This window comes from Lingula anatina, chromosome 10 (genome assembly GCF_051362555.1).
Source record: "Lingula anatina isolate TDL-2025a chromosome 10, LinAna3.0, whole genome shotgun sequence".
NCBI classification, from domain to species: domain Eukaryota; kingdom Metazoa; phylum Brachiopoda; class Lingulata; order Lingulida; family Lingulidae; genus Lingula; species Lingula anatina.
Genome location: NC_141776.1, coordinates 19,610,681 through 19,732,576, shown reverse-complemented (window position 1 = coordinate 19,732,576; position 121,896 = coordinate 19,610,681). Strand labels below are relative to the sequence as shown.

Below are 121,896 nucleotides of genomic sequence, written 5' to 3'. Positions count from 1 at the left end.
GTATGTGTTTGGAAGGCCTTGGGACTTTGTAGACAACTGAAATAAACATATTTATCATCTATGATGATTCCTGTTCAGCGTTCGCGTGTGTCGAAAACTTGTCAATTATAGTGAATTCAGTAGATCTTATTTTCATTTTTGAGTTATACTTCAATAAGCCGATTTTACTTACTCCATACAACTTAGCAACCTCGTCTGTCTTGCAATACAGTAGGCTTTATTGGAAGCATCATCGCATCTCTAAACCATTTTAAATTTCCTTTGGTTACAAATAATTATAAGCTTAAAAACCGTAGTGTTAATAGTTTTCCCAATGAGGTATGTGGTTTATACTTTATTGTGAAGTTTTTTGTTTAAATGAACATCGAGGTGGATTAATTGGCCATTATAGTGGCGAAATACCCCGTTTAATGAAATATATAGTAAAGGAAATGAGTTCAGCCATAAATGAGACTTTTATGAACATTTTAAAAAACACGGGCGAATAACGGTCCCCTAGATCTCCGGGCCTTTCTTTTAGTAGCATAACTTTATTCATTTTTTTTATTTTATTATTTTATTTTATTTTATTTCATTTGTTTACAAAGTAGAAATACATGTACATCGTAAGTCAAGGCAATGGAAGAAATACCAGACAAACACGTATCTTTGGTCCTGAAACTTTTCTGTTTTTATTTCTACGGTAGGGATTTATATGTTACATAAGAATCTCCATTACAATTGAAAATAATTTCTGAAGCAAAGTTCGAAAGTAGCAATGTAATATTTTGCTCAATGCTGACGCAGTACACTTCAAATAAAGTATCAGAACCTTTTTTTCTCATTTTGCTCAATTATTTGGTTCCTTCACCAAAATAAGCTAGCAGTCTGACAGAAAGTAAGTGGAAAGTAAAACATTTATGATGTCAGTCATTTTTTAATCTGTTTACACAAACTTTTTTAATTTCCAAATAACATGACACGCTAACGTATATAATTTTGCGCAAGGAGTGTTTCTAACATCGTGAGAAACATTAAAACACAAAAAAATGTTTTATCTAATGTATAGCCTACAGTCTTCACTATTATACCCCCCCCCCCCCCAAAAAAAAATGCTAATTATGTTCATGCGTTAAAGAAACTGTATATTTCTTAAATGGACAAGCAGGCAGTGCAATGAGAGAAGCATCCCGACACTTGATGAAGCACGCAATAGAAGTGTGTGGATTTAGGGAAATAATATCTACTTTTTACTGCCGGGGATTTCAGTTGGTTTGGCGTCAGATCGAGTCTCGCGAATAGTAAATGACCTAAACCTAAAGCCATCATTAAATTGCTCAAATTCATACACCCATTGCCACAAACACAGGGTACTGTATTCTTTAGTTACAGTAATGGTTCTCTCTATGGTACTTTCTGCCTTCCATTGCTGTTCGTCGGTGGTTGTGAAAGAGCCCCCATAGGTGGCGCTGGCCTCTACAATACCTTTTGCAACTCCCACTGATATCTCCCAAGTGTTGGTAAGAGACGAAGAGGAGGTCTTGCTCGTGCCGATGGTCATTGTGAACTTCAAAGAGCCGACGTGGACATTGTACCAACAAGAGACCTTTTGCCATTCTCCTTTCACTTGTGGGTTTGGAATCACCTGCACCTTCTGATTTGGGTTACCCTTTTGTACAAAGTCAAACTTAATATTTCGGTGCAGTCCTGAGTGAAGCATCAAATCAGAGTGCCTATTCGGCTTTTCCGCTAGATAAGGGTACACGTGGACGTACTTGCCGCCGGAATGTTTGATGATGCCTTTTTCTTGGTCAATTGCGAAAAGTGCGGAATTATAGCAGTTCGGATGCGGGAAAAGTGCAGTGTTATCACCAGGACTGGCCCAGCCTCCAAGGGGGTTCATACAATGTCCACCGGTTCCGACGATCTTAAGGTAGCCCCAATGCCCCTCTTTCTGCACCCATTCTACCTCCGCTGCATTGCTGCAGGAGTCGGCACGGAATTTCTCATAGTGATGTCCCCACCCCCACCAATCTGCATAAGCATAGCACAAGCCACTGGACCGATGCTTTACGATGAACCGCGGACTGGTGTAGGCTTCTGTAACAAAAAAATTAATAAATTTGTGATAGGGATCATTGGACTTACGATGTGTCGGTAAGTGTGGATATTGTTCCCAACACCACATATAGGCCTACCGCCACTTGGGGTAAGATTTTTCAGAACTGAAAAGACTGTTGTAATAACTGGAATTAGAATCTTGTTATAGAAAAAAAAAGATTAAGAATTTGATGCAAATCGGCTCACAAAAGAAAAAAAAAATAGATGATGGCAATTTGCCAATCGCCTCTGCATCCTCACTACAACTTACCCACGGTAGCTGCCAGCGCCAGACACAGCAGCGTCAGAGAGATGAGTACGTGCATGGTGAACTTCAGAGGTACGGGTCTTCTTGCAGCGAATGGAGAGCCCTCTACTGGTCCCTTGTGGTGCTTTCGTCTTCACAGGTGGACGTGCCGAGAGGCTCTTCAGTTGAGCGAATTTATATACAGCAATATGCGGTCTTGGCTGAAATAGAGCCCTTCCTCAATTTTCCAAAAAAAAAAAGCACTTAACTCACATCATTGTTACCATGAAGGCTGTGTGATAGGTTATAATTTGATAGTCTATTAACATGAGTGACAATCAGTTTATAGTAATAACTGGGACTTTTATTTGTGGGTTATTTTCTCTAGCACACACCTCGTGATCGCGCAAGTCCAAAGGGAAATCTCAAACATTTGGCATGATGGAGTAGAGGTACATGTTAAAGCAGATGTGTTCAATTTACAGAACTGATACAAAATCCAAAATGCAGTTTTAAAAACAGCAGCCCCAACAGCGATTTTGTAGAATCCAATTCTCGAACTAACATACATTATAATGAGGTTTCTCATGCCCCGATTTGATGCATACTAAAATGGGGGCATTATTAAGATCTGTACCTGTTGTATATTTCATTTTATATTTATATTTGGGGCGAAAAAAAAAAGGTATGTACATTTAAGTACTCTGTGCAAATATCATTTGATGTGCATTGTGTATAAAAGAGAGAAAATGCCAAAATTATTCATCTACTCCATGTTCTCACGCCTTGGGAGTTCAACTCCCTTAATTTAGGGATGCCTCAGCCCCGTTACTGTATTTTAGATATTTTATTTTGCCTTAAAAAAAGTGTAGAAGGCAAAATTTTCATCGTTGTGAGCCCAAAATCAATTACCACCCAATATGCAATCTATTTAACATTTCCGTTAATGACTACATTGAGGTCGTTATCTTATCTTTTTCTTTGGTAAAATTTAGAGGTAAATTTCCGACTCTATTTCCAAACTTATTTAGTACTAATAATTGCACATACTAAATTAATATCCAATCCGAACGTCAATAAAATGTCACTTTCTACCAATTTACTTCCCTGGAAATGAAACGGATTTTAATTGACAATTATGACAATAATTCAAACGGTTTATATTGCATAGCTCTTGAGGTTTATCGTTTATTGTAAATACATCAAAAAAGAAGGACTCGCGGATACGTGTAGTAGTTTTGTGGGTTTAGATCTTTTGGATATTAAAAAACACTTTTATCCAACTGCCACATCTCTTTTCAGAAGTAAAACAATATATTTTTAACCAATAGCTTTAAAAAAGTTAAACCTTTTTTATTTTGAGCCAGTTACATCTAAATGTTTATATTATAGCGGTTTGTCTTTCTCTTGGTAGGGTGCGTGGACCTCAAATTTGAGTTAGAACGGTCCAAACACCGGCGTTGAACATCAGAACTGAACAAGCCTTTTAGAAGTTAATTGGCGTGTAATTGTATATGCAAGTTATAGGCCTATGTACTACAAACTTGTGGTGAATGATTATCGCAGTCTCATTAAAATGTACAAAATAGAGTCAAAACTCGTTAAAGTCACCAAATGTCACTTTTTATGAAATGTTCATGAGCAATGTAAATATTTTTCATTTTGAGTAGAGATCACTTAGCACAGTGAACCGTTTTTGCGTAACTGTTCACAGCTGAAATGTCCTCACTTCTTATTTCGTATCTCTGCCACAGCAGATCTTCGAAGGTCGCTATGTTTTCCCTTCAACTTTATAACGTTCTTAGCAGAACAATTCACAATGGTAACGGTGTCTTTCCTTACGCCTTCACAGCCATGCCACAACGTGTTCTGGTTGGTCTCAGTCAAATTGTAATTGCACGATGCAGTCCGGCAACACAAGTCCAAATTTCTCTATTACTCACCACGTAGTTTTGTCAGTTCTGACACGTTTAAGGGCGCTCTACATACGGTGCATATGAGCCAGATATGTTGTTACACACACACACACCTATATTTAGTGTGAATCCCGCATATTTGAACCTACCCAGTTAGTACGATGTGGGAATCGGAGTGCACCCTAAGTCTGTTTAAATGTATTATAACCTCTTGCCACCGATTCTGACGAGGAATCTTCTAATAAATAGGCTACTGTGCTATAGAAATGCACTGTGCGATGATTGGCTAAGTGCGTTATCCCTTCCTCGTGCAGGTATGAGAGACAGCTACACGAGACACCTCTATCTTGTTGCTATATCTTAGCATTTCTAGTCTTTTCATTGCCACGTGCCTATATTTAGCCTGTTTGAGAGAAGAGTCAAGTACTTCTTAATGTTTTTTTTTTTTTTTTTTTTTTTTTGTCGTTTCGTAATGCCTTTCCTGTTCAGTTAATTTACATTACCAGCACAGAATAATATATGAATAAATATAAGTCTGCCCCTTGGATAGAGAGCAAATGACACAACATGACCACCAACACCCACGGGCACCTTAAGTATATGTTTTTTCCTCTGTGTTAAAATCAAAACAGACACCGAGTTAAGCAATCAATTTAAATAAAAACCTCTGTTTTATTCACTGAAACATAATGCAGTTTCATTTAGTCCTACAGCGAATCAAGATAGGCCTACTGTCCTGGGATGGGAACCAGTAAAAGTGGGGAAAACGGGTGATATGAAAGCAATTTCGGGTGCACAGCAATCTTGCGACAGCTTGGGGTTATGACATTTGATAGTCAACATCAAATCCATATATCAGTGGTAATGGACTGTGTGAAAGTATATACTTAGGCATTCATGGCTTGATCTTTGAGACAAGCATGTGAATACTGGCAGGATCAAGCAGATAGCTTGTGGGTCTTTTGGAGCAGCCTATTCTTTTCTTTGGTCAATATATTTGAAAGAAAAATTTAGTACATAGAAACAAATAAAAGCACAGGGCCTATGTGCATAGCTGAACGCCCTATAGTAGGCCTATTGACACTACAAACACTGACGGGGAATTCTACACTGTTCTAAAAAAAATAAGACCACAAGCGACATTGGCCCCATTCAGAATACGGGACTAACTAGTCCCGGGGTCAAGTATGGCGACCGACTACAAAGCTTGCTGTCTAATCCGTTAATTGACACCTGATAGATTCCCCATGGGGAAAGAGTTCAAGTGGGTCAGCCATACTTAACCCTCGGACTAGTGGGCCTAAGTCCCCTATTGTGTATTATGTTATTATGGCAAAAGGTTACTTGTAAGCATACTAGTTTGCTAAAGATATAAGAGTTCATGTGACATTTCATCCAACCGTTAGGCCTACGTGAAAACGTCCATTTTTGTCAGTTGTAATTTGATTTTAGTATCAATCATTAATTAAAGCTTTTTGCTGTACATTTATAAGGATGTCTTCTCTCTGTGTCTCTCTCCACACACACACACACACACACACACTAAATGGAGGGTTTTGTACGTAAAGCTTATGCGCAGCAAGAAATAAATTCAAATCTATTGCGTTAAATGTTTACACGTTCTCTTCGCGGGTGCTGGGCAAAATAGGCTGATAGTCATTCACTCCATTTTCGTAAACCGTGAACGTTGGGATTTCATATACAGGATTCCCGGTCATTTGTTGATAAGGATGCTCATCTTTGCTGCTGATATTTGCCATGCCTGGCGTCAGGCCTTCGTAATGTGACGTGTCACCCTGATGTGGGCTGCTCGATAGATGGCGCTCCGGTTTGTCGTTCCCATTGTTGTCAAATGCAGGGTTCAAGTGCGGATTGGTCGGCAAGGAGTTTTGTGGAGCACTGAAATTATTGAACGAGATATGAGGTCATTTGGTGTTTCTTTCATTGAGTGTTTCTAATTGGGTTTTCCTTTTACGGTATCTGTAGGCTTACTATCAGTTTTCTTCATCGAAATGAATATAATAGGGTTACTACAGTTCGCATGTTGGCACTCAGTTTTTCAATCAGTAGGCCTACATGATAACAAAAAATCCTAATATATATCCTGGGTCCAATTTATTTATTTATTTGTTCATTCAATAAATTATACCTTCATTTTATTTTATTTAATTCAGATGCACAAAATGCATTTATTGTTCTCCAATTAGTAATAAATACGAGTAGGAGAGCGGGGTGGGTTGGAACGCGGGTAAGTTGGAACATTGGCTTTATTTCTTAAATCACGAGACCGATCATGTGCTCCTTCAGCATAAAAATGTCACATGGTATGGACTTTAATCCGGGAAACTTTTGGAAGTTTCGAAAATGCGGTAAAAGTTTTATGCGAAAAAAACGTATTTTCGCCACTCGAAGTAAGTTTTCATATTTTTGACATTCATCGTGCTGTAAACTAAAGTATAAGGATTATATCACTGAAATTGAGCATAGGGTTTAGGACCACCTTGATGTTAAAAAAGCTGTAGTTTTTTTAATCACCTCACACGCGTTAAAGAAATACAGTGTCATAAGTAGGTCATGATGTCATGGGGGCTGGTCGGAACATTTGACATGGGGTCAGTTGGAACACTGTCAGGGGTGTTCCAACCTACCCCGCACGGTGTTTTTCAATTGTTTTTTATCTCTCTAAATGTTTTATTTACAACTTTGAAGAGAGTAGCGACGCACCCAGTACAACTCCAACTGGAGTCAAAATCCAGCTGATAGAACATCTCCAAGGTGCCAGAATGTACATGCGTGTAGAAAATACAAGGGGGGGGGGGGGGGGATGGTCACTGCTTGTTAAATGCAGTTGCTAGCTGTTTGGTCGAAAAGGGGTCTGCATGTCCACTGTTGCTCTTTGCGATTAATTGCTTTTAGAAGTGGAAGGAAATATCGATTATTACTCTGTTTTTTTGCGGCAAAAATAAAAATATTCTAGCTGACATGAGAGCCAACGTTATGGATAAACTATACAACACCAATTTTGCCGATATGGTTTTAAATGCTTTGTGTAATGGATTGGGGGTTGCTGTTAATGTTTAGTGAACGAGGGTACAAAATCCGCCAGAAAAGACAAACATTCACCTTGTAACTTAAGCAAAAATCCAGTTGAAATCTCATTTGCCCTCACCAGAAGAGGTGCTTCAGCACACTACAGCGCACTTAAGAAAACCCCAAAACAGCTCAAGTCCAGCAATGCCACTTCGAGAAATAAGACCGCTTCCAAAGGCTCACCGTCGCAGTCCAATCATTAAAAGAAGAAAACGATGCAGTGCAGTTCTTACTGACACACTTGAAAAAGAGCTACTCGAAAAAGAAAAGGCCAAGCCCAACAAAATTAAAAAGGACAAGCGCAACAAAAATAAAAAAAGGTTGAAGATTTCTAGTTGACAGGGAAAATGACGAAAAAGGATATTAAAGATGACTAGCTATTCTGAGTCAGAAGAAGAGTGGCAATGTCTGGTTTGTGGGGAGCCGTTCAGTAACAGCTGGCCAAAAGAGAAATGGGTTCAATGCATTGTTTGTCTGGAGTGGTCACATGAAGACTGTACTTATAAGGGTCACCAAGTGTACATATGTCAAAACTGCAATTTTGATTCTGAGGTTTAGTTGAAAGAGATACAGTTTTCATTTGTAGGTCTAATATATTGTTGTTGATATGTTGAGTTATGTGAATTCAACTTATTTTCTCTTAAACTACACCACTTTTGTTATCATTATGAAATGAAGTGTAACTGGATATGGTTTATACATCGAAAAGACCATTTGAAAACAAACTGTAAACGTAAAAAATGCTTACAAACTATGAAGATACTAATACAAAGTAACATGTACTTGTTGGGAAATTAATATAGATAATCCTACTCTTAAAATGAATTATACTTTGAATTTATATGCAAGCGTTCCAACTCGCCCTCTTGTTCCAACTCACCCCACTGCCTGTTCCAGCTCACCCCGTGGGTGGGGTGAGATGGAACGTTCTAGGAGGCAACTTTGAGCATTTATTACTCTTAAATGAAAAGACCTACTTGATGTTTTATTTCATAGATAAGTGCGGCATATAATTTTCCCCTATCAGATTTTTTATTTTTGCCCCCAAAGCTTTGACTGCTGAGATATCGCAAAAAAGGTGAAAACTGTTCCAACCAACCCCGCTCTCCCCTAGGCCTACTTACTTCCGTTTCTTTATTATCACCACCACCAGTAGTACCAAGGCTATAATTATCACTACGCTGACCACGCTGACGGCAATCAAGGCAGCGCTCACTGGCTGACTAGCGGGCGGAGTCCCCCCGTGGTATTTAACTGAAATAAAATGTCCACCTCCTTCAATAGCTATTAATATGAATATTTGGGGGGGGGGGGGCCGACACGTGTCACTGCTTTACATGCAGCTTCTGAAATATCTCTCCACCCTATCCAAGTATCCCAGGATGAGTCAAAAACAGGCACAATTTCGTGCCTGTAAAATATACACCTTATAGAAAAAACTATCCTCATATATACTTATCATATGTGAGGCAATGATAAACCCTTGCCTCCCACTCACCCCAACCCACCCACGCAAGCACACACCCGCCCTCTTAGAATAATCTAAATCGTACTGTTACCGGGTTGGCTATGAATCAGTTAACTGTCGGAAACTTTGGTGTTGAAAAAAGTTCACTTCGATGAGTGATTGAAGTTGTTGTAGTTCTCAGTCGAAGGTACGTTTAGCTAGAAATCTTACCTGAGATTAACCCGCCTTGAACCGTTCTTGAAGAACTTGTTTCCACCATGGCAGGCGAAGATGTGTCCAATGGCACATTTCCTGCTGTAATATTGATTCAATAAAAGAAAGAAAATATTCCATAATCAATAAAAAAAAAATTAAGGTAACAGCTGATATGTATATTTCTAAAATTTTCGGATATTCATCTCCAAAGGAACATTTGCTTATACGGTAGGCTACATGTTGCGCAAATGCATATACGTGAAAAAAACAAACATGTATTAGAATAAACAGGTTAACAAACACATTGATAACAGTATTGTATACAACAATACCAATTCACTTACTTGTACTTTGACCAGGCAAGCAAAAGGATTCCCCATCTGGGCATGCGCACGTTCTGCCGTTGGGTTTTGGCAGACACAGGTATGGACAACCCCCATTGTTTACACTGCAGCCGTTCGATCCTACAATTCAAAGTTGCCAAAGCAATTGGAACATTAATTCCAACAAGACAATTAATATAGTGCATGTAGTCGTTAAAGATGTCTTTAGATAAAAAGATTGTTGGGAGTGGTACTTGATTGATCATATTATTTAAAGACAGATCTTAAATTTTTTGGTTAAAACTAGATGGTATAACGGCACAGCCGACTGCGTGCAAAGCAATAGGTAACTAGGTGAGAATAATATAACTTCCATTTATATAATTACACATTTTCCAAACGGCTTTGTTGAAGGACAACAAGGACAATAAAAGCAGGCTAATTTTGCTGAGAGCAACTTAGTCGACTTCACCCTACCCGGTCATTACACGTAGTTCCAAAACCAACATTAGATTTTTTGTAAACAACCCAGCCCTTACCTGATAAATGGTATGAACTTCTGTACACGTGAACACCAGTTAACTTGGCCGTTGGAAAAGAACTGGCAGTATGAATAGTCGCATTACTGCCGTCGTGTTTGTTTGCTCTGTGGAATGACCTGTTCAAGGAAAAGAAATACACAAAGGAATATATATCATTTGAGATAACTTGAATATAGAACTGAATAGATTGAAACATATTTTAAAGAAATGGATTTGCGTCATCACAGTGACATAAAATGTATATTAAGCGAGCTCAGTTCACATGTCAGACACAAAGCAAAATACCGCCACCTAACTTCGAAAAGTATAATACTATATGTATACCATAATCTACACATAAATTTCCGTTCATTGTGAAGTGACGTGTGTGTGTGTGTGTGGGGGGGGGGGGGGGGATATGTAGGTTGAGTTTACGACCGGAAGTGTGGAGTTAGGTTAAGTTTGCGACCAGGAAATTTGGCTGCATGATTAATTTGGAATATTTTTGGCACGTGGATGTTATTTCTGTTGTGTGTAAGAAACTGGTAGGAGTCATTTGTATGCGTGGAGTGTACACCGCTGTGCTTTCTGTTGTCATGGAGCTCTAATTTTTGGCAAAATGTATGATGAAAGTCTGTTGAACTTCATTTCGAATTTCTGCAACTCTCAAGTTACATGTATGACATTCTCACTTGGTTAAAAAAATGGGCTTAAAAGTGTACACGCATGTGTTATAGTTGAGGTTCCATTTACATTCAGGCATATTAATGACATTTTTAATCAAAATCACAAAATTATACAAATTATTTAAGTCTATATAATTTTTCTTGTAGATGTTTAAAACGGAAGTGACGTACCAAGAAGCAAACCTCCAATCAGTAAAGTAGATCTTCCGGTCGTCCACGGCAATGCCGAAGTAATGGCCGCCAACAGTATCTCCTGCTTTGATCAAAGATCGTCTCTTACTTCCATCTGGGTCGGACACTTCAATTTTGGAAAAATTTCCGTCGCACCAATAAAGTTGCTGTTCTGTAAAACAAGATCTTATTATAAAGTGTTTGTGTACATTTTTTATTTAGAATTTAGAAAAAATATCTTTCTAAAAGGCCTTGAAAATTTACAGAATATTTTGGCAAACATAAACAAGGCAGCAAAGCTGTCAAATGTACAGACAAAAAAACAGAAAATAAAGATGCAAAATAGATCACTTTGTCAATTTTGATGCAATAATAAATAATGCTTATAATAGCACTGTCAGTCAACACTGAATTTTAATCATGCACAACAGTTAACATGGTCAATAACAGGAGCGGACCCAGAGATATTTTCTGACAGGTTTCCAAAGTATCTATGATGATCAATCCTCCATTTTGATGGTCTTCCAACAGAAAACAAAATAGATACAGGTCAATATAAACTTAAAAACCTGACCGTCTTCCAGAAGACACAGCAGATGGTCTCAATCCACTCCTTCAATAAGATTACAGTTTCAGGACCATGAGAGTTCAAATTCACATGATGAAAGTCCCAATATTTGAAAAATGATGATAGTGCATAAAATAATATTACATAATATTTAAAGACATAAAAACCAATACAACTGCTTATGTGGAAATACAGAAAATGTGCAGAGCCTCAGGTGGATGGGAGTTAAAAGTCACAAATGCCAGTGTTTGAGAAAAAAATAAAAAGGAAAACACAACAAAACTAGAAAAGCCTTCCGAGAGCAGCAATTTTTGATTATTATTGATTATTGATTGATTATTGATCCGAACCACCACCAAAAACTAATCATTGTCCCCCTTGACTCACTTCTGACAGTTCCTGAAAATTTCTTCAAAATCGGTTCATAACTTTTTGAGTTATGTTGATGACAGACAAACAGGGGTGAAAACAAAACCTCCTTGGCAGAGGTAAATATAATTCCAATGAAGCTGCTATTCAAACTTTTAATCTTTGAGTTATATATATATAATATATATATTCTGATGCAATAATACATTATGTTTAACTGCACAACAGGTAACACCGATGAAAGTAAAAGCATAAGGCTTCAGGCCCATCAGAGTTCAAGTTTATACATAGAAAGTGCCAGAATGAGAAAAAATGAAAATTTCACAAAAAATGCATAAATCAAAAAAAAAATGATAATCAAATAGAGCTGGTTTTCTAATATGAGCTGTATGTCAATCCTAAGAATCATTCTTGTCAGACTAGTTAAAAAAAATAGAAAGTAACACTTTACTTTACATAATATTAATGGTGGCAGAGCATAAAGTAGGTTTTTTGTCAATTTTGATGCAACATTACATAATGATTAACTGTATAAATACCACCAATTTTAAAATATCTGCTATTAAAAACATGGAAATTAAGAAAAGCTCTAAGTCCCACATTGAAAATTGCAACATGTGAAAGATAAAAATTTTCACAAAAAAACCTGTATTACTTCCAAACAATTAACTAATGAGACAATTTTTCAACTGAAGCTGTATTTCAGTCCTATGTTTCTTTCCTGTAAGTGTGAGAAGAGCAAGTGACATGGTTTTCCTTTAACGGCCACAACGGAGGCAGTGCCCAGAATAGGGTTTTGTTCAATTTTGATGCAATATTATGCAATGCTTAACAGCATAATAACCATAAATTTAAAAGTATCATGGATATTCAGAAAATGTGACTAGCCCATAGAGTTCAGAGTCATACTTTGAAAATCCCAAAATGTAAACAAGAGAAAACTGTAATGAAAGAGTTTATTTCCATTTTCAACACCTTTTTTACATAAAACAAAATAATCAATTTACTGTCATTTTATATGATCAATAAAAAATATGTTGTCAAAGCAAATATATCAATAGAACAACTATAAATGTCCAACTTGCTCCATTCTGAGATTCTGAACATAGCGAATGGTTGAATCTGACAAACTGTAAAGATATGAGTTTTTTTTCTCCATTTTTGACACTTATTACACAGTACACAATATCAGGTTTACCATCATTTTTATATAATCAACTAACAACGTTGTTAAGATGCAGAAAATGTCAAAAGAACAACTTATCATATCTAATTAGTTCAAAAATGAGACTGTTAACATGCCTGAGAATTAAATTTGAGGAAAAAACACTTACATACAAAAAAAGGCATAACTTCACCAAACTTTAACTGATCAAGCTTATTTTCAAAACTTAATCTGTATTTCAGTAACACTGATCACTACTGTGAATTTCAAAAAAATTAGCCAATCGATTTTCCTTAAAATGTGTTATAGGTGTTGCATATATGCTGAAAAAAACTGAAAAAAAAACAGCAAAACTTTTATAAAAATGCCGTCATCATGCCAATTTTTGAACTTGACTTGCGTATTATAGATATAAGTTTCAAGCCAAAAAGAAAAGCGGTTTTTCACTTATCGTGTTATCTGGGTTGTATATATGCTGAAAAAAAATGAAAAAAACAGCATAACTTCCATTAAAATATTCCTATCATGCTGATTTTCGAACTTGACCTGTGTATTATGAATATTTATCAGTTCTGTAAGTTTCAAGCCAAAAGGTAAAACAGTTTTTCAAATATTGTGATATCGGTGTTGCATAAATGCTGAAAAAAGTGAAAAAACAGCATAACTTCCATATAAATGGCCCCATCATGCTGATTTTCGAACTTGACCTGCGTAATATGAATATTTATCAGTTCTGTAAGTTTCAAGCCAAAAGGTAAAACGGTTTTCCACTTATCGTGTTATCGGTGCTACATAAATACTGAAAAAGTGAAAAAACAGCATAACTTACCTAAAAATGGCCCGATCATGCTGAATTTCGAACTTGACCTGCGTATTATAAATATTCATCAGTTCTGTAAGTTTCAAGCCAAAAGCTAAAATGGTTTTTCACTTATCATGTTATCGGTGCTGCATATATGCTGAAAAAGTGAAAAAAAAAACAGCATAATTTCCCTAAAAATAGCCCGATCATGCTAATTTTCGAACTTGACCTGCGTATTATGAATATTCATCAGTTCTGTAAGTTTCAAACCAAAAGAAAAAACGGTTTTCCACTTATCGTGTTATCGGTAAAAGTGCATGGCGACGGCGACGACGGCGACGGCGACGACAGACGCAGGTGATGGCTATATGTACAGAAACATCTGTGTCTGTACATTAAAATAAAGTCCAAATAATGAAATAATAAAGGTTTGATAAAATATTGTAAACGAAGTATTTCTAAAGGAGCCATTATAAGACGAAATTATCATATAAATGCTGAAAAATAATCAAGTTGTACTATAAAGGCCTATCGTTCAAATCTCACCAGGGATGTCAATTTCTATGCCATTCGGCCATGACAGATCCGTGTCCGCCACAGTTTGTCTATTTTCGCCGTCCATGTGCGCGCGTTCTATCTTTGCTTCCGTTCCCCAATCCGTCCAATACATCCAGCTGTTACAAAGTATGAAAGAAACATGTATCGCTAACATCAATATAACACCATGCCAAGTCACGTTACGTCATCAAACGTCACGTTCCAAAGGTAACGTCAAAATTGTAATTTGGCGGTACTAGGGAGAAATTTATGGGTTTTGTCTCACCATTACGAGTATGTGAAATTACAGTAACATTGCACTGTTCCGTATTTTTTGGCACCTTATGCAGTAGAAAATGGAAGGAACGAGTATTACTGCCATCAAGTAACACCATGACACGTCACGTAACATTATGAATTGAATATTCCCGCGTTTAAAAGTATAGCGGGACTGATTTTCTGTGCGTTACGAGATGAACAGTTCTCATATTAGAGCATGCGCAATGACAGGGTGTGGCGAATAAAAGTTGTTTGTGGTCATTCTAGGCTTACGCGCACTGCTGTGCAGATCAATTTTCTCAAATTCTTAATTTAGTAGTATCTAATATTTACGTAAACAAAAGGGGAAGTCTGACTCATTAAGATATGTTGCATGCAGGACTTAAAAGTCCATTCAGATAGAGGTTTCCATAGAGAATTTCCTTGCATTTTGGCAGTAAGTTTTAATCTATGGTTTTTCTTGGGCGGCATAGATCTGTTTGTTGCGCATTTATTATTAATTTAATTTGCATCTGTATGTTTACATAATTTTCGAAAAATATAGGTATTCGTAAGCAATCAAGTAGTGAGCAGTGTAGTGGTTTGATGTAATGTAATATAATTTATGATGTAATATAAACTGTTTTGGATAAAGTAAGCTGCAGCTAGCTGTTAAGTAAATAAAGCGGTGGCACAACTGGTGCGCTGACTAAATCTGTTTGATTTGTTTGTAGTTGTGAAGGAGTTAAGCAAAGAAACGTCATTCTGTACAAGGTTGTAACATGCATGTTGTGCTTGAAGTCCTCCACAATATGCCAGGTGTCATGATAACATTAATCCTTTCTTCGTGAGAAGTGGATGGGGTGGAAGGGGTGGGTGTTTTTTTTTCAAAAAGTTCTGTTTTCCAGTCATTTTAACCAATCATCAATTAAGATCAGGACAGTCATAGCAGACAACATGTACTGGGTCCATAGCGACTTCGTTATGAAATATAATAATTTTTCATACATTTTTATGCATTATGACTGCATTGAAAGTTATTGGAACTCCATGAAAATTTAAGTCAAAGGTTATTATTTAGAATAAGAAAATAATGTTAAATTGACGCCGAGCAGATATACACTGCTGTTATTACGACTAAATGTTGAATTAAAAAAAAAACATTTTTGAATACACTTGAATTTACATTTTTCATCAACAGTGAAATTTTCAAGACATTCTGTTGAAAAAATATACAAGTTATGACATTTTTCAATTTCGGTGTCATTTTGCAGAATTAAAAATATTTCCCAGGCGATGCATGGCTTGACTATCCTTTATGACCAGGAAAGATTGTGAACCTTTTGGCCCAAGCGGTCCCTCAATGTGTTACGTAAAAGTCAAATTATGTGCCTCATCACGTCAGCTCCTGTGGTATTCATTGCCGCTTTGACTGGTTTATTGAAAACAATTTGTTGAGGCCCAAAAGAATTAATGGCCGCATCTAACCATTTGGAGAAATACTTATTTTGTGTTGTTTGTGCATCTTATGAAACAATCACAAAATTTCGATTCATATTCCTTACCTTTGATTGATAAGAGCTAAAGCAGAGAAGTGCAAGTATTATGCACGTATGAAAACAAAAAAAGCTTACGACACTAAAAACCATTAGTCTCAATTCTGTTAATTTTTTCTTTATGGAAAACCAATCCAAGAGGTCAACAAATACATGTATCTAGGTCTCCTTCTAAATCGATCAGGAAGCTTTACAGAAACCCAAAGTAATCTCCTACAACGTGCTACAAAGGCATTCTTCAGTCTGTCCAAGTCTCTTCCACTTCAGAGTAATGTTAACATATCCTTAAAAGAGAAATTATTTGATACCCTCATTTCCCCAATCCTTACATATTGCTCAGAGATATGGGGCTACTCTGTGTCAACGGATAACTGCCCTACAGAAAAGTTGCACTTAAAATTTTGCAAACAAATCCTTGGCCTCCATCAAAACGTATCAAACTATGGTGTATATATACACTGAACTTGGCCGCCTTCCCCTCTATACCAAAATACAGTGTGCATCTGTCCAACTATGGTGTAAAATAATTCAAATGTCTGATGCTACACTAATGAAACAAGCATACATACAAGAGATAAATAGTTACAAGTTGCTGACACCTTATGTCCCACCCGCAGTCCACACACTCAGGCCAGCTTGTATGTCATGGTCTGAGGGTATCCGAAAAATCCTTTTCACATTTGGCCTTGGAGATGTGTGGCTTAGCCAGTCACCTCCAAAAAACTTCACCACAATTTTCAAACAAAGACAAACTGACCACTTTACCCAAATGTGCAATAGCAAACTTCAAGCCAACAGTAAATTGTCTCTCTTCCGTATACTTAACCAAAAGTGTGAAAGGGCAACTTATGTTGATAAAATAACAAATTATGACACCTTGTCAACCCTTGCTAAACTACGTCTTAGTGACCATAAACTCCACATCGAAACTGGGCGGCACACCAGGCCAAAAACTGAAAGGTGCGACAGAATCTGTCGCCTGTGCACCCAAGGGGTAATTGAAGATGAATACCATTTTATATTCCAATGCCCAATGTACAAAACAGACCGAGTCACTTTTTTAAGTAAAACCTCAATCCTAAAAGCTGATCCCAGGTCACCAGACAGTCATTTATGCCATGTATTTAACAGTGCCAAAAAAGATACTCTAGTGTCCCTCTCCAACTTTATAATCAAATCATTCAAGAAAAGAAGTGAAGTGGTTGCTCTGCTTGGTAACTCTTAGCATATCCCTTAAAATGTCAGTGTATGGTCCCACTGTTGTGAGAAGTGACTCGGCAGTGGGACTGAACATGGCACAATATTTATATCTGTGTCACTTATTTACTTATCTGTCTTATGTAATTGTCATTAGTCGTAATTATCCATGTCATCAAACAGGCCTTAAACAGCTATGTAACCTTGGTTTTAAGTTTAAACATATTCTTTTTGTGTAACATGTTTATAGTATGTTTATGGTAAATTTAAAATCACACCAAGGTTTATCGCATTGCTTAGATAGAATATTTTATGAGTAATTTTACTGATACGTATGTCCATTATATAAAGATGGTAATGCACTAACTGTATTGTATCATCATTAGTATATCAAATTGTACAAGGTCATGACAATCTATGTACCAGTACAGAAATAAATTGAATTGAATTGAATTGAATTGAATTGAATTGTTAATGTGAACTCTTAAAAAAGAGAAAAAACGTAGTTACCCATTAACTGGATCCAACGTCATCGCTCTCGGCTTATCCAATCCAGTTCTTAACAAGATCTTGTGGTAGGAGCCGTCCAATCTCATCACACCAACGGTGTCATACCTGTCCTCAGTGTAGTACAGTAGGCGGGAAATATGGTCAACCGTAACGGCGTTCGGTATGCTACCTGAGAAGAGAAGTTTGACCTTTAATGACCCTCTCTCTCTCTCTCTCTCTCTCTGCGTGTGTGGGCGTGTGTGTCAATATGCCTGCAATTTAAATTCTGAATCGGTCAGTGTTACCACATGTACATCACACTCACTTATAGCAAAATAAAAGACCGTTTCAGGTGCTGTTCCATCAACATTTACTCTTCTAATTAGAGAAAAGGTGGCAACTTCAGTCCAGTAAACGCGTTGCTCCATTGGGTCGTAGCTTGCGGATACGGGATTATTACACTGGGTATAGACGGCGTATAGGTTCTGCTGGATCAGATCAGCTTGCCATATTACTCCGTTTTCTTTGTCCGTGAAAATTAAGAAGTCATCGGTCACATAGCCACTGAACACTAAAACATAAAGCAAGGAATTGATAAGATAAAAACCCATTTTTGAAACGAAACCATTGGTCAATTAATCACTGTAATTGAAATAATTCAGGTAAATTAAAGATGCTTTCGAATGGTTCTCCTTCACATGTATTTGGAGCGCATTTTTGAAAATAACATGACCTTTATGCAAAGTCGCCAAGGCTGTGTTCATAATAGAAGTTTTGGTACTAGCAACATCGATCCATCTCAGCAGGGATTCTCGCTAAGCCACAGTCAACGTAAGCAGCTTAGGCTGCGTTCATATGAAAAATCTATTTTCTAAAAATCTAAAAATATATTTGCGGTATCTTGTGATCACGGTCTGTGCCCTGAATACCCTGCGGCGTAGTTACGGGCAGCGCAAGCCAGTTAATTACAGCTTTGGAAAAAACTGGCTCGCGCTGCCCGTAATTACGCTGCAGGTTATTAAGGGCACAGGCCGTGATCACAAGATACCGCAAACAGATTTTTAGAAAATAGATTTTTCATGTGAACGCAGCCTTTATTGTTTGCCACGCTCCCTTGCAAAGCATCATCATTGACCACAAATGTCTCCCGACTTTATCTAAGTAGGGCCTACTTAAAGGGGACGAGCAAGTCCCTATGATCTCTGGCGATCAGTGAGCATTATATCATTTGAGTTCCCAGGTCCAATCATATATTGTAAAAGAACTACATCACATTTACTGTAACTGTTGAATAACGATTTCTAAAATGAATACCCCATGCTTCTTTGTCTTTTTAAAGTACTTTGGTTATCAAATTTAAACTTTTTGTATCAAAGACAATACCAGGAAGAACTATGTGGTGTAACTTCTTTGAATTTTAATGGACATCTTTAAGTTATTAAAATCTAAATTTCGATAAGTTATTTCATCTAACTAGTAGGCCTACATACCGTATATAAACCCTTTTCAACCAGCAATGGAAAGGGTGATAAAAAGGTTACCTACCTGAATGAATTAGAAGAAAAAACGACAAACGCAATAAAAGACGCACTTCCTCCATCTTTGTGAACGTGACTCTCAGTCTTATCTAAAGCCGCATTCGTCACTTGTATTTGCATGACTCGATTCGTAAACAACGATGGCACTTATTAGGATTTTGTTGGTGCGTTCTACGTACTCTTGCCGTGTAAGAGATCCACTCATGTTGTTTTAATTAAGTAATAAAAATTAAACTTATATGGAATTGTGTTCACATACCAGTGGCGGAATTAAGGGGGTGTCAGGAGGGTCCTGATCCCCCCCCCTTCGATTTCTGAAAAAAAAAAAACACAGCAATGGGCCCCCCTTGAAAATAGAATTTTAACTAGCTCAATCAGAGTTCTAAACCGTACCAAATGGCACCATTCACCCTCTTAAGGCCGGTGATAGGGTTAAATACGCTTAAAATCATGTTTTTGAGATTTTTGTGTGTTTATATTAATCAAAAAAGTATCTAACGTTGGTTGTAATAATTTTTATGAATTTGCATCGCAAAATGTGTCTTTTGATTATTTTTTCAACCGGCACGCGCCCCAGTCAGGCTGACAACTAAGCCACGCCTCTGTTACTAAGGGCCGTTGCCATGAGGGGGTCGGAGCACAGTTAATGAGTTATAAGCCGATTACGTGTGCGGTAATAGGTCATAAGTCTTACATCAGCTTAGCAGCGAAGAAGTCTAGCTAGTACACTATGGGGAAGAGAAATATTCGTGTTAAAAGTCCATTTCCTGAGGAAAGAAAGAAAATTTTGAAAGAGAGTAGGGCCTATGCGTGGCGGTTGGGGAAAACCGGTCCTATTTGTTCAGACGGATGACTGATTTCTGAATACCTAATAAATGGGCAAAAGAGTTAATCGAATCGTCTTAATTAATTGACAAATGAAAGAAAAATCGATAAATAAAAAAAAACGCTAAAAAGGATACTTTTAGCCTAGCTAATTTTTGCAATATATATCGGCGAGCGTATCTAGATCTGGGACACGTTACGAAACCGGAAATGATTGTTGGTCGCCGTTTGCAAAAGGTAAATCTAATGTTGACAAAATAAAATTTTATACTCCAAGATATGATATCATGGAGCTTGAGAGACACGCGAAAAATTGTGATGTGAATGGCCAAACGAGAGAAATCCAAGCAAGGGTTGACAGCATGATTAAAACAATAAAAATAAAAACGCATGTTAGCGGCTTTGCATTTTGCGATATTTGGAGAAAAACAATTTCAAAATCACTGATCAAGCGGGAAGAAAGAGTTCAAAATGTATCCAAAAATGAAAATCACAAAAAGACCCCGACAATAGTCAAGACTAGCAGGTAAAAAGCAAATAGGGTCTAAGTGTCATGTGTGTAAAAATAAAATATTTATTCAAAAGCCTTCTCTCAGCCACTTTTATCGCTGATTCTTGTGCAGTGAGCGTCTCCCCTTTATCTTAGCTGGCATTTTGAGAAATACCGCTATGAAGTAATCACTGGATTTTTCCGTTGATCTGACGATTACCAAGTGTCGTGCAAAATAATCCTGCAGCGTTACCCGTCAAAAAACTCGTATTAACACAAGTGACGGACACTTGCTCTCGACACAGTTTTATGTGATCACTTTGCCGATAACAAAGAAGGAATCTCTCAGGTAAAATTACTCGATTGCCGAGGAAGAGCCATTGAAACGTTCAAATGCAACTTCACACCTCTTAATTGCGGTTAAACGTAATCGCCTTTGTTAGCACTTCCTTCTACATATCCTTGACACCCTACGGGGCATCACAAGGCTAGGGCCCTCTCCAGAGCTGTCAATCAAAATGGCGGCACGCTTACATGCCTAACGAGTGGTCGGAAAGTGTAACAAAAGCACGATTTTCTGCCCCTTCAAAGCACCCTAACAAAATATTTTTAGATGACAATAAGCAATGGTTCCATCTGATCGTATAACCGATAACAGGTAAATTTGCCAGCTAATCATTTGACTAATAAGCCCTGTTAACCAACCTGTGAACGTTTTTGGCTGTTTTAACAGCTTTCTATATGGACGAGATAAGTGAATCGCTGCCAAGTATATCTCACTATCTGAGCAACCGATCGTTACAAAAGTTGCACCTATTGTTGTTAGGAATGTGGACTACAGCATGATATCAGGGGTTTAAGAGGAAATTGTTTGTTTGAAAGTTATCGCCTTTTGAAGTGAATAACCCATTGAAATATGGGCTGATTTAACGTAAAAGATGATAAGATCAAAAGTAAATAGTTTAAGACAATTCCCTGGTACCCCGCTGTAGTGCTTTCACCCAGCTTTATGAGGCCTTTTGAATCACTTGAATAGCTGTCTTGGTTAAAGAGAAAATCCCAATACCGAAAACGGCATTTTTCCCCTCAAATTGGCGCCAGAGCGTCATCCGTTGGACACTGTACTTAATCCCCGTCTTTAATTGGCCTTTTGGGAAGTTTGTTTTAATTTTTTATAAAAACTTATAAGCCCAGGGCTTTGTTTCTTTGACTTTGGTCCTTTTACTATCAGTCACCTTAAATACTCCAAAATTTTCGGGGCCCTTCACCGGGCCCATAACCCCACGACAAGGCGGTGGGGGGGATCGGCTTCGCAGCCGCGGACCCCCACTTCAAATAATCCTGGATTCGCCCCTGCATACACACTTAAGTGTTTATTATCATTAATTTGTTCCATTATTTCGTTTACTTCACACTACCGGTATGTAATGCACTTGTGTGCAGGGGTCGTATATAGTGACTATAATGTTCTGTGAATGGCTAGTGCTCACCTGGGTTAATGACTAAAAGTTAAAGAAATAAATAAAACTGGTGGTGGAAAAGTGGGTAAAAAATTTTGTAGTGGTAAGACTAGGTATTAGCCGGTGTTGATATTTTGAAGTGCGATGTGAAAGCGCTATTAGTAACGTAACAACCGACTGTATAACATTTTACAATCGTCAGGTGAAATTCAGGTCACGCGTGATAAAGTAACACACTGCAAACACAAATTACCCGGTAACCCTTATCTTACTAAAAAGCAAATAGAGGAAGTTGTTGATTCCAGAGATTTGTCTCTTTGGGTACAAAAACGGAGCTGACCTTGTGTGACACAAAGGATTTGGTTGATATTGACGTCACTGTTAGTACAGGTGCCCACTGGTACACGTACAGCATTCACCCAGCACGTGTACACCAAACTTCTGATAAATACACGTAATTATAGGACGCATTAAGAGGAGAGCGCTGTCACAATATCAGCCCAATAATTAATCCAATTAACAGATTGTTCATTATTGCTTTCACAAGATTGTTGTACTTTGCTTCTGCCTAAAGCAAAAAAAAAAAAATAATAATAATAAAAAATGTGACTGAAGAATATTTATATTAAAATCGAGACGGGGGAGAAGGCCGATATTGCCCAGTCCCACCCCCTTTCATCCACGAATCACTGTGTTAGATTCGTTATACTCACAGTCATTTATATTTCTTGAATTATTAAATTTATCAGTATTGACTGCCTTGATTCCTGTAGATGTGTAGCGTGCTGTAGAATTTCTTTGTGCTCTGATAATCATATGTAACTAATGATGTCTTACTGTTTTATCATATGATAAAATACCATCTTACATAGTGTACAGATTATGGTTTTATTTTTACATATAAAACACAAAGTTGTCCATAACATTTTCTTACAAAAGATACATTCTGTTATTTTGCCAATATTTAATTTTATCAGCATATTCATTCTGACTTCAGATTTTAACTTTAAAATAGTTGTTTAGCCACTGGTTCAGGTTTCTCCCCCTCATGAGAACCACTTTGACGCCTTTTCTGACTAAGCAATTCACTATTTCCCCCGTAGTCATTGTCTGTCATTGTCTTCAGTATTGCCGCTACTGGTCAACTCCCTGCTTGCCCTAATGCGATTTTTGAAACATTTACCTTGGAAACTTTCTATCATTTTTTAAATTTGCATCATTACGGATGTTTCTCCTTGATGACTTTTATAATTTGCTGAAATTCTTTTTCTTTTAAACTAGTTTGTTTTTGTTGCAAATATTGGCAAGTTCCTGACGTATTCATCCAGTTTTGTCTTGAACAAATCACTCTTTATGGGCTGTCCTAACTCACACAGTGGGTTCTTCACTACATATTCTACATATATCTGAAATAAGAACAATTAATATAATGTCTGTATGCATAAAGTATCACATGTAAGCAATAAGCATTCACCACCACATAATTTATGTGTTATATATATCATGCAGTAAATAAGTATTCATTACCAAGTAACCTATCTAGTGTTGATTATTGTACTATTATTATATCGAGGCACTTTTTAGTGCAATTCAAAGGAATCTTAACATGTGTACATTTTATAATGTTGTACTTGCAGGCCCGTAGCCAGGGGGTTTCATGGGTTCGAAAGAAACGCCCTTTTTGTCAGTAAAAGCTCCATTCTGGGTAAAATTTCATCTAGGTACACAAAGGCTACATTGTAAAAGGTCCACTTTTTCTTCAAAAAAAAGAACCTCCTTTTTGAAATTGCTGGCTACGAGTCTGACTTATCAACTTATTAAAACTGAAACAAACTCTCTCCACATACATTACTATAGAGTTGATGTAGGACATCTCTAATATTTCCCACGTTGAGGTCTGTGTTTAGGATAAACTTCAAACCACTCGGAGTTTCATAGAAATTGCACTTGTATCGACTTGTCTTGAAGCTTGAGAAGCCATCTTTTCTGGGTGACACACAGTTAAGGTGGAATGAAGTGAAGTAATGAGTGGGTATGAAAACTGTGGTTTCAGATTAAGGAATGCAGTTGTGGTGTCATCTCTTAAAAAGCAACAACTTAAGTCACCATTGCCTTCCAGGTGCAGGGCTCAAAAGTAAAGACCTTGGACAGGGTATAAAACATGGACAGTGCCAGTTAGGCAAAGCATGATAATAACTCTCTAAATATAAACATCATAGATAATATTCAAAAACTCAAATGACATGCATCCAACTTCCTTTTAAAAAAGTTTTAAACTATCTCTTCCGGGTATCATCAGCAGACTTTTCTTCTGTAACAATTAACTAATTTCGTTTTAACCTGCTGAATATTTACCACATAAGGGGCCATTCAGAAGAGAAGATCCGAGCAATGCTGCTGATACCCGATGGTCTCCCCGCCTCCACTCATGGCATTAACGGATTAAATTTTGGCTCCAAGGTTTCATTACCAGGCCCTTGCAGCAACGGCTCGAGTGGAGGCAGGGAGACTAACATGGAATATTAAGTCGGCGGATCAGTTAGTACTCGGATCATCTATTCTGAATGGTCCCTGAGACAGTGTTCAGAGATGTAATACCTCTGTTATAGTAAGTGTCAAGGATACAAATCAGATGGTGATATCCTATTGACAAAAGACTTGATGGAGAAGATCATCCCATACATCAATTTGAACTCCTGAAAGGTCAACACAAAATCTTACTACTGGACATCTTATTGTTTTTATCTTATCATTAAATATTAAATTATATATTAATTTATACTATACATAAATTATTTAATTTCCAAAAAAAAAAAAAAAATTAATAAATAAATAATGTCATTTTTCAACCTTAAAGTTGCTATCAATTTTAAGTTCATTTGCAAACCAGGCCCCAATTTCTTGAGTATAAAACTGTGTTGAGTACACAGCTAAAGGACATGTGGTGTCTTAGTACCTCCTCCTGGCTTGCAATCCCTGAGTGTTTCTTCCTATTCCACTCCACATAGTACAGACACGTACCATTCCTGTCAAATATGTACAGGTTGAAGACCGTCATTGTATCCTAAATTACTGAAAGAATAAATTAATCAAATATGATTGTACATAAAGAAAACTTTTTAATCAAACATATTATGAAGGCATTTTCCAGATATTAACAAAATATGCCCGTTCTTACGCTGAGGTAATGTTTGCTTTAACGGGAAATGCCCCCCCCCCCCCCCCCCCCCCCAACCTCTTTTTCCGTCTAACACGTAAGCAATTTCAACAACTGAAATTAAGTCACTAGTCTTCATTTACTACAGTAAAGAAAGGCCATCTCTTGTTCACCTGGAACGATTCTTGTTGTATCTCTGTCGTCGATGAACATAAAATCGATTCAGATTGGTAACATTATCATCATTTGCAGACAGCCTCCTTCCCTAGCCGCAGAACACCTGGAGGAAGTAAGTACCCAAGGAATAAAGTCTGGCTTATTTCTTTTCAAACTTCTCGTAAATACGTGTCTTCTCTTGTTGTATTGACTTTAATATTCGTTTATATAGTTCTATAACAGTTTGATGGGGAAAATCTTGTATTCAGCCCGATACCCTGGTATCAGCTGGCGGAGGAATATATAGGTCGCCTCGTTTTCGAATCAAAACAAGTGCGTTCCCTATCGAAAGTGAGGCTGGAAATGTTGCAACGGATTTCGAATCTCGCCAAGGTAAACAATGTGCTTGTTTTGCGTAATTAGTGGATTTAAGTTCATTTGATTTGCACCATATTGATTGCAGTTTTTCGTCACACCGCATTGTTTCGTTCTCTCTTGTTTTTTAGACATGTTTCTGATCATGACATCATAAATTCACAGTGTTTATTGTGATTTTTATTTGTCAAAAAGTGAATGTTAAAACCAATATATTTAGATTTAGTCAATTTATTTAGGATATCCAAAAATTGAAATGTTATATCTATAGATTGAGCCTGTTCATGACACTTATTTAGAATGATTGATTGAATTAAATTATTTAGAACAGTATGTCATCTTATCTTCAAAGTTTGTACTAGTAACAAAATATTATTGAGACCTGATTTTCTTTGGGGGAAAGTTTTCAAGATTATTCTAGATTTCAGTATTTTCAGTCTTCATCTTGATCGTTTTTCATACAGTCTATATGTGCAGAGAAATTGCAAGCTTCATTATCAAGACTTTCGGTTTATACCACTTTTACTCATGTATTTTTTATTTAATATCACTAGAGCACATGAAGTGTATTAGTTTGACAGGCACTTCAATTTCTGTGTGTCTTTCGAATAACAAGCTGTATACAATAATAGTTCACTTATTATTTTCTTCTCTTTCCATTCTCCAGGCACAGACCTCTTCATATTCAGTATCACCTTTCACCTGTCACATGTAGACGCGTGCACCAACTGTAAACATGGACCCGCACATGCGAAACACCACACCACTCTCTGATGCAGACACAGAAGAACTGCTGAGTGGCGTTGAACCTATCAGTAACGTTAGCAGCCTGCATTCGTCTCCCAAACTCAGCCCCTATGCCAGCCCAAATTATCCCCTGAACCCTGTTGGCTCAGAGGCTGTTACTTATAAAGGTAGACTTGGTAAGGCATTAGTGTGTGTGTGTGTGTGTGTTTGAGCGCATTCTCAACGAATTAAGCCAGGCTTTACAAAGCCGGTGACCTAAAAATGGCGGACGTACATGAAAGAAAAACCGCCTAATCTTTTAATAGTCTCTCCGCCTCACACACGCCTCCCCACACATCGTCCCTGCGGGGTACAGTAATTAAATCTCGGCTCCGAACATTAATATTTCCGTGAATATCTCCTGTGATATTATCTCCGTAGATAGTCGATTCATTGCTGCTCTACGGGCCAAATTATTCCTTTTTCGTCTCTGTTTTCAAAGATAATAGAACAGAAGAGCTTTTTTCCTTCGATCGCCTTCAGCCGCCATGCTTTCTTCACCACGAGTTTAACTGATGAGCATGCGCACTTAATATTTCTCAGGTAGCTTCCGCATGGCGAACGGAGCCGAGATTTAATTACTGTACCCCGCAGGGACGACGTGTGGGGAGGCGGAGAGACTATTAAAAGATTAGGCGGTTTTTCTTTCATGTACGTCCGCCATTTTTAGGTCACCGGCTTTGTAAAGCCTGGCTTAATTCGTTGAGAATGCGCTCTTTGTGTGTGTGTGTGTGTGTGTGTGTGTGTGTGTGTGTGTGTGTGTGTGTGTGTGTGTGTGTGTGTGTGTGTGTGTGTGTGTGTGTGTGTTGAACCCTGCTAGCCCAGAGGCTGTCACATATAAAGGTAGACTTGGTAAGGCACTAGAGTGTGTGTGTGTGTGTGTGTGTGTGTGTGTGTGTGTGTGTGTGTGTGTGTGTGTGTGTGTGTCAAACCTAGCTAGTGCAGAGACTGTGACATACACTGAGAAAAGACTTGGTAAGGCACTAATGTGTGTGTGTTACTAGTAGATATTTCAGTCACACGGATAGAATTTTTCACATAAATTTTATATTATGAAACAAAGTTGAATGTCTTCTGAATTCATCCAGATGAAAAAGCTATTTTATGAATAATTTCTAAGAGGCCATGTGCACTATACCCCAACATAGAGCTACATGCCTTTGATATTTGAATTTTTAGTTTCGTAAAGATCACTTTTATCTCTTATTTTTTCAAAAGATAAAGTTTAGCTTACATGAAAGATAGTTTTCCAGTTGTACCTCAGTTTAAGAATAAGACTGATCATTTGTAACTGATATATTCTTGAAGAAATTTTTCTCAGAACTAGTTGATTATTTTTTCAGGAGATATAGGGAGCCCACAACTAGCAGCAAGGAAAAAACTAGGTGCTGCTGGAACTTATGACAGATATACAAGTGATGGTCCAAGGTCGTTGCCAAATACTCCACTACGCTCTCAAGAAAGAGGCGCTACCATTTCCACCTCTTCAGCCTATCTTATAGACTTGACAAATGTTGACAGATCGAGATCTAGGTCTCTGAATGCTGTTGATAAACCCAGTGTGAACTTTGATGTGAGAACTGAGTTGTTTGGGGACACACAGGGTGGGTCAAGGGATGTTGATAGAGACAAGAGTTTAAGTGAGTTGAGAGTAGAGACCAGTGGTTTAGAGGATAACAGACAGGGGTCAAGGTCATTAGTAACTGACAGTCACATACGGAACAGACCTAGGAGCCCAATTAGAGACGTTCTTAGTCCTAGAAATGACCCTAGACCATCAAGAGATTACACAAGAACCACTTTGGAAATAGATCAGGGACATTCTGGAAGTAGGTCAAGGTCAGAGCTGCCAAGGTCACAGGAACAATCCTCATACTCTGATGTTTACTCTGCACCAAGCAGCAGTGCATTAAAATCACAAAACTTTGATTCTGCTTTGGTAATTGGTGTCACTGGGACACCTCCCAGGTCTCAAACTTCTCCGGTGAGTGACGTTGTCACCAGTATGGGGTCAAAAAGTAATTCTGCGGAGAAAATGTACGCTGAAATTAGGACAGGCAGGACACTATCGCCCAGCACCACTAGGGGCTCTGCCAGTCACGTCAGTGGTGGCAGTATCCGCCAAGACAGGCTTCCTGTGTCAACTGCACACAAGAGTGAAAATAGGCTGACTTCATCTGATAGGTCAACAGGTCAAACGTATAGGTCAGAGAGCACAAGGTCAAGGTCGTCACCACCAAGGACCACAACCTCGTCAAGGCCATTGTCACCGCCCAGGTCTCCTTTACAGTCCAGGTCTGTATCCCCTCCAAGGTCGCCTTTACTGCACAGGTCAAGGTCACCACCAAGGTCAGCACATTCACCACGTCCAAGGTCACCACCACTCAGGTCACCTTTACAGTCTAGGTCAAGGTCACCTTCAAGGTCGCCAGTGAGAGGTTCTGTAGGGGACGTCTCCTCTGATCCCACCAGTTATAGCCACAGAGCACATGTCAAGGTGAATGCGAGATTTTATTGGATTATTTAGACTAAATATTGAATTGGTGGGGCTGTTTCTATGTATATTGGTGGGAAACAAAAACCAAACCTCCCATTAACTGCAGTGTGTTTTGTCAATTTGTATAGATCTGTTTTTTAGGTGATGGCTGTTTTTGTTTTGTAGGTTGATTTTGTATGAAGATGCATCACAGGTTTCAGTAAAACATACAGTAATTGATCTTATTCCCATGTTGTCATGACTAATTCTTCTCACATGTGTTCCTCATTGCAGTGATGCGTATTGTTATTCTCCAGGACCCTCAGTCCAGCGATGTTTCATCCTGGAATAATCCCAGAAATTCCAGGAGTCGAGAGGATTCCTGGAGGGCTTCCAGAGCCGAGGACCAGCTGGGCGGGGGTGGTGGAAGGAAGGGGGGTCTCAGCCAGTCCCCGGGGGTGGCGGCAGCCCAGGCCACCATTCAGGGGTTACTGCCCCCATCTGGAGGAGAAATGAAGGTGAGAGATGGAAGGATTGTGGTGTGATCTATTGCTGTGTTATTTTCCTGTTTTAATGTGTTCAGTAACTGAATTAAAGTGTCAAGACTTGATGTGTCATATCAGGTTGAATAAGGATGGAGATGGCAAGTAAGCAGTTACACATGTTATTAAATCTTTAGGTTTAAGAAAGTGGGGACAGGTGGTGGTGATGGGGGGTGGGAGGGGGGGTTGAGGGGGTGCATAAAGTTATTAATAGTAAGAATACTAATTGTGTTCCGTGCCATGAATGCTAAAATGGCCAAAATTGCTGCACACCCTCTAACACAGGAATCCAAATCCCAACTTAACAGCACTTGTTCCTTAGTCTCCATTAATTTTGGTTCAAAACCTTCATTACATTCATTTGGTGATGTTTAAAAGTCTCTGTTGATTATTGTTGATATTTCTAGGATGTCAGCCATGTTACCAGTGACAGTATTAGAGAGATGGAGCAGGTCAGAGGTCATCTGAACACCATGCTGAAGACCAGTGTACAGAATGTACTGGGTAAGTACTCCATGTACACAGTATTAGAGAGATGGAGCAAGTCAGAGGTCATCTGAACTCCATGCTGAAGACCAGTGTACAGAATGTACTGGGTAAGTACTCCATGTACACAGTATTAGAGAGATGGAGCAGGTCAGAGGTCATCTGAACACCATGCTGAAGACCAGTGTACAGAATGTACTGGGTAAGTACTCCATGTACACAGTATTAGAGAGATGGAGCAGGTCAGAGGTCATCTGAACACCATGCTGAAGACCAGTGTACAGAATGTACTGGGTAAGTGCTCCATGTACACAGTATTAGAGAGATGGAGCTCAGAGGCCGATGCTCAGAGGCCAATAAAGAGATGTTTTCTGAGAGTCAACAAAGTTCCCTGCAGGGTTTGGTTCGATCCAAGTTGACCAGCAGTGTCTTAAAGGATGTTGCTTATTCAACATGAATGTGCTTAATCTGACATGATACAATATCTGGTGGCGGTATCGCTGTTTTGATTCTCTTGATTTTAATTTATTCTACAGATGAGCCAACCTCTGACCCTGTGAATTCTAGATCTGACTTGTTTTGGGAACATTTATTCAACTCTGAGTTACAATTTGGTGCATTATTTTTATGAAAGCACACCCAACATCTAAGAAACTGATTTTCTTCCAGACAAGTCGACATTTGACCCTGTGGATGACGTGACCAGCCTGCTGGACAGTACGACGGTGGACAGTCCAGGCACCGACCTGACCTCTCACCTCGAGAAGGTCCTGGGACTTCCCCCAGGGTGGGGCACGGAGAGAGGGGGCCCCAGGGGTGGCAGTGGTCACTCCAGAAGCAGTGGGTACAGGAACGATGTGACTTTGCTGTCAGAGAATCAAGTGTTGAGAGAGACTCTGGAGAAGGAACGATACAGAAAGAAGGTGTGTGAGTCGTTTGAGGAAGATTGCAGGTTGGGAAAATTGTGAAATGTCTTTGTGTAAATTTTTTTAAAAGATTAAAAGATTTTTTAAAGATAACATTAGATGCAGAAAAGGATGATTTATCTGCTTTCAGGTAGTGAAAAATGTGAAGTATGCCAAAAAATACTTTAAAAAACCATTTTCAAAATAATATGAGCGCGCCTTATTGTCAGATATTGCAGCAAATTGAAACATAAGCAGTGACGTAAATCCAGTATATAATACCAGAAGTGATGGAATTTTCTAGTATCCTCCTAGTCTAATTATAACTTATTTACATGATTTTTATTTTGTTTCCAGCACTGTGAAAGGCAAATACAGCATCTACAGAGTAAGGTGAGTGCAATAAGTGCCAGCTGTAAAGTAATTCTAATAGAAATATAGTTTTTTTTATTTCTTTTGTTAATAGCTTGGAAAGTAGTTAAAATAGGTACTTTATCAGCTAATATTTTGGCTTAGTTAAGATGCAACAGACAGGCATGTGTGGAACTTGGATATCAATGAAGAAACTGAGACTCCAACTGCTCCTTCCCTACTGCAGTGGAACTTGAGCACATTTCCCATGTAATTTCACTGTTCCAGATGTTGGAGACGCAGCAGCAGCTGGCAGTGGCAGTGTCCACAGACAAGAAGAAAGACATCATGATAGAACAACTTGACAAGGTACTACAGTTTATTTGTGAATCCTTTGATCTATTGTTATAAAAAATAATAATTTTATGGTCATAATTATTATAATTTGTGTGTGTGGTGTTAGGTGATTTACGTGCCATGAATACCAAGTGTGTTATGCTGGGGTTTTCCCGGGATTTGAGGTACAGGGAGTCCAAAACGTGAATCTGTTACTTGGTCGCGTATCAACAGTGAGTCCAACCCTAGCAAGCCCAACCATCCCAAAAAATTCCATAGGCTGTCCAGCTATCCTTGAAAATATAAGCCATCTTTTGAGGCCAGTGGCTGTCCAAATAATGGCTGGACAGCTGGAAAAAGTCTTAGTGTGTGTGCGTGCGTGCCTGCATGCATTTATGTGTGTACTAGTTGGTTGTTTGTATTCTTCCAGACCCTGGCCAAGGTAGCAGAGGGCTGGAAGAGAAGAGAAGCAGAGAAAGAAGACTTCCTGGCAAAACTGAATGCAGAGAAACAAGCTGCAGAAAAGGCACTGGCAGAGCAACAGGAGGTAGGGTGTTACATTGCCATTGTCCAAAGTTGATCAGTTCTTAGTGGAGAAGGGAAAGTATTTTGTCTCTATGGCAGTTTTCAGCATGAAAATTGATTGATTGATAAGTTCCCCTTTAAATAAAGGGAAGAATAAGACTTATCACATTAAACTGTTACTGCAGTTTGATGTGATCTTCTATACTTTACAATAACACAGTGCTTCTTGTTATCTGACAAAATATCAGACACATCTGCTGTTACATTGTAGATGCTGAGTAAGTTTGAAAGAGAGATGCAGAAAGCTGTAGATGATTTGACTGCAGAGCAAAAGAGGGCAGCACTAGCTGAGAAGGAAAGAAAGCAACAGGTGATTTCAGATTATTTATTCTGAATACCATTAAGAGTTTCTTTTAATGTTATTCTTCATTTTATTTTTTGTTTACAGTGAAATATGATCATGTCTGATTTGCATTTTGTTATTTCCTATAACAAATTTCTTTAACAATGTTATTCTCTTTGACTCCATCAGTCAGAGTCTTATAATTGTTCCATTGAGGTATTCACCTTGTAGTAATTGTCTTCTTTTCAACAGCTCATCCGCCACGAGGAAGAATACGCCATCATTACAGAGTCCTTGGAGGCTGAGCGTGATCGCGCCCGTAGAATGGAGTCTGAGAGAGACAGGGCGGTGGAGGGGAGAGAACATGTGGCCAAACAGCTGGAGAGCCTTCAGGAGACACTGAATGAGGTGAGTGGGGTGGGGGGGGGGGGGGGGGGGGTGCTCAAATAAGGAACATGCAGACATGAGCTTTTATTCGTGGAAACTTTTTAATTCAATTTTGATGGTTCCTGAGATTCGTCACCATCTGCAATAAAATCTGTAGAGTTTTTTTTTTTAACCTAGGCTCATGTCTGAACATATAAACAGAGAGAGAGTAGTTAGAGATCATTGTATTTGTTGAAAGGTTGCACAGCTTTATAAGCAGAGGATTCTGAGGGAATGGAGATTTGTGATATAAAAGCAAGAAACAATATTTTGTATGTGTATAAGACTGGGTTTCCACAGATTTAGATCAATCCATCTGGATCACCTAACTCCCTGGGGGTTTTAGTAGGCAGGACAGACATTTAAGCCGGATAAGCTGACAGCAATCTAGTGAGACTCCCCAGGGGGATAGATTGATCTAAATATCTGTGGGAATGGTCTCTAAATATATGCTTTACTGATTGATGACATATATAAAAGATTCAAAACATTGTGTGTCTGTGTTTTGTACCTCCCTGTGCAGGAGAGGACGGGATGGCAGAAGAGAGAGCGTGAGATTGGGCAGCAGCTAGAGGAGCTGACTACGACACAGGACAGAATTATACAGCAAGAGAAGGTGAGGGTGAAGGTCACATTGATTGTCGGTGCTTGTCCAGCTGTAGATTTAAATATGACATTTGGTGTTGCCGGACAGCTGCATAATAACAGCATTGCTAATTTATTTTGAACCTGTAAAGAATACTATATTAACATGCCTTGTAGTAAATTAGAGCATCTGGTTTTAACAAATATTTTGTTCGAGTTCAGAAAGGATGACTGGAAATCAGTAATTGATGTCTTAGATGTTGCTGGGTTGTGATTACTTATCTTGGAGTATTTTTTTTCTTCAAATCTCAGAGCAAAGCAGAGGAGCATATGAAGATAGCACAGGAGAGTCAGGACGTTCTCGCCTCTGTACAGAAGGAAGTTCAACAGCTGAAGATAGACCTGGATACTGCGTGTAGAGAGAGGGTGAGTGGGCCATCTATAACATATAAGTGGTGTTTAACACCTTTTGGTATCACTCTTTTTGGATAACTAAACTTTTAGGTTTGGGACTTTTTCTCCATCCTATAAATACATATTTTTAAAAACCAGCCCTGTCCTACTTGAAAACTTGTCTGTAGCATTATTTGTGAAACATAATAATTATGCAACATTATGTAAAAAATATTATTAATCTCCCATCTGTTATTAGGATCACCTGAAAGTAGAGATGGGACTGTCGGAGGCGAGGCTGGAGAATGCCAAACGTAAACTGGAGGCTGACTTACAGTCTGATCTGGAAAAACAGACCACTTCCAAACTGGCTGAGGCGCATGAAAAGATGGCGCTGTCGGAAGGAAAGATAAGGGAGGAGCATCGTAAACAGGTCAGTCAGTGAGAGAATTTTCATGTGCGACTTTTTATGGGTGATTTCTGTTGGTGATAACAGGTGTTCCCTAATGTGATGTTTTGGCCAGTCACCAGTCTTAGGTGTGTTTGTAGAATTGACATTATGTGAGAGCACACAACTTGAGACTAGATCATCTTTATTTTATGGTAATATTAACCTTGTACCTGACACATAGAACCAGTTTTCAAGCTACTCATGCTGATATACTGTACATACTTTATTGAATTTAGTAGCTTCCTTTTGTCACTTTCCCCATTGAAAAACTCAGCCATCTCTTGTTTAACCTGACTAATCTTAGATATTAATGATTACATGCTACATGACATATATGGTTGTGATATACTCCGCCATTCTCCACCAGGTCCAGGAGTTGAACCAGCGCCACAGCACAGAGATGGCGCGGCAGCTACAGTCATTTAACCAGGAACTCCAGAGGAAGGAGGCCCAGAGCAAGGAACAGCTACAGGCCTATGAAGACAGGTGATTATAGAGATGGTCTCAACATGAAGGAAACCATTTCTGTCTTTATTTATATTTAACTGAAGTTAAACCTCCCCCCCCCCTTCTTAACCCCATCTCTCCATTTCTGCATTGTATTTAATTTTTACTGAAGATGATTCTTAGCCACCTGCCCCCCCCCACCCCCTCAAATTTTGCATTATGTGTCATTGATATTGTTCCTTACCCTCCCTAGAAAGTTTGATATGAACACCATATAAAATATATTGTATAATATCTTCCAGGCTGTCCCAAATGAGGGCTGCTTTGGCAGAGGAGAGGGAGTCCAAGCAGAAGCTGGAGAGTGCTAGGTAGGTACCAAGTGTGAAACATGAAGAGTTGAGAAATGAGATAGTCGATGGCCAGCCAAAAGTCTGATTTGTGCTTTCCGAAAGAATGGTTTGAAAAATCTTCCTGAACCTTTAAATAATTTGAAGTGATGAAAGTTGAAGTTTGCCTCTTGTAAAAGCAAAGAGATATTGATTCAATAGCCAACTGTGATTCTGATTTGTTGTTGCTAAAAGAATTGTCTTGGAACTTTCAAAATATTTGAACATTATTATTATTATTATTATTATAATTATTATTATTATTATTATTATTATTATTATTATTATTATTATTACAAAGTGTAACACTGTATCTTATATTCAGGAGAGAAATGACAGGAAAACTCCAAGAGTTGCTCCAGGGTCACTGCAGTGATGCTTTGAGTATTCTGAGCAGGAGCAACTCAACGCAGCCTCTGCAGTCTCAACTAACACAATCAGCACAATCTCAACCCAGGCAGTCACACCTAACACAATCTAACCTGTCACAACCAACACAACTAGGACAACTAACACAATCAGGGCAGCTGAGCTTCACGTCCACTCTGCCAGGCAGTGTCCAGAGCAGTCCAGACAAGGAGGACGCCTTCAGCCTGTACACCAGTCGGAGCATTCCGTCCAGACTGACCAGCAGGGGTCAGGAGGGTCAGTCTTTGGCCCAGGGAGCACTTGACATCCCCAGTGACAGAGGGGCACCCATTAATAAGTTTTTAAAGAGGTGTGTGTAGTTACTGGTGCCTATAGCTGAAACCTTTTTAACATTAAAATCTCAGTTGGAGATTTTGCTTTGAAGACAACATATCATTCATAGAGGCTAGGTAAACTGAGTTAGTATTTTTTTTTAATGTCTTATTGTAAACAATTTCTGTTATTCATAATTCATTATTCTCTTTTTCATTATCTTAATTAAGATAATCTCATATATTTGTTATAAAAGATGTACTTTCTCAGTTAAATATGTCACACATGTTTTTGTAATTATCAGAGGACCTATCTGTTTTAGTTTTCCTGTGGAGAAGGGGGGCAGTATTGGCAGCTCAGCAGATTTAAAACCAAGAGGTGAGTAAAAGTTCTTGCACCTCTTTCACCTTCAATTTTAGTCGAACAAAAAAGAAATAATTATTTATTGATAAAAACATCTAAATGAATTGAAAATTCAAATAAATTAAGTTCATGGTGTGGCTTGTTAAAATGTTCTCAGGCTAAGGAGAGTGTTAAGAATTAAATTAGTTTCAGGGCAACATTGTTGTTTGCTGGTCTGTATTTGACCACCAGGTGGTGTTGGCGTTGCCAGCATGACGTACTTACAGGAGACAAGGTTATTCTGTTCACAAATAAATGGAAAACCAGTGGCAAAAATATTTTGAGAAGTTACATCTTGTCTAAAAAAATATTCTGTTTCCAGGTGGTTTTGACCTAGATTCCAGCATAGCCACTGTGCGATCTGCTAACTTGCCACACACGTCTTCCGTCCAAGGTTCTTCCGTCACCCCAAGTTTCAACTCACTCAATTTCCAATCCCAGGATCCTGATGGTGTCCTTCTGCCAAATTCATCAGTACACGGTAGCTCCCAGCTAGGGACTTCCATTCCGTATCAAGGTGCCAGCTCTTTGAATTATCAGCAACCATCCAGAGCTGTTCCATCTAGTGGTGGTGCTGGATCCATGATTTATCAGCAACCGGGGAATTTTGTTCAATCTGCAGGTGCTGGATCTTTAAATTATCAACAGCCAGGAAGTGCAAATTATCAGCAACCAAATGTGACTTCTTCTGGGGCCCAATCTTTTATTTATCAACAACCACTTTTGAATCTCGGTGCTGCTCCAGTATCTTCTGCTTCCCAGCAGCTTCCATTTTCGGTGCCACACAATCAGGGTAATGTCTCAGTTCCCCTGACAGGAAAACCGGGTGGCTATGCCTCCATGTCAACATCAGGATATTCTAGCGTACAATCAGAGCTTCCACAACAGCAGTTGCAGCAGCGACAACAATTAAACCAACAACAACATTTTGATGTAAACCAATCAGTAGGACAATACCAGAACATGACTCAGCAAAAAATGGCGGATCTCCAGAGGTGGATCCAGCAGCCTCAGCAAGGGTCAGCTCCTGATCAGGGGTATGCCTCAGCAGGCCCCTTTTCTGGCTCAGTTGGAACGTTTCCTGGGATGACTCAGCAGAAAAATATGGGGGAATTTTCCTCACTGCAGGGCTACCATGACGAGACCGCTAGTACTTGTAAGTTATCCCACAATTTTGCCACTGTTCATAGTTTTCTGTGGACCAGTTTTGTGTATGGAGTATCAAATGATTTCCTAGTTAACAGTAAGCATGTAATCCAAGAAATTAATTTCAATATATATACTAAGTACACATATATGACAACAGTGAGTCAGCCAAATACAAATATAAAAGTTGATTATTATTTTGATGTATTTAACTATTTTGAGTTTATATTTTACATCATTTTAGGAAAAATTTAGAATTGAATTTTATTCATTTTCTTTTATGTTTTTTTTTTCTCTATTTTTTCCCAGTTGATCCACAGCAGCTGAATAACACAGACCTCAGCATGCATCCTCTGGATGACACCGCAAGTGTTATATCATCTTTGAAGTAAGTATTAAACTTTCAACTTTCAAAGCACAAGAGATCCAGTGGAAGTTTTTGTTGTTGCTCTTGTTTATTCTGTGGTCATAAATCTGTATTGGATCTCCAAATGTTAAAATAAAATAATAATGATAATGATAGTAATAATAATAATAATAATAATAATAATAATAATAATAATAATAATAATAATTCTCTGCAGAGGGACAGCTGAGGACTACAGTCACATCTCGGACAAATTTGATGCACATGAATCCAGGCAGAATGAGCTGAGGCACTATATCAAAGTGGTAGGTGGAGCACAGTGTGCTGGCTGTGTTAGGTGAGATTGCACTGGCTGTGTTAGGTGAGATTGTGCTGGCTGTGTTAGGTGAGATTGTGCTGGCTGTGTTAGGTGAGATTGTGCTGGCTGTGTTAGGTGGGATTGTGCCGGCTGTGTTAGGTGAGATTGTGCTGGCTGTGTTAGGTGGGATTGTGCCGACTGTGTTAGTTGGGATTGTGCTGGCTGTGTTAGGTGAGATTGTGCTGGCTGTGTTAGGTGGGATTGTGCCGACTGTGTTAGGTGAGATTGTGCTGGCTGTGCTAGGTAAGATTGTGCCGACTGTGTTAGGCGAGATTGTGCTGGCTGTGAATATGGTGTGCTGGATTTGTTTGTAGTAGCTGTGATTCTTTTGGGTTGAAATGTGCTTTTTGGGATTTTGTTTGTTGTGATTGTGTTGGATGAGATTGTGTTAGCTGTGCTGCTAATTAGCTTATTTTCCCAGTCATGAATGTATATATTCCTTACCACAATGGTCATTCCTTGTAATAGACTAGTGTTCTGGGGCCGGTTTCACAAAGCAGTAGTTAGTTAGCGATCGGTAGTTAGCCTCTCGCTAGTTAGAGTGCCGTTTCACGAAGCAGTCGCTAGTTCTCTCGCTCGTTATTGTCTCGTTGTTACCTTGGATATTTAACGACTGGTCAGAGCAGTCGCTAACTCTAGAGTTTCATCGTACGCATGCGTAATGAGTGAAATAAAAAGGTTGCTTAGTTACCGTTGTCTGTCGTTTGTCTTTGTATCCAATATGGCGGCTACCTTTCTTGCTATCCGTACCGCCAGACGGCAACGTAGACTACGGCGTTTTCATGAAAGGCAGAATCTATAAGAATATACACACGATGATGCAATTTACGAGAGGTTGTGCCGAGCTGTGACAAAAAGAGCGTCAAAAAGGTGTTGGAGATCCTTTACGACGACCTCAAAGCAGACGTTCTTATGCATTTCCAGCCACCAAAAATTGGAGAGTTAGTGCTTTCGTGACACTTTTACGCAAGAGTTCCACTTCCGGCAGACGGTTTCGAGACTACGGTGAGTAACGAGAGAACTAACGACCGAACTTTACGACTGAACTTAGCGATGAGTTAACTACTGCTTCGTGAAACACCCCTCGAAAATCGCTAAGTTTGCTCGTTAGCGAGGTAGTTCAGTAGTTAGTTGTTCTAACTAACTACTGCTTTGTGAAACCGGCCCCTGTACAGGAGCAATTGCTACCTTGACCAGTGTCCTCGGATTATTTCAGTTGCTAGGCAGGTCACCAGGAAGTCCACTCCAAGACCCAGCACAGCCAGGGGAAGATGACAATCAAGGTACATTGATACATTGTTTCTTTTCTTATCTTAGGTTTATAATAGCAAATGTAGAGTTTACAATGGGTTTTATACTGGTTTGCATTTTGGTAAATTTAAAAAGCTTGATTTGGGAGGAATGCAAGGTTAATACAGATCAGTGCAAAATTGGACCAAGGTATTTGAGTTTCTGTCAGTTGAAGGAGAGAAGAAAATAAGGAGAGACAAAATATGAAATATTATTTGATGGTGAGTGATGTAAGATGTTGGAGATATTTATTTATTTATTTATTTATTTATTTATTTATTTATTGATTGATTGATTGATTGATTGATTGATTGATTGATACATACATACATACATACATACATACATACATACATACATACATACATACTACATACATACATACATACATACATACATACATACAATCAACATTTCAGATGAGTCCAAAGCCCCAGTACCAGCCCCCCAGCAGGACCCCAGGGTAGGACCAGGAGGAGAGACCAGCGCCAGGAGGGTAAGGGACACATTTGGATAGCTTTATCTCATACGTACTAGTGATATATTATATTATATTATATTATATTATATTATATTATATTATATTATATTATATTATATTATTATATTATATTATATTATATTATATTATATTATATTATATTATATTATATTATATTATATTATATTATATTATATTATATTATATTATATTATATTATATTATATTATATTATATTATATTATATTATATTGGGGGACACCAGACATTAGAACACATTGAAATATATCTATCTCATTCTTACTAGAAATAAATTATATTATCTCAGGGGTCACTAGATATTACATTAAGTGTCATTTTCAAATTGATATATTAATTGCATATCAGAAATAGATCAATATCATGTTATATTGGGGGACACTAGAAATTCGAAAGAAATTGAATGTCTTTATCGCATATTCATAATAAACATTAGTAATAAATGAGTTTTTATTAGGGCACACCAGGAATTACATCAATTTTGATATACTTTTTTGACGTCAGATTTACTGCTTCTTACTTGAACATTCTTAACAGCACTGATTGCAGCATTGTAATAGATTTTGAATTAGTAGTACTTCAATCTTCATTGCCTGGACATGCTTTTTAAGTTTTTTTTTTTTTTTTTTTTTTTTTTTTTTTTTTTTTTTTGAGAAAATGCCAATCATGAGTTTTTTATGTATTGTAATTTCTTCTAATTCAGCCTCCACCGCGCACCATGGCGTTCATGAAGAGTGTGATCACAGACCAGAAAGAGACGCAGAAACCTCCACTGAAACAAGGTAGGCACTGGTCTGAGTGGACTTTATCCAAGACTGCTAGGGATAGAGGTGGTGAAGAGTTTTTATTTCAACACTAAAGATTCACCATATCACTGATAATGAAGGAAAAGCAGCATCCATTTCTAGTAGTGTACTAAGTACTGGGCTTAACATCTATATCTGGTGTAAGGCTAAATATATATTGGGCTGAACATCAATGATTTCTAGAAGTAGACTAAATATTAGGCTAAACATTCATATCTAAACATTGCGTGTAGTGATATGTATGTTGTCATTTGATATTTACCTGCTTAATTTCCAGCCCCACTCACTGTGGAACAGGTAGACGAGATCACCAGACTACTGGATGTGTACAGGGGGAATGGGGAACCACAGGGTCAAGGTCACAGTGAAGGTCAAGGTCATCAACCCAGTGAGGAAGTAATCTCCTACCTGAGAGGTGTCCAGGGAAAGTGAGTGTTTATCTAAGTGGAATTATTATTATTATTGTATTTTAAGTGGTAATATAGTGCTATTTCCAGGTTATGATTATATAATCTTTGTGTATTTGTTAGATAAAGTGAGTGTGATATTCCAACGCTTCTTATTACACTTGTTTAATGATCTCACATAGTCAACATTCCAACAGTGGATTTACTTTGTTTTCTTGCAATATTTTCACTGTTCTGGAATTTCTGCAGATCTTTCCCCACAGAGGTGTCTGCTTTTATTGCCAGGCTAGATTTACATGTAGTTAAATTGTTTAAAGAAATCTGTTAAATTTTCCCCTAGATCTCAACAAGGTCAAAGTCCACCCAGCAGGGGACCTTCCCAGCATGCAGCAGGGCGGGGTCACCAGAGGTCAAGTAGTCCCAAGGCCAGGAGACAACTTGATCAGAACTACTCTCAGGGGACAGAGCCAAGGTGGCAGGTAAGAAACTGGGGTTAAGAAGAGTGTCCCCAGATGTGTCAGTCTCCTCCCCCCCCCCCCACACACACACACACACACACACACACACACACACTTTTCAAAGTTCATTAAGTACACTTTTAAAGGTTCATGGAATGTTTAACAGGAGGAATATTAGTAAATTTTTCTTTATTTTTTCTCTTCAAGTCACACGAGAGAAAGAAATCGTCCCAGCAGCCAGGCAGAGCTGTGAAGAGCCAGCAGGTCAAGAAGGTGGAGAAACCAAAACCTGGAACAGTGAAAACCAGTGCTAGAAACTCCTTGCCTGTGTGGAAGTGACGGGGTAATGCATTCTACTGACCAGACAGCTCCACAACAAGTGTGTCTCACTTTGTTGATAATTCTCACATGATGTGAAGCTAACATGACAGTGACTTGTAAATACACCTAAAAAATCAGGACTTACACAGAATTTGAGTGTAAAATATTATTTAATCATTATGCTTTTGTATATAAACATCAGTGGACAAGAGAAATACATATCAATTGTAAATAGCAGGCCTGATAATGTTTAGTAACATGAGTGAAAGATGCGGTATTATTTACGTACAAAATGATGTGTATATGCACCTCACCTTGCCAGCGTCTTTAAGTTATAGAAATTACAGAATTTTTTAATGGAATCAAAATAATACAAGGTATCGTTAACCTTCATACAACATGTATAAAATCTTATTCAAAACAATACGATTTCATCCATGCATTAGGTGATATTGAAAAACACTGAAAAAGTGATACACTGTTTTAACTAAACAAATATAATTTCTTTTATTTATCATTTTGCATGTTTTGATTTTCTTGTATGAAACAGGTTTTTGTAAATTCTGAAATATCTGCATGTTATATATTCAACCAGCAGCTTAAGTTGTGTTATTAAATGTGAAAAGATTAAGAACCTGTCCAGCTGTATTGGTTCCATTTGTATTTGTAATATTTATTGAGAGTATTTTTATTATAGAAATTTGATAATTTTGTAAAACAATTGTATTGATTTTGTATTTTGTTTTCTGTTTTTTGTTGAGCATAGAAATAATGAAATCAAATTTATGATGGTTATTTTTGTAAATGTAATATTTTTTCAAACTCATTTTGTATCTTTGGTATACAGTATTTTCTACATAAACCAGTTCAGTGTGTTTTCCTGAATGAATGTGAGATTCACTTTTCAGATGAACAATAAAACTATTATATAATTATCACAGATTATAATCTTGTATCTGGGAATGTTAGGTCTGATAATTTAAAACTGGTCTATGGCATTTTGATTTTACCTTGGAGCACTACACTGGCTTTCAGGTATTATATTACATACAAGGGCGACTTCTATTTAGTGAAAAAGCTGGAAAGTATGGCGTGGGGACCAGGGGGCTGCCTAAGCCAGTGATATTTTTGGCTTAGAAAAAGTCGTGATTCCACCAATAACTGGAAAAATCTTATTCTTGTTTATAATTAAACAATCATTGGAATTTGGTTTTTCAGTATGTTGTTTTGCAGACCATAAACAAAGCCAATTTCTATTATAGTGATGTTTACTTTAACTATTTTCAAAAATGCTTGACACTATTCAATATTAAATAGAATCATGACTGCCACTGTACCTTGAAAAAAATTTTAAAGATAAATAAGAAAAAATATATTAATACAACACTGAGCAATTTTATTGGTGAAAATCCATACCTTGACAAGATTCATAAAATGAGATAAAAGTTTAAATTAGCAATTTTACACAGCAAAGACTGCCTGTCAAACTAAAATTTTAACAGAATGTAAGATTTTTGTAACCTTGAATGGGAAATTTAGCCATGAAACCAGCATGAAAATACCTTAGGTAATAAAAACAGCAATTGTTTTCATTCAAGAAATCTAAATAAAAATTTCTTCAAACTAATGAAACTGATCAACATGAGATTAACCTAATAGATACATAGTTTTTGAATGTCATGGATAAATTGAGATTAACAGAAGCGACCAGCACCTCTACCATCTCAAAATACACTGTGTATCACTCCCTAAAACAGTACACTTGATGTCATACGTTACAAAATAGCATATATGATGACTATAATTTTTTTTAAAAAGTGCTATTAACCTATCTTCTCATTACATAAACTGAGTCGATTTATACAAAATGTTTTCAAATTTCAACATTTTTAAAATACAACAAAAATTCAGTCAAATTAAAAATACTTCACAAATTCAAGGAAACGATACAGATTCAATTTAAATATCACACTTTTGACTACTTAAGGAATAGGAAATCGACTGTCTTTTCATTGCTGGACAATGTTTTTACATACAAAGTCAAATAAATAAGAACATAAATTTATCTTTTAGTCTTCTCAACTTTGGATTTATGGCACAGATACCTTCATATATGGTATTCTCATATGTTCTGGTGCCTTAAAATATGCGACTTGGAACAGGGTTCTTGGTTTGGAAACTGACCGGAGGAACAGCTTTGTTTCTTTGAGATCTGTCTTGTTAAATTTCAACGGTTAATATAATCTGCCCGCATCTTTTTTTTTTTTTAAAGCACCTGTATGTATTTTTCTGATACATGTACGACAAGTACTGACTGTGAATTCCAAGTTCTGCACCTGTTCATCATCTCTTGTGTTTTTTCCTTGGATGATCCTAAATAATGCTAAGGGCAATTCTCTCAAAGATCCCCCAAGTCCACTGGCAAATGATTTTCAATGATAAAATGGACACTCAAATGAAGATCTCTCTATCACTGTACCTACTCCTAGATGGCAGCACTCTACATCACTGTACATACTCCTAGATGGCAGCAGATGTGCACTTTCTGGAAAGTTTTGAATAATCACAACCAATACTGCTGCCTTATTTTTCTCCCTGATAATAATACTACTACAGCGGGCAAACAGAAGCCCAATTCACCTCACCGCACATACTTTTTGATTGTCGCGTCTGTGTCCTTCCTGAGATCTTGAATGTGGGAGTTAACGATGCGCTCCAAGTCATCCACTCTCTGCTGCTCCTCGGCAAGGAACTGTGCTGAAATGGAGGCTCTGGAACTGGGTCTCTGGAAAAGTTACACCAAGAGTGGTCATCAGTTCATATGCTGGTGAAGTTATTTTGAAAAATACTGTGCATTTTTTGAACAAATCTTTTTGTTTATGCTTAATATGTGAAACAGCTCATGATAATGCATTTTGACATTTCTTCATTCAAAGAATAATTGTGATAAAATTTATGCAAGTTTGCTATTTAGTATAATTTGAAGCAGTTTAGTAAGGATAAAAGTAATACTTGGCTACTACAGCTCTTTAAATTCTTTAAAAAGGGTACATAGAACTAATTATCAAGATTCAAGCAATCACCTCAAGACCATTATCAGTGGACAGCCTCAGACTGCGGTCAGTCAAACTGTCCCTCTGTCCACTTCCCCGGTCAGTAGAGTGACCATTGTCCCTCTGTCGTCCTGACGAGGAGGAGGATGTCCCCAACTCCCTAGGTGTGCTGCCCCCTGGTGGCCAGGACCCGTTAGAACTGTCCAGTCTCTTGGGCGGACTCTGGACGATGGTGTCCACACCGTGGACAAACTGCGACATGGCCACGTTCTCACCTGTCAGCCCTGAAATGAAAGAATTTGTAAATAATTTCTATGTACACGTAGTACCTCCTTCTCTCTCTCTCTCTCTCTCTCTCTCTCAATGCTTGATATAATAGTAGAAGCAAAATTTAATGATATAAAACTTGTTATCATTCATCATGTAAAACATTTATTATGTTTATTCAGTTAACAATTTGATAAAAAAAACATAAGTAGCCGAAAAAATCAAATTTCACATATAAAACATGTTAGAGAAATGAAAATGTCTCTCACTCCTGAGATACAGTGCCTGTTCCTCCAGCTGCGCCCTTAGCCTATCCCTGTCACTCTTCAGTGTGTGGAGTTCTGTTTGGTACTGGCCGCACTCTGCGTTATACTTGTCCTGTAGAGCCTGCAGTTTATCTTCATATTCTGCCTGCACCAGGTGGACCCTCCTAACATGGAACAAGAACATGACCCAGACGCTTTTTTTAATATTACATAATTGACTTAGAAAAAACTATCCAATCCAGTATCAAATGCACTGAGAAAAGCTTTGTGAGGTATAGCTTCAATTTAGTGTAATAGGTGAAAAATTTAAACTATGTAAAGTCAACAAGTATTAAGATAAGTAAGCTGTCCCTGATGCTAATAGTATGTGACACTTCAGTATATGTAATGCAAGGTATTATCACTATTATTAGCCTTATACAGTAAATAAAAGTTTCTGATTTCTTGCAGTACCTCTCCTCTTTTTGCTGCATCTCTGAAAATGTTCTATCAGCCTCAACTGTCTGGGCCTGTAACTGGTGCTGTGACATCTCCTCCATGACCTTGACCTCTGACCTCAGGGTGGAGAGGTCAGCCTTCAGTGCCTTGTTTTCTTGCTGAATAGTTAGAAATACCTTGACTTTACTGCACCTCCGCAATATTTATCGATTGGATATTTATAACTCGAAACTGTACAAAAATTGTATGAGAGACAGAGAGCATTAGACTTGAAGGCAGCTGTCTCACCTCTAGTTTGGTCAGTGACATGACTTGCAGAATAGTGAGGCAGTAATACAATGAATTTATTGCACCTCAGTAATATGTATGGGTTGCATATAAATAACTAGAGAGTATAGTATATAAATAGAGAGAGAGAGAGAGAGAGAGAAAGGGGGGGAATGTATTAAACTTTCAGGCAGTTGTCTCACCTCTAGTTTGGCCAGTGACAGGGTGTAAGCATTCTGCAGTTCCCTCAGATGTCCCTCAGCCTCAGCAACGTCCACCCCCATATTGGTGTGCTTCAGCACAGTCTGTCGCAGGTGCTTGTTCTCCAGACGGAGAGCCTCTAGCTGGGCATTGGTCACCTGACAAGAACAGAACTGAGACATTCACTAAAATATAATATAAATCTTACTAAGTTGCAAAACAGTGCATTTTCTCCATCTATAAGTATACTGTGACCTTTTACCTCCTAATGCTACAAAGATCATCTTGTCACCTCCACAACCCTTCCTATGATAGATACCGACCTGTAGCTCTGCAGCTCGTCTCTCATGGGCCCTGTCCTCCTCCCGAGACTGTTTCTCCATGCTGGCGGCTTTCTCACTCAGAGCTGCCATGGCAACATTCCTCTGGTGGAGTTCCTCCGTCACTGCCTGCAGCTCTTTCCTCATCCCCTCTAGCTGTGAGGTGTGCGTGGTCTCCAGCACCTGAAGCTTGTCCTTCATCTAGAAAGTGACATTATTTATGATGTTATGAGAAGTGTTTGTTGTCCATCCCTTTTACTTTCCTTGTGAAGCATGTCAGTTTTTTGAAACAGTAACTGACTGCACTGCTTTTAACTTTGACTCAAAAAGCAACTGACTTTGCAGTTTTAAATCGTGACAAAAGCATCCACTATTCAAGGTGACGAACAGGAGGTGATAGGCCACAGTTTTACCAGTGAAGTTATAAAGTCTGGATATAACTGCAAGCACCATTATTTACATATTTCATATCAGGTTGTTTCTCATCTCTGTTAAAACTACAATCATTACCATTTTTCCTTACCTTGGCCACTTCCAGGTTGACATGTTTGATATCAGAGCTATCCTGGCTTCTTACAGCATCAAACTGAAATAAAATACAAAACAAAGAGATAACATTCGTATTCTTTAAACAAGTCAATAATGCCCAGAGTATCAAATGTTTATCTTACTGATGGAAATATATTTTAGAAAATAGTTTAACTAAGTTAATGGCCAAAGTATTTAACAGAAACAGAGACCAATTTCAAAAAAAAAACTAAAAAGAAATATTGACATGAGTTTGGACATAAGTCTAACCTAGATAAGACATGATTTTGGGTTGTAAGAAAAACTGTAGGAAGAAAAGGCTCAGTGGTTTGTGGGCCATTTAAGTTGGAAAAGCAACACCGAAAAAAAAAATAGGATATCTGATATCTACCTTATTCTTCAACTTTTCTGTCAAATCTACACACTGGGTCTGAGAGGCGAGAAGTTTCTTCTGCAGAAGCTGGAACTCCTCCGTCAATCTTTTCTCATTCTTTTTATGTGACCTGAAATAACCAGAGATAACTAGAGCATGTTAGGGTACAAATAACACACCCTATAACCCTAGGCTTCCCATTAATTCTGGGACATGTTTGGGTCAAGGGCTGTACTCAACTCCTTGTCAAACTGAATATGCCGAATACCATAGTAAAATCCCATCACAGAGTAAGTTGTGAAAGTGTGTTTGGTGTGAATTTATGCAAAGTGTGGCAGAATGTTAGATGTGACAGTGTGTTAGATATGACAGTGTGTTAGATGTGACAGTGTGTTAGGTATGACAGTGTGTTAGATATGACAGTGTGTTAGATGTGACAATGTGTTAGGTGTGACAGTGTGTTAGATGTGACATTACGTTAGGCATGAGACAGCAGTAAGTGTGACTGAATCTCACCTGATTTGATCCTTGGCATTCTGCAACTCCTTTTGCAGGTACCTTGTCTCCTCTGTGGCCTGAAGCTGGTTGACACTCTGCATTGTTCTACATATAGAAAACTACCATTTAAAATATGTTGCTGTAATCCTTCTTTTCATCAGTTTCTTCCACAGCCCTCCAACTCTCATTTTCATAAAAAATTTTAAGAAATTCTACAAAAGTAGAAAAAAAGAACCATTTCTTCTCGAATACTAAGCACATGCTATTAAATTATATGGAGGTTGGGTCTGGCGATTCTAATGGCTGTCCAAATGACAGCTGGACGGTTTCTCTGGCAATGGAATCTGGTCCCTGAACAAAATCTGATTTGAGGACCAGAATACAGCCAAATCAGACAACTTCTCCACTGTAACTCACTGTATGAACTCCTCTTTCTCCCTGAGGTTGGCCTCCAGTCTCTGAGCCTCCCCTGTCTTGTAGTCCTGGTCCTCTCTGGCCATCTGTAACATGTGATCTCTGGACGCCAGGTCTGCCTGGAGCTGAGATTTTTCATCCTCTAGTCTCTGGAAGCAGGCACAACAAGTGGCACTTTACTGCCCAAATCGATGCACCCTTATAAAAAAATCTTATTCAAAACGTCAGAAGAAAATTCTAAAAATTTTCCACAAAAAGAAATTGCTTTTTTTTGTAGAAATTATGGCAAATAGCTTACAATGTCCAGTTTGTCCATATCTGTTATTTTTCAAACATGATATCACCCTTCTTGAATACATTAATGTGCCAACAGAAAGCAATCTTCAAGTGTTTATTTCTCATAGAACACACTTCACATTGGTTAATGTTTGTAAAACATAAGCACAAGCAGTGATCTAACTACAAATAACTGATACTGTGATTTATTCCTGTGGAACCGCAGGCACAAAGAAAATAACTTCAATTTACCAAATTGGCATTTTTGTACTTCCTCAGCTCTTCTTGGATTTCCTCTCTGTCAGCAAGTGCTCTTTGGTGATTGGAAACTGATTCCTCTAAAGAAGCTTTCAGCATTTCTATTTTCTCATCCTGTGATTGGTGGAAAAAGTGACCAACACATAGTTGCAGAGTGCATGTGAAAACAAAGCAAAAGTAAAACTATGTTTCAAGTCTTAGAGATGTGTGCTTAACTCACAAAAAAATTCAACAGGATTAGTCAAGTGATGTAAAGCAATTCTTACAAACAGTGCATGTCCATCTCATTTAAAGACAGAAATATTTCAATCTCAAACTTAAACAATTTCAGTATCTATTTAAAGACGAAAATCCAAAGAATCAGAGTGCAGTCGCGAGTCACTGGTCCAAATAATGTCAAGTTCAATGTCAAAAATTCAAGCAACCAGTTGGTTTTAACTATTGGTAATTAGCTGTGCAAGACAATTTTTCACTCAAGAGTAAATTTCATCTTTGGAATAGTCCATTTTGATTCATATCATCAAGTTTTTGGCCTACTTGTCCCAGAGCCCAGTGAAGTAAAAGTTGAAAGCACAGGCAGCCAGTTCATCAACAACCTGGCCCTGGTTTCACAAAAACTTAAGTCAGTTCCCTGGCATAGCTGACTAGGATTTCCATGACAGTGTTGTAACACTGTTCCTGATAGGGCAGGATGTGTACATGTGACCATGTAACCTTGGCAACCAAGTTCTTAGTCAGGGAAGCTGACCTAAGGCTTTTTTTGGTAAAACAGGGGTGAACTGTTACCTGAGAGTTCACAGTGTCCCTGGCTCTGTCCAGCTGTCCCTCCATCTGTGCCAACTGTTTCTTCATCCTCATCTCTGAGGAGTCTTGAATCTTTTGTCTTTTGTCCAGCTGAGACTGGTAGCCTGCAGACTGTTGCTGTGGAAATGTATGGATATATTATAAATATATAGATAATAACTAAATGGATTAAGTTAGCTTATTAGCAAAAAACAGAGGATCAGAGAGGAAATAGCTCCTCCTGGGTATGTACCGTCACCTGTGTTGTTCACATTAAATTAGTATGAATTAAAATGAAATGAATATGGGTCATATATATATTCCTCTTTACCTGCATCAGTTCACATTTCTCAGCCAAGGCTTTCCTCTGTGCCTCCAGACTGTCTATCTGCCTGGTGAAGTTGGATCTCTGGAGCTCACATTCCTGGGAATGCTGCCTGTATTCCTGGAAGACAACCAAAAAGAACATGTCATTTACGATTACAGTAGAGGTTGGGGAATGACATTGAGATTTTCTAACCACTTGGGTCTACATATTCAATAGAAGCTACAACTGAAATCATGAAACAGGTTTGCCGTACTTGATATTCCAATGAAATGTTGAGCCACATTTAAATATGACAGAAAAATTTTGATATCATATCAAGTGTGAGGATATTTATGTATACATTCCTACAGGAAAAAGTGTGAAGATATTTAGGTATACCTTGATAGAGGTGGATGTCAGTATGTTTTCTGTAATGATTTTCTATCACTTGTACCATACTCACCCCCAGTGTACTAGTTCTTACCTCCAGTTTACTTTTCAGTCTGGTCAGTTCAGACATGCTGTCCTGGGCCTCAGCAGACTGTTTCTCTTTCTCTCTGCCCAGCTCCTTGGCCTGCCTGCTCATCTTCCGCTGTGTCTTCTCATAGCTTCGCTTTAAATTGTGCAGCTGGAAAAAATAGTGTTCACATTTACATTTGTCTTTAATTACGACAGTTAATAATTACTACAAACGACACTGTTTTGATGAAGTGTGTGTGCTGAAATAAATGCAATTACTGATTCTCTTTATACCTCATAAGAAATGTTTCTGGTAAACTCTTCTCTCTCTCTCTTTCTCTCTCTCGCATCACATAAAACATAAACAGGTGCGCAATGCAGCACATACACAATCCCCTACACCCAAACACACACGTTCAACCCAGCATGCACGTAATCACATACAGCACATGAGTGACTGCTACAGGGAATTCTGTATGTCCCTAATAACGCCAAGCACCTACTTCCTGACTCACCTCGTTCCTGACCTGCAGGAGCTGTTTTTCGTACTCGGCCACCATATCCCTCTGTGCTCTGTCCATCCCCTCTATCTGCTGCCTCAGCTGGCCTATCTAAAATAACATTAAACAATGGCATTTGTGATCCCCTTTTTATCATTTAAAGGTTTGAATTTTTTTACCACCACTAAAGTCTGGGAATAGTACATTTTGTACCTTACTAGCATGGCAAGAACCAGTATTCCAAAAAGATTTTTTAACAAAGTGTATGTGTGCGTGTATGTGCCTGTTTTTCTTCATGAACAAATGATATAAAATTAAATACAACCAGACGGGTTGGAGATATAAGTAAACCGTGTGTAACTCCCAGACCTTGCTGGTACAATACTCAGTATAAAATAACAAAAATCCAGCCCACCTCTCTGTGTTTCTGCTCCAGCGTTGCCCTCATGATCTGACACTCCTTGTCCTTGCTGTCAGCCTTCACCTGCAGGGCGCTGGCCTCTCTCTCCCAGTCCATCCTACGGTTGTGGACCATGATGTCGATCTGCTTCATCAGCTCCTGCAGCTCCGTCTCACAGGATGACAGGGCTGGACCTTGGACGGCTGACCTGTGGGGTGGACATGAGAAGGGGAGGAAAGTAGAGAGAATGTGTCACTTTTATCAACAAATTAGAATACCAGGGGTTATAACTAGCTTACAGTAGGAGTCATTTCTGAAATCTAATTAACTAATTAAAAGCATGGTCAAAGTAAGAGTTTCGTAATGGTGAAGGAGTGCATTTCAGTAAGAACAGTGAAGTCTGGGAATATGTTTTTCTGGGTCTCAGTATAAAAAAGAGACTTTCAATGTATGACATTGGATTAAATAATGGATGGAGAGCAGGCATGGTAAAAAGTTAATGTATCGCAAGTCATTCTCATTGAAACAGACATGCTGAAAACTTTTTAACATCCAAATACTTAAATCAGCAGTAATGAAAATTTGCTGGACAGAAGAGAGGAAGGGAGAAGGAGAAGAGAGGAGGGAGAAGAGGAGAAGAGGAAGAGGGGAGGAGGGGGGTGAAATATCCAACCTACCTGGCAGACTTCTGCAAGTTAGCCCACATTCCAGTGAGCCTCTCCGAAGCTGTCATGGTGCTCTCTGTTATCAAACTAGGGCTAACAAAAATAAATGCAGATGATTTTATGCCTCATAAATTAACTGGTCATGATATTGATACAAAAACCTTGGACTGGCCTACTACAAGTAATCTTAAATTAAAAAAAAAAGTGGCAGACAAATACTCAAGGAATACAAAACAGTTACGAGCTCTTACAACTTATTCAATCATCACAGAAAGGATCCTTTTTATGTACATGCTACAATACACTTCTCTCTCATATGTGCTCAGATAGCTAGAACTAACGAAATTGAAAAAACTTATAAGCTGAAATAACTCATGTCAGTTAAAAAATGATTCTTGTTCCGCTAAAGTGCATTCACTGCGCATAGCAGTCTGCTGATGAGTTCGGTCAATTTAATCCTTGATTGATGCAACCCACCTAACTAACTGCCTTTACTGAAACTTCAGGATTATCACATACATTTGAACAAAACGAATGGCATCGCATTATGTGATGCAGTTGACCAATCGCCTCAAAGGACTAAATACCAGTGCCCCTAACATAAATGCATAAATACTAAATTCATTAACATTTTACCTTAGAATCTGACGCCATAAGCCCTAAATGAAAGGTAAATTTCATTGTAACTATCGTGAACTGAATTTCGAAGTTGCAGCGCGTGCTGTAAATGGGTACTCGTATTTATTGTTGGTGGGTACTAGATTTGCAAGTTGCGCATGCGTTAGTTTATATCACTCCGGCTTCCGGGTGGGAGTGAAACTTCTTGGTCCTGTTGTTGCGTCCCTGTTTTAGGTTTTAAAAACACTGTCAGCCATGCTATTGATGCTTGAAGATGAGCACAAGGAACACTTGGCCTTCCTGACGAGCGTTGGTCTTGATGGTAGGGGTCATATGCTGGAGAAAACGGGGGTCATATTTAGAGACAGGGAGACAATGGGGAAGGGGGGGGGGCGCACGGGTCAGTACACTTAAGTGCACTTGTTTTACTGAGTAAAAAGGATGAAATTAAAGTGTGCAGGTGTGAGATATGCCAGATGATTGCACTAAATTAAAACTTCCCAAATTATGTAACATAACATTTTCTATGGATGTGCGTTCATGTACATTATGATTCGTTAACATTGTCCGTGATCAACATGCACAGTAAGTAATTCTGAAACATTGAAATCTTCTGCTTAAATGTTTCAGTGGTCCAAGAATTCTGTAAGATTTCACTGGGGTTTATCAAAAAAGGAAGCAACCCCAAAATGTACCAAGCGGCAGCCTGTAAGTTTGTTTTGTAAAATTTGCTTACTAAGTATTAATTTTTCTACCAAAATTAACTGATTTAATAAAATTAAAGGCATTTGGTTGTGTTGTGTTTATGGGAATTGCAATGTTCAATATGCCTCAACATCTGCTCAATTTAAGTGCTTGTGCGTGTATGTACATATTTATATTATGTAGAGAACTGGTTTTACAAATGTAGCACAAGTACTCAGTAGACACATCCTTTTCTTTCCAACAAACGTAATCACCAGCTTTTCTGTAATCTACTCAGCACCAGGAGGAGTGTTAATCTGTGTGTCTGATTGTATTCATTGAGAGTCCCCATAGAGTTAATGGCTGCAAGCAAGTACCCATAGATTTATTGTGAGCGTACCCTAAGTCATTTTCTGAAAGATAACTATACTGAGATTAAAAATGTACTTTTGAATTTCTTCAGCCAAACTAGGTGTCGATGCAGAGACTGTGATGCACGGTGTAGAAGGTTTAATGTATCTTTTCACAGAAAGCTCAAAACTCATGGTGAGTTCAAGCATTTAAGACCCCCCCCCCCCCCCCCCCCATGCCCCCAGCATCCTCACTTTGACACACTTGTTTTTCAACTTCTAAAATCAAAGTTGAGTGACATAAAAATAGTGGTGCACACATATTGATGGACTGGAAGTTTGACATTAATTTGTGAATTTAACTTCAAATTATGTATTTTAGTTCTAATTACATATTTTTTAATGGTCCATAATTATATGATGTCAGTTTCCATTTTGATACCTAGGTCAATGAGATAGACTTCCAAGACTCCATCATGACTCTGGGATTTCCTGAAGACCTAAAGGGGCTCCTACTTCAGCAATATTTAGAGAATCGTAAGGAGATTAGATGTATTTTGTCTGAGATGTCCATGGATTTACCCCACTATCACAACTTAGAGTGGAGGTTTGATGTCAAGGTAGATGATGCATGTGCTGTTACATTGTTCAATATTTTCAGTAGATAACATAAAACTTAAAACTTGTCGTATGAAAGTAAACCTCCTGTTCTTGATGATGATGAGCAGAATAAAAATTGATTTTATCCCAGTATTCATAAAAACTTCTCTATATCACTTGGTTTTAATAAAACTTCTCTTAGTACCTCAAATTGTGTTCAAAGTTCTGCTAAAAAAAAAAAAAAAACTAGACTAGAAAGGCATCAAAATATTGGATATAAACAACATCTTAAATGCTAGCTCTTGACTGAAAAAAATCACAACTTAACTCCTAGTTCTACCATGTTTTCTCGTTCATCTTCCAGCTTGCCAGTCGCTCCCTCAAGCATCAAATAGACCCTACGATATTACTGAAACTGCACATTGCTGACTCTGGTGAGAGGCACACACAAGTCTTACAGACTGACCCCAGTAACTTGGTCCACATGACCAATGTGCTGGACAAAGCCCTGCAGGAGATGAAGTCCCAACACTGCAGGAGGATTGTCCGGAATATTTGACCACTTTGTCTGGAATATAAGACCACTTGGTCTGAAGTATTTGACCATTTGTTCCAGAATATCTGACCTTTTGGTTCAAAGTATTTGACCACATAGTCCGGAATATTTGACCACTTATTGGGGAAAATCAGACGTCCTAGAGTGGAATATATCATCACTTATGTACCACTGTTTTGGATGTTGACAAAAGATAATGAAAAGAGATTCAAGAAGTGACCAGTGTTCATTTAATGATAAATGTGATTTTTTATTAAATTTTTATTTATTTATTTATTTATTTATTTATTTATTTAAGAAATGGGGGAAACACTTTATGGAGTGCTTGATAAACAAAATATCCACTTGCAGTGTAAACTTCTCAGGAGTAATTGAGATCAACAGGCCAAGAAAGTTGTTATTGAATTTCATCAGCTGTTTAAGGAGTTTCAGTTACATGCATTGTTATTCTTCACTCAGCAGAAAATAGTGCAATGATGAATGCATATTAAATTTCTTTGTACAGGATTTTCTGTAAAATACAACTGCAATTATTGGTAAAGAGGCAAATCATTTGTATAAATTGTATAATAATAATAAAATGATTTTTACAAGTAAATTGCATTTCATGACTTATTATTTGAAAGATATAATAAGTTATCTGGGGTTCTCCCACCAATTACAGAGACATGAAACTTTCAAAACTGGCATCATTTTCAGACACAAGATGGACATGCAAAGTTTTTCTGTTCTAGCTAAGATGAAAAAAAAAAAAAAAAACAAGTGTAGAATATGTAACTCAAGTAATGTTTTTTTATTTTCTGAATAACAATGATATTATCATATTGTATTTCCTCTAACATATCAACAATAACAGTCTGCAGCAAGGTCCATATCCAAGAGAAATCAGATGGTATAGTTTATTGCCAATGGCTCTTCTGATCTTACAGTATATTTTTATTATGTGAAGGTACTGGCAATGGAAGACATATAACTGCCTCTTTCATGTGTTAAAATTCACTTGAAACCTACTGAACAGTCTTAACATATTGTAATATCAAGGATGTTACTAGTCAAAAAGTTTAATATGAAAGGTGAAACAGACTAGTGTTGAGTGCTAAGCATTTCTAAAAGGTAGATGGCTGCCTATAATTTGAAGTAGGCAGGCAAAAAAACTTCATTAAATCATTGTAAATTGCACTGCATTCATCTGTTCTGTTGCTGAGACCATTAAAAATAATTGGTGGCAAAACATCAAAAATAACTATGATATTATGCGATCCACCTCCCAGGAATGAAAGAAATAAGAAAAAAATGAATTTTGATCCTAAAAATTCAATATTTCCTGTCAACAAATTTTTACTGGTTGCCAATATACTAGTACTGTATGTGTTTAGAAGTCTTCTCCTCTACTATCGGGTACTTTTTCCATCCTCATCTCCAGTTTTTTTTTTTTTTTTTTTTTTTTTTTTCAAATAGTTAAGAGTAGAAAAATCTGAATATGAAAATATATGCAAGGCACAGCTGTTAAGGAAAAATTAGGAAGCCCTTGTACATTTAACAAAGTCAGAATGGTTTAGGTATAACAGTTGTAAGCGTAAGCTTTGGTCCTTAAATTTCCTGTTCTTTTGAATTGGGAACAACACAAATCTTCTGCCATCTTTCTCTTCAGTTTTGAATCTTTGGTCTTGTATTAACATATACATACAAAGCAATCAGAGTCGCTATTGTGAAGAACACTGGAAGCACAACTGTGTATATCCTTTCCTTATTCTTTAAATTGTCCATTCTTCTTTCTCTCTTTTCTTTCTTGTTCTCTTTCACTTTCCCTTTTAGCTGCCTCATCTTTGTAGCTGTCTCCCTTGTAAATCAAGCTGGAAATTATTTTATCTGTAAAAGTAACAAAGACCTTCTAGAGACCTATTGCTGCTATCACTCTACAATAGACTGTGCCAGTAGTGTGTGATTTCTTTTAGCCAAATCAAGGAGTTCTAGTTTGTTGGAACTCCTTGGATGCATCAAGCACAGATATAATGTATGTATGCCTACATGGATCGAATTCAATGTTAAATAATAATGATAGTAACAATAAATGAAAAAATGTCATTCGTATATATATCAAGTAAAACTCGAAGACAGGTCTCACATTAAAATCACCCCAGCACTCTACTTTTGTCGTGCCCTTCTTTCAGCGTTACGTGTTCAACAAAGTGTGAAATTAGCAAAAATTCGGACGCATACTTAATATAAAGATAGAAAATCATCCCACGACATAAATGCTGCAAAAATATAACATATAACTATTATTATAAACAAGCTAATGTTCTTTCTTACCTCAAAGTAACTCAATGAAATTAAAAAATAAACGCAGGCCTTAACAGAGAGGAGCAACGTCAGCAAATCCCACAAGCAAAAGAAAGGCTGTCTGCTCACCGGAAGTAAACATGACTTATGTCGTAACAGATGTCGTAAACTGGAACGGCGACCGCCATTTTTGAATACACACAGCGTTGAGATTGTTACAGCTGGTCAAAAAGGTACACATTTCATTACTTGCTGCATTTAATTTGTCCATCTGAGTAATGTGTTTAAAACTCATTTTGTTTACATTGAATTTATATTTCTTAATCAAAATCAGCATGCAATTCCGAAAGTTTACAGCCAATAGCTATCATTTCATTAAAATACTGTCCGTAAACATTGTGACATTGTTGATGTTTTGACAGTGTGAACTTCCACTTCTTCGGCACTTACTGTAGAATGAGGTTCTAGTGAAAGTTGTAATGGCGTGTATCTTATGCTGATAATGATCGCTCGTTATCAGTAGCAGTCTATGGAGTCAGTTTTGAGAGAAAGGGTAAATGTTTTGAATTTTTTGATTGCCTAGTCGTAGAAATTCTATTGATTAAAAAATATAGAAGTATTTTGAGTTACTGATTCATTGTTAATATTTCATCCCCCAACACATTGTAGGATGTCAAAGAGTAAAGTGTCCCGATACAGACTCAGTCCTAATGAAGTGGACCAGTTGGTGAAGGAAGAGAAACAGAAAAGGAGAATAGCAAGAATAGTGCAGGTAATTGTACTGAAAATAATGGTATTATGATAAAAAATCAGAGAGCTTTTTATTTTAAAAATGATTTGATTAAATTGTCTCCTTTAACTTTTATTACTTTAAATTTTTAATTAATCTTTGTAGTTTTTAATTTTATATACATGTAACATTTATAATCAGGCATGATTTTACAATTGATATTCTGTTCCAGGTCCGAGAGCAAGCCAAAGCTGATGCAGCCAAAGTAAGACAGGCTGTCAAAGATGCCAGAGCAAAAGAGTTGCAGAAACTTGCCGAAGAAATAATGGTATGTTTTTCTACTCTTACTCAAAAAGAAACGGGGGATCTGCCATTTATCAATAATATTTTCATAGATGTGCTTATGACCTGCAACAAACATAAGAAGAAATGGAGATCAGCCGTCCATCTTTTTAGTTTAGATTTAGAATTTTGTTGTGCTCACATGTTCTATTATTTTGATGAATTTAAAGGAAATGGGCTTTTTCTAAAAGAAAATTCATTTGTCATCTCCTCTAGAAATTTATTATGAAAAAAAAGTTTCTTGAATACAGCTCCATTTGCTGAAGTGATGCCAGTCACTTGAGTGTTCTATAAATGATGTATTGTATACATATGGTGTTGACACTGTACGCAGGATATAACAGTGGGTCTTCTTCCTCTCTTTTTTTTTCTAACACATCACCACATTGAAAATGAGCATTCAACTCGGCTACAGTAATAAATTTCTATTTACTTTTCCATTCATTTCATCCAGGCTGAATATGAGAAAGAAAAAGCAGAAAAAATCCATGAGCTGGAGACGCTGTATGAGAACTGTTTGAAGACCATAGGGGAAGGCCACAGGGAGGCCGAGCAGTTTGTGAGTGTTGAAACACCAGGATTGAGGTTATAGATTTTGAAGTATACAGTCTTTGGTATATCAGTCCTGTATATTTTGATTTTCCTGTTCTGATGTAATGTGGATACTGGATTTCACTATCATAGTGTTTAGTTTAACATCATTTGTAGTAAGTATATATTTGAAAAGTTGATATTTACTTTCAAACCTAGAGTGTGGTTGGTTTACCATAATTATTGTAAAATGAGGGCCTTGAGTTCATTTGGTAGAATTTTTTGACAGGTTCAGTTTTCACGAGTCCTGTCTTTCACTTTTCAAAAAGTAACATATCACAAATTGTTGAGTGTTGTTATTATTTAGGATGACAAAGCAGAGGAAGTGTACATCAAGCTGCGTGAAGACACCAAGATGGCCGACATGAGACACAAGAAAGCACTGGCCAAAGTGAAACGTGACAAAGCTTTGAAAGATCAGGAAGAGAACAAGTATATAGTGGCAAGGTAACATGTGGAATTTATAATTATTTACTATAAACAAATATTGCACTGTGAGGCCAATATTTTTTTAGTTATAAGAAAAGAATATATTTATTTATTCATTTTTATATATATAATCATTTTAGGAAAGTAGTCTGTTACTACTCGGTAATTTTTTTTTTTTTTTTTTTTTTTTGTCTGTTAATTGAAATATAAATTTATTGCTTTGAAATAAAGATATATTTATTAATTTATATTGTGTTTGTATTCAGACAACTAGCCCTAGAGCAGGAGAGAGTGAGAGCGGCCATGATAGCCAGTCTTCCCCCTCCTCCCCCAGACCCTCTGGTACTACAACTGGACACTACTAAAGGTGAGAGTTGGGATTCTGCTGCTGTCACACACATGCACGCACGCACGCACGCACGCACGCACGCACACACGCACGCACGCACACACAGACATTTGCTATCAAGCTCGTAAGAGTAACAGATTCCTCTTACAGAAAAATGTACAAGGTCCAATCCAGTTATATTTGTTCTTGTAATTTTGATATAAATAAATTCTGATTCAGTCTAATGATTTTATAATGAACGTTTTTGGAATCCATAACTGAGCCATCAGAATATTCAAATGGTAGTTAGATATATAATTGCAGTACCAATATGTATATACCTATGTGGCATCTCTATCTCCAGTGAAACCAGTCCAGTTGACAGATGTGGATGCTTTCTCCACCACTCATTACCACCTCCAGGAGGACTATATAGTAGACAGAGCAGACAGAGAGGAATGGGTGAGTGAACTTAATATAATGTTTTCTCTACTACCACCTCCAGGAGGACTATATAGTAGACAGAGCAGACAGAGAGGAATGGGTGAGTGAACTTAATATAATGTTTTCTCTACTACCACCTCCAGGAGGACTATATAGTAGACAGAGCAGACAGAGAGGAATGGGTGAGTGAACTTAATATAATGTTTTCTCCACTACCACCTCCAGGAAGACTACATAGTAGACAGAGCAGACAGAGAGGAATGGGTGAGGAGCTGCTGGTATTAAATGTATCTTCATTATATGATAATTGAGCCAGAAATTTTCTTTTTCTGTTGTGGTAATTCATTGAAGTGGTATAATTGTTTTTTCCTCTGTGAAGGTTCACTGTTTGTGAAGAACACACTGGTAATCCTGGATATCCTTTTTTGTGTGCAGTTAATATACAGTGGATAATTATTTTTTTTATTTCATTTTTTTATTAATATTCACATATTAAACCATTATTTTCAATGGTTACATGCTGCCTTCAGTTAAAATGATATAATTTTTTTCATAATGTTAATTTTGAACCCCTGAACACAGTAAGAGTAACTTCAAACTGTAGCAGTTATCTGAACTATATTACGTAAATTTTAGGGAGATGCAAAAGCAGCTGCCACAGAGGAAGCAGAGAGGATTGCAGAACAGCAGCTGAAAGATCTGCGCTCCAACCAGGAACAGACGGAGAAGGCTAGACTTAGACATCAACATGCTGTGCAGCAGGAGGTTCTCAAAGAAGTAGGAGGCCGAGAAAACAGGCATTCTTAGCATATTTTAATATGGATACGTTTTCTTGAATTCTTTAGTCTTCTTTGGGGGAAAACAGCTCTTTTGCTCTCATTGGAACTGCTTCAGTTTGCAGTTTCTTAAAATTTTGTATCAAATCAAATTCTGAAACTTGATCAAATTCCATAATGAGCAGACATTTTGGGCTCAATCTGAAACTACAATGAACCATAAGTTTTTTTTCCAATGAAAAAAATCGTCTTGACATTTGCAAATATTCAATCTATTATTAGTTGACTCCAAACAACAGATGGAAAAAAGATTATTTGATGGCTTAAGTAAAGGATTTTGTGCCATTTCAGGACTACAAGAATCTGTTGGTTCACCTGGCTGAGCTGGAGAGAGCAGATATACTGAAGAGACAACATCTGGTGGCCAATATCCCAGTAAGGAGATTGAATTTGTTTAATTTAAATAGAAAAAAACTTAAAGTCTATATTACTTGTTTATTTTATTTAAGCTAAGATTTTTTTTAAAAAACCAACACTAATTTCAGCAAAGTTTAAGAAGTTGCCACAAACTATGATGAAAATCACCCACTTCTGTTTTTCTAGATTGACATCTGTTACTTAATATCTGATTTTAAAGAGAACCTGTTTTTAAATTAGAGCCTACTGTCAACTTCATTGTTCACATTTTGTAGAAGAAAATCTTCCTCCCACCCAGCAAGAGACTTGAAGAGAAGACAGACAAGCAGGGAGGGCTGGAGAGGGCCTTTGAAGACATGTACCTGGCTGAAACAGGTGAACTCTAGTGGGAGACTCGTCTGCTGTTACACACGCAAGCACGCATGCACACACATATAGATAAAAAAACAAAAATTAAGAGAAAAATTAAGACTGTATCAGAATGGCAAATTATTCAATACCATGTATCAAAGTTTGTTCAAGTTTAGTTTTCTGTAAACTATTTTGACCAGTAGATTAATTTTTCTGGTAGATTTTACTCAGTTGGTGATGTCTAACCCTTAAACTGGATCAGAATCAGAATAATGCCAGGCACACAGTGATTTATTGCTCTGGTACTGTATACAAGACTTAGACTGCATTCCCAGAGATTTAGATCGATCCATCTGCATTGACCAAACTCCCTGGGGGTTCAGGCTAAATTGCTGTCAGCCAAGCGCACACGGTAGTTAATTACCCCCTTACAGCTTTTAGTAGGCGGGACAGACATTTAAGCCGGCTAAGCTGACAGTTATCTAGTGAAACTCCCCACAGGGTAAGATCGATCTAAAATCTGTGGGAATGGGGTCTTAGACTTGACTTATTTTGACATTACATATTTGCAGACTACACAGGGGACGTGACCTTGGCTCTGGACCCCCACCCCCCACCTGACACCCCCTCCACCACTGCCAGCCTGGATTTATCAGAGGTGGAAGAAGGACCCAAGACCTACCCCAGACTGCAGCCTACTCAGACAGGCCCCGAGGCCTACCCCAGGTCCAGGGTCACTCCTCCACAGTCTTACCCCAGGCCACAGGCTGCTGCTTCCAGGGTACCTGCTCTACAAGATGTCACCAATGTCCCTCTAGCAGAAAAAATGAGTCGGGATCAGAAAAATGGTAATAACTATGCTGGGGTAGCGCTAACAATTTTTTTTCGCTTAGCCAAATCACCACATTTTTGTCATTTTGTTACCAAAATGGTTATAATTTGGCTAAAACATGTCAAATCAAGCCCTTTTTCTTTAGCCAATTTAAGTCAATTTTAGCATTTGGCTAAATTGGCGAGTGTTAGCGTTATCCCAGCTATGTCGTCATTTTATTTTAGTATATTTATTTATTTATTTATTTATTTATTTATTTATTTTTTTTTTTTTTTTTTTTGGGGGGGGGGTCTATCTTTGCCTACATTTTCCCTCATGTCTGTTAGTTCAGTTTTGATGTTTATGAAAATGACATGTAGGCGCCTTAACTTTGTGCTTATTATAAATAAGAAGGGAAAAAAATAAATGTTAATAAAAAGAACGATTTCTGCTTTTCGTTAGATAAACCTGCTGGACAGAAACATACTGCTGATGTTTTAGTTCTTTGTGCATTGAAAATACCTTGCATGAATAACCCATTACAAACTGTCTGTAAAAGACAGTCATCTTCTTCAGCTTGGATATCCTTGAGAACACTGGAAAGATGGGGCATAATCTTTAATGCATGTTGATCTTTTGAACCTTTCTTTTTCTCCATATTCAGAAAGCATGTTGAAAAAGCTGATGGAAAAGATCAAAAGTCAGAGGGACTCCTGGAAGACCAGAGCAGACCTGCCAGAACCAGACTCTGAGACACTCAGAAAACCTCTGAAGACATCAGGTAGGTGTCTTTCCTGCAACAGGCAACTGATGATTTAACATATTGGCAAAGTTGACATATATTTTCGAACTTTAGGAATAAATGTCAGTTATTTACTCTGGCTGATATCTGGAAGTCAAAATATAAACTGAAGGCAAAAGTCAGCAGTTGTCCTATTTTATATTGTAATGCTTTAATGTCAGCTGTCCACATTGATTTCAAGTTGCAACATTTCTGTCATCAGATGTTGTCATCTGATTGATGATATGCTATTGTCTTGAGTTCTTTGGTAAATCATGTCCTAAGAAAACAGTGGAAGTACAGTATTAAATAACAGAATGGTGTATTTTCCCCAGAATCCTCTAGCTCAGGTGTCACCTCAACGGCCACCCTATCCCAGCATACCATCACCAGCAACTCATCTGAAGATGGAGCCACTGGTCCTCAGCCACACACTGACGTAGGTGGCTTGGATGTGCCAAAGCAAACAGATATGGATGTTCCTGAATTTCAAGAGGAGCCTATCCTGGCTGGCAGTCCAGAAACACTGCGTCATCCACTGGAGGAAGCAGCCAGAATGCGTGCACATGCGGCACGGCAGAGGGCGGAGGTAGAAGCGAAGCAGCAGGTAGCAATAGTCCTGAGATGTTTAATTTGCACCAGTTTATCAGTTCTGTGTGCTAAAAAAACTGTAGGTGGTTTTTGTTTAACAAAAAACATTGTTATTTCTTGTGTGCATCTTTGTCATGTTAAATTGTTCCAGGTTCCAGCAACAGCACCACCTATGGCTGATAAGGAAGTGCCAACAGAATTGATAGCCGAGACCAACAGAAAAATGAAGGAAGAAGCTGCACAACAGCAAGAACATCTGAGGTAAAATAATCCACTGAGAATAAATGTAGACTTTTTATATAAACTTTCGTCAGAAAGGGGGATACTTTATGTTCCCAATGCTATCTTTTTAATTAGTTGTCCATTTGAAGAAATGTTCACTTCATTTTTACAGGCAACAAAGACTGCAACTGGAGCAGTATATCAGAGAAATAGAAGAGAGGAAGCAGCAGCTGGAAGATAGAAGAAAACACTTGGAGGAGAGAGAAGGAATTGAAACCGGTATATATGTAGTTTTATTGTCATTTTAAGAATAATAAATAAGCTGGGATTTGAATTTTCTTAGTGTGTTTAACTGCAAATTATGTTCATAGTTGGTGTTGATTATATTAAGTACTTAACTGATGGGATAATTGCCAGAATGTTTTTGGTCTTTAGTTCTTCAAGACAACTACAGAGAATTGGCTGGCCAAAAGCAGAAACAAAAGCCAGTAAATAACAAAATTGTACAGAATTTAATTGATCTAGGTTCAGTGTAACTGGTCTTGAGTGTGGGCCCAATGTAATAGATGAGAATTTGTCTTTTTGTTCATCAGAGCCAACACCAGCCCAGTCAACACCAGCCCAGCCAACACCTGCCCAGCCAACACCAGCCAAACCAACACCAGCCAAACCAACACCAACTGACCCTAAAACACAGGGAGCTGAAGACAGAAGAAGCCCTGCAGGTTATGAAGCTTACAGGTACACAGATACAACTGGGGATGTCGGGGCACAACCATCACCTCAACCTCTTCAACCACCTGGTGGCCTTCCACAACCAGATCAACCACTTGGCGAAGACCAGACCTCTTCAGACAAGGAGGAAAAGCCACAGTCAGACAAACAGCCACCTACCAGTGGACTGAGCAGTGCCCCAACTTACCTGCCTTCCCTTTATGCTGATAGGAGTGAGGAGCAGGTGGGAAAGATCAGAGATTATCAGAGGCAGCTGTTGGAGAGGCATGCGCAGGGCAGGGCTGAGTTAGAGGCCCAGAGAGGGGCACTGGAGAGGAGACGTGAGGCCCTGATGGGGAAGAATCCAGGTGAACTAAATTTGAACAAAATTGAGTGATTTCTTGTCCATGTTTTGTCAGTAAAGAATTTTTTTTAAATCCTGAAACTGAGTTCTGTTAGTGTTAGAAAGCTAAATTTTGTGTGAAACAAAAACAAGTTGACAGACCACCAGGTTACAGATGGTGGTGTTTGTTTTCTAGGTTGTTTATGACACAAGTGGTTTATTTTTAAAACCAAAACATGAGGACATAGACCTTAGAGAGATGCTCGAACTATTATGTTCACAAATTTCATCATGTCAAATTTTTTACTGGTGTGGATTATTTGCAGGACTTGGATTCAGAGATATTGAGACCAAGGGAAAAGGTCAGCAGCCTCCGGTATCTTCTCAAGTCCCTCCCTCTTCTACTGTAACCAGGCAACCACCTGTGAGCCAGCCAATTGAAAAGCAGTATCCAAGTGTGTCTTCAGCCTCAATCCCTCCCATTTCTGCTGTAACCAGGCAACCAGTAATGAGTCAGCCAATGGAAGAAAAACATATCCAAGTCCCTGTGTCACATCAACAGCAACAAGAAGAGCAGTCACCAAAACAACAGAAAGAAATACACCAGCTCCAGCAGGAAAGATTACGTCAGCAGCAACAGCTGATCCAACAACAACAACAGTTGAAAGAGCAGCAACGACTGTTGGAGTTGAGGAAACAGGAGCAAGAGAAACTCCAGCAGCAGCAGTTTCTTAAAGCAAGACAGCCAGAAGAGCCACAGCAGCAGCAACCTCTCCAAATGCCTTGGCAGCCTGGATATCAGCTCCCACCCCCTTCTCTGCTCCCCAGGTCAGAGGCAGTGCCGTTCGGCCAGGGTGTTGTGTACAACAGGCAGACAGGGGAGCTGATCCAGACGGCAGCTCTCAGCTCACAGGGGACAGGAGATGAGGAGGAGGAGGAGGGGAGCAGCTCAGAGTGGAGCAGTGGCCGCCAGATGGCACAGCAAGTACCCTCTCCCACATGGAGACAAGGTGATCAGAACCCTAGGCTGGAACACCTGAAGCAACAGCTGGAGGCCATCAGAGCAGAGAGAGAGAGGGTGTTACTCCGCCAGCAGCAGTCAGAGGAACAGCTACGCCAGCAAAGGGAAAGGTACCAGCGTCTTTTCCCTAACAGTGCACAGAAGCTGACACCTGAAGAGCCCATGCAGCCTGACCATGTCCCAGATGAAGATTGGCCTGGTTTGGGTCCAGTTCACAGATCTAGTATGCTTGGTGAAAGGACGCTTGGAGGGCAGGGTGAAAGGTCACTCAGTTATGGCATTGAGCAGAGGTCAAGTCTGCAAGGTGAAAGGTCACTGGAAGACCAAGGTGAAAGGTCACCAGAAGGTCAAGTTGAAGGTCAGGTGTATAGACATTCCAAAGTGAGAGGACCACCTCCAGTAGTGAAGAGGGTTGGTTTCACGGAGGATTCCATGGCTCACGAGTTGAGCACCATACAAGAGGTGGATACTCCAAGGAGTGTGAAGTCTGGAAGCGGGAGTGTCCTGGGCTCACCTTTGACCCCTCAAGGTTATCCTCCCACATCTCAAGGTCATCCCTTCAGATCTCAAGGTCAGTGGGTGCCTGGGGTCAGCACAGTGATGCCAGGGCCTCAGAGTCCTGTAGACAGGCAATATCAGCAGTGGGGCAGTCTACCAGCAGGAGGCGCTGATTTACAACAACAAGATGAGCCCATCCAGGTACAGGTAACTAAGTCCGATGGGAGAAGTCCCCCAGCTCCCCCAAGGTTTCTCTCCCAAGGTGCAGGTGCCCTGTCTGCTGTGGCTCCAGTGAGTCATGGAGTTCCAGCTGAGGCTGGAGAGCTGCCTTTGTATTCAACTGATGTTGGGAGAGGAGTGCTGTTGTATCCTGACGCTAGGGTAATTCTGTTGAAGCAGAACACTACTGAATCATAATTTGATTGCAGTAGGTGCATGGCTTGTATATGCTGTAATATGCTGTGCAAACCCATGTGTTGTTATGCCAATGTTTTGTTACTTAATATTTGGCATGCAGTAATTGCTCTTATTAAAAAAAAAACTTAAATTAATTTTCTCCACTGAAGATATTTCTGAAAAGTTATTTGAATCTGTGTAAGATTGTATATTGTTGTGAGTGTCTGAAAATGATAAGTCAAGAAAGTGTAAAAAAATACAATGTTTACAGTAATTGTTGAACCATCTTCCAATAAGTATTAATAGATGGACTTTGTTAACAGCCTCAGGTGCCAGAGCACCCCCAGGGTGTGACCAGGGGAGTAGACCATAGTGGACGGCCAGGGTCAGTGTCCAGCAATGAGAACACCATTTCTACAGGTACATTTTTACATTTCTACAGGTTTTATTACATACATAATTCTAGAGATACCTAGTTATTGATGAAAAGGGGTCATGCTCATTTAGACAAACATTAAAGAGCAATTGTCAGTATTGGGTATTGACAATTATTTTCTTGGAGGTCTTTGTCCATTTTTTCAATGAGATTTTGATGCACAGTTTATACAAACTTCAACCCCAAAGAAAGGAACTTGTTCTCATTTCAAGTGTGCCCCTCCTGTTGATTTTCAAAAACATGCAAAGTGAAAGCTATTGGCATAAAAACTGATTTTCAACAGATTGAGCATTTGTTTCTGTTCCAGGACCTGTGAGCAGTGAAGAAAATCTTCTGACTGACCCACAACAAGAGTTTCACAGACAAGACGAAAGTTACAACACCCTGGCCCCCCTGAAACCTGACTCCTCACCTGGCTCTCTCAGCACACTGTCACAACAGTACACTAGGGGGCAGGATGTGACACCAGCCAAGACAGACCAGTCCCCAGGTTCAGAAGGATCAAAATTTGGTGTGAATAGAAGGGAAATTGAGGGGGCTGATAATAGGCTCTATCACCAACAGCCTTTCCCAGGCGCATCTCCTAACTATGAATTAGACAGTTACAAACAGTTTGTAAGCGGTGTTCACAAGCCCTCTGCAGCCGATGTGTCGTATTCCCAGTATAGGGACAAACATGGCAGTCCACAAGGAGCTGATGTCGCACATGCACAGTATGATGATAAATACAGTGGTGGCCTACAAGTACAGCCTGGCTTGCCACAGTTTCCGTATGGTAATTCTGTGGGCAGTGGGACGTATGGTGCCCCACAAGGCAGACTTGGTTCAGAACCAGCACTGCCTGACTCTCCTCATTACCCACAGTATAGTGGACCAGAACAAGGGGGAGGGTACAGTGAGACATGGGGACGGTGGGGGGACTTTCCAAGAACAGAAAACGGTGCCGTTCCTGCCACTGTGGCTCCCACTGGAGGCGTGTCCTCTGACACTGAACCTGCCATGGTTGGGGCATATGGAGGTGCTGGAGTCATGCCCTCTCTCCCACAGTACCACCAGTCTGGCCTTAGACCCTCCTTTTCTCCCACAATTGGAGGCAGGTCTGCCTTGGAAGAAAGAGAGGTAGTGGACAGCAGCAGTCTCAGCTATTACCCCATCACCCCTTCTGTGGACTCTGGTGGTATGGATCTGACCAGAGGTCAAGGCCAAGGTCAAGGTCGTGATGACTCTCAGCACAGCAGGAGCTATGACGTGTATCATGCCCAGATGGAAATGTCCAGAACACAGTCCACGTCTTTCCCCTTTTTAAAAAAGGGTTTTTATCCAAGTGTAGACTCTTCTTTTGATCCTGGGATTCCTTCTGTTAAAGAAGGCATTGTCTCTGGCGAGCTGAAACCTCTGGCAGCTGAACACTCCCTCACATCTGATTTAAGTGGTCTTGTGCCTCCAAACAAAGCGGCCATTGTGCCTGATGCAAATCTTGTGCAATTGTTCAGCACCAAGGACAACTTGGTATTGCATGGGACACAGGGAATGGGAAAACCAGGTGGTAAAAATGCATCTTTCCTCAGCGATGTCAGCCAGCATCCTCTGACCAGTGACATATCAGAGGCAAGTCAGTACCCATTGTCAGGCTTCCAAGAGGAGCCGTCAGTGTACATGCAAGACGATCCCAGTCCTGCCGCAGGAAGTCACACCCCAGGTCACAGAGTGCACAGTGAGCCAGAACCACAGACTGTGGACTGGACACAGCTACAGCAGCAGAATACAGGCTTTGGCAGTTTAAGCCCAGTACATGCAGAGTTCGAAGAGATTGGGCAAAGTTCCAGAGGCATTGTTTGGTCACCAGGTGGAGACAGTGATTTGTATCCACCAGAGGGCAACAGAAGTTTCACCTCACCAAGAGGAGCTATGCTTCCTCTTAGAACCGTCTCACTGCCAGAGCAGTCCATGTCCACTATGGTCAGTGACTTTAGCCACCGTTCCCTCAGCCAGCATTCCTTGACCGGCATGGACGATACTGACCAGTTCACCACAGCTGGAGAACACAGAAGGGAAGCTGAACCTGTCAGTGTGATACCAAGTCAGTCCGAACTGCTACTACTGCAGGAAGGGTATTCACCAGGGGCTTTGATCATTGGTACCCAGGAACAGAGAGATTTAAGTTCTAATAACAACAACAGCAATATTGAGCAAGGTGTGAGGGAACTCTTTACTGAAACATGTCCTCCTACTTCAGTCTCATTGGAGCCATCACAGGTTAATACTATGACAGCTGTTGACGGCAGGAGTGACCAATGGAACGTCTTTTCTAAGTCAGAAAGATCATCTGCAGCGGAAAATATGGATGATAGGTACCAACAACTCCTGTTGCAGGCAAGAGAGTTAAACCAGCAACTCAGACAACAGTTGGGAACAGAAGAGACTGATGACCTTGACCAAAAGGCCAGTGACCTTGACCCAGAAGAGAATTCTGCCTCCACAGATAGAAGAACCGATGAAGAAGCACCAGCAGAAAGGAGAGTTTCAGAGAAGTACGAGGCACTGGTGGAAGAAGCCAGACTCTTGAAGAACAAACTACTGGCTGACATGAGGCATGATGGACGAGGGTCAGTAACGTCCAGTCAGGACACGTCCATCTGGTCAAGTCATCCACAGGATGGCCAGGAGAAGCCTGGAGCATGGCATAGCTTGGAGGTGAGTTGAGGAATGGGGATTGAGAAAGAAGGGGATGCTAACACACTCTCTCTCTCACATACACACACACACGCACACACACACCCTAGATAACAAGTTTTTTTTTTTTAGCAGGATAATATTTCCTCATCCTCTGGTTTCAGGAGATGACTGGTATATCAGAGGAGCCGGATCTGACTCTGGTGTCCCTCGTGTCTGAACCCGCCACTGCTGACTCCTCCGTGCATCTGGACCAATCACTCAGCATGGAGGATTCACTGCGGTCCTTCCAGCAACATGAGATGAGAATAGCCTCAGCTGAAGCAACTCCTGGGCAAGGTGGGGTAAGAAGAGATGGGTTGGAGATTATACCCCCAGCAGAGGGTGGTGGAGCTGGGTTGGAGGGTTCATCATCCTGTCCGATAAGGGCAGTGGAAGGTATGTATATCATACACACTCATACTTTCTGTGCAAGATTTCAGCAGGGAAGTCAGAATATAAACCCCATATCCTCTTCAGTGCTTTTCCCCTTTAACATTGAATTTGTTTCAATTATCATGTTGAATGTCATGACAAAGTGGCATTTAAGCAAATTCTGTCTCCCTCAATAGAAGGGCTCCTGGTTATTATGTGTCAATTTCTACTAGAAATGTGGTTTTCTGTGAAAGCTCTCGATTCCATCTCAATGTAAAGATGTGTTTCTACCATTGCAGAAACTAACCGAGACCGCAGAGAGGCTTCGCTACAGGAAGCCTTTGCCAGAAAGAGGCCAGATTTTGCACAGAAGTCCAAGGAGAGGCTGCAAGCTATCGAGAGTAAAAAAGATGCCAAAGCGCTGACAGGGGGCCCCACTGCAGCAAGGAATGCCCAGCTTGCCAAGACAGTCTCAAGCTGGAAGAAATTGCGTAGTGCTAAAGGTACAGTCGTAATGACTCGATCTTTAAAAAATTATCAGTCTTTCAGGAGCATATTTTTGTAATAATTTAAATATATATTTATTCCTATGTAGCATTTGTGGTGCCTTAACTACATAAAATAGAACTATAGAGTAGCCAGTTTTTCAATTTTGTTGCTTCCACTCAATAGGGAGGTTGTAATTTTAATAATGTATGGCTTTAAAAAATCAGTATCTGTAAAATTTACAATTTTCCCCCATTTTTTTTTTTTTCTTTTTTTTAATTTCATGATTATTTTTATAACTGGTTTTAGTATTATTATTCATAATTTCAGCCAGTGAAAAGCAGCAGTCACCCGTCCAGAGCCTAAAGCCCAGTGAGGGCAGGGTCCAGGTGGTCACTAAGAGTACCACTGACCGCCAACAAGACGTCAAGGCAATGTATGACAGGAACAGAAGGTTGGTTCATTTTTCATTTAATTGGGAACTCTGGCTTTTTCACTTATTTAATGAGTTTTCCCCATTGAATTTTTTTTTTAAATAATTTTTTTAGTCCGATTTGTTTACCGCATATGATTCATGTTTGTTATTTATACTGACAGACTGTATGAAGGACTGGAAGAGGTGAAACAGAAGAAAGCGGAGAAGGAAAGAGAGGACCAGAGGAGAGTTAACAGACAAAGAGCCAAAGAATTCCAGAAAGTAAGAAGTGAGATTTCTTGGTCAAATTTACTAATTTTTGTCAGTGAGAAAGAAGTGCATATCCTAAATCCTGTCTTTGATTAAGAATAATTGCAAAATATATTTAATTTTCTTCCAATGCAGAAAACGCTGGCAAAAATAAGGAAAAAAGAAGGCGACAGCAGCAAAGAGTGAAAGGTTATTGCACTGGTGTTCAGAAACTTGTCACTGACACGTGGCAGACGCTGATAGACAGCCGAACCTGAGGGTCAGGGTTCAAGGCCACGTTGTTTGAAACAATGACTGACAAGAAAACAAAACCCTAGGGCAAGTCATCAGAGACCTGGTTGGCTGGAGGCCTGTTGCCCGAGGCCTGTCCTTGCTATTCATGGGAAATGGTCAACAGGGAATGTGATCACAGAGAACGTGAAAGCTCCTCTGGGGCAGGCTTCAGGGGTAAAAATGAGGCCGAAACTTTTGGAATTGAAATTTTTGTCTTACTCATTTTTAGGTGAATTTGTAGTAACTAAAGTTTAATAAAAATAAAGTTACTATTGCTCTTTAACTGTAGTCGTTTCTTCCTTGTTGACATGCAGATGCAAGCTTGAATAAAGTTTACCACTCCGACCACAGACTCATTTACCTAGTAGATTATGTGGTTTCTCTGTACATTGTACTGAGAATTCTACATTTTTCCCTGTCGATTTAAAGGTATAGTCTGGTGCACATCTTCGTTACTGGCAAACACTGATAAATTCAAAACTCTCAACACAAATGCCTTTCTGCTGTCATTTTTTTTTTTAACTTTTCTTGGAAGCGACGGGTTTTCATTGGAGCCGGTATGAATCAACACGAAATTCGATTGTTTTACTTGAATGTCATTAAACGTACTTACTAGTCACAAAACCAGCATTACATTGGGTACCAGGAAAGGTCATCATCTTGTTATTTAACAATTTCTACTGTCTCCCGGGTTTGGTATTCAAATGAAATCTTTATCACAGAATAGTGTAGAACAGTTTCATTAGCTATGTTATTGTAATAGACTTGTGAAGATTCTTTTGTCTATAGCTATTTATATTAGTTTGATCAAGGAGTTATATCTGTTATAACTCCTTGGTTTGATCTTACCATCCAGTATCCAGATGAAATATTGGATGGTAAGATCAAACTAATATAAATAGCTATAGACAAAAAAAAGAATCTTCACAAGTCTATTTATCACAGAAGAATTTCATCAGCTGTGTTATGTTAAAACCTGGATAGCTTCATGCCCCAATGAAGATGCTCTGTTAGACATCGAAATATTGCAGGTAAGCTATTTCAATATTAAGCTGTTGATTGAAGACAAAGTAACTTTATTCTTTGAAATCTTTATCAACATCACGACCTACGGAAACGGTATCGTGTTACCCATAAGAGTTTGCTGTTAGAGCGAGGAGATAATGTATTGACGGTGTACGTTTACAACATAGATGGTATTTTACGGCGTTTAAATCTCGGGTGATGTTTGTGGTTAGGTTGACAGTACAGAAAATACATTAGCAGTCCTTAAAAGACATGAAAAATGTGGTTGGTAGGGAGGGGGTAAAATTGATCTACCCTCCCTCCCTCCCCTTTTGACCAAACTTTTCAGAGAAGAAAAAAGGTCAAATGTTGAATCAACGAATGTAAAAAATTAAAGTTTGTGGTTAAACGCGTTAAATGAATTCATTCTGATGTATAGTTTAAAAAGAAAAGTGTGGACTAAAATGCTACTTTCAGCTTTCAAAGGTATAATTCCGGTCAAGGCAGAGGAGAGGACAGCACCCCATTGAAATGAGAATTTTTAAAAATCTAATATTTTGTCTATTTATTAGGTCCCTTATCTGTTAGCCATGTGGTGATGTTAAGAAATTGTTAAAAATGTTGTAAAGCAAATGACGCACACTTTCGACAATTACAAAACAATTAAAACAGAATTAAATGTGTAGGAAGTTATCGAGTGCAATGTAAATGTCTTAAAGTGTCAACGAGTGTAGAGACTGTTCTCGAAGCAAGAAAGGGTGGAACATTTCAGAGTCAGATATAGTTGGATCTTATTGGTTAATTTTTCTATCCATTTGCACGTTTTTAACAACACGTAAAACTCATGCATACTCGAGTTGGACAAGATCCAAAATGAGTAATTCGGGAAATATTTTAAATAATAAGCAAGTCTCATTTAAATTACTAAAATTAGGAAATTTTGAATAGAGTTTTGTAATATGACAATGGGAAATTCTTTGGGAAAATAGAATATAAATACTTGTAGATTCTGTAAAAGAGTGAGTCGGTGAATAAACGTTTCAAAGCTCCAGACTGCTGTCGTCATTCCTCATTATAACAATGTTAAGAAATCCAATCTACATCTCTTTGACTGAGACACCCCATAAGTTACATATCATGATACATGTCCACCTGAACTGTTATCAACAGATACCGGTAGTTCTTTTTTTCTCAAGCGTACATTGGCCAAAATTATGAATGAAATGAATAAGAATATATTAAAATTAACAATAAAATTCAAAAACTGAATACCTAACAATTTATTTGTGTTTCTTTTTCTCTTACATAACTTCAAGAGAATATATTAGTTCTGCTTATGATAAAGATGCGAGCACTGCCTAGCCACTACTGCTAGAAGCAGCTTTGAAGCCGACAGGACGAACTTTCATCTCCGTTGTCTTCAGGGAGTGTTTGTATCCTTTAAATGCATACCAGTTGACGCCATCAGCAAACGAGCTGTGATCACCCAGGTGGTACAGGCCGTTCAGATTGGAATGGTGACAATTGGAATACCACCAAGCTCCTTTGAATTTCTGTGCACAATTAACTCCATCTGCATCGTTATCTTTGTCCTTTGTGGTGAAAGCATTACCCTTGTGCTGACTAAGGGAATCCCCTAAATTCATAAAATTCAAATTAAAAATCACAATAAAAAGAATGGTATTTGAAATATTGTGTGAACTCTTTTCAAACAAGACCACCGTGGCTGAGTAACGTACATTCGATTATCAGCCCCTACATAAGATCGCACACAGTACATGGCTGGCCCAGTGAAACTTTTGCTTGCGATGAATGCCGAAGTGCGTGCGGCTGGCTCGGTACACGTTCACGTAAAGATGTGTTAAACGTACGCGTGTGGCTATACAAATGTAGTTGTGTACCCAATAAAAACTCTTAAACCGTAAAAAAATTAAAAACAGAATTTGAGCAGATTTCTCATATGTATAAGTTCTTCATACAGAAACCAAGAATAGAGATCCAAGTGCATTACATGAAAAAAGTTACAATATAGGTAAAGGTATATACATTATCCTCTAAATCGCCTCTTTGTTGGTTAATATGCTTACAGCAAGACTTCCAAAACAAATTACAGAGGTTAAGTGTCTACCTGCGTTTCCAGAGTAAGTCCCAAGAGTCAACTGGTACTTGGCTCTCTCCGACGCGATAGCGAAGTGGTCGTAATTGGCGTAACGCCTAATGCCATTGGCGTCTTCCAAGTCAACACGCAGCTCGTACCGTCTTTGGTTGGTGATGACATTAATAAAGTCATTCCCTGTGGAAAAATGGATTGTTATTATTGTTTTAATCCCCTTATTGACTCTCTTATCCATTCATCAAATAGCAGAGAAATACATTTCTTTAAAATGACGATAAAGCGCAACATATTTTGGCATATAAAGAGGCAGTGGCGGATTTAGAGGAGGGGGGGGTCAGGTGGGTCCTGACCCCCCTTCAATTTCTGAAAAAAAAATCACACCAATGGTCCCATCTTGAAATTATAATTTTGACTAGAATCATAGTTCTAAACCGTATCAAATGGCACCATTCGCCCTTTAAAGGACCATTTTTCGGGGTCCTTAAACGGCCCCGAACCCCACTCTAAGTAGGGGAGGGTCGGCTTCGAATCAGCAGACCCCCCCGCCCCTTCAAATAATCCTGGATCCGCCCCTGAGATGCATGAATCACACAGTATTAACAGTATTAACTTTGCAGCGACGATTGTTCAAGGTGTATATTGTAGTATTTTAATTCCTATGGTAATTCATGAATGCATGTAGGGTGGAATACAACTGGTACAGATCATGATATTTTCAATGCAATTTTGACACTCATATGGCATTCGTTTTCAATCTTCAACATTCCTAACACAATACTTAATGAAGAGTAAGAATATTACCTAACCAGTGTTCTCCATTCAGATTTCCAAACCCATCCTTATAAGACTGCCAGCCACGGTAGAAATCCACGGAACCGTCCATGCGCTTCTGGAACAGCTTAAAAATATAAAATATATCATTATTGTTCAACGGCAGAAAAGACACATTTAACGGTAAATATGAAATATTCATCATTTTGACAATTATAAGTGTTTTGAGACTGAAGGTTTGGGATGCATGTACATATACATTCATTAAATTGCATCTCACACACAAAAGAAATTTCGAGACCAAAAAACTAAAAGTCTAAAATCAACCAAAATATTTGAAAAAGAGTAGGCCTACTGTCTCTCATTTGAAGTATATTGATTTATTATAGCTATTGAGTAAAATCTTACCGTCCATCCTCCTCCGTCAGTGGTCATGTCACAGTAGACGTTAAATGCGTTCGGGCTGTTATCTGGTGTTATGGTATACACCCCGTTCAACTTCACGCCTTTCATGTACAATTCAGCGCAGTCCCGGCCAGCTGCTGTAAGAAGAAGAGACACATTCCGTTAAATTCATACTATCTCCGTCATATTCCTACGCCATTTCAGTGAATAGAGTTATTTCTAAAAGAGGACATTTATTTTCTAAAAGACGGCTGCAAAAGTTTACATAAATATAAATGTTATTTATATGCAATATTGAATTTAATTGCTGTACAAAATGCAACCCACCGCCTTGATTTTCTGCGGTGAAGTTTGCAAATTTGACCTGTAAAGTTGTTGTCGCCTGTAGAAGCTTAGCATATTTGTCCACCAGATCATCGAATCTGCTTTCCAACTTTTTATTGTCCTGCTTCAGGTCATTCAGGCCGTTCTTCAGGATGTCCAGGAGGGTGGATGTTACTGAACACTTGGACTGTGATGTGGCCTGTACATTCCTAGGTTTGATACTAAAAAAAAAACAACTGATTTTGAATGGCAGACATCATCTCTACCTGTTCTGGGATTTCTACAAGATACTGATAACTGTTCACTTTATCAGTCATGCAAATGTGTTCACTCACTCATGTGAAACATAAGACCACATCTACTGCACATCACACACTGCTACTTGACTCTGAAAGAAGAAGGACATGGCTCTCCTGCTATGACTTTATAGACTCCACAATTAAGTAAGTGTCTAAGTTTGCTTTAATTTATGAATTTATGAGAATTATTGTTTTAAACTTTATTTGTATTTGTTATATTGTTTTTAAATTTTAGTGACCGGCTTATCGGCTTATCTGCTTATTGGCTAATCCACTACAAACTGAAAACTAAAAGCCAGCCGAGTTCAAAAGGAGTTTCTATCTATCCCAACACGCTACCTAACAGTTCACCATTATACCCGTGTAGTGTTCTTTTCAAACTAGAATACGTTAAAATGAACTATGGGCAATTTTGTTGTAAGCAGCTGTCGTCCTGCTTATTCGATGAAAAGTTTCAAAGTAACGTTTTATGAACTGGACATTATATGACAAAATTGCATTCTGAAACGCTTCAACATGATAATTATATTTCTTCACGAGGGAAATTCAACTTTCTTATATTCACGATGAACCCATTTTGAAACATGTAAAAGCAGAGACACCATATTATTATTATAGTGAAGCTAGGCGTGTAAAACTGATAATGATTTTCATCAAGCTTATTTATCTTGGCTTTCACAACGTGCGTTTCGTGGGCCGGTTTTACCCTGAATTGAAAATGATGCAAGTTAGGCATTCTAGTGGAATGTTTCCACTGCACCTTTTGCTAAATGTTATAGTTTAAATCCAAAAATGGTTCACCAATAATAACAATGATAACAGTTATAATAAAGAATGCATTTACCATACGGTTTTTCCCATAAATTTTCCAGTCGATATTATTTGTGTTTTTTTTTTTTTAACTCCTGGAGCTCTAAGACTATTCAAAATTTCACACAATAATATGAAGGTATATTCCTAAAAAAATGTTGTGCTAAAACTGTCGCTTTAACATTGTGAACTATCTTTACTTCTTTTAATCCATCCAAGTGGCTGATATGGTTAATGAATCAGTATAAACACGTACAATGAAGGCTGGCATGCCTGGCTTTATCTCCTGACAACTCCATACTTAGATATTTACGAATCAACTCAGCGACTGCCCTTATCTAAGACCATCACTGTGGTTTGTGTGAATGAGAAATGGGCAACAGTGGGCTTGGGCTTGATAGAGCTTTTGAGTTAAAAGTGTTTATGGCAATCAGTAGGACCCACAAGTGTCGCAGCTGTACCTTAACTAGTATGCCAAACAAACCTACGTTAAACAAAATTTAGGTAAATGCTAATTAAGGATGTTAACATTATGTCCCTCGTTTTGTAAAAAAAGAATATTTTCAGTAATAAATGACAGAGTGCAGTAGGCCTACTTACTCACGAATTCCAAGTGTAGCGTCAACAAGACAAAGTAAAATAACAGCGGAACTCAACTCCATTGCTCCTCACGGTGTTAAAACGCTAAAGAAGAACGCACATCTAATCCTGTCAGCAATATTTAAGAGTCATCAAGTCACGCGGCGTGCGTTATTTTCATTTGACACTCCTGAATGAATCAAAACAGTCATTGCGCATGCGCGAGTTTCCGAGAAATCCGCTGTGATTCAGAAATGGGGAGCGGTATTACGCCTCTCACTAAGATAGCCGCAGATCCAAGAGGTCTAAAAACGAGGATCAAACTCCATGTCATTATCAAAGCAAAAAATAAATGTTTATGTAACCGTAGTAGAAGTAACAACACTGTGTAATTGAAACAAACTCTCTCTCTCTCTCTCTCTCTCTCTCTCTCTCTCTCTCTCTCTCTCTCTCTCTCTCTCTCTCTCTATATATATATATATAGGGGAGAGCGGGGTTGGTTGGAACACTTTTCACCTTTTTTGCGATATCTCAGCAGTCAAAGCTTTGGGGACAAAAATAAAAACACTGATAGGAGATAATTATATGCCGCACTCATCTATGAAATAAAACATCAAGTAGGTGTTTTTATTTTAGAGTAATAAATACTCAAAGTTGCCTCTTAAAACGTTCCATCTCACCCCAACCGCGGGGTAAGTTGGAACAGTCAGTGGGGTGAGTTGGAACAAGAGGGCGAGTTGGAACGCTTGCATATAAATTCAAAGTATAATTCATTTTAAGAGTAGGTTTATCTATATTAATTTCCCAACAAGAACGTATTACATTGTATTCGTATCTCCATAGTTTGTAAGCATTTTTTAGGTTTACAATTAGCTTTCAAATAGTCTTTTCGATATATAAACCATATCCAGTTACACTTCATTTCATAATGATAACAAAAGTGGTGTAGTTTAAGAGAAAAGAAATTGAATATCACATAACCTATCAACAACAGTATGTTAGACCTGCAAATGAAAACTGTATCTCTTTCAACTAGACCTCAGAATCAAAATCGCATTTCTGACATATGCACACTCGGTCACACTTAATTAGTACAGTCTTCATGTGACCACTTTAGACAAACAATGCATTTCACCCATTTCTCTTCTAATTCTGACTCAGAATCACTGATCATTTTTAATTTCCTTTTTCTTGATTTTCTCTATCGACTAGAAATATCTAACTGTTTTTTTATTTTTGTTGCACTTCTCCTTTTTAATTTTGTTGGGCTTGGTATTTTCATTTTCGAGTAGCTCTTTTTCAGGTGTGTCAGTTAGAACTGCACTGCATCGTTTTCTTCTTTTAATCTTTGGGCTGCGACGGTGACCCCAATTATTGCTGGACTTGAGCTGTTTTGGGGTTTTCTTAAGTGCGCTATAGTGTGCTGTAGCACCTCTTCCGGTGAGGGCAACTAAGATTTCAGCTGAAACTTTGCCTAAGTTACGAGGTGAATGTTTGTCTTTTCTGGCGGATTTTGTACCCTCGTTCACTAAACATTAACAGCAATCCCCAATCCATAACACAAAGCATTTAAAACAATTGGCAGAATTGGTGTTGTATAGTTTATCCATAACGTAGGCTCTCAGCTAGAATATTTTCATTTTACCGCGAAATGCAGAGTAATAATCGACATTTTCTTCCACTTCTATCACTTCTGGCATGCAGACCCCTTTCGACCAAACAGGTAGCAACTGCATTTAACAAGCAGTGACCATCCCCCCTTGTATTTTCTACAAGCATGTACCGGTACATTCCGGCATCTTGGAGATGTTCTACCAGCTGGATTTCGTCTCCAGTTGGAGTTGTACTGGGTTACTACATTACTACTATCTTTAAAGTTGAAAATAAAACATTTAGAAGGATAAAAAAATGAAAAGCACCGTGCGGGGTGGGTTGGAACACTCCTGACAGTGTTTCAACTGGCCCCATGTCAAATGTTCCGACCAACCCCCATGACGTCATGGCCTACTTATGACACTGTACTTCTTTAACACGTGGGAGGTGATTAAAATAAACTACAGCTTTTTGAACATAAAGGTGGTCCTAAGCGCTATGCACAATTTCAGTGATATAATCCTTATACTTTGGTTTACAGCACGATGAGAGTCAAAAATATGAAAACTTACTTCGAGTAGCGAAAATGAGTTTTTTTCGCATAAAACTTTTTCTGCATTTTCGAAACTTCCAAAAGTTTACCGGATGAATGGCCATACCAAGTGACATTTTTATGCTGAAGGAGCACATGATCGGTCTTGTGGTTTAAGAAATAAAGCCAATGTTCCAACTTACCCGCGTTCCAACCCACCCCGCTCTCCCCTATATATAAAGAAAGAAATTTGTTTCAATTACACAGTGTTGTTATATATAGGAAGGCTGAACATTGATGTTCTTAGATGGTTATCGGATGTTGGTTTTTTCCTATGAATTCATTTGTTTACTCATTGCTGATAATTAAGTTTTTCTGCATCATCAATCATGACAATTGCAAAAGAGCTAAAGAAACAACAGAAGATTTACTTTGGCTTTGGGAAGTTATACCCAAAATTTTCTGACTGATTTGACAGAATTTGTATTTCCAGTATATCTATCAGAATATTTATATATTATCCTTTAGTAGCTTCACCTGTCACAAAAGGAATTGCTTAGTTGGGAGTGTCTGGTGTTCTGTTTGACTTTAAACCATCCGAAGCTGACGTAAGCATTGTATCTGGCATTTTTTTCTTTTAAATGGCGAAGACTCAGTTTGAATTGACCAAACGCGATCTTTTAATCAACGACCACAATTTCCTTTTCGTTTATTCAATATTTTCCTGTTTATTTCTGTGTTCAGCGTTTTCATTCCATGTGAAATCACTAGGTGAGGGGAGGGGGGGGGGAACAATTTACCCAACCTTCCACCAAGCCTGCGTCCTTCATGTCATGCTGGTGCATTGTCTTAACCACGAACATCAACTGAGATTTTAACGAGGCAACAGACCCTCAATGTACTCTTATCTCCTCGTTTTACCAGTGTTGTGATGGGTAATAGCACACCGCTTTTGTAGCGCGTGATGTTGATAAAGATGTCACCTGAATACCAGGTCCGGGAGCCTGGCAGTAATAGAAATTGTTAAAGAAAATGAAGTGGGGGGGGGGGGGGGTTGTATAAAGAATCAAGCGAGTTGTGTGAGTAAATATTAACGAGAATCTTGACAAAGATGGTGTAATTTGCGGTTTAAATAGTTGAGCAAAGAGAAAGAAAGAAAGAGAGAGAAATTAACAAAGATACGGCAGAAAAGAGTTAAATTAATACTTTACGAGCGCCTTTTTATGCACATTATTCCATACCAAACCTTACAACTATTAAATTTTAATATATCAAAATGCAGCGACGGGGACGTTTACTAATTCGTCACAAAAAAAATACAATTATATGGTTTCATAATCCATTTATTGCCTTTTTTCCTTCACAAAGACAGCAGATCACCCCACTGCAATGTAATAAGCCATTGTTAAACAGCCACTGCACACTTTTAAAAAAGGTGTGTTTAAAACAAAATGAAGTGTACAAACATTAAACCAAATAATGACCACATTCTTAAATCGCCCGTGTATTGGGAAGTTTAACATTGCATAATACGAAACAACTCTATCCTGTTTTGAAACATATTATTCACCAGGTGTATCAAGGCAAAATCATATTCCAAGTTCAACACAAAAACGCAAAATAATAAAAAGCAATAAAAGTAACTGCTATTTGACAGAGCTGGAAAAACGACGACTTCTCAACTTATATATTAAGAAACTGTTTGGATAAAGTTCCTTGTCCCAACAATAGCATTGAATCAACCTACGTAGTTTGTCTATAGTATATTGTTCAATACCAAACACGATTAATCAACAAACAGTGGTTTTGATCAAGGGACAAATGTTAAGGCCGCCCCAAAGAGCCACCAATTTCAGCGATTTCACAAGGACATCAAGCGTTTTAAAGAAACACCATCAACTACATCATTTACGAGAAAAATATTAAGTTTAGTAACACCGCCAAGTGATATAGTCTTTCACCGTATAATATTGATTAATATATATATTAATTCTGTTAACTGTATTCAAGAATCGTAGATTTCGAAGTTCTCAGACGTAGTCTGTTCTCAGTTCGTATGTTTGTCGTATATCGTAGCCGTTCGATCGTGAAGGCGTGGCCGTTATACAGGTTGGGTCCCTGTTTGGGTATTACGCTGGGCAACTGAAAAAGGTAAATCAATGTAATGAGTGTATACCGGTGTAACGAAACTGAGGGTCCGTGTAACAGAAAATCCGCCCTCCATATAATTATAATGGTTAGGGTTAGCCTGACCTAAGTGGGCCAGATCTAGGGCGAGGCTTACATGTACCAATAAATGGGAAGCAGACTCTCTATCATGGGGGACTCTCACTCCCTGTGCATTTTAAGTATGAATCCTGCACAAAACCAGGTACAACCCCCCCAGCCCCCCCCCCTCCCCCCCGTCACATGCCACCTGACAAAGCGTGGTAAACAGTATGTCATGGGTCGTGATTTCTGATAATAAAAACAAACTGAACTCACAACAAAGCATAGATTGTACATAACTTAATAGTACCTTCTGTTTGAACTTACAGCAATGCATGGATTGTACATAACTTAATTTTACCTTCTATTCATATTTGATAAACAGTTGTGTGTGTGAGAAAGAGAGAGAAGAGGAGGCTCTTACTTTGGTCCATCCGATGGATGCCATATGCCGCAGTCTGCTGGAGATTGTCCGTAACAAGCCTCGTCATCGTCATTCGGATCACCATTGAAATTTCCACAAACCCCACAAAGCTTGCCGGCATATTCAGCTAACAAATGTATAAAAAACAAAAATTAGATTCACATATATGTTTTGAAATACGCCAGCACTCATCACTGGCTAGCACGAGTTGCGTTTTTGACGGTGAAACCAATTCTATAACACGATTATTTTTTATCCACCTTGACCTCTGAATTCGTGTTAAGTTATTTCGATTCTCTCTCTCCTTACCTGGGGTAGTTATTTCGGCATGATGTCCTGGCTTAAAGTTTCCACCCTCAGGAACGGTAAGGGCAACCTTCACACCATTGATCGCCTCAACAAAAACAGCAGGATGTTGATGGTTTCCTGTAGTTAAACTGCCGAGATAGAGCTCCAGGCCATTGGCAATGCTGACACGCGCGGTTGTCACTGTCCGATTCATGGCATTTACCTTTGATAAAGAAATTATTATTATAAATACAGGAATAGAATAGAACAGAGCAGAGCAGAGCAGAACAACAGAACAGAACAATACAAAATAGAAAGGAAAGAATACAACAGAACAGAGTAGTACACTTCCAATTCCTGTCCCCATTGTATTAAACCTCTGATGATAACTACCACTCTCAATGGCGAACCTTCACATCTCCGTTGACATTAATATCAACAGTGGTAGCGAACATTTTAAAAGTGAGTTCCTCTATGTATGTTCTGGCGCTGCCTGGCCTGATAGGTTTGTTTCTTCCGGTAACTGAGAACGGTTGGAGAGGCGCTTCGCCAGGTTTGGTAGGCACACAAGTCTCTGATAAAATAACCCTGCACACCGCATTCAGTAATTGTTGTTTGCCATCTAAGTTTGTGACGTGGGGATCCCCAACAATGACACACTGCGCCGCTGGTAAAGGATAAATATTGTAGTTTTCAAATTTTGTTTTTATTTATTTGCTTTTTTATTTCTGTGTTTTCTCGGTCTACGTACATTCCGAAAAAAATCACTTACATTTTTAAGTACATCATTATTGACATCAGTGCTGTTGAAGTGAAATAATAGCTGACTAAGATTTTCCTCTTTAAACTGAAAAAAAACCTGTGCTGGAGTAGCAGAACATACAGGATAATGCTTTTCAATACTCGGGACTTCGACAGAAGATGCAAGTGCTATCAACTTTGATGGAATTTTACTTCTATATCATGTCTTTAGTCGCTCAAAACGTACCCGCAGAAGCTGTAACTATTGCATAAGACGTTACATCACAGAGGGCTTGGCCAGAAATTGACGCAGGGAAATCCAAACTCATTTCTTGATTCTGGAACACAAACTTAAGATGACTTCCCTCGATTGGCGGGTTTAGGAATCTGGAGGTCATTGCCCTGTCACGCAAGTCAATGATCCAATCCACCTGGCCTGGAATAGTTACGATAGACACATTTTATATATTATCAATAGAAACGGACAGTGTTTAAGTAACATAAACGCATACATTTTTCATTAAAATGGTTTACGTTGATGCACCTGGATCAATACTTCGCTCATTTGCCGTTTTTCATTATGCAAGCTGCTGCACATATAAATGTTGCACATATGTCCTTACCTTTGGCACTGGGGATATATTTGATCACGGCGTACTCTGCGGTCTTCTCTGACACCTGACCTGTAGTCGCCATCTCCTGTGTACAGTTAAACACTAAAATATAAAATAATAATAATAAGAAGAAGAAAACCGCATTGTGCAATATCAAGTTTATAAATCACTGAGCGTTCACCTACCCAACGCTGTGAACTGTCGTTCGAGTTGCATTAGTTCTTGCAGAGACTGGACAGTCAATGGGAATCCACACATTTCAGAACATTGGGTGTATATGTCATCAACAGAGGTCATATCGAAGTACGGCATATTGGTAGCGCAGTCTCTTACACCTGAGCGATAACACAGGTAGTCAAAACTATCAGCATATGGGTAGCTGCTGTCTCCGCATTCTGAACCTAAGAAAGAGAAAAAAAATACTTAGCTTTTGACTGATTGGTTCAAAGTGTTTATGAGCGCATTCCCAGAGATTTAGATCGATCCAACTAGATCGACCTAAGTCCCTGGGGGTTCACGCTAAATTGCTGTCAACCAACTGCGCACGGAAATTAATTACCCCCTTACAGCTTTTAGGAGGCGGGACAGATATTTAAGCCGGCTAAGCTGACAGAAATCTAGTGAGACTCCCCACGGGGATAGATCGATCTAAAATCTATGGGAATGGGGTCTATGTTAAAATAGTCTTTTGGTAATCTACGTGCAATGTACCAAAACACTTACCGCCCGTTATTTGGTATAGTTGGTTGGCCCATGGTCCACCTTTTCCGTCCGGTTGGCAATCTGTAGAAGGCCCATATTTCATATATGTCTGCCCGGCGTTACAGGAAGAGGCGCACCATCCACCGTACTGTATGGCGAAATACTTGTACCCGCGTTTCCTTGCAACTTGGTAGCATTTTCCGACTGGGTCCTCTCTCACGTGGTAACTCCCGTCAAGGATGGGATCTTTACCTTCTAAAGTAGGGATGGCCCTGTGTGCCCTGTCAGTCCAGCAACCCAATTTTATATAACCTGTGAGAAAAAAAAAACAAGCTGAGTTTAGAAAAGTTCCATTTCCAAGAACACTTTGGAGCACGTTTATCATCCCCGTCGAACAATCCTACAGTGAAGCATTCAACACCGCAGGGTGTATGGGAATAATACATTTCCTTTCAAACCGCTTATGTAATCACTAATCTAGCAGAACAAAAGCCCAATAGCTCACGTTGTTTCCCTCCAAAAACACACTTAGACTGGGTTCCCACAGATTTAGATCGATCCATCTGTACCGACCTAACTTCCTGGGCGTTCACGCTAAATTGCTGTCAGCTTCCGGAAGCCGAGCGCGCAAGAAAGTTAGTTACCCCCTTACAGCTTTTAGTAGGCGACAAAGACATTTAGGCCGATGAAGCTGACAGCAATCTAGTGAGACTCCCCAGGGGGATAGATCGATCTAAATTTCTGTGGGAATGGTCTCCTCCACGTGCTTTTTAGCGAATATAATGTCACTTAACAAAATCAACTTTATCACCTTCCCTTTTTTAGCAATTTGGTTTATCGCTATCTGTAACGAAACTGATCTCTATTTATATAAAAACTGGTAACTTGTTACTTACCCTGGGTATCCACTCTGGTTGCCATCATGGCTATGGTCAAAATAAAACCAACATAGTAACTCATCGTGGTTTACAGCAAAGTGGTCGATAAGCTGGATGAGGTTCAATGTCTTCCTAAAACAAAGGTTTTGAAGATCGTAGCAGACACCTTTAATTCATAGAATGAAAAACTAGTGCCGCTTAAAAAATTATGAAATAAAACGATGTCGGAAACCACAAAGTAGTTTTTTAAAACGATTTTGGCACTCCGACACAACTGGGATGTGCATGAGCACTGTGCGATTTTAAAAATAAAAAATCAATATATTTGCAATTTTAAAACTTACAATCAATATATGAAAACTACTGCTGTTTTGTGGTCGTCAAGCACAGTACATAATTCAACAGTTCTATAGCTGACCTACTGTGAATACCCTGAGAAGACACAGATTTGCTTCAACAACAACCGTTTTTAGCAAATTTTGTCTTCTTCCTTGTGAATGAGGTTTTGTTTTTAAGGTATCACTATTATCATTTTCATTGTTGTTGTTGTTCTAGTTGTCCTCGTTGTTGTTTTGTTGTCCACAATGGCGCTGTAAAGTGCACATAGATCAACTTCTAACTGTCTGATATCTACGTTTATTACCCTAGTTGACTGATCTGGAATCTCCGTGCACGGACAATCCAGCCATGTGACTGACCAAACTTCCTTTGACAACAATGCAAGCTATTTTCTATGTTTACTGTACACATGAGACACATACATATGTCAAAGTATTTTCAAAAGTAGGTGATGTTGAAACCAATAATTACACATTAACTGGAGAAATAATTGAACGGGTGTTGATATCTCTTTCTTTGGTTTTGGTATGTGTTGATAGAAAAGGGTTGACAATGTGCTTTGCGAAATAGAATCTGTGATAAACTTTGTAAACAAAGAACGATAGAACACTTTTATAAAGGTCCTAAACGTATATTTTAGAATACATACTAAACTGCTTCTTCAGTTAAACCAATACATCAAAATCACCTATAGCGTGCAAAAAAAGCTTTGACATCTAAATATTTGCTCTGCTTTGCAAACTTTTGAAAACTAATCGAAATTGCTTTTGAGCTTGTAAAAACTACCATCATGGTTTAGTATGACACCCAAATAACACAATTTTTTATTTACTCTTGGTATTTATACGACAATACTTCCATAGGTAATAACAGTACTTACAGGTCTGGTTCACTCAGGCAGGTAGCAGCAAAACGGTGGCAACAGTTATCTATGTCCAACAGAAACTGAAATATCCCCAGCCTTCTAGCAGGAATAACTGAAATGATGATTTGATTGATTGTGGCTTTATAGGATATCAGCTAACGCCAAGAAAAAGAATACCCACGCGATGTGTAAAATTTTTATGACAATCTGCTGTTTTGTGGTCGTCAAGCATAGTGCATAATTCAACAATTCTGTAGCTGACCTACTGTGAACCTCGAAAAGACAGATTTAATTCAACAATGTGTACATCTTTAATGACAATCTGCTGTTTTGTTGTCGTCAAGCACAGTACATAATTCAACAATTCTGTAGCCGACCTACTGTGAACCCTGGGAAGACACATTTACTTCAGCAATAACCGTTTTTAGCAGATTTTTTCTTCTTACTTGTGAATGGGGTTTGCTTTTTTTGGTATCACTTTTATCATTTTTATTGTCGTTGTTATCCTTGTTGTTGTTTTGTGTTTGTTGTTCACAAATAGAACAATTTTATAAAGGTCCCAAAACGTATTTTTTAAAATACATAATAAACTGTTTCTTCAGTTAAATCATTCCATCAAAATCCTATATAGCTTGCGAAAAAGCTTTGACATTTAAATATTTGCTCTACTTTGCAAACTTTTGAAACAAAGATACATTTTACTTTTTTTAAGTCATTATTTTAAGGGTAATGTGACTAGTAATAGTAATAATCACACATCAAGAGCTTTGGCTGACACATTTTCTACCCTAGTGCTCCAACGCCACGGTTATCCACCGGAGAGAAAAAGACGGACATATGGAGCAGAACTATAGACACAATATTAATGCATCAAACAGGGATTTACAAGTAATGTTCAAAACTTCAAAGCCCTACACCTATTTCACAAACTAATCCCAATTGTTTTTGAGCTTTGTTAAACCTACCATCATGATTTAGTGTGGTTTAATAAGATATCAGGTGACGAGAAGAAAAAGAATACCCACGCGACGTGTACATTTTTAATGACTATCTGCTGTTTTGTGGTCGTCAGGCACAGTGCATAACGAATCCCCTGAAACATGAAATATGAGATTAATTTTTGAATTACATTAAATCAAGGGTACTATAGTGTATTGTGCTTTTCAAACAACAACACTATTTCACCTATGCGTTCATAATATATCAAGCCCACAAGTGGGTACCTTAAAAGTTCTGCTGTGCAGGATCGTGAACTCCAAAACACAGTACAGGCAGATATACTTAGAGAGCACAGTGCAGGACAGAAAAAATACTGCCAGGTTTATATTGCTTTTCTTTATTGTGCTTGAGGAGCTGGGTGATCCGGCACGTCTGATGCAACGTACATTTCCATAAGTGATAACTTTACTTTCATGGTTCCCCATGAGTTTGCACTTCATTTTGACCACAACTCGATCCACCTAGTGGTCAAACAGTAGCACAGAGGAAGAGTGCGGCAAAGAGCAGTTGAAAATTTCTGTACACATAAGCATTTTAACATCTTTTGCCTCGCTCTCTTATGGATGAATAAATGAATCTCTTAAGACTATATCTGAAGCTGAAGTTAGCATTGTATCTGACAATTTTCTCTTTTAAATTATGAATACTCAGTTTGAAATAACCATACGCCATCATTTAATCAACGAATGTTATTTCGTAATTCGTTGATTTAATTTTACCCTTTTCTTCCTGTATGAAACGTTTCCATTTCCCAATACACTTATGTAATCATATGTGATATCAGAAAGGGAGCAATTTACCCCTCCTCCCCCCCACCCCCCACCAAGCCTGCGTTCTTCTTGTCAAGCCACTTTAATTTCTGTATTGTCGATTTAACAACGAACATCAACTGAGATTTTAACGACGCAACAGACCATATATGTTATGTATGTACACTTATCTCGTTCAAGCAGCGTGTGGTGATGGGTAACGGCACACCGTCTATGTAGCGCGTTATGTTGATAAAGATTTCATCTGAATACCAGGTCCGGGAACCAGTAATAGAAATTGTTAAAGAAAATGAAGGGGGGGGGGGGGGGGGTCTTGTATCAAAAATAAAGCGGGTTGTGTGAGTGAATGTTTACGAAAAGTGTCCATTGTTGACTAAGAACACGAAATTTACGGTTTAAAATTGTTGAGCAGAGAGAGAGAGAGAGAGATACAGTAGAAGAGCGGTGAGCTAATTCTTTAAATGAGTGCTTTTTATGCAAATTATTCCGCACCCGACCTTACAATAAATAAACAAATGAATATATCAGAGTGCAGCAACGAGGACGTTTGCAAATTTGTCACAAAAATAATACAATTGTATAGTTTCGCAATCCATTTATTTCTTATTTTGTATCCACAAAGACTGCATATTACCCCACTGCAATGCAATAAGCCATTGTTAAACAATTAAACCAGTATTACCTCCTTCGGCCCTACAAAGGAGACGTGCTTAAAATAAAAGGAATTTTACAATCATTAAACCAAATGATGACTACATCCTTAAATGGTCCGTGTATTAGGACGTTTGTCTCAGCGTAATATGAAGCCATTCTGTCCAGTTTTGAACCACATTATTCACCAGGTGTATCAAGGCGAAATCAGAGTTCTTTACATTACACACACAAAAAAAATAATAACAAAAGCCAAAAAAAAAAAAGCCAACGAGAGAGTAGGTGTTATTCGACAGAGCTGGAAAAAACAATGGCTCCTCAACTTTTATAATAAGATACTCTTTGGATAAAGCAACGTGTTTCAACAGTAGCGTTGTATTAACCTATGTAGTTTGAAGTTATTTAAAGTCTGAGACCCAGTAAGATGATAGCGCTAATATATCTCATTGTATACCACGTGTCATAAACTCCCATTTCCATGTGACTTTTATCACTTTACATTCAATAACCGAAAACCCCATTTGTTCATGCAAAACGCGATTAATCGCCAAACAGTGGTTTTGATCAAGGGACAAAAATTAAGGCCGCCCCAAAGTGTTCCCAAAATGAACGATTTCACAAGGACATCAAGCGATTAAAAGAAACACCATCAAGTATACCATTTTTGAGAAGATTAAGCCTAGTAACACCACCAAGTGATATAGTCTTTCACCGTATAATATTGATTAATATATATATTCTGTTAACTGTATTCAAGAATCGTAGTCCTCGAAGTTCTCAGTTCGTATGTTTGTCGTATATCGTAGTTGTTCTATCGTGAAGACGTGGCTGTTATACGGGTTGGGTCCCTGTTGGGGTATTACACCGGGCAACTGAAAAAGGTAATTGATGTGGTGAGTGGAACTGAGGGTCCGTGTAATAGAAAATCCGCCCTCCACATAATTATATTGGTTACGGTTAGCCTGACCTAAGTGGGCCAGATCTAGGGCGAGGCTTACATGTACCAATAAATGGGAAGCAGACTCTCTATCATGGGGGACTCTCACTCCCTGTGCATTTTAAGTATGAATCCTGCACAAAACCAGGTACAACCCCCCCCCCCAGCCCCCCCTCCCCCCCTCCCCCCGTTACATGCCACCTGACAAAGCGCGGTAAACAGTATGTCATGGGTCGTGATTTCTGATAATAAAATCAAACTGAACTCACAACAAAACATAGAGTGTACATAACTTAATAGTACCTTCTATTTGAACTTACAGCAATGCATAGATTGTACATAACTTAATTGTACCTTCTATTCATATTTGATAAACAGTTGTGTGTGTGAGAAAGAGAGAGAAGAGGAGGCTCTTACTTTGGTCCATCCGATGGATGCCATATGTCGCAGTCTGCTGGAGATTGTCCGTAACAAGCCTCATCATCGTCATTCGGATCACCATTGAAATTTCCACAAACCCCACAAAGCTTGCCTGCATATTCCGCTAACAAATACATAAATAAACAAAAATTAGATTCACATATATGTTTTGAAATACGCCATCAATCACCACTGTCAAGTACGAGTTACGTTTTTGACGGCGGAACTAATTCTATTACATGATTACTTCGATCCTTTATCACTTTCACTCTCTCTCTCTCTCCTTACCTGGGGTAGTTATTTCGGCATGATGTCCTGGCTTAAAGTTTCCCCCCTCAGGAACGGTAAGGGCAACCTTCACACCATTGGGGGCCTCAACAAAAACGGCAGGGTGTTGATGGTTTCCTCTAGTTAAACTGGCGAGATAGAGCTGCAAGTCATTGCCAAGGTTGACAGGGGCGGTTGTCACTGTCCGACTGAGTCCATTTACCTTTGATGAAGAAATTAATATTATAAATACGGGAACAGAACAGAACAGAACAGAATAGAACAACAGAACAGAACAGAATAGAATATAACACTTCCAATTCCTGTCCCCATTCTATTTAATCTCTAATGATAACTACTACCACTATCAACGGCGTACCTTCACATCTCCGTTGACATTAATATCAACAGTGGTGGCAAACATTTCAAATGTGAGTTCCTCTATGTATGTTCTGGAGCTGCCTGGCTTAATAGGTCTGTTTCTTCCGGTAACTGAGAACGGTTGGAGAAGCGCTTCGCCAGGTTTGGTAGGCACACAAGTCTCTGATAAAATAACCCTGCACACCGCATTCAGTAATTGTTGTTTGCCATCTAAGTTTGTGACGTGGGGATCCCCAACAATGACACACTTCGCCGCTGGCAAAAGAGAAAATGGTAGTTTTCAAATTTTGTTTTTATTTATTTGCTTTTTTCTGTGTTTTCTCGGTCTACGTGCAAATCACTTTCATTTTTAAGAACATCATTATTGACATCAGTGCTTGTGAAGTAAAATAATAAATGACTAAGATTTTCCTTTTTAAACTAAAAAATCCTGTTCTGGAGTAGAAGTACATACAGCATATTGCTTTTCAATATTAGGAACTTTTACAGAAGATGCAAGTCTTCAACGAGTGCTATCAAAACCCTCAACTTTGATGGAATTTTTGTCCTATATCATGTCTATACGTACGTGCTGACGCCGAAACTGTTGCATTAGACGGCATATCACAGATAGCTTGGCCAGAAATCGACGCAGGGAAATCCAAACGCATTTCTTGATTCTTGAAAACAAACTTCAGATATCTTCCCACGATTGGTGGGTTAATGAATCTGGAGGTCATTCCCGTGTCGCGCAAGTCGATGATCCAATCCATTTGGCCTGGAATATTGTTACGATAGACACATTATACCTAATGTCAACATTAATGAACATAAATGCCAACATTAATAAACATAAATGTATATATATATATATCCATTTCAATCTGCTTGCGTGAGAATCATTTGTTCTGAATGCGCTAATGGATATAAATATATATATAAATATAAATATGTGGACATAAATATCCTCACCTTGGGAACTGGGGAAATATTTGATCACGGCGTACTCCGAGGTTTTCTCTGACACCTGACCAGTAGTCGCCATCTCTTGTGTACAGTTAAACGAGGGCGCTAAAACATAATAATAATAATAATAATAATAATAATAATAATAATAATAACGTTTCTTCGACGACCAGGCAAAGATTGGGTAAGTATAAGCAAGTCATGCATGGTCCATGTTACAGGAGATGTCTCAAGTTTATAAATTATAAATCACCCAGCGTTCACCTACCCAACGCTGTGAACTGTCGATCGAGTTGCATTAGTTCTTGCGGAGACTGGACGGCCAATGGAAACCCACACATTTCAGAACATCGGGCGTATATATCATTAACAGAGGTCATATCAAAGTACGGCATATTGGTAGTGCAGTCTCTTACACCTGAGCGATAACACAGGTAGTCAAAACTATCAGCATATGGGTAGCTGCCGTCCCCGCATTCTGAACCTAAAATAAGGAAAATATACGTAGCTTTTGACACATTGGTTCATGGCGTTTGTATGTTAAAATATGATCAAGTGTCTCCCCACCTGAGACAAGAGCAACAAAAAGTGGCTTGTGTATCTAATGTGTGTTCCTACACCTTGTCAAAAGATAAAAGAAGGTCAGTTTAGATTTATAAGTTCAGATTATATATATATATATATATATATATTGGTCCCCTGCAGCGACGACCCAAAAGTTTTTGTTTTGTGGTTACCTACGTTAAATTACACACACACACACACACACATACACACACACACAGTCATAATGCTGGGGTACAAATTCTATTATGCCTATAGTATTTTTCGTTGTATACCCAATTCCATAAATAATGAAATATTGCAACAATTCTATCGTTTCAAAAGATTCTGGTATCAATTTTTGTTTTCAACCCTAATTCGTTAACTGTTTTAGGTAAAGATTTAACAGCTTGCTAAATAGTGTCATTGTAACATACATGCAGGCTTTTTGTCCAAGCGGACTCGGTGCACTTTAGTTGTTGTCAATGTCAAGTTACCAAAAACAGCTAGGATAACAGGTTTCTTTAAATGCCTTGAAATTGTTAGTTTCAATTGTGAATATCAACCCAAAAGATTTGTCTTTTGGTTACCTACGTTAAACGTGCCAAAACACCTACCGCCAGTAATTTGGTAAAGTTGGTTGGCCCATGGTCCACCTTCTCCATCTGCTTGGCAATTAGTAGAAGGTCCATATTTCATATATGTCTGCCCAGCGTTGCAGGAAGAGGCACACCATCCACTGTGCTGTAGGGCAAAATATTTGTACCCGCGTTTCCTTGCAGCTTGGTAGCATTTCTTGATTGCGTTCCTTCGTGCCCTGTAGCTCCCGTCAAGGATGGGATCTTTACCTTCTAAAGTAGGGATGGCCCGGTTTGACGTGTCAGCCCAGCAACCCAATTTTATATAATCTGCGGGAAAAAAACAAGCTGCCCTTAGAAAAGTTCACATCCAAGAACTTTTTGGAGCACGTTTGTCATCCCCGTCGAACAATCCTTGAGTGAAGCTTTCAATAAAGCGGTAGGGTGTATGGACATGATAAATGTATTTCAAACCGCTAATGTAGCCACTGGTAGCTGAACAAAAGCCCGTTAGCTTACCGATGTTTCCTTCCAAATACAAACCGACACGTGCTCTAGAGCGTATATAATGCCTTGTAACAAAATTAATTTTAACACCATTCCTTTTTTTACATTTCGGGTTGTTGCTTTCTATTAAAAATCTGAATTTCTATCTATAAAAAAACTGGTAACTAACCCTGGGAAACCACTCTGGCTGGCATCATGGCGACTGTCAAGAAAAAACCAATAGAGTAACTCTTCATGGTTTACAGGCCGATAAGCTGGACGTGTCTTCCTCAAAATATAAACACAGGTTTTGAAGATCGTAGCAGACACCTGTATTATAGAATGAAAAAATAGTGCCGCTTAAAAATGTATGAAATAAAACGATGCCGGCAACCACCGGTTTTTATTTTCGGGGGATTGATAAACCTTTCAACTGGGATGTGCATGGACATTGTGAAATTTTAGTGCACTTGCCCTAGGGTGGATGATTATAAATGTTTACTATATAAATTCTGCCTTATACCGCTAAACCACAAGATAACGACACATATTTTTAAAATTTACCAGCGTTGGTAAGTCTTTCCAACTACTTTCTTTCAAAAGTCCATACAACTGCCGTAAATTTTGAAATTTTGATTATGAATGTTCTAATAATAAATCCGCTCGGAATTTATTCATTATATCTGTTATTATTTTATAAACTTGCAAACAATTAAGATAATTTGATAAGTGGTATCCAAAAACGCTATCGTTCGCCACTTTGTTTGAATTCTCTTGAAATGCTTTTTTTAACATAATAATATTCATTTTCATGAGTTGATGATTGTTCTCATTTCCCACTCTTTCTTCCATTGATCTAAAATATTTCATAAATATCTGACCAAAAAGAATTGAAAACTTTGGTAGAAAATTAATTTGTCATTATTACTGTGTTCTCGGGGATTTTTAAATTTTGAAATCTTGTCTAATGCCAAAGGCACATGTATGCTGCAGAATTAACGTAGCTGTTTGTCGCATGCCAAAATTGTTCTCTAGCTGAACTCAATCCAATGTCTTATATGCGTGTGGAGCGTTCTCTGCTACACAAAAACCTGTCTGACAATGTCTGTCTGTTTTCAGCCGTAGCATCGCAGAGCAACAATGCTGTAACACTTTCCTTCGCTCAGTTTACGCTCTTTAACATTCACTGCTTTTATATTTGCAAAATTTAAGAATGTCCAGTCATTGCCGAAATATTGGGACTTTTTGGGCATAACCATGCTCTGCCATAGTCATACTTGGACTAGCCCAAGGAGCACTACACAAAGAAATCATCACGCATTACGTAATGCAGCAGTAACACAGACAAGGCAGAAATATAATTTACACTTTTACCTAGACATAACTTTCAAAATAAAATATTCTGCATTAAATGTCAACACTGTATGTATGTATTGTGACCCCAATTTTCACTTCCATGGCGAGACACAATGTACTGTATCAAACAGGAATATATCGGTAATGTTCAAAAACTCAAGGCCCTACACCTATTTCACAAACTAATCCCAATTGCTTTGAGCTTTGTGAAACCTACCTTCATGATTTAGACACCCAAATAACGAAATTCGTTAACCACTTCAAACTTTTGGTATTTATACGACCATGCTTCCACAGGTAATAGCAGTACTTACAGGTCTGGTTCACTCAGGTAGGTAGCAGCAAAACGGTGGCAACAGTTCTATATGTCCAACACAAACTGAAATATCCCCAGCGTTCTAGCAGGAATAACTGTAAAGATGATCTGATTGTGGCTTTATAGTGCATCAGGTGGCGTCTAGGAACAGATTAACCCACGCCATGTGTACATCTTAAATCATAATCTGCCGTTTGGTAGTCGCCAGTACATTACATAATTTATCAGATTTCCTTCAACAACAACCATTTCTCACCGACTCTTTTTTATTCCTTATAAAATGACTTTGCATTTATTATTATTATTATTATTATTATTATTATTATTATTATTATTATTATTATTACTGTTGTTGTTGTTGTTATTGTTGTTATTGTTGTTGTTGTCCACAATGGCGCTGTCAAATGCACACATCAACTCCTAACTGACTGATCTCGATCTCGATCTCTAACACTATCTACCTACACTACCAGGTTTATTACATGGTATCATTAGTAAACCAAGCAACTTTTGTTGTTGTTGTTGTTATGTCAAAATATGTTTTGGGCTCTTAAGAATCTATACATTTTTAATAACCGTATGCCGTTTGACGGTCGTCAGGTACTAGCACATAAATTTTACTGCGCCCCAACTGTCAAATGCTTGATGTAAGTACCACATAATTCATTTCCTGACACAATTTCAAGATGTAAATAATGGTGGGTGCATTATATCTCAATGTTCGGTTTAAATTTTACCTTAGCTCATATGGTTGTTTTATGATTATTCAAAATAACAATTTTTCTAATTTTTTTCTTAGTCGATTGTGTGTATATATAACGGCAATGTTCTAGGGTCAATGATAATAACAGTGACAGTGAAGAATGATTTCTTATAGTTTGCTGGTGGTCTAACCGATATATATATATTACCCTTTGGTTAAGTTGTCCAAAAGTTCTGTGTGAGCTGGGAGAAGATTTCAAAATTGACCTAGCTTTGCTCATCATGTTTGTCTGGCGGAATACAATGTAAGGCGCCTCTCAGTAAAACATTTAAACATTTACCAGTAGCAACAGATGCTTCTGATTGTGGAGTACAGACTTATGACGTTCAACGCTACCACGTCCGGATACATCTTTGGCATGTTGGATGTTCACTGTCTATTATTCATACTTGGTGACAGACAGTGAATTTATCTCCTAACGGTGCATTAATTCTGCTGAGGTATTAGGGACATGTATACGTGTGTGTACTTAAGTTTCTCTCTCTCTCTCTCTCTCTCTCTCTCTCTCTCAGTATCTTGCCCTTGCAGGAGGTTGGCCATCATGGACCTCCACAACTCCCTTTCTTTACATGATCCCAAAATAGTCACACCAGACACACCCATCCAAAACCCTAAACTCTTGACAAAGCCTACAGGTGGTCTTTATCTGCCTTTCATCCCTTTGAATCCAAACGACAACTCCTTAACTGAAGCACCACATAACATAGTAAGTTTTCTGTGCAGGATCGTGAACTCCAAAAACACAGTACCAGGCAGATATACTTAGAGAACACAGTGCACGACAGAAAAAACTGCCAGGTTTATATTGCTTTTCTTTATTGTGCTTGAGGGGCTGGGTGATCAGACACATCTGTTGCAACGTACATTTACATTCAGGGTGGCACGTCCCTTTGAGTTTGCACTTTGTTTTTACCACAACTCCACCTAGTGGTCAAACAATAGCACTGAGGAAGACTGCAGTAAAGAGCAGTTGAAAATTTCTGCACATTCAGGTATTTTAACATCTTTTGGATAAAAAAATGTATCTTTTAAGACTATATTTGAAGCTGAAGTTAGCATTGTATCTGACACTTTTCTCTTTTAAATTATGAGTACTCAGTTTGAATTGACCGATCGTCATCATTTAAAGGGATAATAACTCTTCGTATGAGATCTATATTTCACAATAAAATCATTGTGAACAACTCATAGAAATATAATACATTCTGTTGTACAAGAAAATCGGCAGTTATAGCTATTATTCTGATATCTGAGCTTGTCTTTAGACCACGTGACCTCCATTGATGGCTTTACTCTGTTATAATCTCTTAGGAGATTATAACAAAAAAACAATTTTTTAGAAAAAAAAAACCAGGAACTACCTTTGAAATTAAAAATGGATTCATTAACCATTGGTGAGTACTGAAAGATTGTTGTTTACTCCAGGAAAATTCATTTTTTGGCCAAAACAAAGAGTTATTATCCCTTTAATCAATGACTGTTATTTCGTAATTCGTTGATTCAATATTTTTCCCTTTTATTCCTATGAAAAGTTTTCACTTCCCAATTAATACTTTTTAATCATATGTGATATCGGAATGGTAGCGAATGCTGTACTACATCCCAAGGTATGGAACAACGAATAGAATCAGCAGAGATGTGGTTCCTCAGGAAAATGATGAAAATATCTCGGACAGAGAAAATGACAAATCAAAAAGTGTTGGAGAGAGCAGGAACAAAGCGTTTCCTTCTAAAAGGCATACGAAAGAGACAGTTGGAATTTCTGGGACACGTAATGCGGAAGGAAGCGCTGAAACATCTTAGTGTGACAGGCAAGATCAACGGAAAGCGAAGCAGGGGCAGGCAAAAATTAAAATACACAGCAAGCATAAGTAGATGGACAGGAATAGCGGACCGAGAACTGTTGAAGACCACAAAGGACAAGAAGAGGTGGAAGTCCATGATCGCCAACGCCCTAGTGGGACAGGGCACTTGAGAAAGAGAGATATCGGAAAGGGGGCACTTTAACCTCCCTCCCCTCCAAGCCTGCGTGAATAAATGAATATATAAAAATGAAGCGACAGGGATGTTTGTAAAGTCATCACAAAAATAATAAAATTATTTCATTTCATAAACCATTTATTTCCTTTTTATCTACAAAGACAGCAGATTACCCTCCTGCAAATGGAACAAGCCATTGTTAAACAATTAAATCCGGACTGCACACTTTTAAAAAGAGGCGTGCTTCAAACAAAATGAAGTGTTAAAACATCAAACCAAATAATTACCACATTCTTAAATGACCCGTGTATTATGAAGTTTAATTTTGCATAATATGAAACAAATCTATCCAGTTGTGAAACATATTATTCACCAGCTGTATCAAGACCAAATCAGAGTCCAAGTTCTTTAAATTACACAAAAAAAAGCAAAATAACAAAAGCAATAAAAGCCAACAACAAAGTTACTGTTATTTGACAGAGCTGGAAAAACAACGACCTTTCAAATTTTTATATTAAGATACTCTTTGTATAAAGCTGCGTGTCCCAATAATAGTGTTAAATCCACCTAGGCAGTTTGGCGTTTCTTGAAGTCTGAAACACAGTAAGACGATAGCAGCACTAATATATCTCATTGTATATCACGTGCCACAAGCTCCCATTTCCTTTGTTATTTGATTTAATTAAAAAATATTCGTTTTGTTGGTTCAGAAATGGTTCAGATCCAGGATGACCATCAATCCTACTCCTTCTAAATATCACAAGTCTCCTGAGAAGACATCATACGTTTTCTTCTCCTTTTGATTTCTGACGATGGTGAATTTGTATTACTAGTATTTCCCATAGTCACACTACACTTTTATCACTCTAAACTTAATAACCTAACCGTAAAGCCCTGTTTGTTCGTACCAAACGCGATTGATCAACAAGCAGTGGTTTTGAGCAAGGGACAAATGTAAAGGCCGCCCCAAAGAGCCACCAAATTGAGCGATTTCACAAGGACAACAAGCGATTTAAGGAAACACCATCAACTATATCATTTACGACAAATATATATATAGGCCTAGTTTAGTAACACCGCCAAGTGATATAGTCGTTCACCATATAACATTAATTAAACCTCCTGTTAACTGTATTCAAGAACCGTAGTCCTCCAGGTTCTCAGTTGTAGTCTGTTCTCAGTTCGTATGTTTGTCGTATATCGTAGCCGTTCTATCGTGAAGGCGTGGCCGTTATACGGGTTAAGTGCCTGTTTGGGTATTACGCTGGGCAACTGAAAAAGGTAAATCAATGTAATGAGTGTATACCGGTGTAACGAAACTGAGGGTCCGTGTAACAGAAAGTTCGCCCTCCATATAGTTATAATGGTTAGGGTTAGCCTGACCTAATTGGGTCAAAATCTAGGGCAAGGTTTGCCTGTACCAATAAATGGAGAGTGGACTCTCTATTTCGGGGAGGGGGAAAGGGCTCTCTCTCTCTCTGTGTGCATTTTATGTATGAATCCTGCGCAAGACCAGACACAACATCCCGTGTCACATGTCACTTGACAAAGCGCAGGAAACAATATGTCATCGGTCATGATTATAGATAATAAAAACAAACTGAACTCACAACAAAGCATCACTGTACATAACTTAATGGTACCCTCTATAATTTGATAAACAATTGTGTGTGTGTGTGTGAGAGAGAGAGAGAGAGAGAGGCTCTTACTTTGATCCATCCGATGGATGCCATATGTCGCAGTCTGCTGGAGATTGTCCGTAACAAGCCTCGTCATCGTCATTCGGATCACCATTGAAATTTCCACAAACCCCACAAAGCTTGCCTGCATATTCCGCTAACAAATACATAAATAAACAAAAATTAGATTTACACATATCTTTAGAAACACGCCAGCAATCACCACTGTCAAGTATGAGTAACGTTTTTGGCGGAAAAACCATATCTTTTGCATGGTTACTTTTATCCGCATTGACCTTTGAATTCGTGTTAAGTCATTTCAATTCTCTCTCTCTCTCTCTCTCTCTCTCTCTCTCTCTCTCCTTACCTGGGGTAGTTATTTCGGCATGATGTCCTGGCTTAAAGTTTCCCCCCTCAGGAACGGTAAGGGCAACCTTCAGACCATTGGGGGCCTCAACAAAAACGGCAGGGTGTTGATGGTTTCCTCTAGTTAAACTGGCGAGATAGAGCTGCAAGCCATTGCCAATGTATACACGGGCGGTTGTCGCTGTCCGATTCACGCCATTTACCTTTGATGAAGAAATTAATATTATAAATACGGGAATAGAACAGAACAGAACAGAAAAGAACAACAGAACAGAACAGAATAGAATATAACACTTCCAATTCCTGTCCACATTCTATTTAATCTCTAACGATAACTACTACCACTCTCAGCGGCGTACCTTCACATCTCCGTTGACATTAATATCAGCAGTGGTAGCAAACATTTTAAATGTGAGTTCCTCTATGTATGTTCTGGAGCTGCCTGGCTTAATAGGTCTGTTTCTTCCGGTAACTGAGAACGGTTGGAGAGGCGCTTCGCCAGGTTTGGTAGGCACACAAGTCTCTGATAAAATAACCCTGCACACCGCATTCAGTAATTGTTGTTTGCCATCTAAGTTTGTGACGTGGGGATCCCCAACAATGACACACTTCGCCGCTGGCAAAAGAGAAAATGGTAGTTTTCAAATTTTGTTTTTATTTTTTTGCTTTTTTCTGTGTTTTCTCGGTCTACGTACAAATCACTTTCATTTTTAAGAACATCATTATTGACATCAGTGCTTGTGAAGTAAAATAATAAATAACTAAGATTTTCCTTTTTAAACTAAAAAAACCTGTTATGGAGTAGCAGTACATACAGCATATTGCTTTTCAATATAAGGAACTTCGACAGAAGATGCAAGTCTTCAACGAGTGCTATCAAACCCTCAACTTTAATGGTATTTTTGTCCTATATCATGTCTATACGTACGTGCAGACGCCGTAACTGTTGCATTAGACGGCATATCACAGATAGCTTGGCCAGAAATCGACGCAGGGAAATCCAAACGCATTTCTTGATTCTGGAACACAAACTTCAGATGTCTTCCCTCGATTGGTGGGTTAATGAATCTGGAGGTCATTTCCGTGTCGCGCAAGTCGATGATCCAATCCATTTGGCCTGGAATATTGTTACGGTAGACACATTATACCTAATGTCAACATTAATGAACATAAATGCCAACATTAATAAACATAAATGTATATATATATCCATTTCAATCTGCTTGTGTGAGAATCATTTGTTCTGAATGCGCTTATGGATATATATATATATATATATATATATATATATATATATATATATATATATATATATATATATGGATATAAATAGCCTCACCTTGGGAACTGGGGAAATATTTGATCACGGCGTACTCCGAGGTATTCTCTGACACCTGACCAGTAGTCGCCATCTCTTGTGTACAGTTAAACGGCGCTAAAACATAATAATAATAATAATAATAATAATAATAATAATAATAATAATAATAATAATAACGTTTCTTCGACGACCAGGCAAAGATTGGGTAAGTATAAGCAAGTCATGCACGACCCATGTCACAGGATGTCTCAAGTTTACAAATTATAAATCACCCAGCGTTCACCTACCCAACGCTGTGAACTGTCGTTCGAGTTGCATTAGTTCTTGCAGAGACTGGACGGTCAATGGAAACCCACACAATTCAGAACATTTGGCGTATATATCATTAACAGAGGTCATATCGAAGTACGGCATATTGGTAGCGCAGTCTCTTACACCTGAGCGATAACACAGGTAGTCAAAACTATCAGCATATGGGTAGCTGCCGTCCCCGCATTCTGAACCTAAAATAAGGAAAATATACGTAGCTTTTGACACATTGGTTCATGGCGTTTGTATGTTAAAATATGATCAAGTGTCTCCCCACCTGAGACAAGAGCAACAAAAAGTGGCTTGTGTATCTAATGTGTGTTCCTACACCTTGTCAAAAGATAAAAGAATGTCAGTTAAGATTTATAAGTTCAGATTATATATATATATATACATATATATATATATATATATATATATATATATATATATATATATATATATATAGGTCCCCTGCAGCGACGACCCAAAAGTTTTTGTTTTGTGGTTACCTACGTTAAATTACACACACACACACACACAGCCATAATGCTGGGGTACAAATTCTATTATGCCTATAGTATTTTTCGTTTTATACCCAATTCCATAAATAATGAAATATTGCAACAATTCTATCGTTTCAAAAGATTCTGGTATCAATTTTTGTTTTCAACCCTAATTCGTTAACAGTTTTAGGTATAGATTTAACAGCTTGCTAAATAGTGTCATTGTAACATACATGCAGGCTTTTTGTCCAAGCGGACTCGGTGCAATTTAATTGTTGTCAATGTCAAGTTACCAAAAACAGCTAGGATAACAGGTTTCTTTAAATGCCTTGAAATTGTTAGTTTCAATCGTGAATATCAACCCAAAAGATTTGTCTTTTGGTTACCTACGTTAAACGTGCCAAAACACCTACCGCCCGTAATTTGGTAAAGTTGATTGGCAAAACCACCGCCTTCTCCGTCTGGTTGGCAATTATTAGAAGGCCCGTATTTCATATATGTCTGCCCAGCGTTGCAGGAAGAGGCACACCATCCACCGTGCTGTAAAGCAAAATATTTGTACCCGCGTTTCCTTGCAGCTTGGTAGCATTTCTCGACTGCATTCGTTCGTAACCAGTATGCCCCGTCAAGGATGGGATCTTTACCCTCCAAAGGAGGAATGGCCCGGTTTGACGAGTCAGCCCAGCAACCCAATTTTATATAACCTGTGAAAAAACAAGATGCCCTTTAAAAAGATCCACATCCAAGGAATTTTGTAGCACGTTTATCATCCCTGTCAAACAATCCTTGAGTGAAGCTTTCAACAAAGCAGAAGAGTGTATGGACATGATAAATGTATTTCAAACCGCTGGTAGCAGAACAAAAGCCCGTTAGCTTACCGATGTTTCCTTCCAAATACAAACCGACACGTGCTCTAAAGCGAGTATAATGCTACACAAAATCCGTTTTAATACCATTTCTTTTTCAGTATTTCTGTTTGTTTCTTCCTGTTACAATATAACAAAAGAACTGGTAACTTACCCTGGGAAACCACTCTGGCTGCCATCATGGCGATTGTCAAAATAAAGCCAACAGAGTAACTCTTCATGGCTTATATCAAATTGGCAAATAACCTGGTGCAATGTCCTCCTGTAAAAAAAAAGAAATAAAAGGCCGATAAGCTGGGCGTGTCTTCCTGAAAACATCCATTTTTATGAGCTGTTGGTAGTTCTCATTTTTGCAATCTTTCTTTTATTGATCTAAAATATTCTACATATATCTGACCGAAAAGAATTTATACCTTTGGTTCAAAATTAATTTGTCATGATTACTGTGTTCTTGCGAATTTTGAAATCAGCAAAGCTCCTTGAATTCTTTATCTGATGCTTAGATGCCAAAGGCGCATGTATGCTGCAGAATTGACGTAGCTGTGTGCCGTATGCCAAAATTGTTCTCTAGCTGAACTCAATCCAATGTCTTAAAATACCAAAAGTTTGAAGCACAATGTAAAAAACCGGGATATATCAGTTATGTTTAAAAAAACTCAAAGCCCTACACCTATTTCACAAACTAATCCCAATTGCTTTTGCAGCTTTGTAAAACCTACCATCATGATTTCGTTAACCACTTCAAACTTTTGGTATTTATATGACCATACCTCCACAGGTAATAGCAGTACTTACAGGGTTGGTTCACTCAGGTAGGTAGCAGCAAAATGGTGGCAACAGTTATCTATGTCCCCAGAAACTGAAATATCCCCAGCCTTTCTAACAAGAATAACTAAAAAGATGATTTGATTGATTGTGGCTTTATAGTGCATCGGGTGACGTCAAGGAACAGATTAACCCACGCGATGTGTACATCTTTAATACCCATCTGCCGTTTGATGGTCGTCGTCAGTAAATAATTCAACAGTCCTTTAGCTGGCCTACTGTGAAGCCTGAGAAGACACATATCTGCTTCAACAACAAGCGTTCTTGGTCGATTCTTTCTTCTTTTGTATGAATGGACGTTGGCATTTATTATAATCATTATTATTGTTCCACTTCTTCTTGTTGCTGTTATTGTCCACAGTGGTGCTGTAACGTGAACATAGATCAACTACAAATTAACAACCTTATCACTATCTACATGAAAGATATTGGCAGCCACTAGCTTTCTTATGCGGGATCATAAGTTTACCAAATTTTAGGCAAATGTTTTTTGTTTTTTTTTTATCAAACCATTTTTCAAGTCTTGAGAATCTATATATTTGAATAAAAAAAATAATGAACATCAGATGAATTGCTTCAGATAAGCCATATGATGGGTTAAAGAAAAATGTTTTAATACCCACTATAGACTTATCAAAATTGCATTGCTATGACTTTAAACGCACACATCTCCTTCTTTGCCTTTGGTGTGTGTTGATAGATTTATAGGAAAAGGGCTGAAAATATGTTTTGTGAAATAAAATCTGTGATAAACTTTGTAAATACAGAACAATAGAAATAGGCCCTAAAACGTATATTTTTGGAAAACTTATACATACTGAAATGTTTCTTCAGTAAAATAAAAACATGAAAATATATTTATCTTGCAAAAAAAAAAAGCTTTGGCATTTACATATTTGCTGTACTCTGCAAATTTCTGAAACAAAAATACATTTTACTTTTAAGACATTATTTTAAGGGCCATTTTAATACTAATCTTGATAATCACAAAGCAAGAGCTTTGGCTGCCATATTGTCTATCCTAGTGCTACCAACAGCATGGTTATTCACTGGAAGAAAGAAGGAAGTACATAAGTTTATTAGGTGCAGGCTTTGGTGACGTCAAAGAAATGACATACCCCGCGATGGTACATCTTTAATGACCGTCTGCTGTCTGATGGTCGTCAGGCACAATTTACAATTTTACAGATTACAAACTGTCACGGAAAAGTAATTGAATGGAGTGATAGAGTTTAAGAAACTTATTGTCAATAAACGGCGGAGGCTTCACACGACACTGATGCTGAGGAAACTTAAGACTTTATTTTAACTGTAGCCTACGTACTACATATATATGCCTGAAATAATGATTGCTCAAACGTCGAGTTTCGTCACTCCATTTTGCTGTATTCTTTTAGGCAAACATGAGGAGCAAAGCTAGGTCTATTTTGAAATCTTCTCCCAGCTAACACAGGACGTTTTGACAATTTAACCACAGGGTTACATATCGGTTAGACCACCAGCAAACTACAAGAAAACATTATTCTAACGTTTGCCTAAAAGAATACAGTGATACAAAGAAATCAGTAAAACATTGAAACTTTTCCAAGAGCTTGACAAGTGCACAGGGATGTATTAAACATCTACCAGTAGCAACAGATGCTTCTGATTGTGGAGTACAGACTTATGACGTTCAACGCTTCCACGTCCGGATACATCTTTGACATGTTGGATGTTCACTGTCTATTATTCATACTTGGTGACAGACAGTGAATTGATCCCCTCTCGGTGCATTCTACCTAAGTATTAGATACCTGCATACGTCCATTTACTTCAGTCTCTCTCTCTCTCTCTCTCTCTCTCTCTCTCTCTCTCTTCATCTCTCTCTCTCTCATTACCTTGTCCTTGTAGGACATTGACCGTCATGGACCTCCACATCTCCCTTTCTTTACATGATCCCAAAATTGTCACACTGCACACACCCACCCATAGACCTAAACTCTTGACAAAACCGACAGGCGGTCTTTCTCTGCCTATCATTCCTTTGATTTTCCCAGTGACCATTTTTAAGTGTTAAAACACTCCAAGCCTCCTTTCCTTATCACATGCCAAAAAAAAAGTAACTGCCTCTTTTTTATTGTTGTAAGCAAACCTCTCTCCCTTCCAGCTCTTGTATGCATATATTTGTTGAGTGAAATATTATTATTTGGTTTGAGGCACCGTCACTTATTATTTTAATGAATTGTATAGGGGGAAGGCCAGATTTTCCTGTTGTGTGCAGTCTAATGAATCAGAGCAATTTCTTTCTCTATTGAAACATGTCTTGTGGCGTAAAAAGGAGTTATATGTTATAAACTTGTGGTGGGGCACAAGTAAATGGGAAAAAATTGTATTTTTTTTAATCCTAGAGAAGAGAGGGAGGGGTGGTGTATTACGGTATTTTCTCACAGAAGCCATCACTGATTTCACTCTACTATATAAAATTGTAACTAGGACAACTGGTTTCAGCATATTTATTCATTTTATGTAACTTTTCTCCTAGACCAGCTTTTGTGGGTCTAAAGAATTGTACTGATGACCAATATACATCTTTAACTGGCGGTGATCAGGGGCGGATCCAGAGATATTTTCTGACAGTCTTCCAAATTATCTTTGTTGATCCATCCTCCATTTCTGACCGTCTTCCGACAGAAAAAAACAGATACCCGTCAATGTAAACTTGAAAATCTGACCGTCTTCCGGAAGACCCAGAAGACGGCCTAAATCCGCCCCTGGTGATGGTCGATTTAATGTCATCACTTCGGTCTTCTTTTTGCTTTGCCCGACTTATTGGCTGAAGATGTTAATTAAGTATGTTGGTCTTCTCTTGTATGTGTGGATGTGTGGGACAATACTCAGCGGCAGATTGAGGCTGTTTTCTGGGTCTTCCAGAAGATGGTCAGATTTTCAAATTTACGTTGACAGGTAGGGCCTATCTAATATCGTCTGTTGGAAGACGGTAAAAAAAAAAAAAAAAAAAAAAAAAAAAAAGAGGATGGATCAGCAAAGATAATTTGGAAGACTGTCAGAAAATATATCTGGATCTGCCCCATTATTAATGCAGGATCATCTGCAAAAAATACAAAAGATAAAATTATCAGTATTTGTTATTAGGCTCTACTGGTAATTTTGTTTTACGTATATAGAGCCATATTAGACTTTTACAATGAACAGTGTATATAAAGGTTTGGCATGTTGTGATTTTGTCTATTTTCACCGTCAAACATTTCACAGTCACACACAGTCAAACAATTGTCATTATAATTTAATTTCTTTTTTCAAAATTATTAGCAAAGCCTATAATTTCATTTATGTCCCCAGGTCATCCGGCGCGGCAATCTCTGAGAGCCTAAGTAACGTACTAGTCGTGCACTTACTAATCATTTATCAGGGCTACTAATTAAATGGTCAAATGTGCTAAGTGGCATCTGAACTGCAACCTATCAGCAACTGGCCTGTGCTGCCATTTTATCAGTATTTCTTGTGGCCTGTGGTGCCGTTTCCGCCAGTTTTTGACCTGTCGTGCCCCTTTTCCAAGTCTGAAGTCAAACGCTCTGCAGTTCTCCTTGAGATTTTTTCTATGATTTTCAAATTTTCCAATATCAAAATGTAGCAAATATATAGTGAATCACTGAAATAAAAACGTATAAAGTTATAAAGAGTATTGAATTAAATTTCATATTTGCAAATAAAACTAGATATACACCTTCAGTGCGGTACTGCTACCCACGCGCCATTTTTATCAAGCAGACAAAGGTAGTATGTCCTAAACGCATTTAGTGCTTCTTTACAGAAAATATTGTGTGTTCTGTATATTTTATGAGTTTACTACTGGAGATTTTCATATTTACATACATTAGAGCTATATATTTTGTTGTTAGAAACGTTTTATTGTCCGTTTTCGAGCCGGCATTTAAAATTTTGAGCAGACACGAGTGATAACTTAACTCCACTGGTACTGATGCCGAATAATGTGTATACATACATTTTTATGAAATTTATTAGCGTGAACAGTCAGCACTATGGGGTCAAAAGAAGCTGATCGTCCCGGCAAGATTTTTGTGGGAGGCTTGCCTGATGTGTACGGAGAACAAGAACTTGAGAAAGCTTTTGCAAGATTTGGAAAAATAACTGAAGGTTAGTACATAGAGTCTACATGTATTTTTTAAGGGGGTCGTAAAAATACGGCTAAAGCTAAAGCGCTGTGGATTTGACTCCTCTCTCTCAATTTTTAATTTCTCTTTTTTTTCATGTTATCTTCATACTAGTCCTTATATTTTCTAAAGACCAGTCTATACATTTTCTTTTTTAAATCTGGGGTTAATTAAATCCTACATCTAAAATTATTGATTGAAAGTAATCATTTTGTAGCAAACTGCAGGATTATCTGTTTATAACAGACATTATATATTACAGAGGCCATCTTAAAAACTGACTTATTTATATATAACAAATTTCAGATGTAGTAGAGATCATCTTACAATACCATCCACTTTCTTTTTCAGTACTACTTATTAAAGACAGACAAACATCAAAGTCCCGTGGTTATGGATTTGTGACATTTGAGAATCCACAAGATGGAATTGATGCTGTCAAACTTATGGATGGAAAGGTGATAATTTACCTGATTATATGTTTATATTTGTTTATAAGTTGTATATGTTTATGTATAAAATAAATTTGGAAGGATCACCCAAAAGTAAAGGAACTGGGAGTCTTAAAGGTCAAACATAAGAATTATAGTTCTATCTTTTGGTAATATCAGCATAATATCTCATTTAATTGAACCACTGCTGATTTATGTTAATTGAAGGTAGATGAAAATGTTAGGCAGAAGATTAACACCAAGATTTGGTCCTAATTTCTATTATAAAACCTGCTCTCTAGGCTTGAAGTCTAATTAGTCAAGGACTCAAGGTATTTAGCATAGACCGCATTCACAACGAGTTGAGCCATGGCTCTACAAATCCACAAACTAAATATGGCGGACGTACATGAAAGAAAAAACGCCTAATCTTTTAATAGTCTCTCCGCCTCTCACATGCCTCCCTAGGCGTCGTCCCTGCAAGGGTACAGTCATTAAATCTTGGCTCCATTGGGACGACACATAGGGAGGCGTTTGGGAGGCGGAGAGACTATTAAAAGATAAGGCGTTTTTTTTTTTTTTCATGTACGTCCGCCATATTTAATTCGCGGATTTGTAGAGCCATGGCTCAACCTGTTGTGAATGCGGTCATAGAGGACCATTTTTTCATGTCATGTATTGCATTTGTTCATTTTCCAGACATTGGAAGGAAAGACGATCAAATGTGAGCAGGCCAACAAACCGTCTGAGGGCCCCAGGGGACGCGGAGGGATGTCTGAGCGGGGGATGAGACCTCTGAGAGGGCGTGGTGGACCCCCTAGGGGAGGATTTGCTGGCAGGTAAGTTGGGGGTGGTGCCACAACCACTTACTACTGGCATGAATTATTATTATTTTTTTTTACATCTAAGGCTGAAGAAAAATTTTGGGATATTTTATTTACGTTTCACAGATTCTGAAGCAGTTTTTTATACATTTCTTTGTTTACTCATTTATGCTGTTAGGTAGTTACTTTCTGACTGACGTAAAAATGAAGACAGTTTGACTATAGCTATGTTAAAGTTAGATATTTTGATTTATGCATTGAAGTTTGCATTGTTTTAAGTTCAAAGTCATGAAGGAAATTGCTAAAGAAAAAGTTCCATCTCTTGGTAGTTGGGCGAGTTACATAGAGTCTGCTTTATTTTACAGTCGTGACGGCTACGGTAATGGCGGAGGAGGAGGTTTCCGAGGACGGGGAGGACCCCCAGGACGAGGGATGGGGCGTGGACGGCGGGGAGGCCCTTTTTCCGATAGTGGTGAACGCTCCTTTGAGCGAGACGGTGGAGGATTTGGTCGAGAGGGTGCAGGGTTTGCGAGAGAGGGCGATACCTTTGGACAAGAGCGTGCTTCGTTTGGGAGAGAAAGGGCGGCTTTTGGAAGAGAGAGTCATGGCACCAGCGGAGGGCGCAGAGGAGGTAGAACATTGGGAATAATTATTATGATTATTTATAGAAATAATAGCAATTGAAACTTTCTGTACTTGCCATTGAAATAGTTTTGGCCTTAGAGCAAATCTTTATATCAAAGTCTTTTGAAATAATTCTTATGATTATTTATAGAAATAAAAATATTTCATACTACTTGAAATAGTTGCTGCCACAAGAGCAAGTTTTATATCCAATACTTTTAAAATAATTATTATGATAATTCATAGAAATAATAGTAATTGAAATTTTGAGTCATACTACTTGAAAAAGATGCAAAAAGAATATGCAGTTTTATATCAAAATCTCAGTTTTTCCAGTTACTGGTCTCTATTTCTGCATTGATTCAGTAGATATTTAGGCCCCGTTTTCCTGAAAGGCCAGTTGGCTAAAAGCTTACTGGCTTTGACCAAGTTTGCTTGTTGTGAGATCTGAATTCTTAGACTAAATTGATATGGTAATGCTATTGTGATCAGGGTTGAAGGCAATCCATTTGTTAATACATCTTTGAGTCTGGTGAAATTATTTATTTTCTGTTGGGTCGAATCATCAAGGTTATTCCCGTGTAAGTCAAGAGGAGCTGTATGGCGAGGTGGACAGTTATGGCGGAGAGGCACACAGGGGGACGTACGACACTTATGTTAGTGAGAGCCAGACCAGACCTAGAGCGCCGCCCCCACAGGCCAGAGAGTACTCCTCCAGGGAGCAGAGGTCAGATATACTGCCTTGTAACATCAGCTGTACATTTTGGAAAATATTTGACCAAATTGTCTGCCCCCTCCCCTTCAACTCCCCACCCCCACCCTCCAACTCCCCACCCCCCACCCTCCCTGTCAAACTGACAAAAAGTCATTCAGTTCAATTAATTTGTCATTTCTATTGGACCTGATGCTTGTTTACTTTAAAAAAGTTTTCAGCATGTCTGGTATCTCCTGAGAACATTATTTCTGTGTGTTACAGAGACTATGGCAGAGGAATCCAGGATCTGGACTACAAGGCACAGGACTATGGTCGGGGAGCGAGGACCGCCATCCCCAGGGACGACTACTCCAGGGAGGAGTACCCCACGAGTAGGCGTGACTACCCAGCTACAAGGAGAGGCGAGCCTCAACCCAGAGGAAGAGAGATGTTGCCACCGTCAGCTCGGGAATACTCAGAACAAGGACGCGAATATGAACAGAGCAGTCGTGACTTTTCTTCAATCCGTGCAAGAGGGGTCATCCCAAGCTCTCGTGATTATGACGTCGCTGGTGGAGAGTACGTGGAGGCGCATGTGGAAGATTACGAGGCTGCCCCACCTGCTAGAGGGTACAGAGCCGCCAGGGAGTATGAGAATGGAAGCTCAAGGGAATATGGGGCCAGTGCCAGGTAGGTACAAGGCAGCTTTGATTGTGTTAGGTTTGATTGTATCAGATCAAGGGAATATGGGGCCAGTGCCAGGTAGGTACAAGGCAGCTTTGATTGTGTTAGCGGTGATTGTGTTAGCTGTGATCAAGATGAAATGTTAGTAGTGATTGTATCAGATGCAATATTGTTGGTTGTGGTTATATCAAGTGTAATTATGTTCCCTAGGATTATATCATGTAATTATATCAACTGATATTGTTAGCAGTGGTTGTGTTTGGTGGATTATGTCAGAACTGAATTTGTTTTGTGGATTTTGTGTATCCTGGCATTCTGGGGGTCATTTACAGACATTCTTGCATGCTGCATAAAAATGTTTCCCTGAAATGTGCAGTGTTTTGACAATACTTTGTCTGAATTTTTATTATTATTTTTTTTTACATTGATCAATAATTGATGTTCTATAATATTCCAGGGAGTATGCATCTTCCAGAGACCAATATGGAGAACGTACAGCTCTCATGCAGGCTCCTCGCGCACGTCCATCTCTAGACGGTTACGGAAGGAGCAGTTATGGTAAGAAAGATTGAACATGCTGAAGTGGAGGATAATTTATTGACAGGAAAACATTTCAGATTCATAACATTATTGTCAAGTCAATACTGAAAAAGTACCCAATACTATAAAACTTGAACTAATTGTAATATTTTGTTTCAAAATATGTCAATGGCAGACTAAGTTCCAAATAGGCATCACTTGTAATTGAGAATGTGGATATTGAAGGTAAAAATAATGTTATTATTTCATAATTTTTTCCTAAGTATAAAGATAATCATGCTGGATTCTACAATGTGATGTGTAAGTGAACTCATTTTTTCTTAACAGATAAAGAAGATGAATACGAAAGCTATGATTCTGGTAAGTGCAAAGATAATTTTTGTATCCTACATGTGTTTAGAAAAAAGCCTTACACAAGACAATTATCCGAGATAGCCTTACATGAGACTGTCAGAACTGCTTTATATCATATGAGACTTCAAAGCATGCTGCAATCAGTTTGGGCTGGGGTCAACTTTTTAGTGTGAGGCTTTTGCGGGCTTGGAATGTCATCTAAGAGAACATCAGTTATATAAAACTGACCCCCAAAACACAGCAATTTCATACCATTGTGTAATAGACTGTTGTTCGTCAAACCTTGAGAGAAAACAACCAGAAAAATATGCTGATAAATAATATCAGCCATTTTATTTTATTTCTGACGTAACTCTTCTCCAAGTCCTGCTCATGATTATCTGACACCAAGTCAGGATACTTGGACCATCTCAGATGGTTCTCATTTTAACAGCATCCATATGTAACATCAACCAGGAGGAGAAAACAGATAACTTCTGATCAGCTTCACCTTTCAGTGATAGCCCAGGGTACAAAGTCATACAAATCGATATACTTCACTGACTTTGACAACCCTAAAAGAAATATTTTAGTGACTAATTGGGTCACCATCAGACACTCTTTACAAGGCCTATGACAAAGAGGAGAAGCATATCAGTTCTAATTTAGTCCTCTAGTGTTGGGTATCCAGTGCGATTAGAATCAAGAATGTAAATTAAAAATATAAAATGAAATATATATTAAAGATAAGATAACAAAGACGAGGAAAATACCCCATGAAAGGTCTTGGGGCAAAACTGCAACGTCAGTTTCTTGAACACAGAAATTAACCTGATGAGTTCCAGAATTTGATTTGTACATGTTCTTGATTAACATGCAGACATGAGCACAAGCACTGAAACATCAGGAACGGGGGACTAAAATTAACAAAAGACAACAAACTTCTGTACTCTTACAAGCATGTGCCCTCTTTTGTGCACGCACGCACGCACACACACACACACACTCGTGAAAACAGGGACACTTTCATGGTCCTGCAAGGCAAGTAATTAGTCACGCAATTTGAAGGAGAAAATGTCGTTGTTATTAGCTGTTTGTGTATATTTATATATTTATGACTTTCTGTAAGTTACATTTCAGCATTGACCAATGCTTTCAGCAGTCTGGTCAGGAGGATTGGCAAACATTGGCCTTCTCTCCAGAAACAAAACTCCCTGTTTTATTATCATTTTATTGCCCTCAACTTGTTTTATAACATATCAATCTAAAAAGTCACTCAGAAATGCAGATCTTTTCAAAGGCAGCCTAACTCACACAATAATCCACAAGAACAAAAAGTGCAACAAAGAATTAATATACATTCAGCAATGCTGCACCACATATTCATCAGAACATTCCTTCATAGTCATTAAAGCATATTAACAGCCACTCTACATGATTACAATGGCTTGCCAAAGTGACGTACTCCATTATCCTATTCAACAATAACATCACATTATCCTATTCAACAATAACATCACATTATCCTATTCAACAGTGACATACCACATTATCCTAAGTAGCAAACTATATATAACAATAATGTACACCATTATGCATTATAACAATAATAGATCATGTTAAGCTATTCAATATTAACACCTCATTATCCAATTCAGCAGTCACATACCACAACATTTTATCCTATTCAACAATGGTATATCACATTCTATATAACAAAATACCACATCATCCTATTCTGCAATATCATACCACATTGACAGTGACAAAACACGTGGTATTCAACAATGGTATACCACATTCTATATAACAAAATACCACATCATCCTATTCTGCAATATCATAAAACATTGACAGTGACAAAACACATGGTATTCTCAACAATGGCATATCACATTGTAGGTTTATCAAGGACAAACCACATTATCCAACGTAACAGTAACATACCACATTATCCTTTTCAGCAATGACATATCATATTGTGCTATTCCATGTTGTTGTATTCAACAAACATGTGCTCCTATTATCCTATTTGATCTTGAAAATCAGCCAGTAGGCAGAACAATACAAAGGGTGCACCACCACCACCAGTATGAGGTTGGACAAATGTGAGGCACAGCCTTAAAAAATCATTATTATTATTATTATTATTATTGTCATTCGTAAGGGTGTATTTGATACAACATGGGCGTCGCACCTTCACCATCCTGGAGATCACACTTCAAACAATATGGCTGCCCTATCTCGCACAGTTTATAACTTGTCATTATGCTTTATTTTATATTTTCACCCTGTCCACTCAGGTTCCTCAAGGCCAGCTTTTCAGACCAGAGACCCCTACAGCTCAGGGAATGGGGCCCCTTCAAGGGGGCCAGGGTCATCCAGAGACCCCATGTCCCGCGGACCACCCCCGTCTTCATCCCTGGGGCGCCCCACCAGGGGTCCCTCCTCAAGAGGTCCTCCCACTAGAGGTCCCCCTTCACGAGGCCCCCCAGAAAGAGAAGGGGGGCTCTCTTCCAGGGATTATTTGCAGGGGGTGGCCCCCAGAAGATCCTCAGCATTCGGTGATGGACCCCCAGCAAAGAGAGGCAGAATGGAAGGTGGGCACCCCAGTCGTGGGGGGTTACGTGGTGCCAGTAGGGGTGTCCCCTCTAGAGGGGGTGCCCCCAGAGGCCGAGGGGGTTTCGGCCGCGGTGGAGGCTTAATGAGGCATTAACTATGGCACTATGAGGTGAAAGACTTGAGTTGGAGTTTGTTGTCCACTGATGTTTCTACAGCTGAGAGAAAAATTAACACTTCCTGGAATGAAAACTGCTACAAAACAACAACACTTGAAAGAAATGAAAATCTTATCAAAGATTTAAAAAAAAAACACTGAAAAGTTCATTGTTATTGTTGTAAAACTTCAAAACGAAAGCCAGTTGTTGAAGAAGCAGAGCAGTAGATATACACATTCTGAAATTTGAAGTAGAGGCTCTTAGCCACAGGAGGCTTGCCTTTGGATATACCCAGATGATGTATAACACTTTCTAGTTTTTGGTATTTTTTTTTTTTATATGTGTTGTTTTTAAATATGTCACCACAGGGAACAATATTTCATAAAATAAGTGTTTAATTGATGTTCTGATGATCAACTAGCAAATTCTCAGTCTAAGTTTTTTTTTTTATATTTTTGTTTTTTTTTTTTCTGGACTGAGCCCCAGTATACCAAGGTGCCAAGATTGAAAGGTTGTTGTGTTTAAGATCCACAGCATAATTCTGCTAAGTGATGGTCACATGTGTGTACCTCATGGACACTTAACAGTGATCAAATCAGCTTAAACAATGGATATTTCAACGTCATTGTTGCACATGGAAGAGTACAAATTTTCACAACATTGCAAGGGAAGCAAAATGGCACTTGTCTCTATGTTAAAAAGAATATTGAATTTATAACCAAACAATTCACCAGAACAGTGAATATGTTTCAAGAAAATTTTCCCAATATGTTTTTAAGGTCATTGATGATCATTATGGCCATAGAGAGCAGCCCAGCATATAATAACTTGCTTCAATTTCATTGGATGTTTTGATCCAGCCCAGAATTAAAATTTTGCTTTAATTTCATTGAATGTTGGTGCCAATTCCTACCATTGTTCCAGGTTTGGGTCAATAACCAGCCTGTTGTTAACAGTTTTATACAGCTAGTCATATTAGAACACTTACAGAGAAGACTTCAATAAACTCAAGCAGAGATGTTTTTATAACTTGAAACAAAAGATTTTATCAAACGCAATTTCGTTTTCTTTTACCCTCAGTGTATGGGTGAAAGTTTTTTGTACAGAATGACTACAACTTTTCTTGCTTTTTTGTATCAAATATATTTTCCAGGATATTGTGTAATAAATGACTGTTATCACCATGACATGGCTGAATTATGATTGCATACTTGACTGCAATTCTCAGTATGTTGTAATGATTGCAGCTGCCCACAAGCTGCATATAAAGATAAAGATAGCAATTGACTAGAAACCATATTACCATTGTCAACAAAACTATGATTCTGCAAAGATTTTTTTTTTAATCCTGTCACTACTAGTAATTAAATTATTTACCCTGTTCACTTGCCATATTCCCAAAGTAAGAAGATAAATGGCTATTGTGTAGATTATTATCTTTAATATAATTTATTTAAGAACATAATTTATTTTCAAACCCCAACATGTGCACATACATACAAACTGTTGTCAGTCAAAAATGGGATAACAGTACATCAGAACAACTGGGAACAGAACTTGAAAAAAGTCAAATGATATATGAAAATGGTTTTGACTAAATCCCATAAAAAAAGAAGTTTTTACATTGGATATTTATCAAAGGCCTGCAAATATAAAAATGATAGATTGATATCTGAAAATGCATATTTAAACTGAATAGCCAACTCACATAAAAGATGTTATTTTTACAAAAAGAAAATAAAAAAGGAAAGAGGACCAATGTATCAAAGAACTGTTTGTGATTGGACATATCACAAACATCTTTCTACAGATGACAAATACAGTTCCCCACACCCCCCTCTCCCATGTTCAGCAAATACTTGTTTTAAATTTTGTCAACATGACAGAAAGCAAAGTCATCCAGTCACCAGCAGAGCCAGTAGCAAGCATAAGGAAGAACTTATCCACACCCCTAGATCCAAGGACAACAGATTCACACAGGAAGGTATCAATGTCTTTTGAAAATGGTTGTTCAAACTTTTCAAAAACGTGATTTTCACTTGGAGTGGTACTAAGCATTGACAGGTATTTAGTTGATGTTTGAGATGATCTCAAACTTAAAAACTATGTTTTGACAATTTGCAAACATTTTTGTAACAATTTTTAATAAGCACAGTCACACATGAGAACAGAAAATGATCAGGTATATTTATATTCAGGATATATATTATCTGCTTCAACAAAACAAAAAGCACTTTTGAGAGAAAAAATGTGCTCTGAAAAATTGCTCTTTACAAAGCACATCTAACACTGAGCAGCATGAGGAAAGATGCATGATTTTTATGAGCTTGGATATGTTCACCAAGCCAGTTAACAAAAGACCAAGTTAACAGAACATAACTTGTGTTGACAGAATGTATTTTAAACCATTTTGCAAACGACATCTAGAGATGAAGCACAACCAATGACACAAAATATTTTTATATTTTATTCTGAACTCCAAAAATGACACTTAACCTTTAAAATCTCAAGATATTCATCTATGATTTTCCAAGTTTTTTTTTCTGCTAGAATGCTAACATGTAAAAGTAAAACTGAAGTTTTTTGCACTCATTTTATTTTGTTAAAAGGAAAATTTGAATAAAAGGTACATTCTTGGACACCTGTACTACTGCCCATGGTGAACAATACCAGTATGTAAAGATAAACATTTGGCTTTATATTTTTTATGACCTCTGGGTAGTTGAGGAATCCAGAAATATCATACCCTGATGTGCAGAAGAGTATGTGCAAACATCTGCAATTTGCCAGTAACATGTCCATTTCATGGCTCTTATATATATATATATATATATATATATATATATATGCATTTTTTTTCTATAAACAAAATTCGGTATTTCATAAACCCAGATTTCTTGACCTTGCATGTGCTACTAGTAGCAAATTGACTCAGATAACCATGACTTTAAAAAAATGATGTAACTTTTTTTAATAATGTGCAATTTTAAATTTAACTTATCAGATAAACAGAAAGCTACTTTGAAAATAAAAGCCATTGCATAGATTATAAAGTTTTTTAATATGTCAAAAGTTTATTTAAAATCTTAATAATTTTAGGATTATTACCTGCTGTCTGCCCAGGTTAGTTCTGAGGGCAGATTTCATGGGAAAAAGAACTCTTCATGCTCTAGGGGTCAGAAGAATTCTGCACCTGGAAGGTATTGTATTTGTAAGTAGAATTGAATTTTCAATGTTTTAAAACAATTGTCACTTTAATGTGATAGGGGAATGGGTTGATTTTTAGGAAAGAAACAATTGCATATAATTTGGAATGCTGAAAGGATTTTATCTCTGTTATTACCGGGCAGGGGGGTGAATTACATGTATTAATTGGGACAAGTGGTAATTTGGATGTAATTTAAAAAAAGAAAAAACTGGCATATAGTTATTTCCCAGCAGGCAAACGACATTGATTTTACGTTGATTCAACGTTGATCCACCAAAATTAACATTGATTCAATGGTGAATCAATGTCGATTGTCTGCTGGGATGTATATGACACTGGCCAGATTTAACATGGGTTGTAGCTCCAGAGGTAAAACGATTAACAGACTACTGTTATGTCATGTGTTCCAGGGCCATTGCCAGTATGAAGACCATCTGGATAATAGACTGGCAATTCGTCCACAGCCTCACACTTCACTGGATGTGGGACTGGACTGTGTGGCATCAACACAGCACCTTACATGGCATCGCCAACACTGTGTATGGAATCCCCATCGCAACTTATAAGACATCTTCGTGGGAACTTTATAGCTTCTCCATGGTAACATAAGATATCTTCATTGCACCGTGTATGGGACCTTGCATAGCATCTCCAACATACTGTGTATGGAATCCCCTTGGTAACTTACAGGACGTCTTCATTGTAACTTTACGGCTTCTCCATGGTAACATAGGACATCGTAATGGTACCGTGTATGGAACCTTGCATGCCATCTCCAACACTGTGGGAACTTTATGGCTTATCCATGGTAACAGGACATCTTCATGGTGCTGTGTATGGCACTTCCTTACAGGGAATGCTCATGATCCATGGTAACTGACAGGGCATCTTCATTGTACTGTGAATTGCATCTCCAAAACACTCTACAGAACATATTCATGATACAAGTATGCCATCCTTAAGGTACTGTGTATGACATCTCCATGGTAACTCACATGGCAGCATCATGGTACCTTGCGTGCCATGGCCATGGTATGGCTTGCTTATGACACTGAGTGGAATATACCATGGCTACAGAGAGAATTCCTTTCACTAGATATTTCTCTGGCAGTTTATTTGGACTTATCAGTATTGTGTTCAGCAAGAACATTAAAAAAACGGTGCCATCGCCCAGATGACTTTTAGTAGAGAGAATTAATCTTTATGGTACCATGTGTGGAATTGTTTTAATATGGAACATAGTATGACCTCTCGGGTTATGTGTATGTGTCTACTCCACATATATACCCGTACATTGTGAAGGTGTTATGACACCACTTTGACTGGCAGACAGACAGACTTGTGCAATGGTAGGCAAAAGTTGACCCCGGGAAATTGGTCATCGTAAGCCTTTACATTGTCACAATTGCTGGTGGTCAAATTAATAGTGACTGGCTATACTGTAAAAATAGAAAGCTTGACTTTATAGAAAACAGACAGACACCCAGTCTTCAACAGAGCCAGTGGCAAGGGAAAGCTCCAGTGGGATTATGCCTTTACCATGTTGCAAGCGCGTCATCACGACTTTCTCTCTTCGTGCAGTGTACCCGTTGTAGTTTAGGCTTAGTTCTTTACATTGTGATATTGTTTCAGTCATTTCACTGTTTATTATTTAAACGTCATGGATTGTGAGAAAAATTGAGTGAAGGAGCGTTTAATTTTTGTTTTTATCAACCTATACCTTACTGAAGTTTCCCAATAAAAAATTAAGTTTGTTTTGAATGTGCTTTAAAATGGTATGTACATGTATTCTTTTAAAATATTTATAAAACTTCTGTGTAATGTAAAGCAAAATTTTTTTTTCAGAAATAAAACCCGTATTAAAATTAATATATTAATGCCATCTAGGAAAAGCGTCACTGTTGTGATAGCCCGACTACATATTGGACATAAATTTATTATATTATGTACATAAATTTATTATATTATTTATTATATTATGACGTTTGACTACGTATCTAGATATATGTACCATCTTCAGTTACACGCTTATGATCAGTCACTCTTGGACAAATGGGTTCGTTGGCTGGGAATTAATTTTTCATTTATTGTTCATTTGATCATTATTATTTGTTTATTTTATATATATTTATATATATATATATATTTATTTATTTATTTGGGGGGGGGGGGGGGAGTGCAATCTTGGAGAGCACTTGAAGGTCTACAAAAATACTCCCAGGAAGCCTACTTGCAAGCCGGAATACTCATCCAGACACTCACTGGATGAAAGGGGGAAAACCTCTGACGACCGGACTGGGAAAAAGTACGTAAAGGACTTGCACTTATAATGACCGATCCCAAAAACATATTCAAATGTCTCGAAAGCAGAAGGGGAGGTAACCCCCCCCCCTCCCCCCATCCTCCCTTAGCCTACGACTCTGCAAGATCCTAAAACCTTTTGACCAGATCTGATATTTTCGCAATACAGACACTATCTGCAAAGTTTATAACGTATGGTGACACTGTTTGCAAAAAGCAGCCTGCAAACGTACGCTTCCCATCGCGTTAATCTTTCATCGTACAATTCTATATGAAACTGCGGGTTCTGAATTATTTGAAGAGACATTGGTTTGTTTTGCTGATTATCCCATTCTCAACTGAGGAACCAGCTGTCAGCCTGGCGTCTTATATGATATTATTTACCGATTTTATACAGGGCTTCCTATAGAAAAGACTTCATGTCTTTTAAAACGCTTGCCGTATAAAGGTAAAATGTTCACTCCATGCGCCTGCTAGTCTCCGTGAACAAGTTATACGTCCACTCGGAAATTGTATGTAAATAATAGAAGCATCCAATTATTAATGCGAAACAGGATTTCAATTTATTTGATAACAGGAAAATCTGATGATTACAAAGAAAAGCTATACCACCACGAAACACAGTAACTCCTGTAGACGTAGCAGCAGTTCGACGAGCTCTCTGTCCACCTTGGTCGATGTGAA

The 121,896-nt window shown here is 38.3% G+C and overlaps 16 protein-coding genes and 1 long non-coding RNA gene across 22 annotated transcripts in view; 6 read left to right on the top strand and 11 right to left on the bottom strand.

Moving 5' to 3' along the window:
* Positions 1 to 649: 649 nt before the first annotated feature.
* On the bottom strand, positions 650 to 2,540 carry LOC106151985 (uncharacterized). The gene is made up of 2 exons (XM_013525437.2): positions 2,351 to 2,540; positions 650 to 2,079 (listed from the first exon to the last, which is right to left on the bottom strand). The coding sequence occupies exons 1-2, from the start codon at positions 2,403 to 2,405 to the stop codon at positions 1,223 to 1,225; spliced, it is 912 nt and encodes a 303-aa protein (XP_013380891.2). The 5' UTR covers positions 2,406 to 2,540; the 3' UTR covers positions 650 to 1,222.
* Positions 2,541 to 4,882: 2,342 nt separating this feature from the next.
* LOC106151992 (low-density lipoprotein receptor) lies at positions 4,883 to 19,339 on the bottom strand. The gene is made up of 10 exons (XM_086998114.1): positions 19,183 to 19,339; positions 17,963 to 18,208; positions 17,659 to 17,827; positions 14,147 to 14,274; positions 10,697 to 10,868; positions 9,858 to 9,976; positions 9,340 to 9,459; positions 9,011 to 9,094; positions 8,457 to 8,586; positions 4,883 to 6,141 (listed from the first exon to the last, which is right to left on the bottom strand). The coding sequence occupies exons 1-10, from the start codon at positions 19,235 to 19,237 to the stop codon at positions 5,856 to 5,858; spliced, it is 1,509 nt and encodes a 502-aa protein (XP_086854240.1). The 5' UTR covers positions 19,238 to 19,339; the 3' UTR covers positions 4,883 to 5,855.
* Positions 19,340 to 22,819: 3,480 nt separating this feature from the next.
* Positions 22,820 to 25,466, bottom strand: LOC106151993 (trafficking protein particle complex subunit 1). Its single transcript, XM_013525446.2, has 5 exons — positions 25,281 to 25,466; positions 24,907 to 25,022; positions 24,576 to 24,646; positions 23,798 to 23,936; positions 22,820 to 23,356 (listed from the first exon to the last, which is right to left on the bottom strand). Exons 2-5 carry the CDS (start codon positions 25,006 to 25,008, stop codon positions 23,228 to 23,230), a joined length of 441 nt encoding a protein of 146 aa, XP_013380900.1. The 5' UTR covers positions 25,009 to 25,022; positions 25,281 to 25,466; the 3' UTR covers positions 22,820 to 23,227.
* Positions 25,467 to 25,511: 45 nt separating this feature from the next.
* On the top strand, positions 25,512 to 42,767 carry LOC106151990 (uncharacterized). Of its 3 annotated transcripts, none has more exons than XM_086996641.1 (27): positions 25,512 to 25,656; positions 26,306 to 26,552; positions 27,768 to 28,921; positions 29,218 to 29,418; positions 29,850 to 29,946; positions 30,598 to 30,851; positions 31,191 to 31,226; positions 31,473 to 31,553; positions 31,951 to 32,067; positions 32,317 to 32,415; positions 32,641 to 32,796; positions 33,338 to 33,430; positions 33,712 to 33,825; positions 34,052 to 34,225; positions 34,611 to 34,729; positions 34,993 to 35,058; positions 35,402 to 35,794; positions 36,080 to 36,135; positions 36,482 to 37,315; positions 37,615 to 37,693; positions 37,890 to 37,977; positions 39,247 to 39,313; positions 39,740 to 39,816; positions 40,544 to 40,622; positions 40,924 to 41,074; positions 41,394 to 41,532; positions 41,719 to 42,767. In XM_086996641.1, exons 2-27 carry the CDS (start codon positions 26,375 to 26,377, stop codon positions 41,848 to 41,850), a joined length of 5,034 nt encoding a protein of 1,677 aa, XP_086852767.1. In that variant the 5' UTR covers positions 25,512 to 25,656; positions 26,306 to 26,374; the 3' UTR covers positions 41,851 to 42,767. The 3 variants fall into 3 exon arrangements, with proteins under 3 accessions (XP_086852767.1, XP_086852766.1, XP_086852768.1); XM_086996640.1 differs by having other exon boundaries at positions 26,306 to 26,561; XM_086996642.1 differs by lacking the exons at positions 25,512 to 25,656; positions 26,306 to 26,552; positions 27,768 to 28,921; positions 29,218 to 29,418; positions 29,850 to 29,946 and adding an exon at positions 30,079 to 30,222.
* Positions 42,768 to 43,207: 440 nt separating this feature from the next.
* On the bottom strand, positions 43,208 to 52,902 carry LOC106151991 (centrosomal protein of 63 kDa). The gene is made up of 18 exons (XM_013525444.3): positions 52,742 to 52,902; positions 52,118 to 52,198; positions 51,456 to 51,648; positions 51,056 to 51,151; positions 50,566 to 50,709; positions 50,106 to 50,219; positions 49,778 to 49,912; positions 48,986 to 49,105; positions 48,461 to 48,606; positions 48,062 to 48,148; positions 47,564 to 47,675; positions 47,168 to 47,230; positions 46,648 to 46,845; positions 46,327 to 46,482; positions 45,872 to 46,014; positions 45,422 to 45,582; positions 44,916 to 45,169; positions 43,208 to 44,617 (listed from the first exon to the last, which is right to left on the bottom strand). Exons 2-18 carry the CDS (start codon positions 52,171 to 52,173, stop codon positions 44,474 to 44,476), a joined length of 2,322 nt encoding a protein of 773 aa, XP_013380898.2. The 5' UTR covers positions 52,174 to 52,198; positions 52,742 to 52,902; the 3' UTR covers positions 43,208 to 44,473.
* LOC106163199 (COMM domain-containing protein 2) lies at positions 52,880 to 55,511 on the top strand. The gene is made up of 5 exons (XM_024075758.2): positions 52,880 to 53,045; positions 53,354 to 53,431; positions 53,871 to 53,953; positions 54,204 to 54,377; positions 54,722 to 55,511. Exons 1-5 carry the CDS (start codon positions 52,979 to 52,981, stop codon positions 54,914 to 54,916), a joined length of 597 nt encoding a protein of 198 aa, XP_023931526.2. The 5' UTR covers positions 52,880 to 52,978; the 3' UTR covers positions 54,917 to 55,511.
* Positions 55,512 to 55,678: 167 nt separating this feature from the next.
* On the bottom strand, positions 55,679 to 57,402 carry LOC106151995 (single-pass membrane and coiled-coil domain-containing protein 4 homolog). Its single transcript, XM_086996643.1, has 2 exons — positions 57,227 to 57,402; positions 55,679 to 56,782 (listed from the first exon to the last, which is right to left on the bottom strand). Exon 2 carries the CDS (start codon positions 56,735 to 56,737, stop codon positions 56,561 to 56,563), a length of 177 nt encoding a protein of 58 aa, XP_086852769.1. The 5' UTR covers positions 56,738 to 56,782; positions 57,227 to 57,402; the 3' UTR covers positions 55,679 to 56,560.
* LOC106151994 (uncharacterized) lies at positions 57,336 to 72,231 on the top strand. 4 transcript variants are annotated; one of them, XM_086996638.1, is made up of 24 exons: positions 57,336 to 57,429; positions 57,866 to 57,968; positions 58,159 to 58,254; positions 58,723 to 58,827; positions 59,167 to 59,306; positions 59,555 to 59,655; positions 59,981 to 60,078; positions 60,697 to 60,837; positions 61,188 to 61,271; positions 61,529 to 61,628; positions 62,177 to 62,452; positions 63,080 to 63,196; positions 63,532 to 63,803; positions 63,939 to 64,048; positions 64,182 to 64,288; positions 64,603 to 65,091; positions 65,393 to 66,786; positions 67,305 to 67,401; positions 67,725 to 70,111; positions 70,255 to 70,528; positions 70,804 to 71,007; positions 71,321 to 71,444; positions 71,588 to 71,687; positions 71,811 to 72,231. In XM_086996638.1, exons 2-24 carry the CDS (start codon positions 57,867 to 57,869, stop codon positions 71,859 to 71,861), a joined length of 6,969 nt encoding a protein of 2,322 aa, XP_086852764.1. In that variant the 5' UTR covers positions 57,336 to 57,429; position 57,866; the 3' UTR covers positions 71,862 to 72,231. The 4 variants fall into 4 exon arrangements, with proteins under 4 accessions (XP_086852764.1, XP_086852763.1, XP_013380901.2 ...); XM_086996637.1 differs by having other exon boundaries at positions 65,393 to 66,792; XM_013525447.2 differs by having other exon boundaries at positions 65,393 to 66,966.
* Positions 72,232 to 74,217: 1,986 nt separating this feature from the next.
* Positions 74,218 to 78,450, bottom strand: LOC106165062 (fibrinogen C domain-containing protein 1). Its single transcript, XM_086998149.1, has 6 exons — positions 78,279 to 78,450; positions 76,573 to 76,790; positions 76,249 to 76,382; positions 75,871 to 75,967; positions 75,082 to 75,246; positions 74,218 to 74,589 (listed from the first exon to the last, which is right to left on the bottom strand). The coding sequence occupies exons 1-6, from the start codon at positions 78,338 to 78,340 to the stop codon at positions 74,312 to 74,314; spliced, it is 954 nt and encodes a 317-aa protein (XP_086854275.1). The 5' UTR covers positions 78,341 to 78,450; the 3' UTR covers positions 74,218 to 74,311.
* A 3,320-nt stretch (positions 78,451 to 81,770) lies between these two features.
* LOC147759733 (uncharacterized) lies at positions 81,771 to 83,510 on the bottom strand. Its single transcript, XR_015331517.1, has 3 exons — positions 83,324 to 83,510; positions 83,015 to 83,141; positions 81,771 to 82,524 (listed from the first exon to the last, which is right to left on the bottom strand). It is a non-coding gene; the product is annotated as an uncharacterized LOC147759733 (long non-coding RNA).
* Positions 83,511 to 83,667: 157 nt separating this feature from the next.
* LOC147759732 (uncharacterized) lies at positions 83,668 to 84,475 on the bottom strand. Its single transcript, XM_086998176.1, has 2 exons — positions 84,291 to 84,475; positions 83,668 to 83,969 (listed from the first exon to the last, which is right to left on the bottom strand). Exons 1-2 carry the CDS (start codon positions 84,439 to 84,441, stop codon positions 83,701 to 83,703), a joined length of 420 nt encoding a protein of 139 aa, XP_086854302.1. The 5' UTR covers positions 84,442 to 84,475; the 3' UTR covers positions 83,668 to 83,700.
* A 129-nt stretch (positions 84,476 to 84,604) lies between these two features.
* LOC147759731 (uncharacterized) lies at positions 84,605 to 86,369 on the bottom strand. Its single transcript, XM_086998230.1, has 4 exons — positions 86,256 to 86,369; positions 85,381 to 85,671; positions 84,843 to 85,058; positions 84,605 to 84,759 (listed from the first exon to the last, which is right to left on the bottom strand). Exons 1-4 carry the CDS (start codon positions 86,317 to 86,319, stop codon positions 84,605 to 84,607), a joined length of 726 nt encoding a protein of 241 aa, XP_086854356.1. The 5' UTR covers positions 86,320 to 86,369.
* A 3,421-nt stretch (positions 86,370 to 89,790) lies between these two features.
* LOC106165061 (uncharacterized) lies at positions 89,791 to 96,251 on the bottom strand. Its single transcript, XM_086998047.1, has 10 exons — positions 96,089 to 96,251; positions 94,609 to 94,748; positions 93,972 to 94,262; positions 93,080 to 93,295; positions 92,818 to 92,916; positions 92,435 to 92,623; positions 91,865 to 92,121; positions 91,507 to 91,708; positions 91,216 to 91,342; positions 89,791 to 90,733 (listed from the first exon to the last, which is right to left on the bottom strand). Exons 2-10 carry the CDS (start codon positions 94,673 to 94,675, stop codon positions 90,721 to 90,723), a joined length of 1,461 nt encoding a protein of 486 aa, XP_086854173.1. The 5' UTR covers positions 94,676 to 94,748; positions 96,089 to 96,251; the 3' UTR covers positions 89,791 to 90,720.
* Positions 96,252 to 98,966: 2,715 nt separating this feature from the next.
* LOC106165058 (uncharacterized) lies at positions 98,967 to 104,968 on the bottom strand. The gene is made up of 10 exons (XM_086998048.1): positions 104,655 to 104,968; positions 104,014 to 104,121; positions 103,407 to 103,697; positions 102,487 to 102,702; positions 102,218 to 102,313; positions 101,807 to 101,995; positions 101,238 to 101,494; positions 100,880 to 101,081; positions 100,543 to 100,669; positions 98,967 to 100,105 (listed from the first exon to the last, which is right to left on the bottom strand). Exons 2-10 carry the CDS (start codon positions 104,078 to 104,080, stop codon positions 100,093 to 100,095), a joined length of 1,458 nt encoding a protein of 485 aa, XP_086854174.1. The 5' UTR covers positions 104,081 to 104,121; positions 104,655 to 104,968; the 3' UTR covers positions 98,967 to 100,092.
* A 3,419-nt stretch (positions 104,969 to 108,387) lies between these two features.
* LOC106151996 (uncharacterized) lies at positions 108,388 to 116,890 on the top strand. The gene is made up of 10 exons (XM_013525448.2): positions 108,388 to 108,458; positions 108,708 to 108,839; positions 109,208 to 109,314; positions 109,987 to 110,126; positions 110,477 to 110,742; positions 111,306 to 111,462; positions 111,712 to 112,119; positions 112,571 to 112,671; positions 112,981 to 113,013; positions 115,290 to 116,890. Exons 2-10 carry the CDS (start codon positions 108,725 to 108,727, stop codon positions 115,700 to 115,702), a joined length of 1,740 nt encoding a protein of 579 aa, XP_013380902.2. The 5' UTR covers positions 108,388 to 108,458; positions 108,708 to 108,724; the 3' UTR covers positions 115,703 to 116,890.
* Positions 116,891 to 117,071: 181 nt separating this feature from the next.
* Positions 117,072 to 120,780, top strand: LOC147759730 (uncharacterized). The gene is made up of 3 exons (XM_086997281.1): positions 117,072 to 117,687; positions 118,803 to 118,914; positions 119,322 to 120,780. Exons 1-3 carry the CDS (start codon positions 117,514 to 117,516, stop codon positions 119,336 to 119,338), a joined length of 303 nt encoding a protein of 100 aa, XP_086853407.1. The 5' UTR covers positions 117,072 to 117,513; the 3' UTR covers positions 119,339 to 120,780.
* Positions 120,781 to 121,106: 326 nt separating this feature from the next.
* LOC106157301 (beta-1,4-N-acetylgalactosaminyltransferase bre-4) overlaps positions 121,107 to 121,896 on the top strand; it is a 7,593-nt gene continuing 6,803 nt past the window's right edge. Inside the window, exon 1 of the mRNA XM_086997054.1 lies at positions 121,107 to 121,896. This exon is cut by the window's right edge and continues 915 nt beyond it. The gene's annotated coding sequence lies outside the window, so the exon portion shown is untranslated.

Bases quoted from the DNA above. Each gene is read 5' to 3' on its own strand.
- LOC106151990 (XM_086996640.1), top strand. From the start codon at position 26,375: ATGGACCCGCACATGCGAAACACCACACCACTCTCTGATGCAGACACA. The intron at 33,826-34,051 runs GTGAGTGGGCCA...ATCTGTTATTAG, and splicing joins ATACTGCGTGTAGAGAGAGG to GATCACCTGAAAGTAGAGAT. The intron at 37,978-39,246 runs GTAGGTGGAGCA...GGATTATTTCAG, and splicing joins TGAGGCACTATATCAAAGTG to TTGCTAGGCAGGTCACCAGG.
- LOC106163199 (XM_024075758.2), top strand. From the start codon at position 52,979: ATGCTATTGATGCTTGAAGATGAGCACAAGGAACACTTGGCCTTCCTG. The intron at 53,046-53,353 runs GTAGGGGTCATA...TAAATGTTTCAG, and splicing joins GACGAGCGTTGGTCTTGATG to TGGTCCAAGAATTCTGTAAG. The intron at 54,378-54,721 runs GTAGATGATGCA...TTCATCTTCCAG, and splicing joins AGTGGAGGTTTGATGTCAAG to CTTGCCAGTCGCTCCCTCAA.
- LOC147759730 (XM_086997281.1), top strand. From the start codon at position 117,514: ATGACAAATACAGTTCCCCACACCCCCCTCTCCCATGTTCAGCAAATA. The intron at 117,688-118,802 runs GTATCAATGTCT...TAATAATTTTAG, and splicing joins CAACAGATTCACACAGGAAG to GATTATTACCTGCTGTCTGC.
- LOC147759731 (XM_086998230.1), bottom strand. From the start codon at position 86,319: ATGAGTTACTATGTTGGTTTTATTTTGACCATAGCCATGATGGCAACC. The intron at 85,672-86,255 runs GTAAGTAACAAG...TTTTTCTCACAG, and splicing joins AACCAGAGTGGATACCCAGG to GTTATATAAAATTGGGTTGC. The intron at 84,760-84,842 runs GTAGGTGAACGC...TTTATATTTTAG, and splicing joins ACGACAGTTCACAGCGTTGG to TGTTTAACTGTACACAGGAG.
- LOC106151985 (XM_013525437.2), bottom strand. From the start codon at position 2,405: ATGCACGTACTCATCTCTCTGACGCTGCTGTGTCTGGCGCTGGCAGCT. The intron at 2,080-2,350 runs GTAAGTTGTAGT...TTTTTGTTACAG, and splicing joins GGCGCTGGCAGCTACCGTGG to AAGCCTACACCAGTCCGCGG.
- LOC147759732 (XM_086998176.1), bottom strand. From the start codon at position 84,441: ATGACCTCCAGATTCCTAAACCCGCCAATCGAGGGAAGTCATCTTAAG. The intron at 83,970-84,290 runs GTACGTTTTGAG...ATCCTTTACCAG, and splicing joins AATAGTTACAGCTTCTGCGG to CGGCGCAGTGTGTCATTGTT.
- LOC106151992 (XM_086998114.1), bottom strand. From the start codon at position 19,237: ATGGAGGAAGTGCGTCTTTTATTGCGTTTGTCGTTTTTTCTTCTAATT. The intron at 18,209-19,182 runs GTAGGTAACCTT...TTTATGTTTTAG, and splicing joins TTTTCTTCTAATTCATTCAG to TGTTCAGTGGCTATGTGACC. The intron at 17,828-17,962 runs GTGAGTGTGATG...TTCTCTTCTCAG, and splicing joins GGTCTTTTATTTTGCTATAA to GTAGCATACCGAACGCCGTT.
- LOC106151995 (XM_086996643.1), bottom strand. From the start codon at position 56,737: ATGAGGCAGCTAAAAGGGAAAGTGAAAGAGAACAAGAAAGAAAAGAGA.
- LOC106151991 (XM_013525444.3), bottom strand. From the start codon at position 52,173: ATGACAGCTTCGGAGAGGCTCACTGGAATGTGGGCTAACTTGCAGAAG. The intron at 49,106-49,777 runs GTAACAGTTCAC...CACCAATCACAG, and splicing joins GGGACACTGTGAACTCTCAG to GATGAGAAAATAGAAATGCT. The intron at 46,483-46,647 runs GTCGGTATCTAT...TGTTCTTGTCAG, and splicing joins GACGAGCTGCAGAGCTACAG to GTGACCAATGCCCAGCTAGA.
- LOC106165061 (XM_086998047.1), bottom strand. From the start codon at position 94,675: ATGAAGAGTTACTCTATTGGTTTTTTCTTGACAGTCGCCATGATGCCA. The intron at 92,917-93,079 runs GTAGGTGAACGC...ATTATGTTTTAG, and splicing joins TCGACAGTTCACAGCGTTGG to CGCCCTCGTTTAACTGTACA. The intron at 91,709-91,864 runs GTACGCCGTTGA...TCTTCATCAAAG, and splicing joins ATGTCAACGGAGATGTGAAG to GTAAATGGACTCAGTCGGAC.
- LOC106151994 (XM_013525447.2), top strand. From the start codon at position 57,867: ATGTCAAAGAGTAAAGTGTCCCGATACAGACTCAGTCCTAATGAAGTG. The intron at 66,967-67,304 runs GTAATTCTGTTG...CTTTGTTAACAG, and splicing joins TGTTGTATCCTGACGCTAGG to CCTCAGGTGCCAGAGCACCC. The intron at 67,402-67,724 runs GTACATTTTTAC...TTTCTGTTCCAG, and splicing joins TGAGAACACCATTTCTACAG to GACCTGTGAGCAGTGAAGAA.
- LOC106151993 (XM_013525446.2), bottom strand. From the start codon at position 25,008: ATGACGGTCTTCAACCTGTACATATTTGACAGGAATGGTACGTGTCTG. The intron at 24,647-24,906 runs GTACTAAGACAC...TTGACCTTTCAG, and splicing joins GGATTGCAAGCCAGGAGGAG to GAGTTCAAATTGATGTATGG. The intron at 23,357-23,797 runs GTATGTGGAGAG...TTCTTATTTCAG, and splicing joins TACATCAACTCTATAGTAAT to ATATATGTAGAATATGTAGT.
- LOC106165058 (XM_086998048.1), bottom strand. From the start codon at position 104,080: ATGAAGAGTTACTCTGTTGGCTTTATTTTGACAATCGCCATGATGGCA. The intron at 103,698-104,013 runs GTAAGTTACCAG...GTTTTTTCACAG, and splicing joins AGCCAGAGTGGTTTCCCAGG to GTTATATAAAATTGGGTTGC. The intron at 102,314-102,486 runs GTAGGTGAACGC...ATTATGTTTTAG, and splicing joins ACGACAGTTCACAGCGTTGG to CGCCGTTTAACTGTACACAA.
- LOC106151996 (XM_013525448.2), top strand. From the start codon at position 108,725: ATGGGGTCAAAAGAAGCTGATCGTCCCGGCAAGATTTTTGTGGGAGGC. The intron at 108,840-109,207 runs GTTAGTACATAG...TTTCTTTTTCAG, and splicing joins ATTTGGAAAAATAACTGAAG to TACTACTTATTAAAGACAGA. The intron at 112,120-112,570 runs GTAGGTACAAGG...ATAATATTCCAG, and splicing joins GAATATGGGGCCAGTGCCAG to GGAGTATGCATCTTCCAGAG.
- LOC106165062 (XM_086998149.1), bottom strand. From the start codon at position 78,340: ATGGAGTTGAGTTCCGCTGTTATTTTACTTTGTCTTGTTGACGCTACA. The intron at 75,247-75,870 runs GTAATATTCTTA...ATTTTTCCACAG, and splicing joins GAATGGAGAACACTGGTTAG to GGAATGACTTTATTAATGTC. The intron at 74,590-75,081 runs GTAGACACTTAA...TTATGAATTTAG, and splicing joins GACTTACTCTGGAAACGCAG to GGGATTCCCTTAGTCAGCAC.